The sequence below is a fragment of the Macrosteles quadrilineatus genome, unplaced genomic scaffold (assembly GCF_028750875.1).
Source record: "Macrosteles quadrilineatus isolate MER2022 unplaced genomic scaffold, UCM_ALF_1.0 Scaffold_16__1_contigs__length_3527350, whole genome shotgun sequence".
Taxonomy (NCBI): domain Eukaryota; kingdom Metazoa; phylum Arthropoda; class Insecta; order Hemiptera; family Cicadellidae; genus Macrosteles; species Macrosteles quadrilineatus.
The window spans coordinates 2,965,448-3,109,626 of record NW_026542609.1 but is presented as its reverse complement, the minus strand read 5'-3'; the positions used below and the strand labels follow the sequence as shown (position 1 = coordinate 3,109,626).

Sequence of the window (144,179 nt, the reverse complement as noted above, 5' to 3'; positions counted from 1 at the left end):
TAAATGTATGAATCACAAGGTCTATATAAAATTTGTGTTTATATTATTTGCAAATTAGAGTTACGTAAAATCAAGAACCAGTTAACGGATAATGTTCTGATACTAAACAGTTTTTTATTGTTATTTTTTTACATCATTTATAATATATACATTATACATATACACCTATATTGCAAACCCCTGTTATACTAAAAAAAGATAATTCGTAAGTATTCCGTTTTTGGTTTAAAATCGGTGGTCTCAAGTTCGTAACTGGCGTCGAGAGAGCTCGCCAAAAGAAAAAATGCTGTTCGCTATTGGGGGGACGAAAAACTTGCATCTGAATCCATGAAGAAGTATAATTGGTTTTCGTCGAGAATGAAGTTCGTCTCTAACCTCAAAGCTTTTGACTTGTCACTGTGAAATAAATATATACAACATATTTTTTATTTTGAATGGTAAAAGAAAAACACTAAGATCCGTTTCTGAAATTCCTTTATATTTTAGAAAATTCTGACATTTAAAGAAAACCTAAATCCATAAGTGGTCTGACAATAAATGATTTAATATCGAACTTTTTTTACAGTTATGCGATATTACAAAAAAACCAGTACCGATATACTAAAAATGTGGATACACAACGAAATTAAATGAAAATAAGAGAGCGAATGGAAAAAATATTTAATTTTTTCATGGCAATCCGAATGCTAGTTCGGTTTGCAGTGTAATAAGGATATTAATTCAATAAATCAATCTTTTTATCACCCACCTAAATTTCTAACCCCTTTAGAATAGTGATCCCAAGGTTGTCTTGGAGTTTGTTGGACCTAAAACTGCGTTAAAACTACTAAAAAAATATTTCCTAAAACATCTTGCACGAATAAGTTACTTTGCTTAAAAACTACACGGTTAGAAAATTATAACTAGAAGATGCCTGTTAAAGAAGCCCAGTAAAATGTAAGAGGAACATTGTCGTTACGGTTTGTCAATCATTTCACAATCAACGCTGACTTGACGCCTCAGCAAGCTCAGGTGTCTTTCAGCAATCACTACATTTACGCTTCAAAATGTTTTCACATCTGAAATTGCTACGCAATGTTTAACGAGTAATCTTTCTACTCTATATGTGTGTACTACTTTCGGAAGTTGGCCAAGGTTCTTACAGATATATTTTGATCGTGTAGCAAAATATTACATTTTCTTTTTACATTTCTTTTTTTTTACATTTTTTTTTATTTATTACATATATAAAAAAATTTCGGGTAGAGAGACAAAATTAGATTTTAAAGTAAGTAAAAGTTGTCTCACCTGAAATTCAGTCACACCTTAAATTTGTCCAGATAGCTTAGCTTACAATGATATTGTCCAGAACTCTAACGTGTATGTGAATAAATTATCGTTTTGAGTTTTTTGGCTCAGAATATTAATTACAAAAATGCTAAACATTTTAAGCTTAACTTTAACAAGCTCTCATCATAGCCACTCAAAAAATATGTGAAAATAAATTTAGAATTTTGAATAATTAACGTGAACGGGGAAAAATCTAATTAATTTAAAAACCCAAATAAAACGTTAATCGGTTGTTGTACTCGGTTATCACCAAAGTAAACGTGTCAGGAACAATAGACTCGGTTGAACACCAGAGTCGATACGGCGTTTCTTAGATTTAATTAAGAAGCCTGTCCGGGGTAAATGAATAAATTCTACGTATATGGCAACTTGAATGATTTCCGAAGCTGTTTACGTTAGTGTGCTCGTACGTGAAAAAAACATGCGTGATATGCACGACTACGGCACAATAAAATAAAAATAATAAAACTTCTCCAAAAATGAGAATTAACTAATCAAACTCGGTAGCACACTAACCTGATGCCCTAGGACTATACCATGAAAGGGGGAAATCTTTAGCTGACCAGAATTTAGGAAGTTAGACTGTTGGATTGTTCTCCAAACAGCAAACGTATCGTCGAGTCGGTAGGCAACTGGTCCACTGATCCTGAGGTCTGCTGGTCTGCTTTAATTTCTGGACCTTCCTCGCCGTCGCCCTTATCGGCGGGGTGGCTAACTAGAGTCCTCCCCTCTGCGATGTCGCAGAACCCCTCACGGCCAGCACCTACGGTGCCGTTGTCAACGCGATCGCGGTTTACCCCGAACGTAGAATGTTATTGTAACTTTAAATGAAACTTTTACAATCGGATTTTTTACCCCTTGACGGGTTTTGGGTCGTTACACATAGATATAAAAAAATGATTCAGTAAAGTTCTTTTTGGGACTGAGTAAAAATTAAGAAAGCCAGAGAGTAAGTGCCTGATTAAGTGATTAAAAGTGGATCTGAATATCCAGAACAATTTATTATTTTTTGGATAGTGATAGACGTATTGAACGGTTAGTCGACATCAACTCGATGACGAATATCTTGAAGAATCGCTTAGTGATCGAGATACATTGAAAACAATTGTAAATAAGTGAAATAGCTATTGAAATTACTATAGTGATAGGAGTTGTTGAAAAAACAGACTTAATATGAACATGTAAACTAAAAACACAAAAAAGTTATTTTTGGAGCTCTACCTACTTGCTCAAATAAAAATCTGACAAATCTGATCAATATTACCCAGAGTGTATACAAATATTAAATTAGCTGTATGAAATTAAAAAATTAGACCCATGTAGGTAACAACAGATTGAACTCAATCTTTGTTTCATACTTGTTTTTTTTTATATTTTATTTTACACATAGACTGTTTGATATATTATTCTTTTGATTTTACGTTATTCAAAACAGCCATACAGACATCTCATTCCCCAATAGTAATTATTAAGTAGCTTTTTGAGTAATAGATGAAGGTTTAAGGTAGTATAATTAGAATCTAATAAGTGTCATCACTGTTGATTGATCCGTCAGACCCTTTGATCGACATTAGACAATTGATGAATATTAACTATCTTAGATAACAATTTGCTGATCACCACATTATAAACATGTAAAACAGTTTAAATGTTTACAACATTACGTTTTTGGATCTTATTTTTTCCTTAGCTTAATTTTATGAACAGATTATTTAACAATAAGCAATAAAATAATCAAATTGTTATTTGCCCATAAAATTAGTTACTGTATGTGTTTTTCTAAAAAACTTTTTTTTGTGAAATAATTTAGACTATATATTAATGTCCAGGACAGAATAAATTATAACAGGAGATACACTAGTAATAATCCCAAACAAGCAGATTAACAAATGCATAATTAGAACCTAATTTATCGTAACTCGCTTGTTGTCAAAACCAAAACTTAAATAAATCAACTTTTTTTAAGAGGTTAGCGGCCTCCTTGCATTTGCCCGTCCACATAGACTAACCGCCCGTGCGTGGAACGTTTACAGCAAAGCAAGGAGTAGTAAAATAAAAAGGTGAACTGTGCTGATAAATTTTAGTGGTAGTGACCAGGATCCGAACCCACGACATCGCTGCCTTGGGCCCGAAGTCCGCGACGCTTCCGACTGAGCCACCGACTCACTAATATAAGTTCCTAAACCGTTATCAAAATATATGTTCTATAATATTCTGTGAATGATACCAAGGCTGGTTTAATACATGAAAACTAATTTAACTTTTTCTGTGAGAATCAATTAATTTGTTAAGCCGGGGCCACACTTGTCCGCGCGGCTTATGATCGTACGATCATGCCATGATGTCCCGGCCACACGGAGTGGATGAACCGCTTCCGGTTGAGGTTTCCCAGCCTACGTACTGTACGATTAGAACATGGTTTTATTCACTTGTTCTCATTGTAGTCATGGACGAAACATTTATGTTAGTTTGTGCATTAGAAGCGTATGGTGAGCTAGAGCCTAAGGTTAACCGAAATCATTGGGTCCATCCTTTCATAACCGATACCTTTCATAACCATTTGTGTTCCAAATATTTTACGAGCACATGCGAAACCATAGTACGGAGTTTTTTTTTTTGTTACTATTGCATGTAGATAGCATCGTTTGACGAGCTACTTCAATTGCTTCGACCGCATATAACTAAGGAAGATACACTCATGATAAATGTACAACATTAAATACAACATGAGATATCCCACAGACATGGTTTGTCTTTAACAAGTTCTATATCGAACATTTTACACCTAATAAACCGAAACGCACAAGCACAAACTCAGAAATCAACTTTAAAAGCTTCAAAATGAGCTCCAACCTCGTGGACAATCCGTATCGTGTGGCCACTTTCATAAGACTACGTGTGTCATCCCCTCCAACGCGGCTTAGGATCGCGCGGACAATCCGCCCAGGCGGCTTAGGATCGCCCCGTGTGGCCACTGTCATTTGATTCAATGTGTTGTCGGACCACGCGAATCATCCGCGTGGACCGTCCGCGCGGATGATCCGCCTCGTGTGGCCCCGGCCTTAGGATTATACTTGCTGAAAACCATCAGTATATAATATTAAGTTTACAAAATTATTTTTCCCAATTTTGCATCATGTTTTCGGAAACATTTCCGCTTTTTATTAAGATTATCAATGAAGGATCCGGTAAATGATTGTCAATTTTAGCAATTTTACTCGTAATATCCATGTGTGAACATATCCATGTAGTTGAAACAAACCTATTTAAATCAATATTGTAGGGTTATAAATCTCCCGTAAATGTACAATACAATACAATACAATACAATATTCTTTATTGTTAATTCGTCAAGAATTACAATAGTGTCAATACAATAGTGAATTGTACATGTTAATTTTCATAAAATTCCTTTATTGAGTAGAAGGGTCTTGCGATTAGCCACTTCTTCAGCTCCTGGTGTAGCTTGTTGCCAGTCAGGTCTCTCAGGTAGTCAGGTAGATGGTTCCTCAGCTTGCAGCCGGTGTAGGAAGGTTTTTTCTCCCAAAGAGTTGTTCGGTGAACTGGTAGTGCAAATTTGGAGCCATGACGGGAGTTGTAGTGGTGCAGGTCTTGGTTTCTTGGGGGGTTTATTTCATTCACATACTTAATGGTTTCAAGTATGTAGAGAGACACCACTGTGAGGATTCCTAGGTTTACGAATGCTAGTCTGCAAGTCTGTGGTGGTACAAGGTTGGCGAGGGCTCTTATGGCTTTCTTTTGAAGGACAAGAATTCAATTCATATTTTTTGTTGAAGTTCCTCCCCACACTGTCAAGCCATATCTAAGATGCGACTCTACCAGTGCGAAGTAAGCTGTTTTGGCCACAGAGAGTCCGCCTATGTAGTTTATCCTTCTGACGACATATATTCCAGTACTGATTTTTTTGCTTAGGTGGTTGATGTGCTCTTTCCATGTTAGTTTGTTATCAAGGATAACACCGAGAAATTTTGTGTAGTTTTCTATTGTTACATCCTCTAATTGAGGGACTATGTCTTTTTTCTTACTGAAATTCAGAGTTGTAGTTTTTGTGGGGTTTATTGCTAAGTCATTGTTCTTTGAGTAGAGGATAGCTTTATTTAAGATCGATTTTGAATTAAGGTAAAGGCTTTGGGCTGTGTTGTCCTTGATCAAAATGGTTGTGTCATCTGCATACATGATTGCAACAGCATTTTCACTCTCAATTTGTTTGGGGAAGTCATTAGTCAATAAGATGAATAGAATCGGGCCTAATACAGAGCCTTGTGGAACTCCTCTCGTCAGCTTGCTTTTTGAAGATTTGAAACTTTCTGTGACTTCATTTGATGAGTTTTTCAGTTCCACGACTTGTGAACGTCCCGTTAGGTAGCTTTTGAACCATTCTAGCGCAGAGTTTCTTATACCGAGTCTTTCAAGTTTCTTGCATATCAGGTCGTGGCCCAGGCAGTCAAAAGCCTTACTGTAATCAAGGAAGATGGCGGAAATGTATTGTTCGTTTTCTATCTGGTCTAGGACGTACTCAATTAGTGCTGTTATAGCTGAGGATGTAGATTTATTCTTCCGAAAGCCATGTTGGTTGTCAGTTAAGAGTTTGTTATGATTAAGATGTGCCATTAATCTAGCCAGAGCAATTTTTTCTATGATTTTAGAGAAACTGGAGATGAGAGAAATGGGCCTGTAGTTTTGAGCATTTTCAGTTGGTCCTTTTTTATGTTTGGGGTATATTTTACTGACTTTTATGGCGGATGGGAATTTGCCTTCTTTAAATGATTTATTTATAAGATAAACCAGAGGAGAGATGAGTTCTTGAGAGCAGTGCTTTATCATCTTAGAGGAAAACTCATCTATTCCACTTGATGTTTTGGCTTTTAGGGAGTTTATTATCGTTTTAACTTCTTTATAGGATGTTGAAGTTAGGGTAAGGTGTATTGGGCAGACTGGTTCCTCTCCACTCAGCACTGTTTCAGGGTCTATAACGATTGCTCTGTTTTGGTCAAGGGTATTTTCTGCTATATTTGAGAAGAATGTGTTGAAGTGTTCGGCCATTTCTTTTGTGTTGTTTGTGAGTTTGCCATTTATTTCTAATTCTGCAAGGGTTTTCTCTTCACATTTTCCTTTCCTTTCCTTGTTTATAACTTGCCATAGTGCTTTTGGTTTGTTGTCAGCTTGTTCTATGAAGCTAGCTGTTGAGGACATTTTTAGGTTTCTTAGTTTCATGTCGTATATCCTTTTTCTATTAATCATTTCTAATTTGTCTTCATTTCTGTTCGTTAACTCAAACTTTTGCAGAGCTTTCAAAAAGTTCTCTTTAAGGTATTTTGCTTCAGGATCGTAGTACTTCATATGTTTTTTGTTTTTAATAATTTTAGTTTTCTTTAATGGGCATGTATAATCCAGTGCTGTTTGAAGAATATTATGAAATTTGTTGTAGGAGGTTTCAAGATTGGGTGAAGAGTAAACATGTTCCCAATTTTGTAGATGGAGGTGGGCCTTCAGATTGTTTAGGTTTGTGTTGTTTAGGCTTCTTTTCATTACAAATCTTTGGGAAGTGTCTTCTTGGTGTGTTTTCAGCAGGCACAGCTGCGCAGTGTGGTCAGATAGACCAGTATGCACAACTTGTCCCGTAATATACGCACATGGTATGTTTGAGCATATACAGTCTATTGAAGTGGCTGTGTCATGGGTTATTCTGGTGGCCTCTAGAGGAAATCTCCAGATGTTTTGTGTGGTTAACTCTTCTTCCAGCATGGTGTTTTTGGAATCTTGGGTGAGCCTGTCGATATTTATGTCACCGATAAGTATTAGGTTTTTCTTGTGTACTTCTTGTAGTTCTAGCGTGTCTGATAGGAGGTCAAGGGCAATTCTTGCATTTTCGATTGGTGGTCTATAGATTCCCAGAATGTAGATATCCTTTTTCTTTGTTGTCTGCATGCGAATCATTGCTGCTTCGAAAATTAACTCCTGGCATGTGTTTGATATGTTAATAGCTGATACTGTATCAGCAAGGGATTCCTTGGAATATATTGCAACACCTCCAAGTTTATGTTCTTCTCTACTAAAGTGGGTAATTAAAGAGTAGCCGGGAATTTTTGTAGCTTCTAGCTCTGTTTTTTTCAGTCCGTGTTCAGTCAAGACTAGAATGCTTGGTTTTGTGTCATTGAGAATATGGTGTAGTCTGTTCGTCTTTGTAGCAAGTCCTCTAATATTTTGGTGCATTATTGCTACACAAGAATTATTTGGAGATTTGCAGATTTTTCTTTTGCTTTTTTCAGGCTGTTTGTTTCTAAAAAAGGGGTTATAGTATGGGGCACTGTAGAGTTATTAGATTGTTGACTTGAATTGGGTTCTTGCAGCTGCTCATGTTTCTGTTCTCCTTGAGAAGAGAGGCAGTCCATCTCGGTCATGTTTAGTCGCTTGGTGTGTGACAGAATATTCTTTTTATATAGGTCTATATTTTTCCAAAAGAAGTCTTCAATGGTCTCTCCCGGCTTAAGAAGCTTGGCGGTGATCGGGGGTTTCCCTGTGTTCTTTGGTTTAGTTGATTTGTTTGGGGGAGATATAGTGCCCTTGAAAGTAGAGCAAACTCCTTTTGAAATTTTGATGGCCTTGGGTTTTTTAATATTTTGATTTTGTGTTTGTTGTGGTTGACTTTGGTGTTCTGGTGCTTCTTTCCTCAACTTGCTTTTTGCTATTTGCAAGGAAGCACTGAAATGGGTTTTCTTAGTAGTTGCCAATTTGTTTTTACTATATGAAACTCGTCTTGGTGTGTTAATTGGCTTGCAAGGAGTCTCCTTTTTCTCAGTTATTAGTTGCTGGGAATCTTCTACTGTTATTTTATCTTCTAATTTCTTCATTTTTGACTCCATATTATTCTGTTTTTCTTTTAGGGCCTTTAGTTCAAGTAGAATTAGTGTTTCTGTGTTTGATGCTTCTGGATTTTTGCTGTCTGAAACTGTGGTTTTGTTTGTGAGGTCCTTCGCCTCTGTAGTGGTTGTCTGTGTGCTTGTCTCTCTGAATGATTTTGTAGATTCTTCTCCGGTGTTTATTCTGCTGCATGTATTTTTTTGCCTAAGGCATTTAATTTCATTCTCCATGTCCTTTATTTTTGTGTTGAAGCTATTAAAAGTTTCTTCCCTGTCTTTGTCATAATCTTCAAATGTTTTTGTGAGAGTGTTTCTCAGGCTTACTTCCTTTTCCAATTGGTGTTCTAGTTCAGTTATTGTTTCGATTAGGTCGTTGTTTCTAATTAGAATAGTATTTTTCTCATCTTCTAGTTGTTCAATTTGAGCGTGGTAGTTCATGATGTCGATGGTTTGTATGTTTGTTAGTTTCTGGGCCAGACTCGAGTTTTGTTGAGTCAGGTTGAGTACTTCTTCTCTTAGTTTGCTATTTTGTGCTAGAAGTGCGTTTCCAACTTCTGCTGCAAGTGTTAGAGAAGTTTCTAAATCAGGATCTTCTGAGTTTTCTAGTTCTAGAATTTTGTTTTCTACCTCGCCCATTTTGTTACCCTGACTTTCAGAGGATATTTGATTTGGGGGTGTGGGAGTTTGGTCTTCTTTTAGTTGTAACGCTGGCTTTCCAGAGGTGAGGGAAAGATCACTACAATTGTTACACCTCCATAGGGAAATGTCTTCTTTAGAAAGGTTTTTTAATTGTTTTTCTGTGGTATTGACACATCCACCATGAAACCAGGAGTTGCAGGGACCAGTACATTTTATACTGGAGTATTTTACACCGATGTTGCATTCACCACAGGGATATTTTGAAACTTTTTTGTTCTTCGACATAGTTCAGGTGTAAAATTGTATCAGTTTTGAAAAGTTTGGCTGGTTCTTTATGTCAGGAATCTTGAGGTTCAGGTTAAAAATTATATCAGTTTTGAAAAGTTTGGCTGGTTCTTTATGTCAGGGGTCTTGAAGTTCAGGTGTAAAATTGTATCAGTTTTGAAAAGTTTGGCTGGTTCTTTATGTCAGGAATCTTGAGGTTTAGGTTAAAAATTATAACAGTTTTGAAAAGTTTGGCTGGTTCTTTATGTCAGGAGTCTTGAGGTTCGGGTTAAAAATTGTATCAGTTTTGAAAAGTTTGGCTGGTTCTTTATGTCAGGAATCTTGAGGTTTAGGTTAAAAATTATGACAGTTTTGGAAAGTTTGGCTGGTTCTTTATGTCAGGAATCTTGAGGTTCGGGTTAAAAATTGTATCAGTTTTGAAAAGTTTGGCTGGTTCTTTATGTCAGGAATCTTGAGGTTCAGGTTAAAAAATTATATCAGTTTTGAAAAGTTTGGCTGGTTCTTTATGTCAGGATTAGAACTATTTAAATAAATAAATAAATTTATTTCTGTTGTCAAAAATTTGTGTAGAGTAATGAAGAATACAGTGTTGCACTGTATTGCTGGTTGGTAGTAGGTTGTAGACACTGTTAGAAGTGGCAGTGTCTGTGGTCAGTTTGCTGAGCGTCCAGTCAGCAACTCTCAGTTCAAACACTCCCAGGCAGCAGGTGTCGTGTTGGAAGTGATGAATGTGTAAAGCTGTGAGTTGGCTGTGACGTCACTGCTTGGTTGTCAGTTTGATATATTTGCAGAGTTTAATTTAAAGAATTTGGGCACTTGTATGTAAAATTGAAACTTTTAAACTATGCAATGTTTACAAGATAACCATCTGCTCTATGAATTTTTGAGGTAAATGTTATTTTTGGTATTAAACTTGTATTAATAACTTACAGTCATGTTCATTGTTCAGTTAGTCATATTGGCTTTTCATGAGATTTTCTTGAGGGTCACTTAAAATCTTGATTGTCATAAAATCACTTGATGAGTTGTTGTTTGTATGTGTGTTGTTTAATTAGTAATTTTGTTGTTTTTTACCACTAAACTACACTTTAGATATGGGAGCACTTGCAGGTGATGCTAGATGTCCGCCATCTTGGTTGTTTTGTACCCTTTCACATTTAATAAATATAACGTAATTAGCCATTTGAAATAAAAGTATGATTTTGCACTTAGCTCATTTATCTCACCATTTCCTCGAAGCAAAGCTTAAAATTCAAACATGAAACTGAGCTTAAATTTTACGCTCTAGTTTTTAACTAGGTCAACTGTATGTGTTCCAAGTGAGGAACCTGTAAACGAAGTTAATTTACCATAACCGTATACGCTGGGCCTTAAACGTTGAAAGGATATAATATTTTTGAAATGCGCGCTAAAATATAGATATCACTACGATACTATCTTTATTGCTTTGAATTCCTGATTTATAACCAACATTGTGAGAAATCTATTTATTAATAAACATTTTCTTTTCTAATGAAATCAATAGTTCAAGCTAATTATTACTGTTCAACACTATGCATACGAGTAGTCATACTCCTCTGCACAAATACATAATTGCATTTTTCATCTTACGGACACTAATTGAATCCAAAATTGACAATATTACGACAATTTTCAGAAATTGTCGGTTAAGATCGTAATCAAAAAGGTAAGTGCCTTTTCTTATAATATAAAATAAAACATTTAGAACTTGATCATGATACAATCATGATTGCAAAATGTGATTATATTTGATCACTATAAATTAAAATGCTTTTATTCAGCATACACGTTAACTAAACTGAATTCCAATATATCTTGGCAGTTTTAGTCATTACAGTTTACGTTTCTTCAGGGCTAATTCAAAATTTCCTCAGATAAATATTACCATTATATAAGGTCTAAGATTATTTATTGTATTTCAATTGTTAAAGTGATTATGGGTGTACTGCAATTTTATCCACATCTTATTTTTATTTTTATCAGACTAGCTAGAACTACTTTTATCAATGGACATATTTAACCAAAATTTATCTGATAACGTCTTTAAAAACGTCCATCCATTAAATTAGAAAGGATTGAGATATTTTTTATGACGGAAAAAGTTTTAATATTCATTAAATGGTGCAGCTTTGTTGGTTTTTATTATTAAAAGTGTTATTTGGCTTATCTTTTATACTTTCAGGTAATTTAATAACACGCGTGATGCTGATCAAGAATTCATTTCCAATTAATTGTTACAGTGTTTGTAGCCGTTACCGGTACTGTGAAAACTGAATTTGTGACATTTTAAAGAAAGTAAAACTTAATACGTTTCCATACTCTATTGCTTGAGAATATCCAAAAAGAAATCTAAAAAAATAATTTAAACAAAACTTAAAAGTAAACATGAGGTAGTTTTGAAAAGTGTTATGAAGTTTAATAAACGTCGGATGAAGTAGGGACTTAGGTGTTAAACACCTTAGCGAGATTTATGATGCTGGTTTTAACTCTGAGATGTTGTGAAGTAGGTTTAGAGGTTCCGTTTAATGTATATTTTTAAAAGGTAATAATCTGAAAAGTGGCCTAATACTTAAGTCATATCATAAACTATGGAAGTAATATATTCATACTCGGTTGTGTAGGTAATGTAATGTAATATGTAAAATCATTGGCACGGGGGCCGACCACGCTGATGTGTTCAAAACATGAAAAGTAAAAAGTATACTTATAGGAAACGTTATTATCATTGCCAATAATTGTCCCGTTCCTAAAGAGATGGGTGGGTTAAAATATAAGGGATAGACATACATGAGGATATCCTAAATGGTTCTAATTTAAAAAAAATTACCGCCCAGACCATCGAACCTAAAAAATTAAAAATCTAGAAAGTTTAGGCTACAAACAATTTAAAATCAATTTTCTTAAGGGGTGATTTAGTAGGGGGGGGGGGCTAAAGATGGAATCAATCAATCAATCAATCAATTATTTAAGATGGGGACGCTACAATGTGCGTATTTAAACCCAAATATGAGTGAAGGATGAGTGTAGGATGAGTGACGCGATCTTGTAGTCTTGTTAGTGACTAAGCCAACATGTTCCTTAGTAGACACCGCTGTTAATTTATAGCCCACACAGCTAATAGCAACTAAGGGACCTACAGTTTAGAGTGGAATCAGAACCACATTTTCCCTTGGAATTAACGAATTATTCTAATTATTAGGATAGTACTGCGGATAGTCGTAGTACTCACTAGTGTGGACGTTAATACACACCAGGGAGCATCGCATCCACAGTGCATGCCTATAAGTATCCACAATTTGGGATCTCCTAGTAGTAGGATTTGGATTCTATAAAAGTGATAACCTGAAAAAAAGATATATATGTATAATAACACTTGTAATAATATCATTTCGATTGGACACTCCAAACATCATCAGTCCCAATAGGCAAACGTCTTTTATATGTATTTACTGTCGGTTTATGTGTAAATATATTATTGCAAAAGTTATTAGACGTAAAATTATCGTGAGCCTAGGGTCCTAGGAAAAAGAAATGTTTCCTTTTAGTCCAATTTCTTTTTAATTAAATAATGGTGTACAGTTTAAAAAATCTAGCAAAAATAAATTTGAAGGAAATGTCTTTATGATCACGTCAGATAAAGTCGGATGATTCATATAATTTAAACTACACGCCGATGCAAATGTCAATATTAGTTAAATAGCCATAATGACCTTATTTGAGAACAACTCGTGCTCAGCAATCTTGACATAATTATCACTAATTACGATTTACCCTGGTAATCATATCCACAATGTCCACATTACATGACAAGCAATCGCCAATAGTGACGTCTCATGCTGGCTCAGCTTAAGTGGGATATGACGTAAACCTGAGTCAGTGATTCACCTTTTGTGTCATACTATCGACTAGTCGTTACACATGTCAGCGGTCTTGAAATACGTAGAGGATACTACGAACCCTTCCCCCAAATCTTGACGGAGAAGTAACATTAAAATCTTAATCTTTTGGTTGGTATAAAACCACAAAATAAAAATAATTAGTGATGGTTATAGTTTTTTTTAAGATCATGAATACACAGAGTGCCATACGAAGAGGTGTAAACGTTTAATTTTATATTACTTGCCCATTTATGCTTCAAACATTCTATAAAGTAGGTTTCACAAATATTCTGGAAAAATTTCAGTTCCCTGCCCTGTAAAAACAATATGGTGGCATATTGAAAAATGATACTTCAAACACATTAAAAATAGTTTATTTGGTATTGTAATATATTTGTATGATAAGATGCTAGGGAAATAAGACTTTTTCATCTAGAAATTAAAACACAACCAAATGAAAAACCTAGAAGCCGAGTCCAAAATTATCCAAACTCTAAGCCAGCACTAGTTAATAAATAATAATAAATTTAATAAAATTAGTTTATAAAAAAACGTTCAATATGCCACCATTTTGTTTCTACGAGGGTAAGGGAGCTGAGAGTAGTCCAAGGTAAAATCATAATAATTTATATTTATTTACCTGCAAAAATATACTGGACTCATTGTGAACCAATAATTTATTCTTAAAACATATTTCTAAAAGTAAGAGGTGCCTTTATTATGGTTACATATTCATTACCTGACAGTTAATTATTGTGTAAACCAAATAATGACTTAGATAAAAACAGAGAATGATAAATAACCGAGGACATTGATCTATAGATATTGCGAAAGACTTTTCAGACAAAATTTTAAGGATCATTTGAAATTGATTTCAAATTAATAAATTTAAAAAAATAGAACATTATAAAGGATCTTATCAATTGAAATAGAAGCCATCCTACGTTCAACGACACATTCAATTTAGGAAAAAATCTAATTTCATTGTGATTCAGGCCCTACAAAGTTTTCATTAGGTTTAAAGAGTTAAAATCTGTTTTACAGACCAGTGGAAACCACAGCAGCAATATATTTATCTTTCAATTAACACATTTCTAAATACACGTTTAACGTCGAAATCGGTTTAATTGCCAATCTTTCACCTGGTTTTAACTGGTATAATCTAGAATATCTAACATTTATTAACCCTCGCAATGTTTATTAGTCTAATATTTCCATGTCACGTCGCCTCGTTTCGGCCACTAACAAGGTTGTGGCTTTATGCTGAAGGAATTTAAACTTCAAATGATTACCCTTTTTAAAATTAAGTCATTCTGCTTTCATTATAAAGTTAATTCTTAAAAAAAATATTATAAATGTTGGGATACGTTTTATTGCTGAAATTGAAAGTGATATATAGAATATTTGTTATTGTATCATATTATAAGCTATTACTAAATGAATGTAGTGAACACTAAACAAAATATTATGAGTTCAAACTTTAGTACTATTTGATTTAACGTTGGCAGAGGGAATTAATAATGGAAATAAGAAAAAGTATACGTAAGAAGATATTAACATAACAAAAATCATACAGTGAGCTAAAGGAAATTAGCACTGTATTGGGTATTACATTACATTACTGATAAAGAAGTTATTTAACATTACATTGTTATGTACAGTGTTATGTACAGGCCTATGTAGTAAAACACTTGGATTAATGCAATGTAACAAACATTGTTGACAAACCATGGCGTCAATATATTTATTAGTTAAAAGCACAGTTTTCGTCCAATTCGGTAATCCCACGTAAGCTGATTTCAATCCCGATATAAGCCTAATGTAGTTAGATAAGCCTCCCCTGATTACTGTATTGGACCAACCGATTTGTGATATTAGCTGGATTACATGTGATCCAGAAATAATGGATCGACCTTAACTCTTTTGTATCTACTCGAGATTGCCAAACAAAATATTTATTTATCAACGTCGATTGAGATAAAGACGTCTACTAGTTGCTTTAACCCGAATATGAGTGAGGGATGGAGCGAGATGATTTGTGTAGCTTTGTTACTGTCTAAGATCGGCTGTTTCATTAGCCAAAATAATTTATTAAAGCCCAATGAACAGGGAGAGCTGGGTCCAGTTTCTAACTGTCAACAAGTTTCAGGCTTTACTCAGGTTCTACCTGGGAACCTTTTGATTACCAGGCAAACACTACCACAACCACAACCCTGGCAATCACAATTAGCTTTCGTCTGATACAAATGATAAGTTCGTTAAACAAGTCAATACTATTGGATAATGTACTATTCTAATACTCTATGATTCCCTGTTAAACAAACGTTATAGATAAAAGACAGGAAATGATTTATGATAGCTAAAGTATTATTTGCCTTTCATGAAAATCGTACATTCACTTGAAATAATAGTATCTAATGCACCAAGTGGGAAAAATATATGTTCATGAAGTTCCCAGTATACCGTCATAATTTATATTGCTTACATCATTAAAATCTTGATTAAATCTTTATTGTTAGCAACTTTTGATATAACGAACATTAAAGTTTTTTTGCACACATACTGTAAGCAAGTGCCTTTTTTTACGTTTTTAAAGGTAACAGTGTATACCTTAGTCTTGTTACTATTCAAGAATTACGTACCCCTGGAAATTACTTAAAATAAATAGGACATATGACAACTTGCTAATGATTATTCTCTCCTTCTTACGAACGAGCTGAATACCTTCAATTTCAAACAGACCATTTAAACAATTCTGTGCATTTTCTGCTAACATGCCATTTTTTCATCATCGCCTTAACAGAACTAACTTAAAAAGTGAGAAGCCTTAGTATTCCTATGTTATACACTCATTTCACTTGGTATGCCATGAGTAACAACTAGTAAGTCGGTATTACGTTTCTAATACTTGTTGTATTGCTTTAAAAAATCTGTTTGATTCTTGACGTATTCAATTAAATGTTGTTAAGTTAAAGTTATAACTAAAGTCCTTCAATATTTGGTGTTTACTATTTTATGGTAGGTACTGGTAGCAGTTTTAACACCTAGTTTATTAATAACTAATTCTTTTAAAAGAAACAAAAAATTGTGTGTAGGTAGTGAAAATTAAAAAAAGATTATATCAATTTGTATTGAAACTACAAGTCAACTAGGACTAGATAAAATTTGTGGAGAAAATCACTAATTTTAGTATTTTCTAACTTATTTCTAACAAATTAATATACAAAACCAGGCGTTGTAAAAAGTTAATTTCGTGAAGTGTGGTTAACCGACGAGCCAGCTGAGCAACAACAATACGATGAATATTTCATCCGCTGGCGTCAACTAAATTCTTGCGCGGGTGAATTAGTCTGGCATTAAAATTTTCTATGAATAAATACCTTAGCATTCAAAGCTCGTTAAAACCAAGTCGAGTTTCCTTTCCTTGAAAGTTCGTCATTTCATGTAATAAGTATCATACAGAAGTAATTGTTTTTGTACCTAACTGCAATCGAAAGTAATTCTTTAAATCTTCAGGTATGCGAAGGATAATTATTTTAACTTTTATTCACTTTGTAATGTTAGGTAGTTAAGGTTTAATTAGGATAGGTAAGCTGATTAAGAAAAAATAAGTTAGAAAATAGGCTGATTTGAAAACACATGGAGATTTTTCTACCTCCCAACAACACGTAGTGTAGTTGAAATGATGTAAAAAAGCTAAAATTATGTAATTTTATTTTTCAATAAATCACATTCAAAGTGTTTTCCCAACGAAAATAATGATTCAGACTTCGAATCGAATCAAAATTGATTCCTATTATAACAAAACTCAAGTTTGGAAAAGAATATATATTGCACTGTAAATGCATCAATCAAACACAAATGGGCAAAACTGTTAAATCCAATTTCTCTAGTTTCTTTTAACAACTCGAATTTCCCTATTTAATACCCCATGCAAGGATTATACAGATACGTTTATTGACGATGTCTGCATGGGGGTACATGAAATCCCAAGGTAGTTGAATACAAATTGGTTAATATGACAATTGCTACCCAAATACACATGTGTTACATGTCACATTATGCATCAACAAGACAACACATGTTATGATAACCAAACGTTTTACATTACTGGAATCGTTGTTTTGGTGTAAGTAAATTGATATGTAACTTTTATTTTGCTTTGTACTTCTTGCTCATATTGATTAATATTAAAAGTTAACACGTGTATATTTTAAATAAACCAATAATATACATAAAATATTCCTGAATTTTTAGTATTTTTTAGCTATATTTAACTATATCAATTTTACAGGGTATTAATTCAAACAACAAGTACTGTGAGATACTGTTTAACAACAACAAAATCTTATATGTTGAAATCCCATTGTTATGTATGTCTTTACCGATAAGCTGATATGACATAATATCTAGTTATGTACGAGATTTAGTGTAATTAATTTAGTGATTAAGTGAGATTATTTGGGAATTAATCGTTTATGAGACTCATCGAGGTGTTTTTCCAAACTCGAATAAAGTATGCAGTAAGTCTATGTACTTGTAGTTTTCTACGGATCTGTTTTCCTTCAATTTTTGACAAGTCTATATAAATAGTTGACTTTATTAGGTTCTGTAATCACACCCGGAAACCCAAATACATACTTTTTGTGTTTGAGAAAAACAATGTTGACTTTAGTTTCAGTATAAAATATCAACAGGAAAGATCAGTAACAATAAACATTCAATAGCCATCCATAACACTAAACGTCATTGATAGGATACAAACATATGAGCTAGTTTTGTCATTAAAAGTGTTTTGCAATACTTTCAAACTTAAATATAAAAAAAAAATCGCCCTATACAATTGAGGAAGTTTAAAATATTTGATACGAAATATATTGAAAGTATAAATTTTAGTAGCATTTATTAACGTTGTGTTTATTATGTACGTTTTTGTAAGAGACGATATGTTGGCCTTATAAAATTTGTAACCTTTGTTTTTATTTCTCGATGAAAACTAATAAAAAAAAACACTTTCTACTCTGAAATTCTTAAGGTCTTGGTGGAATAAAAACTGAGACCCACGATTTCACATTTTTTTAAAGTGAAATCGTTGTGGTTCTTCCTAATAGCGTCTATACTTCCCTAAATTGAGATGTATGCTTGTCTCATCTTATTCTTTGAGAACATTTTTAAACAAATGTAAAAATAGAATATAGCTGTATTTTGAGTTTTATATGCTCGAAGAATTGCTGTCTGCCTGATCTCATTAAACATGGCAAATCGTCTTTAGAATAAAATAGACTTAACTAATTATTTTTTGTTTCGTTTTAAAAGCTTACTAGACTCCTCCATATAATTTATATTACGACTGAGATGTGTATTGTATCATTTGTACCTAATTCATGAATAAAATATGTCTATGTCTATGTCTACGTCTTTTTATTGCCAATCTATGCCTATTTGTATTTATGGTTTAAAATTACCCAGCTTTGACATAAATACCGTACTCTACAAAGTTTTATTACAACGTATTTTTTCTGATGGGAAAATTGTAAAATATCGGTTGAACCATTTCCACTAAAATGTATTAAAGATTATGGGAATATATTATTGATGTAGTGACATTTATAAATTTTTCCCATAAACATATTTAAGTATAACTTAAAAAGATTTACCAGTATTATTACTGGTAAAATTAATACATATGTATGTTTAATTTACGTAAAAACCTAACAAAGATAAAAAACTCAAAACGTCCTCTTTTGTGGGTAAAAATATTTTTAGAAAATTGCAGCATAGGAGGATATTTAGGTATCTTAGACCTAATAATACGATATCTTTGACCCTTTTAGTTCAGAATGATTGTACCTTCATAAAACTCAATTTGTATTTCAAATCAAACATTTATTCAATTAAATGCAATATATCATTTACAAATGCCATAGGTTATATAGTTGTATGACACCCCGTGATATAAGCTGCATTTCAGTTTTAATTGTTTTACAAAGGGTTATAAATATACTAGGATATTAACTACATACATATTACAAGTTGATTAATAAACTTTATTAACTATATCTCCTGATTCATCACAAATGCAAAAGCAGCTCTTCATTCATGGATGAAGGAGTTGTTAAATAAGTTTTGAAAGACACTTTGCATTTCGTAGAACTTGCGATTCATCGCGGGATTAGCAAAGTGTAAGTAATTAACAAGTGAATGAAGTTCTGACAGACTTTCTGTAACATGTAAGTCTTGTGAAAGTTTTCTAGTTCAATAATGCGTTTAGTGTTTATATTTTAAAGTTTGTATGACTTAAATTGTAGTTCTAAAGAAAGTATAGTTGACTTAACTATGTGTTATTGCCATTGTGTACTCTGTTGAATGGTTAGTTTTAGATCAATTATCTTTTAAACATTCCCAAACAAAAATAATGACACAGTTAATAAAATACATAGATAGGTTCAGACATTTTCGACGACGAACTTAATTTATTTTATACACCAATCAGCTTTTTGTCACAAAAAAAGCTTCAAAGTGCAAAGTGAAATAGTATAAACATTTCAAAATGTAATGGCACAAGGAATAAACTAGTGCTATCAAACAAATATATTTAAATATATAAACAACAGAATATTTGTAATAAGCTATTTACCTGAAAAATATAAATGAAATAACAAACACCGAAACACTAGACCTAACCACAGATGTTGGTTGGTACGTTGATTAGGTTTATAATGTGATTGACAGATGAGTATGACACGATGACAAATTATTCAATGTCTTAGAAATGGCAATTTTCTGTCAAGATAATTGCCTGTGATACAAGTTTTAAGGACATATTACTATACTAAATTGTAAACCTATAAATATGCAAATAATTACTGACCACTCATTTTATAATTCAAGTGTACTTTGTGATCGTAGTCAGTTTAATTAGTTTTATTTTATCACTGATTCTTCAATCTTCTCCATCTGGAAACACGCATTTTAGTCATATATATTGCATATCTCGAATCCAATTGTACCAACTACCCTGCTGGTAAAATACTTGTTTACACAAGGTTTTTAGCGAATTCAATCGGCACGTAGAACCTGACGTTCGAGCCTCAGCAACAATATCAACTACGTCAACAGTTATAGTGTGCGATACTAATATATCACGCATTGCTGACGTAGACCCTTACTCAGCGATGCGAGCTCACTAGCCTTACTGGAGTACGGACATTTTAAGATACTTAAGACATTGGATGACAAACAACGGAGTCATTAGTTATTTTCTAAATTCTGTTACGCAATTTAATAGGACTACCATACTGCTCTGTAAAATAACAAAATAATAAACAATATGGAAGTCATATTAAACTGCGTAACCCAATGTAGAAAGACAACTCTTTTCTCATCCGATTTTAACAAACAAGGTCTCATTTTATTTGGATTTAAATTCTCTATCTTTTTGATCTGACAAACAACTTTCTTAATATTTATAGTTTTCATTAAATTTGGCGTTAAAGATTTTAAATGGCCAACATATTGAAACGAAACTTTGTAAGCTCTTTAACTTTTTAAATACACATTTATACCAATTTTGAAATTTCTATCTTAAAAAATGCCCAAGATATAAAATAATTTATAAAAATCACAAACAGACCAATAAACATAAATATAGGCATTTTAGGCCCATATGGCATTTTATGTTTTTCTTAGCGCATAGAACAAGTTCACATAATATATCCAGACAATTTGGAAACATCCTGTATATGAGTGAACGTTGTTTATGAACTTTGCAGTGTTTAATTAATATCCTTTACTAAATTTCAGCAATAACTCTTTAGGTTTTAACTATTCTCCTTTCATTTTGAAAACCCACCCATGTGCACAACTTAAAAGATAAAATTAACTTTAAAGCTACCGTTCTAATTTTAATGCTTTTTATAAGTCAATATCTGAGATTTTAAAATCAATAAAGCACTAGGAAAAAAACTACAGCAAATTGTAGGCATTTACGTGCAAAATTTTAAGGAAACATGACAGGTATGTAATGGAAGGAAGTAATTTCTTAAATGTCTTCCTCAATTCATGTTAGCGCAGAAGCTGATTATGATTTGTAGCAGTCTTGGGAAGAATAACAGGGTATGTAGGAGAGTCGTTATCATTCCTTATGTGGAAATTTGGATAAATGGGCCTTATTCAAGAAAATATTAGTATTATGTACATGTAGGGTATTTAAAGTGAGGCGTGTTTTAAATAACTTCCTTTGATTTCAACTCCCAATTTTAATGACCATTTTTTTTCTAGGACGCTAGGCACGAGCCCGAAATTGTTTTTCACATTACTTTAGGCTAGACCTAGGTGTTACGGCATTATCACTTAGATAAAATCCATTGGTGATTTGGCGGTATTTGAACCCAGGACCCCAGGAACCGGAGTCCCGTGCCCTAACCACTAGACCAAATCGCTCCCCTAATGATCAACACAATAAGTTTAATGAAAATAAAAAAAAACTACAAAGGGTGAAACGTTTTGGTTCTATTTTATTCGTATTTGTTTTTGTGTGGGTTAAAGCATAGACAAATAGAATAAATATAGACTATCAAAGGAAGGTTCCGGCAAACACCGCTAGGAGTGCCGTGTAGCTACGGTGCACACCGCTGCAGCGTCTGCTGGTCGCATACGGCTCCTGCGCTCCTCGCCTGCAGCGGTGTGAGCCGTAACTACACGACACTCCTAGCGGTGGGTGCCGAAACCTTCCTTTGACAGTCTATATTTATTCTATTTGTCTATGGTCAAAGCTACCTGTATAATCAAGTTATAGCTTCTCCAACTGTAAATATAAAAATGCTTTTTAAGTGGAACAAACTTGTTACATATACAGAATAAAAGTTTCAACGAATGTTTCTAGCCTCCACTTTAATCTGTTTGCAGAGTTACTATGAGTATGTTCAAAATGAATTTTTTTCATAGTGAAAATACATCTTATTCAGTTAGATGTTTCAGCTAGAATATTGTATCACAATTGTATACAATAAAACATTGGAAAATTAAAAAAAAACTCGTATCTTTATATCAGTAAAACCTTAACTTCCATGTAACTAACGTTAACTAGAAAAAGTGCGTTAGATTTATATAGCTACAATATACTTCATTTATACCCTGGTTACCAATATAAAAGGTAAACTTTTGATTTGAGCAAATAAGTAGTGTATACTCTTTATGGGAGGTTGTTTCATCGATGTGATTTTGTTTATACTTTACTTTGAGCGTTCTAAGGTTATATTTAATTTTATTCAACCATCTAAATCTAAATTATGTTTTTGAGATACTGTCTCATTATGTATTTTACTATCTCTCTTTACTTAATCATTAAATTAAAATAGCCCTCTATAATCAGAAGATAACTAAAAGTGCCATTGATTTATTAATTAGATACCAGCTTCCTGGGTTAATGCCCTGTAGTAAGCTATTCATTTCTTACACAGTTACGATTGGTATAATGGTTATGTGTAGATATTATAAACTAGATTTTAAATGTTAGACCGTCACTTTTAGTCCTAGTTCCAAATATTCAGTACTAAGGCTGCACCTAAAAAGCTAAACTAGTCAACTAACTAATTGCAATTTGACTAGATAAAATAAACTTAAACCTGTTGAACAATTTAAAAATATGTCTTCTATTTGATTCCCAAACTACTTACGCTACGATGTCATTATGAGGGGTCATTGTACTCTATGATTCACTGCATGATTATATATGATACTGGTGTCATTGAACTTGTGAGGGCAAGCAAACGTCACAAACCATTGCATAACTGATTATGCATCGCTCTGACCTCAAACCTCTATCAGTACCTACATTATATTGTAATATCAATACAAGCATTTAAGGAAAGGTGGTCATCTGATAAATGTGTAGACGATTGATCAGTTTATAGTAGCTTACTTTGCTAGTATCATTAAAGCGAAAGTTAGAGTCACGTGATGAATCTACTGAAAACTACTTGACCGATTGAGCTGGACATTTTGCAGTAAAATCACCTTTGTACCAAAAGTGGACATAGGCTTACTTTTATTTCGAAACCTTCCTCGGTATCCACTCCACTGGCCTTCAAAGTTGCCTTGTTATTCTTATGAATTAACTTATTATTGGAATTACCACTACTAATATGGTAATTCCAATAATAAGTTTATTGGAATTACCAAGTTATTATAAACCAGCAGTTAAAACTTTTTTTGTGTTTTGTTTCACATTGTTGATGTTTATGTATTATTTGAAAATCAGGGTTATGGTTAATTAATGTTACTTGTACATTTGTTTTGTTGGATTTCGCTTGTAGGTTTCCGTAAAATTTGTATTACAATTTTCGAGCAAACATGCTTGATTAACATTGAAGTATAAGAGTTAACTCATGCCTCTTATAAAGATATCTCTATCAAGTAACTGAATGTATTGATTTACTAAAATATGTTAATAGACTTTTGTATGTGTTGACTTAAAATATTATTAGAATTGTAAAATTAAATACTTTTTAAGTAACGTATCTTTCCTCATTAAATTATATTTAAGGCACTTTCAAACACGCATCAGCGCCAATGTTACACCTGTGCCAAATTGTATAGGAAAATAAAAATCCCTTACCTGAAGTTTAAGAAAATAATTTTTCTTTTGCTACAGTAACCTGACAAAGCAGGCTTTCTTGCACTCATTATAGCATGCAGAATATCTAATTACTGCATTTACTTACTTTTGTCGCACTCATTTTACTTTGCCGCAATTATTTCGACCGAACGACACAAAACCGTGTGCACAAAATAAGGCACAAAATACGTGTACGCTTAAAAATAAGTTGGCAACACTTTATAGATACTACAGCTACGATCAGCTGGTGCAGCGTTTCACAGCCATTGAGTATTGATACGACTTACCTGTGTGTTAACGTTTTATTGTCGTCCAAAGCTTGCATTTAACCTAAAAAACGTGTTTTTAAGTGTATGAAAAACTAATTATTTCTATGCTGTATAGTAAGTGTAAACAATATAATGTGTAACGCGAGCGCAAAGTGCCACTTCGCCCACACAAATAACCATCATCAAACTAAGCAGTAAAATTAATTTTTATTTTTGAGTTGAACAATGAATGTGTAACTATTGTAATTTATCATTCGGCAGATGTTTAGAACCACAATAATCTCTTCCGTATTCTTCCCCTGTTGCGGAGCTCCGGTAATAGTGGCTAGTAGCGTTTTTTCTTCTTTTTTTTAGTCCCACCTTCACATCTTAGGACGCTAGGTTCTACCCGGAAGTGTTATACACTTTGCTTCAAGCTAGTCTTAGGGGGTTGCGTCATTATCACATTGATAAAGTCCATTGATGATTAGCGGGATATGAACCCGGGACCTCTAGCTCCGAAGCCCCAAGCTCTATCACAAGACCAGCCGGTTCTCACAAGTAGCGATTACGAAAATATCTAAGTTTATCAGCATTATTAACTAACTTTTTGCCCAAATACTTATTACTACAGATTTGCTCTGAAAAATATATACCACACCTCTGTAGCCAATTAGGTGGCTATTTCACATAACCTTTGCCCTAAAAAGTCAGGTACAAATCTTATCATTCACGATATGGCTAATTTGCTAACAAATGTTTTGGAGACAATTTCTGGCTCATGTATATGCATATATTTAGTAGAAATGAGAATCCCCATTATTAGATATCACTGAATGTTGATTTTTTTTATTCTGTTAGCTACTTATAGATTACAAATTCAAATATTTTTAAGAAGGATAAAATCTTTTGTTTTTAAATACTCTTTTGACCTTAACCAGTTTGGACAAGTTAATTTGTACACTTATTAAATTTAAATACAGGGTGATTTGTACTCAGTCTGACAAACATTTTTTGGTGTAAGTACAAAGTAAATGAAGTGTGGTGATGCATATCAAAGATTCCTAGTCTAAAAAAAACGACTGTTGTTTTATTAGCTACCTAAATATTTTTTTATGTTTTTTAAAAATAACTATGTTTTTGAACTTAATAGGCCTACAGCTCTTTCTCAAATATCTGTATAAGGATTTGAGTAGATAATGTCATTTTCGTGTTCTACTTTAAATTTTGAATACGAATAATAGAAAATGACGGAGGATCAGTTGTAAAAACTCCATTGTAAATAGATTCAAAGAAAAAATTAAGATGTTTGATAAACATTTCTAAAAAAACATTGTCTATTGTATTTGTTCACACTCTGTATACAAGGAAGTGTCCGAATATGTTAAAAGCTGCGCCATTTTGTAAGATTTCCAACCATATGCTACACTATTGAGGTTTAGATATTCTTTTGTTTCTTTTAGTGGTTTGAATACCAGAAAGCAGGGAACTTTTTTACTGTTTTTACTGTTCAAGCTGAAACAAAAATACAAATTTTGCTTAATACCACTACTTAATACATGCCGACTTTCTGTGTTTTAAATGTTTAAGTCACCATGTTTTGTAGTCTTCAATCCACTAAAGCCTACATAAGCAGACATAAAGCTCAATAGTGTATCATATGGTTGGAAAGCTTATACAATGCCGCAGTTTTTACTATATTCGGACACTTTCTTGTATACAGGGTGTAAACAAATGCAATAGACCAATGTTTTTTTTTTCAAAATTTACAGTCTTTCTATTTTTACGTTATTTAAATTTCCACTAGTTTGTCTTCAACCATTTAACAATACGCATTTAGTCTAATACTTAATTATCGACCTTAAGCTGTTGTGCTTGTGTGTGTGTACGTGCATATTTACTAGCAACGTACTTTGATGTATTAATTTAAATACGTTCTGGTTGGTGAAATATAGTTAAGTGGGCAAGAAAATTATAAGTTCCAGACATATACTCTTTTGTGTCCTCGTTACATGGGTTTTTAACATTGAAAGTAGCTGGAAACAAAGATACATTACAGTTTTATAACACAAAAACGTATTTAGTATTTCCATATTAACTATTTTCCTTGGGAAGTGTCAAGCTATCATTCAAAATAATGATGAAATAGTTTAGTAAAAATCCTATATCTTTTGAAACATACAGTATTTGGGTAGTGTTTTAAAAATCCACGAAGTATAAATTGATTTGTGAGAAGCAATTTGTACAAGTTTTCTAAGAAGTATTTTTGTGGAATCAGTTCATATGAGAGGGATAAGAACATTCACAGGACACAGTAGAACTCATAGAAAGTAAATTTGGAAAGTTCAATTTTATAATTTGTATATTTTTATTGCACTTTATGTCCCCCTATCCGCCATTTCAATGACAAAATTTTATCCAGATGCGATTTTCAAATGTATATCTATATCCCCCTCCATTTATAAACCAGGAAACATCTATTGATATATCAGTGTACACTTATATACGAGTAACCAAATTTATAGAAAATAAGTTACGGTAATGAATTAAAATTTCAACCAACTGGAATCCCGAGACTACCAAACGCATTGAAACTAATAAATTATTGTAATTTAGATAACTATTTTGAAACACGAAATGTGTGAGGTCATAGTTTCCCCCGTTATCATCATTTCCAGTCAGCCGGTGAGTCATTCCAGTCCACATTAACTGATACGGTAATGGAGAGTTAGTAAGGATCGAACCGGCGACTAGACAACTCCAGTAACTGTGTAGTGTGTAGCCCCGACCAATCATGTGCATAGGACGGTTTCTTCTGGAAGTGTCTCTGATCGCAGGTAATTTTAACGTGTCATTGGCCTTGATCCAGCAAGCTCCTGTTAGAAAAGTACTTGTATTAAGGTGTATAAAATAATAGGTTGTTGATATAACGGCGTTGTGAAGGGCGGTAATCTTAAAATTTACACTGATAAAACATAACATGTGTATAGGGCCTAGTATATTATTCACTTAAAATACTAACATGTCCAAAGAATTTAACTTTCAATGGTTAGTATAGCCCACGGTTTATGCAGGTTTTTTGGTAAATTTATAAACAAAGCTATTCACAGAAATGTACATAGTGTAATTTATGAAAATTTGTATTAAATAGGTATTTATTGTAGCTTACCAAATAATGAAAGATAATGTTTTATAGTTCGATTTCACACTGCAATCACGTTTATTTTGTTTTATATTGCAATTTAGCTGACTTTCTTAGGCCCTTATCTATCTCAGAGATGAAAATATTTTAATAAAAAAACCTATATAAACATTTTTGTCACATGAATTTTTTCCGAGGAGTTTCTACGAGGTAAATTATAAAAAATAAATTAGATCTATCAAAATATTGTTGTCAATTGCTCCTAATTACTAGAGTAACATATTTTTTTTAAATATAATTGGCTGAAGTGAATTGTTTAAAGTTTATTTTTATTTAAATGTTTGCTTGCACAATATAGCTAGCGATGGGTTAAATAGGTAGATTACGATAGTTTCGGAGACTAGGTTGACTTCTTTGGATCCTTGTCAAAAATATCAATCTTCCCTAATATTGAGGTCGTCGAAACATTAAAAACAGTGATTTTTAAATAGAGACTGGACATATAAACCAAGCAGGATGTACCCGGTGGCCACAGTAGTTGAATATTCATTTTTATGTCTTTATAAATGTTCATGTATGCGTGTTCAATGTTTTGATGACCTAAATATGAAAGAATATTGATAATTAATATTTTTGATAAGGATCCGAAGAAGGTGACATAGTCACCGAAACGATTATCATTCACCCTAAAATGGAGGTATTATAAATTACTAAACGAAATCAAGGTACATTAAGATTTAATTTATTAAATTAATGTATTCATCTTCTATAGATAGAACATTATAACACTATTACTTTTAGCTGTGGCAGCTCACCACACAGTGCTCATCGCAAACCAAGGAGGCGTACACGCTGTGGACCCGATCAGTCAAAATGTCAAAACTCTTCTGGAATACGAAAAAGGAGCCAACACTGTTACCTACAGCTTACAAACTGAAAATGTTTACGGGATTTTCCAAAGTCAAAACCCATTCGATCACAAAATAGTCAGGTATTTTTAAATGGATTTTTATTGACACTAAGGTACATTGATTGAATATTTTGATAAAATTCAAACAATTGAGTTGCCATTTTATTCAACTAGCTGTAACCTTTGACTATTAATACAACCTTCTGTATCCAATAGTCAATGCTGTTACCCACGGGCTTCACTCCGTTTGACTTCATAAGTATTAATAAAAATATTGATTGGTTAAGTTAAGCTGAAACATACAAAACAGAATCTAGTAATACAAACAAATGATCACACCTGATTTTAATAAGGTAATAAATTGAAAGAATAACAAACAAATAAGTACAAATGAGGTATTTTAACATTAGGTAAATGGAAATTCAGACCCATTAAGGGCAATTTATGAAATAATGGATAGTTTTGCGCAAGGTTTCTCGTCATGACGAACATTTTAAGTACATGGTTTTTAGGTGTGTTACTTGTAGTTTTCTCAAAAGCTCATGGGTACTTTGGGATTTATATATGGATCATAGTGTATTGCTAGGATGAATATACAATAAAACAATAAACTAGATAATTTAAAAAAATAATCAAATTTGGATATACTTAACTTTGTAAAAGATACACTTCCTAATACTACTAAACAGAAAAAATAAAATCATTTAACTATAGTCTTTTGTATTATGAATAGACCTTTTTGGATTTATTAATAACTACACATTTTTATATGTCTGTATGCGTAAAAAAATCACGAGTGGTAATATTTTCATGCATTTAGTACGTATTATGCTATAATCCTGAAACTGAGTATATAAACTAACCAGATAGTAAACAAGAAGTTTTTTTTTTATTAAAGAGTGTGCTAACTCACGTCTGGCTTTGAACAAAATGAAGGAAAACCCTGAGAAAGGTTTGATTATTTTGTTTAGTACGTTATTTTATAATTTTGCACGTATCGGTTAACAAACATTAAGAGTACGGTGTTAGCTAAATACACATTATTGCTATTTTAGCCTGAAATATACTTAATATTTTAATTTTACTATGCAGTATATTTTAATTTATATTTATATTAACATTTTAAATTAATTAAAAAAACGTCAATTTTCTCACAAATCCAAATATAATTTATCCTTTACAAAACTTTATAATTTTCTTCTGTTTCAGGACTAAAATCGTTGACAAATCAGAGCCATGTAATGTCCACAATTTGGAAGAATGGTAAGTTATTACTTTTTATTTATTATAAAAATTCAAATGTCGAAGAAGTAAATTCAATGAAACAAATCAATATAAAAATGCAGGGCTTGATTTTCAGTTGTACTGCAGTAGGTATCTTTACAGTTCCGTATTTTAACAAAGACACACTAGCCTATTAACGTAAAGAAAAACTTTAAAATATGCCTTTACCACGTTTTCCACACTAATTCTCTGTTCGCAATCTACATATTTCGATTGAACTTTATAGTAATTGTTTTCTATCAGAACAATGTAATGTTATTACATTACAAACAAATCAGATAACAAAATGTTCAAGAACTATGAGAACACCAAATCCCTGATGACCCGATCCTGCTGAAAACAGCCAGAATTAGAAAATGCCACCGTTTCAGCAGACCTGCAGACCTGCTATAACTTATTGGGTTTAATTTAATGAGTTACAGGGGAGCAAAATATATCTCCGATTCTCGAAGTTCTTCTCGGTCTTTAAAAATGTACTTACGATTCTAGATCTTCCTGTTACAAGGACTCACTTATTATTATTTACAATTGTTTTACAATTTTCAAACAGAGAGAATCTTAAAATGATTATGTTTATTTTAGGTGCCGTAGGAGCAAGTTATGTTTTAAAGTATGCAAGTCTGACAATCCTTACATGCCGTTCCGAATTAAGTTTGGCAAATGTCTAAAGGCTAGCAACTTGGTATTAGACTGGATCAACGACAATTTATATTGGACGTGTGAGCCGAATGGTCCCGAACAAAAGTCGTCCCTCAATGTCATGGATGTGGACGATAAACACAATAAAACTCTTCTAACAAAGTCAAATCCTATACAAAGCATTGATGTCGATCCGTATGAAAAGTAAGTTAATTTTCTCTGAGGTAATTATTAAGTTAAGCTAGCCTAATGAGTCTTTCTGTAATCTTACAGTTTTATAGAACACTATTTAGGCATTTAAAGGTTTGTAATACTTGTGAAACTATTAAATCAACGCTATTGTACAACTAATATCAAACTACTAAGTCAAATCGAAAATGTTTGCAGTAGCACGATTAAATTAATTAATTAGCCCTAGAAAAGAACTCTAGGAATAATGTTCTTTTCCTAGAGTTAACTGACTAAGCAGGGCTTTCAAGCACTGATTATGTGACGCATTATAGCTTATTCATTCATTAACTTGCTTAGCCGCCCTCATTTAACTTTGTCGCACTCATTTTATTTTACCTCACTCCAATATTTCAACCAAACAACACAAAAAGTTGTGATTGTATTAGGCACATAATATGTGTATGCTTAAAAACAAGTTTACAACAAATAAGATCAGCTGTTTATACGTCAGTTAATTCGTAATTTCATTAGACCACTGATACAACGACACCTGTTGTTGCGTGTTAACAACTAACCGTCATTCAACGCATTTTTTCTAAGATAAAACGTATTGTTTAGTGTTTTAAATTATTTATAGGTATAATGTTTGCAAATAATGAACTCAGTAAAATCGAGTGTTTAATAAGTTATAATAGTAAAAGTGTGCGAATATAAGGTAGTATTAGTTTTAATGTGTGTTTTAAACCTGCTACTGCATGTTAAAATAGACATTACAAACCAAAAATTGTATTTAGATTTTGATTTATTAAATTTTTAAAATTCCATTTACATATTTTTTTGCTAACTTGTGAAACAATAATTTCATTTAGGTTTTGTTTTGTTTGTGAGACAATTTAATTTAGATTTGAATTTGATACAGTAACATGTGAAACTAAATAGTAAAAGTTAATTTGCTTTTACCATAGATTAAAATCTATGCTTTACCAGCAAAATGCAAACTATGGTTACAATAAAACTATGCTTATGAGTTCGGAATCTTTTTAATTCAAAGAATAACAAAATTATATACAAGTTCATATTTACATAGTGCTTAAAGAGGACTACAATAAATGTGCAAATTTAAAAATCGTGTCCACAAAAAACAATACAATAAAGATTAAGTTTGAAGTAGGTTCCAGCAATATGTTTGTTTTTACTTAAAATATATATCAAATCGAAACATATTGTTAAAAGATTGTAATAGTTTTCAACTATTTGTTATTCATAAACATCATTTTCCACAGAAAGCTGTTCGTACTGGAGTCAAACGTGTTGACCACCACGACCCTGGAAGGTGGCAATGAGACGATGATTTACCAGTTTGACGATGGTGTTGAGAACATCTCCAAGATCACTCTAGATACCGATAGCAAGATCGTCTATGTTGTCGGAAAATCACTAAATAACAGCAACGACAGGTTCCTGGCCAGGTTAAACTACGACGGAACGGACTACAAGAAATTGTACACAAGTTCTGACCCGGCGTGGCAGTTTGGGCCAAAGATTGTCAACAAAGTTGTCTACTGGCTGACTAACTCTAACAACACCGAATGGCAAGCTGTTGGCGAAGCCGACGTTAAAATGGAGAAATTGCTCGTGCCATTGGTAAATAGTTGTATTAGTTAGTTGTAAATTTACATTGCTCAGTATTTTTTGTGTTACAAAATAAAAATCTTTGTTTTTATCTTTAAGCTTTAAAAGTTGAATACTTGATAAGCAAAGTATCACAAAACTATGATACATTTTATAGACTATATTTAAACATTTATAAATGTAACCAAACAAATCTAATTAGTTAAGTAACAAACAATTTAATAACAAAAAAATTGGCTCGCGAGAAAATTAGGATAAGTAGGTTTATATAGACACAACTCTAAATGCTCTTGGGAAAATTATAAGATGTAAATCCACGTAAACAAATACATTCTCATGGCAATATTAAACACTAAACCCTTAGTTTTTGCGTTTAAAACTAAGTGTTTTTAGTTTAACTAATTGTTTAAAATATGTTACGATTTCAACTTTATATAAAAGAGTATATAAAATACATTAGAGTCTTGTAGTTCCTTTATAAGTAACATGATCCTTTTGGTATATGAAAATACTTAACTTGCGATTAAAATATGTTAGAACTCAATTTATACAATATTAATTAATTAATTAGTCCCAAAACCTAATTAATCGTCTGAGAAAAGTAAATAGAAGAAAGGACAATTCAATTTTAAGAACATTAAACAAACATTCAAGTGTTACCCTTATTTCCTTTGGTGATTTAATTCTAAATTAATATGTTAAATAAAATGTAAAATGTTATTTTACAAACATAGCAATATAATTAGTTGTCAATCGGTTTCTGTAAATCCATTGATTCAATTATGCATTGAGAAACATCAAACTTCAACAAACTAAGTAAAAGCTATTTACCTGAACTCATTTTAAACACTGTCAAGTCATTGAGAAAAGATTTTCTTCGATGTGAAAAATATTAACTTGACGCAAACCCACTCGTTCAAACCAATCAATACATTTACTTGTCTTGTGTGCACATAAAGAACGATATGTGCAAATGAAGTATACTTTACACAAATTGTATTTTCAGGGCGTTGTCCAATGGAGTCTCGTCCATATAGATGCTCAGAAGCCTTTGAACAGTTCACACTGTAGATTGTCAGGATGTTCACATGGTTGTACCATTTCTTCATGGATGAAAGTGGCATGTCAGTGTCCAGATGACATGATTTTAGCAGAGGACAACAAAACGTGCAATGGTACGTCATATAACATTATCTAGGTATAATTCGTAATCCTGATTTACCTGCTCTTCTTTAAACTTCTTTTGTATTCACTTAACCACGACTTAAAAATATTTAATGATTTTTAAATCTAGCAAATTGTCAAATTGTGGAAAACTGTCTGTTGGAAATTGTCAAAGTTAAATTCGAATTGTATGAAAATAATTACTTCCTTAAAGATCTCTTTAAAAAAACAAAATAAATACAAATAAAAAATCTAACTTTCGAATATTACTATAACTATAATGCCAACTGCTCTTTTCTAAATATTTACCTTAATACTCATCATTTGTATGCCAACAGTAATCCCTGGTCTACAGATCACCACTCAAAAGACCGTTGAAACTCCAAGAACAAATGAATCACAGGGTAACAGAGAATTTGTGAATGGATCAGGTGACCTTGCCGAATCAGCTGTGAACGTAACAGACGACTACACACATTCAGCTGGCGAGACTTCCCAGAATGCAACTGTAACAGCTGGAGCAGTAACGGCATCTTCAAGCAGTATGACATTATTTTATATCGTCATCACAACAATCTTTGTGTCTGTATTTATTGTTGTGATTGCTGTCAAAAGAAGAGCGAAAATTGGGAAATACCAGCCTGCAGATTCGCAAGAAAGAACGGACTTCTCTTTGTAAAAACGAACTCGAATTTTTGTACTTACGAAGGTCTAAATTTAAATTCCCTATATGATTATTTTCTAAATGATAAATGACATTCTTACTAAGGTACTTTATGGTTGACATTATTAACTAAGTGGACTTCTCACCACATTGTAATATTTGATGCCTTTTTTTATTTGTAGTCCATATTGGTAAAGTTTAGGGCGCACAAATTTCTATGAAATATTTTATTTTCGTTTAAGCTGGAATTTATGATTTGTGTTTTAGTATTTTTCATAACACCAGATGAGATGCTATTGTCTATAATTGGACCATTTTGTTTTCTTAGTTGTGATGAAAGTTAATTAGCAAGACAAAAATATAGTTAAAATAAAAGTAACCTATAGACGAACCAAATGGGAAGAACATAAAAGTTGTCTTCAGCTGGTACGTAAGCTGATAAATTCACATAAGAGTATTTTTATTTCATAGTAGTGATTAAAGCCCCATAATTTTTATTTTTGTTGTAGTGTATCTCAAAAGTATCAGAGTGTTTTTTTTTTTTTTTGGCGATGTACTTATGAAAGGTATATCCTAAGAATTGATATAGTTTATATTAAAAGGCTGTTTACAGGTGTGTATTTGCAGTCAAACCAAATAAATATGAATGTATTTAAAATAAGTATATTTATTCTCGGCAGCTGGAAAATATATTTTGTATTTATTTATGTACAAACTATTGTGTTTTTCCAATTGACTGCCTAAAGCCTTTGAGGTAGAACAAATCCACATTCAACAGCATTGCATATTGCTTGAACAAAATATGTAAATGGCCAATAGAACGGCAGATTCATATGACTAGGTCGTATTTCCATTCGGGGAATCCATTTATGACCAGTGAATTCTATTGTAACGTGAAGAAATTTTAACAATAATATATTCTTATTTATTCTGCATTACTTGTGCCCATAACTATACCAGTGTAACTTTCGGTGTTATTAATTATTTTGAAGAGTGCATGACGTTTGACTTTTACTTTTGATTAAAAACGAATTTAATGTTATAGAATTTAATATTTTTTTAAGAATTTTATAAATTGACGTAAACAACAGGTGTTCATGATCAGGCAACGACAAATATTTAGAGATTCCAGATTTTTCATCAGCAGAATCGCTTATTAATATGACCTGTTACCATTGATGCATATAGTTTAACAATAGACTGTTAAGGTGTTTGTAAGTTTTGGACATAACACCAATAATAAATGTCAGACAAACATTAAAACTATCCAATACATAATTGAAGTACTGAGGCACTGTGAAATTTAATTACACTAGGGAACCATAGCAGCAATTGTTGCCCTTCACCTCCGTTGTAATTTGGCCATTCCCTATGCTGTGCACCATTCCTAAATACTCACCTTCGTAGTCGCGGTCATTTCCTCATGATAAATTTCAACCAAGCATTACCATTCTAACCTAAAGACAACACAAAAACAAATAAGAGAAACAAATACGCAATGTTTATATCTGCTGGTATATTAAAAAAAAAACTTATAGAAACACTGTAGCAGTACTTCCATTAGAAAAATACTGGATATTTGAGGGCCTGTGGGGTAGAGCAGATGTAATTTTGGACACTTCAAAAATTATTTCCACCGTCCTTGGACCTTCGGCTTCAAAATGAATCCTCATCATCCATACTATCTTTTCCGTAGCTCGAGATATATTTTGGGGACCGATTCGGAATTAAATATATGGATTTGTAAAGAGGTAAATCTAAATAAAATTTTCTCGTGAATTGTTCATGTTTTACGTCTGTACAGCATTTGCATAACATAAGATCCAACCATTCTAATTAGTTATATAAATGACTTAATTGGCAGCAAGTCATCGTGTAAATAGTGACATTAGCATTAGTCAAACGTGTGGGTGATTATCTGTGAGCACCAGATTGTGCTGATCCGGATAAGTAATTGGATGATGCTGTAGTGGATACGGATATTGTATGACGTCATAGGTTCTGATATGCAACAGGTGGTGGATGTTCAAACAGAAATTTGCGTAGTTCATTTAAACGAGGTTATTCTACTGTAAATGCTCTTATACCGGATCACATTGTGTGGTCTGGCAAAAAATTAAGAATTCAAAGCAGAATAAGGTAGGAAGTATTATTCTGATTCTCAAATCGACAAAATAGTATTGGCTGACATTAAAAGAAATTGGCTGGTTGGATATGTGCAATCCTGTGGTTACAAACGAAAAATAACCTATTGTTACATTATGTTGAAAACAAACGCGCTCTACTATTGTTGTTTTGGGCCTGTATTCATATGTGAGTATCAAGTAATATACAGTAATGTATCATTAGGGTAGAAACCCTACTAATTAACATTTTGAAATGGCTACAGGTCCAATGCAGAGAAGATTTAGTAGCTTTGTAATGTTTAACCAGACTAATAATAATCAATAGAGATATTATGATGTTAATCGATTGTTGGGGCTTGTGAAATCAGCTGTTCTCTGTCAATTACATGTGATCATAAATATCTTGATCCAATTTTTATCATTAATCGTTCTAAAGAATCCTATCTCTTTTAAACTATTGCTTAAAAAGTAATATGTATTGTACACTCAAATTTCACAATAAAAGATAAGTAAAAGAAGAGTAATTGGATAAACAAGGATAATATTATTCCAGGTAAAACGAGTTACAGTAATTTCTAACGGATACATGAAGGTATTCTGCAATAATTTACTGATAACCTACAAACCATCTTAACCGACTAATTTACTGCCTACGAGTAAGCTCACCTAATTACATTCACTTTGTAAATTGCTTTCTTGTGTTTTGGTGAATATTGTTTAGTAGTTTATTACTTATCAGTAAGTTTTCAATAATTTCGATAATTTCAACAATTTAACTTACTTAAGCTACTTAACTGATTCATGGTTTTGATCTCATAAATGACAAATTATGGGGTGCATTGCATATGTTAGCAGACTAAAATTTAAAATTTAATCTTTTACTTGTACATAAAATCCTGAGGTGTGAATGTACTGTATTGCTTTAAATTTAATCTAAATTGTGTAAAAACCAGAATATGACAATTATGCTTCAGCAGGTTAAATATGTTAGATGTTTACGAGAGCTCGCCCCGTGGTCGAAAACAAACCAAAAGTTTGTATTGTGCCAACTTCTTTATTTTCACCTTACACTGTAAATAAAACATGGGATTGGAATTTTTGGATTTTCTGTTTATATTTTGTTTTTATTTTGTCACCAGCATAGCAACACATAAGGCCCATGCTATTATTTTTATTTCAAATTAATTTATCGTGCTCATTTTGAGCCTATTTTAATTTATAAGGGGAATATACACATCTACAGAAAAATATCTTTCATTTTGTACCAACCGCGCGTAATTCGGTCCAATAGTATGGCCAGGCTATCTGTCATAACTTTTGCAAAAGTCTTTTAGTATATATAAGATAGCTTTATTATTTTTATATTGTTAGTTGCTATTAAATAGAGAATACCTCAGGTAAGTCGGTGGCTCAGATGGTAGCGTCATGGACTTCGGGCCCAAGGCAGTGATGTCGTGGGTTCGGATCCTGGTCACTGCCACAAGCATTTTATCAGTACAGTTCACCTTCGTACTGTACCGGCTCACCCCTTGCTTTGCTGGATACATTCCACGTACAGATCTGTAGTCTATGTGGACGGGGAAATGCAACGTTAAAAGAGGCCGCCAACCTCTTAAAAAAATTATGATAAAAATTAAATAAAATAAAAACATACTCGTATTTTGTTTTTAACCTAAAGTGGTTTAAAACATGACAGTTATTTGCTATCATTGTGTATTTAATATAATAAATCAATAATTATTCATATTATCATTATTTATATGTTAACCTCAACTGTATTTTTACTTCGGTATAAATATTTTGAACTATTTTTTAATAAAAAACACAAAATGTTCAAGCAATAACCCTAAATCTACACTTACTAAGCCATATTACGGTTATTTCCTAAACAATAATCTACGTGTAAAAATGAATAGCTACAAATGGATTTTAAGATTTGCATATAAATAAGGTTTCCCAGGATATATGCAGGTACATATAACATGCTATTTCATTGCTGTATGCCAGTGACAGTAGGTTTAATTATTTAAAGCTTGAGCCCAGTGGATATTTTGCTAATTTAAAACTTGAAATAACGATGATATAAGAATTTTGTTTGAATATTATTGAATATATTGATCATAAAAAACATGTTTAGGCTTGACCTATTGCAAACAGAGGTGGATGCTTATAAGATTGAAAGAATAAGGGTACAGTTATAAAAATAAAAAGTAAATCATTACCCTGCCATATTTTCTTGCCTTGGCTAAAACACAAATGTTAAAAACAAAGTTAAAACAATGTAATTTGGTTTCGTGTTTATATAAATTGTTTGTTTAACAAGACTAAACATCCATCAAAAACTTTTGTTTTTATGTTCGTAAATATTTTATAGTTTCATTACAATTACTTTTGAACACTATTTATCTACATCGGTCTAAGATACTAGAGTATTTGAATAAATTAAGAAGACTAAGAGTGAAAAGGAATTTAATAAATAGTTCCAGAAGACCACTTTAACTCTGTATAATCGTGCGCTTAGTGTCGAATTTAAGCTGAAATGCTCATCCAAATCTACAGAAGCCTCCTACGTGTATGCCACATCAAACGTAGACTGGACTATTAGTATGGTATAATATGTTGATTAAACATCTAACATACAGACATGTTTGTCACCAGTTTCTTCTTTTAAATGGATTTGCTCAATTGGAGTTATTATAATACATTGTTTTAGTAATTAAACTATAGTCAGACCATTGCAGCAAAGATAAAATCTTATACGTCAGATTCAATGTGAGACCTCTGTGACGTAGTATGACCTCTGTGGCGTTGTATGACCTCTGTGGCGTTGTATGACCTCTGTGACGTAGTATGACCTCTGTGACATAGTATGACCTCTGTGACTTAGTATGACCTCTGTGGTGTTGTATGACCTCTGTGACGTAGTATGACCTCTGTGACGTAGTATGACCTCTGTGGCGTTGTATGACCTATGTGACGTAGTATGACCTCTGTGACATAGTATGACCTCTGTGGCGTTGTATGACCTCTGTGACGTAGTATGACCTCTGTGACGTTGTATGACCTCTGTGACGTAGTATGATCTCTGTGACGTAGTATGACCTCTGTGACGTAGTATGACCTCTGTGACGTAGTATGACCTCTGTGACGTAGTATGACCTCTGTGACGTAGTATGACCTTGTACGATGTTGCGGCTATCAATGTTGCTACGAATCTAATTATCTTGTACACACATTACGGTTGCATACAAACGATCCGCACATATCAACAGATAGCCTAATTTGTTTGTACAACCCACTGACTAAACTACGGAACTATTGCTGATTCACCTCCTAATGTTACCACAAATATTGAGGACACATCCTATTAATTCTTCGAATCGGAAATGAGAGAAAATATAGCTATTGAACACACATACGCCTAAACATGTGTATGTAAGCGATAATCTATCATGAATAGAAGGTTAAATAAAGTCTGTGCATGTCATTTACATTAGTATAATTAGTGGCATTACAATTAAGTGTCCCATCTGCCAAAACAATGGCCATTGGACATTTGTAATGGTTGACAAATTGAGACTACAGTATGGTATGCGCATATTGACATTGATTAATCCATTCTCTCCCTTGATAGTGGAATTTGACATAACAATTAAAAGGCTTAATTGTGATTTATGTATGGTCTGAAACTGTTATACATGATAATCATGATACACCGCAATTATTAGGCCTTAATCAAGTCCTAGCAGGATTGCTTCAACGATTATATATTAGTGTAAAACTTCCACCAAAAACACAACTTAACTCATCAGATTTTTAGGTTCGAATTACCAGGTTTTAAAGACATAGTGCAATATAATGAGATAGACTCGTAGCTCATATAATCGTAATATTCATTATTATATTTTAAGTCTGAAGCCCGTCCATAGGCGTTAACATTTGTTTGTATTGAGGATTAGGTTCCATCTGCAAGTTAATTACATTACTTAAGTCCCTCGCCTATCATAATTGCCTTCGTTTAGATATTATTCAACTCCAAATTGGCCTTTTCTTTATCATCACGACATTGAGAATGATATTATTGAGGTTATTATTTTAAAATTATGAATACATGGTTGCCGCTAAGAATATAGCTTGTCATAGTTAGTACCAAATCTACAGATTATATTACACTCTATTCTACATTCAATCCTTACTCATATTTAAGGTTAAAATACACTTTCGTCTAATAAAAATCAATGACACGAATGAATAACATGACATTGAATAACTTTCAAATTCAACATGTTTTAAGCTAGAAGCATGTTACACTCATTATTGGCAATTAAAAACTACACATAAATTTAAACCTATAAATCATGGATTGTAACTTAATCATCACAGCAACCCTACGATTAAAAAAGAATACGTCTCAACATCATTTTGCGAATTTATTATTTATGATTCGAAAATTTTACTTTGTTATGTTTTTTTACTGTACGAATTACAACTTTACACTCATTTCCTTAGTTTGAATTGAATTATGATGTCTGTTTATTAAAAGGTTGATTTATTCAAAATCAAAGTATATTAATGCATAAAGGTTATAAACCAATACTAAGCTGAGATGCTTCATAAGGATTCGAACATGCAAAATTCTCATTAATCCGTCATCATGAGTTGTCATCCCATCAATGTATTGGTTTTTACGGCATTAAAACGTAAAAAAAAACCTATTATTGACCGAGATGAAAATTTAGATTTATATATTGCTGCAAACGTGTATCGTGTATAATTTATCACACCGTTTGAATACATATTTCAAACTTTATCTCGTGGTTACATTTTGTCCGGTGCGGTGGAATTTAGTAGTTTATGGCAATTAACATTTTTGTTTATGTTGTTGATATTTGTACATTTTTTGCACGACCTTGTCGTCTCAACTCATTGAAAACAATTCTAGACCGAAATAAACACGCAGGTTAAAATCCCGCCAATCACCAATGGATTTGTATCCTAGGCATAATTCGGCAACCCTTATAAACCCTAACCTAAGGTAATGTGGAAAACAATTTTGGATAAGAGCCTAGTAACTTTGGGAATAATGTGTCAAAAGATAGGTTTACCAAACATTATCCTAATACTAAGTTGAGATAGCTTGCCAAAAGAAAACATTCAGTTTGTATTAGTGTGGACAGACAAGTAACTTGTAATTGAATTGATAAAGTATAATTGGATTTCCTGACGAAGGGTTTTGTCTCTTTCTTTAAAAGGTTGACTTGTCCCTGTAAATACGCAACTAATATTTGCTTATAAACAGCAATTGTAGATACAAATATATCAAGTAAAGGAATGCCTTTTACACGTTTGTCAACAACTCAAAAACAAAAAAAAAGGTCCAAAACAAAATTCTAACAATACTTTTTTTCGTAAAAACATTCTTAGACAGGTGTTAACAATAGTACTCGTGTATTAAATCTTTAATATGCACACCGGCATTAAAATAGTATATCATATTTTCGTCATCTTTGCGTAAAGTTGTTTTACAGTTAATGTCTTAAAGACATATTCTTATATATAGTTCACATATTTTAAACTGTCAGTGAATAATTATAGCTTATTCAGTCACACAATTTATTCTAACGCAGTGTACAATAGCATTATCTCTTGGATGTAAATATTAACGTTCGTTGCTTATAGTGTTGCTTTTTGTGCCCAGGAAACCCGTAAGAAAAATGACTACAGTATACTGTGAAAATGTAAATTTATTACTTGTGGGGGTTTGTAGTTAAATAACTATTCTGTTTTTTTTTTTTTTTTTTTTTTTTTTTTTTTTTTTTGGCTACCAAAAACTTAATGTGTTGTGAACGTTGAGGTCTTGAACCTACCTGTACTTACCGAAATTGTCCATGAACTAGAAGTAGTATAGTATTTTTCATTAGAAGAACCTACAATTGAATTTCCGGAGCGCGCTCAAACTTCATGTCTAAGGCAACGCCGGGTCTAGTGATATCAAACTCACATAAAAACCCTAAAATTTAGAAGGCAAAAACAACAAAATTAGCTTGTGTCAGTTTGCAACTTTAAAAAGCTGATTTTAAACTTTATTGAAAACTGAGTGAAAGCAATGGAATTCCGTTTTTGATAAGGATAAAATTTGTTGACCATTTTATCTTGCTCCAAACAAGATCTTTGCAAACAATTAATTATTCTCTTTAATGTCAGCTGTTGTCGAAAATAGCTGCATTCTGTATGGAGTGATATCAAGTTCTATTCAGTGGCAGTCACGTAAGATTTTCTTGTTTACCAGGATATTTTTATCTACGGCGTATTTAACACTTGATACAAACACTCTAACTAATAAGATGGCTGCAATTATTTAATTTACAGAAAACCCTAAATTTTAAGGATGTTCAGTTGTTAGGCTTTAGTTGGCGCCTACACATATTTGTATACCAATAACTTAACATGTCTGTCCGGAAGGTAAACGAGCTCTTCCGTAATTATGAAGACGCATCAGTCTTCAAATATATACTTTATAACTATATAAAACATCGTAACTAAATAGTAAACTTTAAACTCTATTCAAATGAATAGATGAAAATATAATAGTAAAATAGTATTGTTACGCCTACTTAAATCACAAAATTGCGGATTTCTGGTCAACGAAGCAATTTTGTCAAAAATCAGTCGGGATTTTATCTTTATTTTGACCCATATAACCATATTCTGAGTCACGGGACTCACTGTTTGATGCGTATATTAGCAGAATTAGTGTAATATCTAACCACATCAAATATGACGAAAACTTCAATGATGATGTATTACATTAGGTTAATTAATCTTGTTTGCATGGTATAGTTGAGGATACAAAGGCTTATAGCAGCCACGGGAAGCACTTGCCTATGTCTGCTGATTTTCTTAAAATAAATCAAATAAGTAATACAGAAATGTTGTTTTTATTTTATTTTAAGTTTATATTTGTAATTTTTTTATGTATCAAAAGTATATATTTTGTACGTTATGTGGAAAATAAACATATTATTTCATTCATTAAATTACAGGAACACCATTGAAGGACTTGAAATATTTAAAACATCTAAAGAAAATCCTAAATCTATACTACTGTATATTAATAGGCAAGCATGTTTCTTTAAATCCTTTTTTCTCAGCTCGTGTGCATCGCAGGGAAAATCTACGAATACTGTTGGAAAGATATTTTCCTGTAGATGTGCAGAATACCTTTATAAATTAAAATAGGCTCAAAAATAAGCAGAAAAAATGGGTTTAATTTTTTTTTATTAACATGGATCTTATGGGTTGCCATGCTGGTGACGAAATAACAACCAAATTTAAACAGAAAATCAAAACAAATGGAAGAAACTCCAATCAGAGTGTGTTTATTTACAGTGTAAGGTGAAAATAAACAAGTCTGTATATTACATATTATTGGTCGATTTTCGACCACTGGACGACCTCTAGTACTTATTTAATACGCAAGCAGGTTTTTTGGGACAATTACTCCTCCGAAACTAATGAACTAATTGACATATTTTGGTGTCATTGGAAAAAGCGTAACGTGAAGTTGTGCAGGAAACTTTATTTTTAGGGAAATAATTAAAGAGTGAGGCCCTGGGGCCCTTTAAAGTTTCGTATTTCTCCATAAGATTATCATGGAAAACAAAAATTTTTATGAAACTCCAGCTGTTGTCGGAAATTAAAAGTGAGAAGAAGAACACATGTTAATTGTAAACAGTCAATAAGTTTTCTAATTTAACAGTTTGCTACATACATTTACTGACTTGGTTGAAATGAAATATTCACTACTAGTGTACATGTTGCTCGAATTCGAGCAATTGCAAAGTATTACAGGAGTTATTTCAAAACGAATAACAGTCATTTTACAACGGGTTTAAAAGAGTCAGCTCAAAGATTACCGGTGTGTAACTCAGACCATGTTTATCTTCGTTATTGATAAACCAAAAGCATTCCGGCCAGTTTTCTCTTTCTCAAAATGCCTCGCTGTACAGCCAACACAGGTCATTGATAGAGGGCCAATTGAGAACGACAAGTCGTTTTGGGGTAGTGTTAGGGTGCATTTGTAACCTAATAGTTGAGATTGTCCAGGGTCAGGTGCTGACTGAGATGAGTTAAAGCCTATTACGCGCCACTGTTCCATAGCTGTGGTCGTTTTCAGGATTACGCCTCCTGTCTATAATTACGTTGTCGTCGCGTCAAGTCGAGGCATTTAAAATTAAAAAAATAAACAAATTATAGCTACACAAACAACGATAAATGCACAAATTTAAGTTACAATCATACTAACACGATCCGTCTTGGGGGTTATGTTTACATAAACTCAAATCTATATAATTAATAGGCTACATGAAACTTTGTCGGTTGAACTCCTCCGCCATTTCTTAACCGATTTTATTTATTGACGTCTTATTGGAAAGAGCGTGACGAGTAGATTTGCAAACTGACCTTAGACTTTTGAAAAAGTCCCTTGGGCTCAGCCCCAGTGGCTGTTAAAGTTCCCATGTTATCCTTATGAAGAACATAATTCTTTACATTTTGATCAGTTGTATTAATTGCTAAATTAATTGCTGTTATTTATTTTTTAATTCAAATTCTTTTAAACTCATCGGAAATTATGATGACTTTTATTAGTTTTTAAATAACTACTTTACTTCTTTGCAATTGCTCGATTTCGAGCAACGTGTTTACTAGTAGTGAATAAATGTACTCAATCCATTTCATTGAATCGAAAAATAAATAACAGCAATTAAACTATACAGCTGATCAAAATGTAAACAATTATGTTCTTCATAAGGATAACATGGAAACTTTCAAAGCCACTGGGGCAGAGCCCAAGAGACTTTTTCAAAAATGTAAGGCCAGTTTGCAAATCTACGCGACACGCTCTTTCCAATGAGACGTCAACAAATAAAATCGGTTAAGAAATGGCGGAGGAGTTCAACCGACAAAGTTTCATGTAGCGTATTAATTATATAGATTTAAATTTAGGTATGCGTAAATATTAAATGGAAAAAAGCGAGAGAGTCTGGATAAAATGATATACTGTAAAGAAAACTGAATTAACATTGTGCTGCATTTCTTAGTAAACATTGAAAGAGCCGATTTGCAAATTATGGAAACATAGAAAAGTTATATAACAACACCAAGGAGAAGAAATAGAAGTATAATCATTATAATGGACAACCTAATGCGGCTACGAGTAATGCTGTTTGTATGAAACACTAAACAACAACATTAGCTTTTGAAAAATGATAAGATATTTACAAAAAATGTTGACTAAATCGATCTGTTATGTATATCTAGAGTATTTCCATAATCTTTGAGTCGAATCTTTTAAAGTCATCAGACATTATGACTGTTATTCGTTTTAAAATAACGCCTGTAATACTTAGCAATTGCTCGAATTCGAGCAGCAGGTACACTAGTTATTAGAAAATGAGAAGTTATGGCTATGAAGCTATCAGCTGACAGATACAGTAGTGATAATCCCAACACACACCAAGGTTAAGGAAGGTCAGGAGATAAACATTACATCATCCACCGGGCTTGACATGCACTCATGACTCATCTTCCGGCGTCGCCATCGCCACACGTGTCTCCCGTGATAACAATACAAGTTTTCTGTATCAATGTACACATTGTATATTTGTAATCGTACAGGGAGACTTTAAATAGTGGCGGCTTTCTGCTAAAAAATACCCAATTAGTCGGTTAAGATGACTGTAGGCTTTCAGTAAATTACTGCAGAATACCTTCATCTATCCTATGGAAAGAACTATAACTCGCTGTAACAATATGTTCATTGTTCATATAATTCTTCTGTTAATAAATTAATTTACTTTCTTTGTATTGGTAATTTGAAAATTGATTCTATGAGGGGAGCCGTAAGCGAATTGCCCATTTTAGTTGGCCTCAAAATTTCTACGTTAGAAAAAAATTATAGTTCTAATATCCTGTTTACCTTTCAAAGATTGTGTTTTTTTAACACAGTTTCTGTCTTATTAAACCAAACCTTTATAATTCAAATAATTTGCAACAGTTAAGTTTGTTGATTGTAGATCTATACTATAAAGTAAAGAGTGATTTGCCTGCCTCAATCCGGTTATGGTTATCAATAAATGTAGCATATTTGAAATTCATTTTCATAAAATATTTCATCTCTTTTAAATGTGGTTATTCATTCAGCTGGTAAAATACAATTTACACTTTAAACATTTAAAAAGAAAAAGGTCCAGAAGCACTTGGTCCTTGTAAAATAGTAAAAAAAACTTTAGAGTGACGACTTTATGATGGAAATTGTTTTTTAGTTAACATTAGTCACTCACTATATCATAAGTTTAAACTACTCAATTTTAAATTTAGTTAATTAGAATGGCTGAAAAGGAATCTAACATTATAAAACAATGAACTCGTTTTAACTCAAAAATCAAACGGCTTACACTCTCCAGAATAATTAATGACAACGAAAATTACAATGGTTAACCGTAGTTATAGGCACAAGTAATACAGAAGAAATAAGTAAATATTATTGTTGAAATTTCTTAACATTACAATAAAATTCACTGGTCATAAATGGATTCCTTGAATGAGAATATGACCTAACAATGTGAATCTGCCGTTCTATTGGCCATTTACATATTATTTTGTTCAAGCAATATGCAATGCTGTTGAGTGTTGAATGTGGATTTGTTCTACCTCAAAGACTTTGGTCAGACAACTGGAAAAAAACACAATTGTTTGTACATAAATAAATACAAAATATATTTTTCAGCTGTAAAGAACAAATATACTTATTTTAAATACACAGATTTTATTGGTTTGATTGTAAAAACACAACTGTAAAAAGCATTCAATAGAAACAACATATATTCTTAGGCTGTACCGTATAGTAAAATACATACTGTGATACTTTTGAGTACACAAAATATAAAGATTATGGGCCTTTAATCACTACTATGAGATAAACATACTCTAATGTGAATTTATCATCTTATGTACCAGCAGAAGACAACATTTATGTTCTTGACATATGGTTCTTTATTTTACTAGCTAGCTTAGCTACTTTATTTTAACTGTATTTATGTCTTGTTCATGAGCTTTATTAACAACTAACAAAACAAATCGATCCAATTATAAACAATAAACAATGGCATCTCATCTAGTGTCATAAACAATACTAAAACACAAATCATAAAATCCAGCTTAAAAGAAAATAAAATCATTTAATAGACATTTGTACGACCCAAACTATACCAATGTGTAGGCAACACATGAAACAGGAAACAAACAATGTAATGAGATGTCTACTTAGTTAATGTCAACCTTGAAGTACCTTAGTACGAATATCATTTATCATATCAAAAATTATCATACCGGGAATTCAAATTTAGACCTTCATATATTACTATTAATAAATTCGAGTTTGTTTTCACAAAGAAAAGTCCGTTCTTTCTTGCGAATCTTCCGGCTGGTATTTCCCAATTTTCGCTCTTCTTTTGACAACAATCATAACAATAAATACAGAAACAAAGATTGTTGTTATGACGATATAAAATAATGTCATACTGCTTGAAGATGCCGTCACTGCTCCAGCTGTTACAGTTGCATTCTGGTAAGTCTTAGTGTTTGCCTGACAGCCGACATGTGCGTTTCGAGCATATCCTCCTGTTTGGTCAAGAAATTGCCTTAAAGTGTGCTTATAATTCGAAACAGGCCAGTAACAAAGCTACAAAAGGCATCTCACTCCATTCTACACTCATCCTTCACTCATATTTAGGTTAAAATACGCTCATAGGTGGCGTCCCCATCTCAAATGAATAATTAATATGGTAGATTGTATCCTCTTAATTTCCATGTTAATTTTGTTTCATGTATCAAACAATAAGCTGAGCATAATTTTAGAAAATTTTTAGAACTGCTATACAAATTGTTCTGTTAAATTTATTAATTTTATGTTTATATATTTTTCAAAAACTGCATCTGGTAGCCGTTTGAGCCATTTTAAAGACAATTGTGTAGCAAATAATCAAACCAAACCATAATAATGTATGGGATGAATTTTGTGTTCCATACGATATAAAAATGTAACAATACTAACAAATACCACCAAGAACAAATGCATTATTAATTTGTAGTGTTGAACTGAACTACCCTACAAGTGGGACAATAGAGGGGTTGCCGGGCTCTAGGTGAAAGTCAGCTCACGAAGTGGCAACGTCGCATCCCCTACCTCTTCAAAGGCCAGTCCTATTCTGTAATCTATTCCACTATAATGTATCCCTCAATCAAACCAATACACTACATTTTTTATCATGTAGATTGGTGTGTATGTAGATATATAAGTCATCTAAAGTGTTATTAATAAGGGTTGGCAGGCAGTGTTTTTTTGTTGTTTAGAACTCTTTAAGTAAGAAATATTTTTATATAATTCAAATTTTACTTTAACATTTTTTTTATCATTTAATATTTCATGTCGTGATCAATTGAATATAAAACAAGTTCAAAGAATATCAGCTTCATCAGGATGCAGTATTCTACCTAGATAATGTTATATTACGTACCATTGCACGTTTTGTTGTCCTCTGCTAAAATCATGTCATCTGGACACTGACATGCCACATTCATCCATGAATAAATGGTACAACCGTGTGAACATCCTGACAATCTACAGTGTGAACTGTTCAAAGGCTTCTGGGCATCTATATGGACGAGACTCCATTGGACAACGCCCTGAAAATGCAATTTGTGTAAAGTATACTTCATTTGCACATATCGTTCTATATGTGCGCACTAGACAAGTAAATGTATTGATTGGTTAAAACGAGTGGGTCTGTGTAAAAACGTCCGGAAAAATAGTTTACCTACGACCGTTTTTTAAAGTAGCCATTTCAGTCCAGTTCTTAGAATTGAAAAGTTTCACTTTACAGCTGTTTACTTTCATATCCGCATAGTTTCATTTCATATCCACATAGTTTTCTCATATCCACACAGGTAACGGACCAATGAGGTTCAAGTATTGAGAGAAAAGAATTAAAATTGTAATGCTTCGAACGTCAACTAATCAGCTGATCAGCTGATCAGTTGACCAATTTAATTGTTGATCCGACTTGTTCATGTTGATACTCGCGTATTCTTAATTAAGTTGGTGGAAGTCCAAAAATAAATGAAATATTTGCCGAATTGTACCTGATACAATATTATTTATGGTAAGAATGCTGCTAGCAATGTAATATTTAACGAAGTAATTACAGGAAATCAGCTGATTATACAACAAGTCGTTGCATCACTTTCAGGGGCAATGACAATACACGAAAACATAACCTCTCTAAAAAGTTATCATTAGTGATTGTTAGTAATTAAATCCAGATTGATAGTAATTAAAAAACGGTCGTAGGTAAAGTAGTGTACGCAACTCGCGTTAATAGTCTTTACGACACTCGTAGAAGTTTTTAAGGCACTCGCCAAGGCTCGTGCCTTAAATTTTCTACTCGTGTCGTAAAGACTCACTTAACGCAATCGTTGCGTAAACTACTATTTTACTTAGTTTGTTGAAGTTTAATAAAAGGCTTTACAGAAGCCAGATGTTACATTATGTTGTTATGTTTGTAAGATACCATTTAAAATTTAAAATGCAACAAAAAAATTTCAAAATTTTTAAAGATATATTTTAAAATTGCAAGTGAAGTATTTTCATATAGCAAAAGGGTCATACTACTTATAAAGGAACATCAAAATTCAACAATTAATCAATCTAAAAATGCTTATTTTTACGCAAAAAATAAGGGTTAATGTTTAATATTGCCACAAGAATGTATTTGATCACGTGTATTTACATCTTATACATTTTCCCACGGGCATTTAGAGTTGTGTCTATATAAACTCTCTTATCCTATTTTCTCTAAGATGTAAAATTATAACTAACTAATACAACTATTTACCAATGGCACGAGCAATTTCTCCATTTTAACGTGGGCTTCGCCAACAGCTTGCCATTCAGTGTCGTTGGAGTAAGTCAGCCAGTAGACAACTTTGTTGACAATCTTTGGACCAAACTGCCACGCCGGGTCAGAACTTGTGTACAATTTCTTGTAGTCCGTTCCGTCGTAGTTTACACTGGCCAGGAACCTTTCATTTCTGTTATTTAGCGATTTTCCGACAGCATAGACGATCTTGCTATCGGTATCCAGAGTGATCTTGTAGATGTCCTCAACACCATCGTCAAACTGGTAAATCATCGTCTCATTGCCACCTTCCAGGGTCGTGGTGGTCAACACGTTAGACTCCAGTATGAACAGTTTTCTGTAGAAAATTAAGTTCATGAATACCAAATAGTTGAAAATATTACATTATTTTAACAATAAATTTAGATTTGATATAAATTTTAAGTAAAACAAACATTATACTATAACCTACTTCAAACTTAATCATAATAGTATTCTTTTTTTGGGAAACGGTTTAAAATTTTGCTCATTTATTAAAATCTTCTTTCAGTAACATTTAAATTAGAGTGTGTAAATTTGCCGAAAAGTATTGATATGGACGAATTCCCTAAGGGCTCTCCCCCACTCGCTGATTTCCAAAGGGCTACGCCTTGCATGTTTTGGAAGTTAACATTATTCGCTTAATTTAGTGAACAACAGCTGGCCAATGCAATTGACAATATAGTTTGTTTGTTTACATTTTTGTTTACTTATTTTTTATTTACTTTTATGTTCTTAAACGAGGTGCGGTAAATGGACAGTGAAGCTATTTCTAGCTGTTTGTTACAAGTAAGTGATTAAGGTGTTCGAAACACGATGAATATGAGATTAACAAACCATGTATGTTGTTCGTTCCAAGAGGTTATCACCGATCTTTAACATCAGGTCACCAATTCATTGAAAAATATTTAAGTAAAGTATTAACGACGTCGTGAAAGAGAGCGGCGAGCTCAGATACAACCGTACCCACCTCGGCCACCTTAGACGTAAGGTATGAAGGTTCCACTGCCTTTGACACCCTTTCAGATGACATTTCTCGAACTTGGGCCCTTTAAATGAAATGGGGAAATTCAAAGTTGATTAAATTAATTTCGACTTCTGTTTACCCATGAATTCGTGGGTAGAACCTCTTGTAAGAAATAATTTTAAGAGTTACTGTGATATTAGGATTTTCCACTGATTTGACAATAGAACATTATATTGCCAAACATGACACGATGCAGAAGAAAATCGATTTTAAAATCAGAAAAAACCATTGGAAATACTTAATTTTGACAAATTTAGTGAATCACAATTTAAATATTAACAGCTGTTTCATTACAAAGTAGTGTAAAATTATACATATGGTCATAATGTAAACAAATCTGCTGAGGGGACTTTAAAGGCCTCTGGGGCAGAGCCCCAAGGGAATTTCTCTTTTGATGGCTCATCTACAGACCAAGACCTTTTTTAAGAGACCCCTACCAAGTTTCTACACCCAGCCGTTCTCTGAAATTAGCTGTGACAAAAACCCGTTTTTCCCCATAAGAATAACATGGGATGGGAATTTAAAGGCCTTTGGGGCAGAGCCCCAAGGGAATTTACCACGTTTCTCTTTTGATGGCTCATCTAGACCAAGCCCTTTCTTTAGACACCCCTACCGAGTTTCTACGCCCATCCATTCTCTCAAATTAGCTGTCACAAAGAAAAACAGTTTCAAATTAATATATAGAAATACGCAACAACAGGTGTATGTTATTTCGTTGTATCAATGGTCTAATGGAATGACAAATAAACTGACGAAATAAACAGCTGATCGTAGTTGTGGTATCTTTAAGTGTTGCCAACTTGTTTTCAAGCATAGACATATTATGTGCCTAATACAATCACACTTTTTTGTGTTGGTTGGTTGAAATTGAAGTGCGGAAAAGTAAAATGAGTGCGACAAAGTTAAATGAGTGTGGCAAAAAAAAAAATAATTGAGGAATTAGCTACTTTGCGTCCCACTATCAGTGCATGAAAGCATGCATAGTCAGGTATCTCAAGGAAAATATCATTATATGGATACTATTTACTTAGGAAGGTACCTTACTACGTTTACCATTGTTTTTTTGATTGAGAGAACTTTTCTTTTAATTTCATTGTGCTACTGCAAACATTATCGATTTGAATTAGTAGTTAGAAATTAGTTGTACAATAGCGTTGACTTAATAGATAAAGTTTCTTTATTTCACAAGTAATACAAACCTTTAAATGCCTATAAAGTTTTCTATCAAACTGTAAGATTACAGAAAGACTCATTAGGCTAACTTAACTTAACAATTACTTTAAACAAAATTAATTTACTTTTTAAATGGATCGACATCAATGCTTTGTATAGGATTTGACTTTGTTAGAAGAGTTTTATTGTATTCATCTTCCACATCCACGACATTGAGGGACGACTTTATTTGTTCGCGACCATTCGGCTCACACGTCCAATATAAATTGTCGTTGATCCAGTCTAATACCAAGTTGCTAGCCTTTAGACATTTGCCAAACTTAATTCGGAACGGCATGTAAGGATTGTCAGAATTGCAGATTTTATGACATAACTTGCTCCTACGGCACCTAAAATAAACATAATCATTTTAAGATCCACTCTGTTTTAAAATTGTAAAACAATTGTAAATAATAATAATATTCCATTTTCATATGATATACCAGGTATATTGAAATAAGAAATCAGTTACAACAAATATACAGGGTTTCTCGCCTAAAGTGAACCAATAGCTAACTTTCTTATTATGAGTTATATAGTTAACTTCTTATGGAGCACTCCCATGTATTTTGTAAGATATTTTTTGGGGTGGTTTCAAATGTTTTTAGCATGTCCACCATTTTCCAATATGGCCGCCAACTATGATTATTTCTTGATGTATTCGATGATTGTTTTGGAATGTAAATGCAATTTAAAAACGTTTGAATTCGTGACATTTTTTCTAAAAAGCTACTCGTTTAGGAGTTACAGCGTGGTACACTGTATTGGTTCACTTTAGGTGAGACACCCTGTTTAGATAAAAGTATAACTTAATAAAGAAAAAGTAATAACTTACCATTCTTCCAAGTTGGTGGAATTGCATGTATGAGGCTCTGATTTGTCAACGATTTTAGTCCTGAAACACAAGAAAATTATATAGTTTTGTAAAGGCTAATTTATATTCGGTGTTCTGAAAAAACATTGATGTTTATTTTACTAATTTCAAATGTTAATATAAATCTAAATTAAAATATACTACATGATAAAATAAAAATATGATATATATTTCAGTCATAGCTATAAATACACTTTTTAGCAATCTATATATATAATTCTGTAAGACCAAATTTTTACCAGAAAATTGTGGACGTCTGGTAAGTCGCAGAAAAGTGGGAGCGGTCTTAAATTAAAGGTCTTGACCCCAGGGACTCGGGTAAAATAGCAGAATTCCCATAAAGTTGCCAGAAAACGAGATATAACGTAAAATATCCACCATAAGAAATGCATGGGGACTGAAAAACGTCTGCATTCTATCAGCTGTTACTTATTTATTTGCAATGTTTACATTGATTCCGAAAGTCAATGTTGGTAAACAATGTTTCATAATGAATTGTGTTTAATTTTTTGTTTTTCGTTTTTATAATGAGTGAACTAACTAGACAGGGTAGGGAAAGACATGCAAGACGTGGAAGAGTGTCCAGGAATTAAACAGACTTAAGAAATGCAAAAGAGAACGTCATGTAGGGCCTAACTGTGAAAGAAATCCAGAAGCTGTTTTACAACCTGTCTTTAGAAGAACACTGGAAAATGAGTTGAGTGTTGCTTCTCACAATCTAGATCCTCCTAAAGCACTTGCATGCATTGTGGCGCATTTCACTTCGCAGAGGAGGCCACAAATGGACATTTCAACGCATGTTGCCAAAATGGACATGCCACAACCACAATTAAAGGACGAACTAAATGAACTGTTTTTACATGATTCGAACTTCATAAAAAACATGAGGCTAATAATAATAATAATAAGGCTTTACAACAGTGCAATGGCTTTTGCGTCGCTTTCCGCTACACAAAAAGATATTCCGGGAAATGGGCCTTACTGTTTTAAAATTCAGGGATAAATTCATAGATATATTTCAGACTTACTACCGCGAAATGGAAGAGTTGCCCTCATAATAATTAATAATAATATTAAACTTTACATTTGGTTCTCAAAATGGAAACTATAACAGAATTCGTAGGATTACAAAACAAATCTTCAATTTTAAACTAGAAAAGATGTGCAATGTTTGGCGATTGCATTACACGGTGAGTACAGAAAGTGACACTTTGGAAAAGCGAGTTTAGCATCATCCGTAAACCTCTGTTACAATCACCCACTGCAGTTGTGATTTTTTTACTTTACACTTTACACAATCGCCATTGAAGCGCCGTCAATGAGTACCTTGTTTGTAAGCTATTGGCGACGATCATTAAGTGTCTCAGCCATATACAACACTGATTCAAGGTATATTTTTTCTGGTTATCAAAACTCAAGAACAATTGTATACACAAAGAATTTCTGGTTCCTGATCTGGATGATGCCTAGTTATTTAATTTCATTTACGGTTACATATGATATTGCACTTAATTAAATCCATTATGTAAGAAAAACGTTTTTTATCTCACTTGTAACGTTGACAACGAAATCGTAAAGGTCTTCCGGGGTCGCAGCAACACCCGCGATCACCCATTGCAGTACTGTAGTAATTATTTACTTGATAGAACAGCGATCGAAACGCTGTTAAATCTCGATTGTAGGCTATTAGTGGTGATTATTTAAAAATTTAAGTTTCCCAGTCTTATACAACACTGATTTGCTGTATTTTCCCTGGTTATCAAAACTTAAGTTGAATTTTATAGACGTAGAATCTGCAGGTTCTTGACCTGGATGTGGATGATGATTATTTTAATTTGCAGTTAACATTATAGTACTTGCGATCGATTAAATCCGTTATGCAAGACAAAAGGTCAATTAACGTACTTGGTTCCTCAATGAATGGTTTTCGATTTTCGTACTTAATGTGATTGGAAATGTTGCAGTATTTGTAAACAAAATATAATGTAAACAATTAAACATATCAGTAACAGCTAGAAGTGAGAATTGATCCAAACAGCTGTTCGTTATTTCATAAAATGTAATAGTAAACATTAGGAGAAAACTTTACAAAAATCGAACAAAATTGGGTTTTTAATGGTTCGTTATAATTTTTCAAAAGTAGTTAGGCCATATTTTAATAGCCAAAGACACTCTCGCCAATTCAGTGAATACAGAAAAATAATTGGAATCTTGATCTGTACTCTAGTTTTCAAGAAGTAGGCCGCGTAAAATGACATTTTGGCGTTACAGACGGAGCCACAGAATGGACAGACAAACAGACATACAGACAGAAATTGAGATAAGACTCGTTTCGGCTTTCTTAGGCTATGAAACGTCAAAATAACAAAAAACTGCATGATTCTAAGCAATGTACAGACAAAACTTTAATTTTATTTATATAGAAGATGATCACTAGCATTAAAAGGTTACAAAATGTACCAAAAGGGTGCAGCACTATTAAGTTTCAAATGACGACTATTACAGTTGCTAATTTCAACCAAGCAGCTGTGATACAAAATTAGAACTGTCAAAGTAGGATTGTTTACAGTTATGTTTATGTTTTTAATTTAATAAATAATTTTTAATAGTGAGTGAATAAGGAGTTTTATTTTTAAGTGCGTAATTCATTAACTTATTGTCTTTTTTTTCAAAATGTTTATAAAAACCTATTGAACTTGTACGGTTTATTTCCCAAAAAATAATGTCTGGGAAACGAAAGTAGCCACTTAATATTTTAAGTTAATACTTTTAATGGATTACTAAAAGTTTATCTACATACAGCAGATCTATGGAATATTAATTATTCTCTTAAGCGTTCTCTTCCCATTGCGGAGCATAGATGTTTACTTTCACCAACTGTTTTGTAGATTTGAATAATCACAACATTCTGTATTAGCATTGACTATTGGATACAGAAGTTATAGTTGTTGTATTAATAGTCAAAGGTATTAGTCATTATTTGAAATAGCGCCACACTGTTTCCACAGAATGCAGCACAGAAAATAATTTTACTTTTGAATAAGTCCAAACTCCAAATATATTAAACCCAAATCGCAGCACACCTGTGCACTTAACAACGTTTAAATTCTCCATTATTAAATATGTAAACATAAAAAGTAAAATCCTTTATCAAAGTGTTGTAAACAATAAAAGGGATGGCAATGCCTTAATATTTTTATCTTTTGTTCTATACCCACACAATCTAACATAAGTGAATAATAACCACGCGTGCTATCCAAATGCTAGGTATTCAAATGCTCCCCAAATTGTCATTACCCGCCACATTACTGTCTTTAAAAGAAGGAACTCCAATAATACTAATGCGATATTAAATCCACCCAAGCTGTTCAACGGATTCAGACTGACGATAAATAATTTTACTTATACAGTTCTAATGAATTCAAACGGGGCGAAGCCCGTGAACAGCTAGTTGAATATAAAATGGCAATTTTATTGTTTCAATTTTATCAAAATATTGAATGAATATAAAATAAAATAAAATGAATGTCAATAAAAATATGTTTAAAATACCTGACTATTTTGTGATCAAATGGGTTGGGACTTTGGAAAATCCCGTAAATATTTTCAGTTAGTAGGCTGTATGTAACGGCGTTGGCTCCTTTTTCGTATTGTAGAAGAGTTTTGACAGTTTGACTGATCGGATCCACAGCGTGTACGCCTCCTTGGTTTGCGATGAGCACTGTGTGATGAGCTGTCCCAGCTGAAAGTAATAGTATTATAATGTTCTGTAAAAATAATCCATTAATTTAATTGATAAGACCGTAATTTGCCTCGATTTCGTTTGATTCGTAATACATCATCTAAGGATGGATCACGACGGTTTCGTCGTCTATGTCGCCTTCTTCGGATCCTTGTCAAGAATATTATTCTTTTCTCATACTGAGGATATCAAAACATTAAACACGCATACACCAACATGTTGTAAAATAAATATTTGACTACTGTGGCCACCGGTACATACTGCGATTATGTGTCCGGACTCCTATTATTTCTATTTAATCTTTACTGTGTTTTATGTTTTGACGACCTCAATACTAGTGAAGATTAGATTCTTGACAAGGATCCGAAGAAGGCAATCTAGTCCCCGAAACGATCGTTATCCACCCTTAGAAGATGCGTTAAGAATCACGAGACGAAATTTAAGTAGATTAACCACTTCTTTATATTTTAAAGTGATTCTAGAACACAAAAAATTACATTAATCAAACAACAAGAGTTGTCTACATTGTCATATAACTTTAAACTAATTTAATACATTGTTATATATATTGCAAATATTTTTGTACAGGGATCATAATATTATGTTATGTTTGTTTTTTGCGAAATAAATGATATTTTGATTTGATTTGTTATCTATTTTGTGCAAGCCAAAATTTTATCAGTTCACTTTAGCCCATTGTTTTTATAAATTGTAAAAATAAACTTTACGTATAAGGAGCATATGAGAACAGAATGTCGATCTAATTCATTGTCTTTTACCTCGTAGAAACTCTTTGTCAACGACTTAAGGCTGTGACAAAACATTTTTATTAGTATTTAAAATTAAAATATTTTTATCCTTCAGATAGAACTGGACATTAGGAAAGTCAGCAAAAACTACAACGTATATACAACAAACAAAACAAACGTACGTAATTTAAAAGGGAAAAAAGTATTACTTTAAACTATAAAGTTTTACATTTTATTTTTTGGAATCTGCAACTACATAACTAATAGCTACATATTTATAACATACGCCAAGCAAATTTGGCTGTGTAAATACTTGTTCACAAATGTATCAAACAGCTGCATAGATCGTGCTATGCTGCCCATAGAACGTTTGATTTTTTTGATAAATTAAATTTTACTTCCCTAAGTATATAATGTACTTACACAAATTAATTATTTTATGAGTTAAAATTTGTATTTACCACCCTTCTCAACCCCCTCTTGGAATGAGAGAAAATTATTTACATACGCACTTTGTGACCTGACCATGTAAGCTTTTTAACAGAACCTTTCTGGTTTAAGGCCAATAAATTGTTAAAATTACCTGCGATCAGAGAAACCTCCAAAAGAAATCGTCCTATGAACATGATTCGTCGGGGCTACCACAGACTGGAGTGGTCTAGTCGCGGGTTCAATCCTTACTAACTTGCGTTGTCATAACCGTATCAGTTTATGTAGGCTGTAATGGCTCATGGGCTTCCTGTTTATGATGATAAGATGGAAACTATAACCTCACACATTTTGTGTTTCATCTAAATTATTATAAATTGATTTTATAATAATTAATTTAAAAAGTCAGTGAGGTTTAGTTGAATGTTTCAAATATTTACCGTCAATAGGTTGCTATAAATTTGTATACTGGTACTCGTAAATAAGTTTACATTGAAATGCCTATATATGTTTTATAGAGTACCAAAACTCATTGGGGTTCACAATACACATTTGAAAATATAGTAAACATGTTTTATTTGAAACGAAACAGCAGAATATTATACTAGGTGCATAAGTTGTGTAAAAATGTAAAGATAAGTTTTTTTTTACAATTTCTTACAAAGATTACAAAGATTTTTTAAAACGCTACCCAAATACTGTGTGTTTTTTTAAATTAAAGTATAGTGTTTCTAGTAAAGATATTTCACCATTATTATAAATGCTAACTAGATAGTCTATAAGAAAAATATAAATAGAATAATTCTTAATAAAATATGTGTTTAACAATAATGGTAGAGTATTTACTCCGAGAAACTTTCGATATTAAAATACCTACCATCCCATGTTAGTTAGTGTAAAAGTAAACGTAGAAGGAATAATAAGTAGTGTGTATTTTTGTGAATAAAATATGTGGGCCGAATGTTTGATGGTTCATATTTTCAATTTTTATATGCTTTAATAAGCGTATAAAAAAGTAATTTCGACCAAGCTGGTTAAAGCCAAAGTACCAATCATAAACAAAATAATGATTTTATCCTTCATAAACATATTTCAAGTTTTAATCAAAAAATAGTTAACAGAATAAAAAAGTTAGTGTGACATTCAGTAAACTACAACAATGGGGCGATTCTTACGCCTATAAAATATATGAATACGTGTGCACTTATCAATAATTACCCCCAAATTTTACATCACAAAGTTATAGCAAAGTAGCTATAGGTAACTAGGGCGATTTGAGCCTGACTTTTTAGGGCAAAGGTTGTGTGTTATTACCACTAAATTGGCTTCTGATGTATGGTATATCTTTGAGATTAATTCATGGTAACTCCAAGCATTTTTAATTTTTTAAATCTTTTGTATGGTAGTTTTCCCATAAAATAACGGAAAAATCAGATTTTCCAAAAAAAAAACAGTTTAAACAATTAATTTTATTAACATTTGGTGTGTTATTGTCCTTTAAACTCATAACAAAAAGGTACAAAGCCCATTGCTGTAAAAAATACCGTAAAAGATTTGCGTGATTTAAAAATTAAAAACCATAAAATAACGAATAAATTTTATAAAAAAAGGCTTGATCGATTTTGATTAAGGTTTGGTTTATATGGTTCTTTACAAACAGAATGATACCACTCCAATTTATGTAAACATTACGTTTCAAGAGTAATTGCAAGTTTTGTGATTTAACCCATACTATACTTTCTCCCACCGCTTGTTGCCAATCTCATGGAGAAATAATGTGTCATATTGCTGATACAGTTTATTATAATAGTGTTTATATTTGAAATTGGTACGAGCATTGAATTTTTTTGTTATGATGCCTACTTTCGCAATGACTCAAGTTAATGATACGCTTTCTATAATGTAAGTTGTACTATAGAAATGGCGTAATTTTTTTTTTGTAAGACACTATGAAAAGAGAAAGACCCGTAGTGCGGTAGTGCGGCTAAGTCTGAGTTGGCAAGTAGGTGTGCTTGTGACACTAGCACTAGACGCTAGATCTATAAGCAGGGATACGGCGTGACATTGGCAGAGTCATCATCTATCTTAAGCCCCGTGTACACGTAGCTAGTTTACTAGCAGCTAGTATTCGCAGCTAGCACTAGCTGGGCACACTAGCGCGAAAATTCCCATCTACACGTGGCTAGTTATTAGCGCTTATTATTAGCGCTAGTCATGTAGAAGTGAAGTGTTCATTGGTCGCAATAGTCATTTCAGTTTAGCACAAAATGTCTTCTGTTCCCTTTAAATTTTAAGAATTGGTGTACAAGAGTTGTGTTAACATGAACTTAATCTGTGTGGGTTCGAAAGTGGATTATGAGGCGAGAATTTCTTGGTGCGTCCAATACTCTTTTAAGAGAACTGGCGTTGGGAGACCAGAGTACTTTAAGTTTTTGAGAATGAATGCTTTAAAGTTTGAAGAACTGTTGGAACTAATCACTCCACTGATTAAGAAAAATGATACTGTGATCACTGGCGTATGGCGAGTGGCAATTAGCACTAGCAGAAGTGCAAATGCTCCGCTAGTACCGAGCTAGTTCGCTAGCGCTAGTGGTCACGTGACCACCCCCACCACTTATTAGCGCTAGTAATATCAAACATGTTCAAAACGACTAGCAGCGAGTAAAATGCTAGCGCGCTAGTAAATTTATACGCTAGTAGACCGTTTACACGAAGCGAATTTACTAGCGCTAATCAACTAGCTGCTAGTACTAGCCTCGTGTACACGGGGCTTAATCTACCACACGCGCTTCCGCCTGCCAAGTTCAAGTTCAAACCTCTGTCCCAAGTACTAAGCACCATACAAACGTAAATTACTATACGTAGTATTAATAAAGTCAGGTTGTTTTCGTCCGGTGCACCAGATCTAACAACTAATATCTTTGGCCATTTAAAAACAGGAGACAACAGGAGACCACAGGAGACAACAAGGATAAGGAGTAAGAGTTGTAGCGGGGCTTTAAGATAGCAGCAGATCAAACGTTTAAACTTGATCAAGTGTTAAATGTATCAGTGTTAAAGACGCCTAGATGTTTTAACTCAACTTAATAGCAGTGAAATTGAAACAAATAAATTAATAACTTTATACTAACTTATGTATACATAGCAAAACTGTATTATTGGCTGAGATTACGTTTCAAATGATGGCTTGTGAACAAATGCCTTGTTGAACTTTTATTTGTCGCAAACTAAAATATTATACACAAGTGTTAAATTTTAATGTAAAAAAAGTTTAACAATGTTTTAATTTGTTGCTAAATTCATACAAACTACAGGAAATCTGTAGCAGTTTGTATATGTTCATCAGTAATATACTGTATTATTTTACAGTACCTACTTTTGACAAACATTTGGTTTATTATGAGAGACATTGTAAGTTAAAAACTATTATGTAGAACTATCTAAAGACGTAAGCTTACTTTTGTTGCTATGAAACACAGTTAAATGTATACATAAGCTCATCAATACAAATACAAACCTTGGTGATCAATAAGAAACTTGATTGGAGTTCATCTTAACAAATTTATTAAGTAGAAAACAAATTACTATTTACGGGTCTAAAGTCTCCGAAGTTATTCAGAAGTTTTATTGTTCTTTCAATAGTCAAGGGTTAAACATACTTACGGCTTTATAAAATAAGAAATGTGACCACTAAGGCTCCACCTCATAAAATAACAGTAATTTTAATTTGTTTAAAACAAATTTTTATATGGTTCCGTAATTTCCTTCCAGTTTGATAGAAGACTTTGAATACACATAAATCAATAGCCTATAAGTGAAGTTAAGCTGCAACAAAAATTATTAATGAAAACAGACGTTTATTAGGGAGTATTAAACCTCTTTAAAATAAACTTATGAACCATTATTTTATGTATTATGAGCAAATATATTCCGTCGACTAACCAGATTAGTTTTTCATTTGCGGCAACAATCTAATTATAAAACTATTAAAAAATCAGATATTTCCCTTACACACCTCGAAAAAGTTACATTGTATTTCCTATATTATATTTCCCAGAGAAGATGAAGATGTTTCTAGTTGAATTCTTTGTTCCCAAATTTGCTTTTATTTAACATTGGACTCCTCTTTACTCATTACTATTGCGACTGTCTGGGGCTTATACGAGATTATGAAAAAAATCACGCATTTATTTTGACAAAACGTTTACGTCGAATTCAAAATTAATTAAAAGTTAGTTCACATGTATGGTAGGGATTATAGATAATAATCAAGATAGTTAATCTTCATCAATAGACCGATGTCAAGATCAAAGGGTCTTAGAGATCAATTAACTTTGATGAGACTATGATTAGATGTTCATTAGATGAGGTAGTCTAGTGACTGTTAAATTATAGTTAGCTTCATACTATAATGATATTATATTTCATCACTAGGGCATAAAGTGACTATTCGATTCGAGTTCGAGTTTCACGACCGAGGCTTAGCCGAGGTTGGAAAATGTGTGAGTATTGAAAGACACTTTTTGGCCGTGTGATGAACTATATTTTTTGGCACAGTGGAACATTATTCAACCAACCAAGAAAAAAAAAAAACAAAAATATGTAAATATAACCTCTTGAATCTACTTCCAATAATTTTTCAAATTTTACAATGTAAACAAGCAGCTGTTTTGCTGTTTAGTAATTGATTCAATAATTTGTTTATTACGATTGTGTTAGTGTACATTATACTATAAAAAGAGTACACTTTTTCATTGGTCCATACAGAAAGTATCTATTTTCAACAACAGCTGACATAAAAAAATATAATCTTGTTTCCCAATCTCTAATTAAGAGCAAGGGAAACGATAATGTTTTTTCCTACAGTTACCTAACAATGTACATGTTCTCTCACTGATTTGAGAAAGCAAAGTGGCCAATTCGCTCATCAGTGAGACAATGTTAACATTGTCTCACTCTAATTACTTTGTCTCACTCCAGATTTGCAACGTGAAGGCACGAAATAGTGAGCGCGTAACATGCAGGCAACGTCGTATGCGCGCGAAATACGTTGGCAGCACTGGCTGTAAATCAGCTGGTCAGCTGTTGTACTGTTGTATTTGTCACTTCACATTAAATGTTATATTAAAAGTTCACTTCTATGTAAAAATAGGTTATGTTTCTTCACAAATGTATTTGTTTTATGGTAACTGTAGGAAAAGTATAATGTGCAACTCGAGTTCAAAGTACAATTGCCTCACTCGAGAAACCATTCCTCACTCGCCTTCGGCTCGTGAGTAAGGATTTCTCTCGAGTGAGTCAATTGCTCACTTTTCTCACTAGTTGCACAAATAACTATTCCCTTGATATAAATTGTATTTCCATTGCTTTCAATTAGTTCTCAATTCTCTAATAACTAGGTGAAACCCGTCGAAATCAACAGTTACTTTCAAGGCTTACGCCAATTCGTCTAACTGCATAAATAGAGTGAAATTATAAATAGTTTGAACATTTAAGTTTGTTTAGTGAGTATTAAATAATTGAAAACTTAAAAATGACTATTGCATCAGTTACAAAATATCGTTGATTATTCAATGCATAAAATGATCCGAGTAAGTCATCGGAGTTATGTTAACCATGTTAACTGGTTTTACCTCCTTTTTAAGAACATTTTGATGGTATAAAAATGGTATCGGCGTATCTTTTGTAGGTTAACACTTACGTGATTTCATGAATGAAAGGCAGATTTAATGTATGTTTTATTTGAGAAAAATATCTGTTTGTCAGGAAGACACGTTCTTACCTCAAAGTACTCAAGGGTCGACCTCCCTACCCTTGAACTGTGTAAGTTTGTTTGTTTTTTTCCTTCTTCACGTCAGTCATCATACCGTACTTCTGTGCCAAAATGAACTAACCTCTACCATAGTATTAATAAATTTTGCCATAGGGTTGCTGTTGAAAATGGAATTACTTGACCACCCCGGATGTCAGTAGTCTCAAACTTACCAATTACATGAAATCGTTAATATAATATATCTTCGGAATGTTCTAGGTGTAGTTGAATATACTTGTAATGAACTTGACTTTTATTTTTGAACTGTTAGATACCACTTTCTTATAAGGTCGTACAGCTTCATTGGAAACAAATAATGCAATTGACATAGCAATGCAGCATTTCCAAATACCCTCACCGCAGCAAACCTGCAGACTAAGCGAATTTCTATTTGCCTGATTGGATTTACACTAAAATGTCTCCTTAAAAATATCACATTTATTCCATAAATAAATAGCATTAGTTTAACGAGTACTTAGGTTTGCTGCAACAGGGAGGGTAAAAAGGTGTTTATCTTTGTAAAATGTTAATACTGTAGTTTAGTATGAAATTAATGCATTTTCCAAATTTGATCTAGATATGCTCATAAACAAGTAAACTAAAACAGTTTACAATTTTCTCCTTGGGAATTTCAAATTTACACTTTTTTGAATTTTCTCCGCAACCATTAGGTTAAAACAATGCTTCAATATACTAAATTATACTAGATTCAATATACTCAATATTCAATATTCAATATACTAGATTATTTATTTTTTTAAGCTCTACAAAATGGTCGGGAAATAAATTTCAAAAGTTATGTTTTTAGGGTCTAAAATGGGAAAACCCTATTTTTACCCCATAAAACCCCCCATAAACCCCTCTTCCCATAGTCCGATTATGCTGGTTCGCGAACTCGTTCGAATAAACGTAGTAAACTCGTTTGTACGAAATTTCATCAAAATCGGATGATTTTTGCTCGAGTTATCACGCTAACGGACACATATATAAATAAATAAATAAATAAATATATATATACAGGGTGAGTTTTAATTGTCCCCCCCCCCAACTTTTTTCTACATTTTTTCAAATATCAATCCCAGACCACTTCCAAACATTGTTGGGTAGTAAGTACTTCATTTTGACAAGGTGGTCATTTCCGGTCGCCATCTTGGATCCGCCATATTGGATGCAACATTTTTTTTTCAAATGTAAAGGTGAGGTTGTGACCCATTATTTCGAACTACATTTTTACCCTGATTACAATGCCGCAAACCTTTTTTAAAAATCTTGATTCATTCTAAAGTTACAAGGGCTTTTTAAAACTTTATTTTTAGCCCATTTTAACATTGTGTATTTACAAACTAAGACCATAATCCCAAAATAGTGCTAGATAATGATAAGTATACACTACTAGTAATTGTCCACCTATTTTCACTTGGTTATGACTGATGTATTTTTTTCGGCCGCCATCTTGGATCCGCCATTTTGAAATGTGATAAATTATTTTAAATATGAAGGGGGTGTTGTGACCCATCATTTTGAACTACTTTTTTAAGCTAAACTCAATGCCGCAATCCATTTTTTGTTATCAAGTTTTATTTATGAAATATTGAAATTTTTTGCTAAAAATGTCAATATTTCAAAATAAAAAAATGAAAATAAAAAACGGATTATGGAAATAAGTTCAGCTTAAAAAAGTAGTTCGAAATTATGGGTCACAACACCCCATTCATATTTAAAATAATTTATCACATTTCAAAATGGCGGATCCAAGATGGCGGCCGAAAAAAATACATCAGTCATAACCAAGTGAAAATAGTTGGACAATTACTGGTAGTGTATACTTATCATTATCTACCACTATTTTGGGATTATGGTCTTAGTTTGTAAATGCACAATGTTAAAATGGGCTAAAAATAAAGTTTTAAAAAGCCATCGTAACTTTAGAATGAATCAAGATTTTTAAAAAAGGTTTGAGGCATTGTAATCAAGGTAAAAATGTAGTTCGAAATAATGGGTCACAACCCCACCTTTACATTTGAAAAAAAAAATGTTGCATCCAATATGGCGGATCCAAGATGGCGATCGAAAATGACCACCTTGTCAAAATGAAGTACTTACTACCCAACAATGTTTGGAAGTGGTCTGGGATTGATATTTGAAAAAATGTAGAAAAAAGTTGGGGGGGGGGACAATTAAAACTCACCCTGTATATATATATATATATATATATATATATATATATATATATGAATTTGGACGGATCGTGTTTTTGGCCTCTAGGGACCTGAAAACGAGAAAGTAAATCGGTCCCGGGTCCAGGTCTTACCATGAGTACTACGGTAATAGCTTATTCAATATATGGGGAAATTCGCTAAAAGCAAATATTGTAAATTGGCTGTTACGTAAATAGTGACGCTTGCATGCATTTTTGTTAATCAATAAATCGTATACAGGATGATGAGATATAGTTTAAAGGGAACATGCCATTCCTATTATGATAGCACCTGCTTGATAGTAAATACTCTTTGTGTCATTTTTTTGCACACCATCAAATTCCTAGTTTGCTACTTGTAAATAAATATACTATAATCGTTCATGGTAAGGTTTCCTGTGAAAATATAGTTAGGATAACAGGCATGTTTTTTGATAAACCCTTTCATTTACAACTTCAATAGAAAACATCAAGTGATAAAGAATTCGGAATCGTTAAAAGAGAAAAAATGAACAGCTATACAGCTACAAACGCCCACAGGTAATAAGCACATTTACAATCTACATTGGCATACTATGACCACTACTCAAGAAATTGACAAACAGCTACAACACAGTCTATGTACATATATATGAACATCAAAGGAAGTAAAGCCCTTTTTTTAATAAGTAGTTGACTCTTAAATATATACTGACAGTTTAAAATATATGGAAGTATATATTGGATTTGTCAAAATACTAATTGCTGATAGAACCCTGGTCAAGTTAACTTTGATCGTGAATTGTTTGACAAACCACGACTACAAAACCTCTCTTACATGTTATAGGCTATCCACAACAAGAATCACCAGATTTTACTTTCGTAGTATTCATTCCCTGAGAACACTTAATAGGCAAAAGGATGAAATATAGTTTTGATTCGCTTCCATGTTGGGTCTGGTTCAATTATTTTCAGATTATCCAGATTCAAGAACTATATCAATATTAGTCATTCAATGGAAACAAACCTGAACTTACGACAACAGAAGATCTTATATTTTTATCTTGTCAGTGTGCATAGGTTTATTACACCAGGAATGTTGTTTTAACACCTCACTACTTAAGAATGTTTTTAGAAAAAAAAAAGGTTTGCTACAATTTCGATGTTGACAAACTTGCCACACACATTCACATTTGCTGTTTATAAGCCAACATTAGTAAACCCCTTTACAGGGGAAAGTCAAGCTTTTTATGGAAGGAGAAAAATCTTTTCTCCACGAGAACCAATTATACTTCGATATCAATTCAATTACTGTACAAGTTGGTGAAAAAACTTAATTTGTGAAAATGTATGTTCTTTTTTGTTAAAAATCTTATTGAAATTGGATGAGAGTAGGTCCGCTTAGTATTATCAGTTGTCATGTGGTATTTTACAGATATGTGCATCCTGTTGTTGCACATATCTTTCCTCGATTACACCAACCATTTCAAGGATTCCCCAAATAAGGCAATTTTGGTTATGGTGAATCCAGGAGTGTTAGCGCGAGGGATGGATTTCTTCTGTCGACCCGTGCTGGCAAAATACCTTCTAAGATGTATGTAGTCCCTCAGGTATTGTCCAGTCAGCAAATTCAATTTAAAATGTTACAATTCTCTCAATTCTAAACCTTTACCCAGGGCTAATATTCCAAACCATTCCAAATATCAGAGAGCACACCCAGCAATGATTATATTAGATTATTGATAGGATAAAATTGTGAACGTCTTAGCGATTATTCAATTATAAATAAGGTATGAAAAAAGTTTGTGTATAATAAAGTATAATAATGGGATTTAATTGTTGTTCATCATTACCCATCCATCTTGGCGAATAACAGCATTTTTTCTTAGGCCTAAATTGCTGTGTTTATAAAAAGTGTAAGTTTATAAAAATTATAACATCATTGTTTTACTTAACAAGACGAGTAACGGACGAATGAGGTTCAAGGATTCACAGAAAAAAGTTAAATTTTAATGCTTTGAACTTCAACTTAACAGCTTTTAAGACCAATTTAATTGTTAATGAGTGGTGCAATTAGTGGTTAGTAAAATGAGTCGTTGCATCACTGTTAGTGGCAATGGAAGGTTATAAACAGAAATATGATCCCTCAAGTTATGAATAGTGATTGTTAGTAATTAAAAAACTGTCGTAGGTAAAGTAGTGTACGCAACTCGCGTAAATAGACTTAAACCACGTGCCCACTGGCTCGGTAAGGCTGGTACGGCTGTCACGACAGTTTTGGCACTTTTTAGAAGGGGGTACACTGGTTCCGCCGTTCAGGCGTTCGGCACTGTCTCCCATCCACCTTTCGCCAAAACAGAAGTCAATTTCGGATCTGTTAAAAGATTTATGCAGAGGAGGACATTGCGTTAGTGAGTGCATTTTCAACATAAGAAGTAGTGGAGACTGCTAAGTTAAGAAAAAGAGGTTTTGGATTCACAATATCAATAGGGAAAGGTTGATGGAATTACCAAATAACGTTTTTTATGGTGAATTCCGCACTTTATCCCCAGACCTTATGGAAGATAACGTTAACTTTTTTAAATACTTTTGGATGACTCATGACAAGTCTGAAACTCTATTATCTAGAGAGGAAACGAATTTTCGTCATCCATTGCAATCAAACTGAACACAAGCAAAACAGAGATCAGAGAGCAGACTGCGTAGATCGCTTAAAATGCCGTACCGACAGTCCTAAACGTCCGAAGCCCGCGCGTACTGGATTTGTTGGATGGATCCGCCGTCAGGGAAGTGTACTGGAGTTTGTAGCTCCAAACTTTCTGTCCGACATCCCAAAAGTGCGGAATTCCGTTGACAGCCGTCACGGGCGCATGCTCATTTAATTCAATGTTTTTAACTTTTGAAAAATACTATACCGACCATACCATACCAACCATACCGACCTAGTGGTCGCGAAGCTTTAACGACACTCGTAGAAGTTTTTAAGTATCTACAATTCATACTTGATTAAAGAATTTAGATACTGATGGATAAACTTAGATTGAACGATAGATGTAGATAGATAATTAAGAGAGAAAAACTAGATGATGTTTTTAGTGGACTGTATTTCTTTAAACTGAACAAAAAGTAAACATGATATAAAATAAGACCAGCTGTTAGAAACAGTGAATTAGAAAAAATAACTTTAAACATTCTCCCCCCCATTGCACCGAAGGAGCAATAAATATTAATCACTGACTTCAATTGGAAGAGGACAAAGCTTGACTATTGGTCTTTTCAATGAGGTACTTGATGTTCTCAGAGTGGCTACTCGGGTAAGTCCATCACGACCTGGATGAAGTTCAGTCACTCTTGCTAGCGGCCACTTTGATGGTGGTAATTGCTCATCAACAACAAGAACAACTGATCCGAGTTTTATTGAACAGGAAGGAAATCTCCATTTGTATATTGCTTGAAGTTGTTGAAGGTACTCCCGAGACCACTTCTTCCAAAATGATTCCAACATTTGGCGAGTTAATTTCCACCGAGTAAGTCTTGATGTGGGTTGGTTTTCTTGATTAGGTTCTGGGATAGTAGTTAAAGATTCGCCAACTAAAAAGTGCGCAGGGGTTAGGATTGCTAGATCGTCTGGATCTTCTGTAAGCTGGCAGAGAGGGCGAGAATTGAGTACAGCTTCTATTTGTACCAGCACTGTCGAAAATTCTTCGTAAGTTAGTAGGTGGGTCTTCATAACTCTTTTGAGATGGTATTTAACTGATTTAACACCAGCTTCCCAATGACCTCCAAAATGTGGAGCAGCAGGAGGGTTGAATTTCCATTCAGTTCCATCATTAGCAAGCAGGGATTTGAGTTGACCTGATTCTGCTGAAGACGAGGAAAACAATCTTTTCAGTTCTTTGTCAGCTCCTACAAATGTTGTCCCGCAGTCACTCGTTAAAGTAGCACAGATGCCTCGACGGCTGGTGAATCGTTTGTAAGCCGCTATGAAGGCTTCTGCTGAGTAGTTGGAAACCAACTCTAGATGAATAGCTGAGGTCGCCGAGCAGATGAACACCGCAATATAACCTTTGTAGGTTTTTGCTCTCTTTCCATGCCATGTTTTGACTACAAAAGGGCCTGCGTAATCTACACCAGAGTGCAAAAAGGGACGTGATGGTGATGTTCTTGTAGGAGGAAGCTGCCCCATTAATTGTTGAGCTCTTTGAGAGCGATAACGAGCACAAGTAACACACTTTAACAGTTCTCGTTTGACGATAGGTCTACCTCCAACAACCCAGAACTTCTGACGAACGGTTGCAAGTGTACAACGGGTGCCACTATGCAGAGTCCTGAGATGAGCATCATCTATCAATAGTTTTGAGAACTTAGAATTCTTCGGAAGGATATAAGGATGCTTTGAATCATATTCTAATGAAGATTGTTCAAGTCTGCCTCCAACTCTCATTAAACCAGTGTTATCGACAAAGGGGTTAAGACTTATAAGATTAGATTTTTCTAAAGGTCTGTTGTTTTGTAACCGCGCAAGCTCATTTTTGAAGGCATGTTTTTGAATGAGTTTTACCCACAACAAAAGGGATGAGTTGAGATCTTGAGGAGTTAAAAAAGATTGACAATTAGTAGGGATGGATTTTTTTGTTTTGGCAATGAACTTTTGACACCAGGCAGTAACACGTAATAGTTTTGACAGTGTTGAGAAGCGCTCTAGCATTTCTGGTTCTGGTTCAAAGTTTAAAATGTGGCAAGTTGATTGAGGGATTCGCAGTTCAGATTTCGCTGCTTGAGCTGGATCAAACGTCGTGGATGGCCATTCATAAACATCTTTATTCAGCCACGGAGGACCCGTCCACCAAAGCTTATGGTTGCTAAGGATTTTAGCAGTAACACCTCGTGAAGCACAGTCGGCTGGATTTTCATTTCCTGCTACATACCTCCACTTAGCGAGCGGTTCTGTCTCTTGTATAACACTTACTCTGTTACGCACAAAGTCTTTCCATTTTGAAGGTTGATTTGTGATCCAGGTTAGGGAAACCATAGAGTCAGTCCATAACCATGCTTGGGTAGATTCTAAGTTGAGCATTTTCCGAACATACTTTACAAGTTTTACTAGTAGTGTAGCAGCAGTGAGTTCCAGTCGAGGAATCGACATTGTCTTTAGAGGAGCTACTTTAGTTTTAGAAATAACTAAACTAACAGTGATATTTTCACGATTAACGATTCTTAGGTAGACTACAGCACTCATTGCAAGCTTAGAAGCATCTGAAAATCCATGAATTTCTACCGAAGATAGTTGGGTAAGACCAAGATAACGAGGTACTTTAACTAATGGCAAATATTGTAGGTCAGCTTCAAGGAGTTTCCATTGGTCTTGCAAGTGATTAGGTAAAAGTTGGTCCCAATGAATTTTTACTAGCCAAAGTTGTTGCATGAAGTGTTTGAACCTTATGATAATAGGAGAGACAAAACCCAAGGGATCGAATAACTGACCTATTTGAGAAAGAACGTTTCTTTTCGTGCATTTGTCTTTTGGACTTAGAGTAGGAAGAAACTGAAAATCGTCGCTGAATCGATTCCATGTAAGTCCAAGAGTACGTATACTGGAGGATTTGTTTATCAATAAGGAATTGCCTTTTTCGCAATTACTTTCCGATATGTATGATAGTACATTTTGATCATTGCTGATCCACTTCTGTAAAGGAAAACAACCTAATTTGCAAAGCTCGTCAGTCTGTTTTACTACTTCTCTGCACTCTTCAATCGAGTCTGCACCACCAAAAATGTCATCCATATATCTCCCTCTTGTCAACATTTCACTAGCTTGGGGATATGCATCACCGTGATCGACGATAAGCTGATTCATTGTTCTTAGGGCGAGAAAAGGAGCGCATGATAACCCATATGTAACAGTCTGTAGTTGAAATTTTCTAAGATGACCATTTTCCATCCAGAGAATTCTTTGAAGATCTCGATCACTGGGATGTACTAGAATCTGGCGATACATTTTCTCGATATCAGTGACAAATACGAATTTATAGCGCCTAAACCAAGTGAGAATATCAGGTAGTTCTGTTTGGAGTTTTGGACCACTGTAGAGTACGTCATTCAAAGATAATCCTGAACTAGTTGGGAATGAGGCATTAAAAACTACTCTTAATTTAGTCGTCGTGCTAGAAGGACGCAAAACACCATGATGAGGTAGGTAATATATGGGAATGGTAGAATCTATTTCTTCAATAGTTTCAGACATGTGACCAAGGTCCTTGTATTCTTCTATGAAATTAGTATACAAGTTTTTGTACTCAAGATCGTTTGAGAGACGAGTATTTAGCTTTGTTAAAATTTGAAAGGCTGACGATTGAGATTCTCCAAGCTGATTGACTGTTTCCTTCAGGGGAAGTCGGACTTGATAGCGACCGGAAGGTTCTCTAGAAAAGGTTGATTGATAATGTTCCTCACATACTTGATCATCAGGAGACTTGACTGATTCTTTAATTTGAGGAATTTCTTCCTGTACCCAAAATTTTTGAAGAAAATCATCAAGTTTGTTTTCAATCAAGCAATGAAACATTGATGAGGTAGATTTATTTTCCGTCATTCCAGTAGGTCCAGACAAGATCCAACCGAAAATTGTTGCTTGTGCTACTGGGGAGAGGGGTGGACCTTTAATTAGACCAGGAAGGATAATAGACGTGTAGATGTCTGCTCCTAGGACTAAATCTACAGATTCAGACTTCATGAAGGCAGGATCAGCTAGTTGAAGTCCCTTTATATGATTCCACGATGAATGATTTGGTGTTATCGATGGCAAATTTGATGTGAGATTTGAAAGGATGTGACAAGATAAAGAGCAGCTAACTTTGGTATCATACAGAGAACTAAGATTGATTGAAACTATACCACGAGTGGTTGGGGCTTGATGTCCACCGATACCAACAAGAGATACTGAGGAGTATGAACGCTTCAGATTGAGAGTTTGTACTAAGTATTCACTGATGAAAGAGATTTCAGATCCTTGGTCGATTAAAGCTCTGGCAATAACACTATTTCCCTCAGGACCAATTACCTTAACTTGAGCGGTTGCTAGGAGCACAGATTGTCGATTAATTTCCTTAAATGGAAGCATGTGATTAGAGGAGACGTGTGAGCTTGATGATGTGTTATCTGTAGATGAGATGAATTTGTTAGGGATGAGAGAACTTGACTTTTTTATATGAGGTATATTTGTAGTCTGGCTAACAGCGTCATGAATTAGAGTGTGATGTCTTTTCTTACATTGTAAACAAGATTTATTTGAGCGACAGTCCTTTAACAAATGTGAACCAAGACAGTTGAAACATAATCTTTTGTTCACAAGAACCTCTTTTCGTTGACTAGGTACTTTTTCACGAAACTCCTTGCAAAATGCTAAATAGTGATCTTTACTACACAGTTGACAATCATTTCCTATATTGGACTGAGATTTTGCTACAATTTGTGCTGAATGTACTTTAAGATTTTGATGAGGTTTACCTTTACATTGTAGTGTAGTTACCGTTACATCGCTTGGTGGTGTTGCTCGTGACTCAATACTTTCCAGGGCTCGAATACGACCTTCGATGAAGGTCTGAAGATCTTCTAGGGTGGAGGGTTCTGTTGAGACTCCGTAACGAATCTCCCATGCTTCGTGTGTCTCTGGGTCTAGTCGTTGTACAATCATGTACACCAAGATGTGATCCCATTTATCTGTAGGAGATCCTAGCGCTTTGAGGGAACCTAAAGACTCATTGATAGTAGACATGAGGTGATTGAGACCACTAGCAGATTTATTTTCTAGAGGTTTTAAATTAAATATATCATCCAAATGCCTTTTGATTAAAACACGTTTGTTTTCATATCTAGTCACAAGTTTTTCCCAAGCTGGCATGAAATTTTCTCCTGTTATTTGGAAATTTATTAGCAATTGAGCAGCATCACCAGACAAACTGGTTTTTAGATAGTGTAACTTAGCTACATCAGTTAAGTTAGGATTTTGAATCACTAGTGAAGAAAAAAGATCATGGAATGGTTTCCAAGACTGGTAACTTCCTGAGAATTGAGGTAGAGATATTTTAGGTAGTATAGGTTGATTTGATTTACTCATAGAACTAGATGTATTGATATCAGATGTGCTTTGATTTTGTTGAGAATTTACCGATAACTCTTCTAAGAGAACAAGCAATGCAGATTTGCTTACCATATAGGCTTCAAGGGCTTGACTGTAGTGATCTTCATTTATGTAGGCTAGGTCTTTTAGTATGTCAGCTTTTGACTCACATATTTTCTCGTGATCCCTCTCGAATTTCCTCCATTCTGCTTCGATAACATCAATCCGGGTTTGTACTTGAGGCTTCAATATAGTTGATATATCCTTTTCCTTGAAATAGTCTGTGGCTTTTTCTAAGATTTTTAAGCGTGTTGCTTGAAGACCTAGTTTGGATTCTAGGGACATAACTTCAACTGAGAACAGGAAATTTTCTTGATTACTTTTATAACTGAATTGAAAAAATAACTGTTAATTACTTATTTATTCCGGGTCAGAAGGACCAAATGATTAAAGAATTTAGATACTGATGGATAAACTTAGATTGAACGATAGATGTAGATAGATAATTAAGAGAGAAAAACTAGATGATGTTTTTAGTGGACTGTATTTCTTTAAACTGAACAAAAAGTAAACATTATATAAAATAAGACCAGCTGTTAGAAACAGTGAATTAGAAAAAATAACTTTAAACAATACTCGTGTCGTTAATACCATCTTTACGTGATGCTTTCGTAAACTACTATTACGGCAATGAAATATTTTTTGTGTATTTAAATGTTCTGTCAAGGAAAATATTCTTATGAGTTTCTACATACAGTAGTCTGCTTTTATAAAACCTGTCATGTTTCAACATTGACAACAATAAACTCAACACCTCAAGAGTTCAGTAAACCTTTACGACATGAAGGCCGTGTTGAGGTTCTTTTTATCACTCGGGGCTTCGTGTTTATGACACCTTTGAGTTAATGCAAAAAAAAAAACTGAAGATAAAAAGATGATGAAATCATTAAGATTATAAAAAATATTAGACATAACCTTTGTTTCTCTGTGCAATAACCCGTTATTTCAATAACTGATTTTATAAATAGCACACACGCTTTACTTTGTCAAGACCCAATGTCTGGAATATTTTGTTTGACAATATTAAAATTTGCTTTTTTTGGAGTAAAATATAATTTAGTATCTTACTTTACGTCAAAACACAAAGTTTTTAACATAAACAAATAGACTAATTATGTTTTTAAATATGTTAAAACGGTAAAGTTTAATGTCCAAAACTTGTATAAACTCTCCTTAGATTATTAACCAAATGATGTGCATAGCATGAACGATAACATTTTGCACATAGCTGGTAAACTAGGTTGGCAATGCGGTAAGTGATATGGTTGGAGAGGTCACGTACAGATAACTAGATTAGCAGCTGACTGACGCTACGTGACTTGCCCAGGGCTTCTATGTGTCCAGGACTTTATTATGAATTTATTTTATATGAGCCACCACACCTGGATATCAGACGATAATACTTGGACGAGCCATAGTTTTCAATGAGCTGTTTTCGTAAGAGGTTGTATTTAAGGAAAGATCGATAGGTCTTTTAACGTTAGTGGGAGAGGTGGGTTACATAGTTTCTAGCATGGTTCATTCAAGCTAAATCGATACACCTTCATGCAACCTCAAAATTGCATCTTGAGTTACAACTTAAGTTTAAATGTTTGGTATTGATTTACTGAAGTAGTAATACAAACACAAATATATTTGGAAAGGCCTACTTGATTGTAAAGGGTGAAAACATAGTGGAGCGACAGGCTAGAGTGTAGCGGAGAGCGTAGCTGAAGGTGCATTGTCACTGGTGCGGCTGGAACTGCAGTCGTTGGCCGACAGCCGTTCGATAATCGTAGAGAACTGCTTATTGTTTTCAACGGCACTGTTGTCACTGACGTGACTTTAGCCGTGGGAATGTTAATGTACCGGACCGGACGAATGTAACTGCGTGTGTTAAAAGTTTGAAATATGTATTCAAATGGTGTGATAAATTATAACATTACACGGTTGCAGCACAATATAAATGTACATTTTTCATATCGATAAATAACATGTTTTGTTTCCTTTATGGTGCTGTAAAACCTAAAAGTTGCTCGAGACGTGTGTATGCTGGCAAACTAATGTGACGTTTGCCTGTTCGAACCATCATGAAGCTCCAGAGCTTAGTGGTGGTTTGTAACTAGACCTATATGCCTACACTTTACTTTAAATACATTATCCTTTCAATAAACATACATCATATTCAATTCAAAATATAAGTAAATGAGTAACGTTCTAACTCGTACAGTATGAATCATAACATCTGAAACATTTAATAAATAAATATAACTTAGGTTTTCATCGGAGTAAAATATTTGAAACAGAAACAATTTCACCAAATGGTTTTGATATTCATTTTAGATTGCAGGATTGCTGTGATAATTATTTTATAATTCATGATATTAAATGTAATTGTTAATGTTGTTGTTGTTGTTGTTAATGTTAATTGTATATTAAATGTATGTAAAGTTTCTAATTGCCAATAGTAGTTCAAACATGCTTGTAATTTACAACATGTTGAACTTGAAAGTTATTCATTATTATTCATTCGTGTCACCGATTGATATAGGACGCAAAGGGCGTTTTAACCCAAAATATGAGTAAGGATTGAATGTAGAATGGAGTGAGAAATCCTTGCAACTTTTTATACTAACTAGAAACAGCTGTACCTTTTGCGGTGACCAACTGACCATGTAATCATAATTTTAAAATAACTATGTTAACCACAAAAAATATAGTTCCCGATGTGATAATGATAAAGAAAAGGCCCATTTGGAGTTGAATAATATCTAAATGAAGGCAATTATGATAGGCGAGGGTCTTAAGTCATTTAATCTAACTTGCAGATGAAGCTTAATCCTCAATCCAAACAAATTAAATGATTACGACTATAATCGCTCTAGATTAAAAATATAAAAGTACGAGCTACTAAACTATCTTATATCGGACTGTGTTTAAAATACTTGTAATTTATATCCAAACATTTTTGGGTGAACTGCGATACAAAAATGTTTAAGATTGTTAAATAAATCCGGATCAGAGTTAAGGTTTTAAAATTATGTCGATTGCGTATTATGATTATTAAAACTTTGATTAATGATTAGTAAAACTGTGTCACATAACACAGAGTGTACCGACGTTTCGATCTCGTCTCAAATGTCATCTTCAGGGCAGTAAGCTACCACCACTACTACCAATACTATTTCATAGTAGCCAACTGAACAACTTCGTCATACTGTAGTAGAGCTATGATTTTGAGCTTGACTGTGGATGCCTTATTCTTGGTTTAAGCACTGTTTAGTTACGGAATGTGATTTAATGAAAGTGTATTTTGTCGTCCCATCGTTAATATATTGTCTACATGAACTTGATTAAATAAAATAAGTTTATTCGAAGAAATAAGGTCAAGACTAAACTATTAATACGCCAGAATTTAGAAAAAGAATAGAAGATTTAAAAAATAAAAATTGTACAAGTTAGCTTAAACTTTGCCAAGTAGTACCTATTAGTGATTTGTAGATTCACCACAATTGTTATGTATTATTATTCAAACGAGACATTTAAATGTAAAACAATCATGGAAGCTTGAATTATAGTTGACGAGTTTAAAATTGCTTATGAGAAAGGTCTACGGTTACTCAAATCTCATAAACTTTGCTTATTGTATGAGCTTTTTTTTTTTTGTGAGTCGGTGGCTCAGTCGGCCACAGGAATCGGGCCTAAGTAAAGGCTGTGATGTCGTGGGTTCGGATCCTGGTACCTGCCACTGCTTTATCATTCCACTTTTTATCAGTACAGTTCACTCTTGTACTGCACTGTTTCACCCCTTGCTTTGCTAGATATGTTCAACGCACAGGTCTATAGCCTATGTAGAAGGGCAACGAGAGGTTAAAAGAGGCTGTCAGTATATTTATAAAAGAAATCATGATAAAATAAGCAGTTACTGAAATGTTAACATCTATACTTATTTAATACACAAGCAGAATTTTTGTGACAATTACTCCTCCGAAACTACTGAACCGATTGACATGTTTTTGGTGTCATTGGAAAGAACGTAACGTGAAGTTGTGCAGGAAACTTTCTTTTTGGGGAAATAATTAGAGAGTGAGGCCCTGGGGCCCTTTAAAGTTTCGTATTTCTCCATAAGATTAACATGGGAAACAAACATTGTTTTGAAACTCCAGCTGTTGTCAGAAATTAAATATTAATAATTGGTCTCCATGGAAGCATGAGAAAATTCACAATGTTTACATTTGCTTTGACATTTAAATGTAAACAACCAGAACTGTCAAATGCTTATTTCATAATTTCAGACAGCTGATCCAAAAAAATTAAACAACTATGTAGTAGGTTTATTTAATCTTAAACTTTATGATAGATTCTATACTATGATCTATACTATTATATAAAAATGTATTATAAATCTATTTCAATGATTATGAAACAGATTTTTCCCGTTGCGAAGCAAAAATTAAAAGTGAGAAGAAGAACATATGTTAATTGTAAACAGTCAATGTGTAAATTATCTATGTTAAAAATGTGTATAGTTTTGGATGTTGGTTTGTGTTCAATGATATTAGTTATCACATTTTTATTTTAAGGATTTGGTATATGAGTAAGCCTATGATAAATAACACCATTCCAGAGTTCTGTCAGTTTTTGCCTAACTCTGTCCTGTAGAGTTTAAAGTAGCCTACACCATATTGTCTACAAATTGGATAAATAACTTAGGTATGGTACATTATAAAAGCTGACAGCCTTTTTACGTTGACTTAAATTGTAAGCTTACCTTTTCCCGTCCATGGGCAGTTTGATAGTTAAAAATTAACCCTATAACTGGAAGAGGACTGTTATGTAAATTGTGAGTATTTCCATTAGTTAATCTTTTAGTTTACTCTTTAAATATCATCGGAAATAATGACTGTTATTAGTTTTTAAACAAGTCATTTGTGTATATGTAACTCCTGTACTTCTTTGCAATTGCTCGATTTCGAGCAACATGTACACTAGTAATATATTATAACATGAAAATGAGGATTGGTTGGATTGATATTGTAAGTGTATAAAAATGTGAAACACTAAAGCAGAATTCCTCTTGCTTTTTACAACACAAACCTGGATTTTGAAATGCAAAAACACACCTCACGCCCAATAAACTTTGAAATGCGGCAGGTGTAAGAAGTATGTTTCCATACTCTGCGTACATTTTGTTTTTACATAAAACCTAAGATATAACCTCCCATGAGTATACATTTTTATTTTCAAAAGTTGTTCTAGTCCTAACTGTGTAATATAGACCGTTAAGTTATTAAACATGCACTAAAGCCTAAACAACTATTTAATATTATTTATACAGGCAAATATTGTTTGCATTAAATAGCTTTTATAGTGAGCCCTGTGTAATAGGGACGGTAAAAATATAAAACTCCGTCTAAAGTACGTATAGTTTACGATCCCATTGTTGGTCTTATCGCCAGGCATTTTATAATAAATTTCACAACCCGTAAACGAACGTGCAATGGCCCTTTCTAACGCAATAAAATATGAATGCTTGATAAACCATAATTTCCTCCCTACCTATTTTTCAGGCAGTGGTTTTTAATGTAAAGTTTTTTTATTGGTCACAAAATTCATTATACGTTGTTTATGAATACAGGTAGGACGACTTTATAACTTTAAAACAAAAAGAGATATCTCAACTAAATTTAGCATACTTAGCATAACTTTATATTATAAGTATAGTATTAAAGTATTAAAGTTATTTACTTAACTTTATACATATTAACTTATTATATAATGGTAATAGTTTTTTTTTGTGTACATAGTCCCATATAGGGGGCAGTCCATAAGGGAACAAGTTAAAAATCTTAAAGGTAAGCATATGTTGATAAGTTCATCAAATTACCTCCTCAGGGGGCACCCGCGAGAAGACGTGAGAAAATCGTAAACGTAAGCATAGGTCGATATGCACATCAAACTAAAGGTATTAGATCTCTTTTTGTTTTAAAGTTACAAAGACGTTCCAAGACTAAGTTGTCACCCTGTATATACAAATTAAAATCACTTTTTTATAAAATATTATGAAGTAGCCATATGTTTTTATCTGAATTATGTCTGATTTATATGTTGGCCTTGCAATAAATTGCATTACCGGTATAATTACCATTCCGGTTAAAATGCAGTTTTAGTCTAGGTATTTTTAAGTATCATGTTTTTATGTCTTCTTTATACAACAGTACTTGAAATCCTGTTTCCTAGATAACTCATCGTTCTGTTTTCTTTGTTTCTGTGTGTCTACGTTTTTATGTTTCCATGTTCGAAAGTTATATGTTTAATCATTACGTAAATGTGTTGTCAATAACTAACTTATGAATCTAAAATTAAATCTACGTTTTTTTTATTGGAGATGTACATAAAAAATACATTGGGATCTACTTGAATACAATCTTATGTATGGTATTTCCCCAAGATATTGTATTACAGTATTCTATTTCACACATAACGTCCAAGAATGAAGAAACTTAAAATACAATTTCTGTAAAAAAAACTCATCATAACGTTACAGACAAATATAAATTGTCAATGTTAAACTGATGATCTCTACTAATTACCTCAAAGGCATTTACAGCTCAGTTTAAAACTCATTTTATCTTTTTAAATGCTTTATTCATTGTCTGTTTATTAGCTGTTTAATTTTATTCTATTTACGTCGTAGGAACGGTAACAGTTGAATATAAATGTGTACATAAAACGTATGTGCTGTGTTACACTCCCCATGTTTATGTGTATACACGTAAAATTTCAGAATTAAAAAAAAATAGCAATATGTTTGTTGCGTATGGAAATTGGGGTATTTTTAAGTAAATGTGCATGTAAACAAATTAAAACGAACTGCTATTTCGTTACCAAGAAATTTTTATTTAAAGCAAAATTAACTATCAAGTAGGAGGTATTTTTCTTAGGATTGAGCAAAACATCTGTTTCAAACATCTGCTAAAACTATGTTTAAACATCTGTTTTGCTAAGCAAGTATTCAACTTTGTAATCTGATATTACCACTTATTAGTTTACGAACTTAAATTAAAACTATTAAGACTAATACTTATTTTTCACCACACTATGATGTTTTTAGCTGTTTTACATACGTTAATTGGTGGCTGAATGTTACGTTTCCTGGACATGCCAGCTGTCATCGTTATTTGGGGACCGAGCAGGTTTTTACATCCTTAGGGCCGCATAATCAGCTGCCCGCTTACTTTCTTAAAACATGAATGCATATTAAATACACAATAGGTATCCATATAGCATTGCAATAGAATTGTTTTACTATCACCACTGCCTAGCATCTATTTATTATTATTTTTACTGATTCCACAAATTATTTCCACATAGCCTTAAAGTTGTATTTGTGTTGAATATCAGTGGTTATTATTATTGTGGTGAATAGTGGTAATAGGGTATGGTGTGGGGAAAAATAGCGTTCGTACCACAGACCGAAATGGTTTCGCTGTTCTCGATAGTAACTTCGTCTCGAGCTTAAAAACTATCTCGAGCCCGCAAAACCTTGGATTATATATACAAGTAAGTTAGTTCAAAGTAAGCAATTAAAATTATTAAAATCCTAAATTGCAGTTTAAGTTTTATCAAATGCGTTAAGGATCTTAAAATAATTTAATCCACCAGTAAAAGCCCCTGTCACACATTTGAAGTGTAGAAGTCTAATCCACGTCTGCACCCATTCCAGCACATTTGCATATAAATCAAGTTTTTGCCACAGACGTAAAGTGTGTTGGTGACAGGCTTCCTGAGTGGCAATCGCTGAATTTGTTCTTGACTGTTGTTTTTCTTGCAGTTTAATTTATTTGGAGTATGATCCATGCATAAAATTAAATTTTTTTACTGATTAATTACCGTCGAATACTATACAGGCTCAGTTTTTAATACACGCGTCTTTTTCTACATAAATATTGGACACTTAGTTTCTACTATTTTGTAACTGTGAAAAAATACACAATAACATGAAACTACTGTCAAATATGCAGGTTCTAATTTCTAAAACCTACTGGTTTTCCTTAGTAGCAAATATATTGGACTAAATCACCAATTATACATAGCTAATGGTAACGATGAAATATTCAAATTTTGCTAGTACGACGGATATTAGTAAATTGTAATCTGATCATGTGTTTATCTTTATGTTAATTTTTACAAATACTTTACCAAAGAAATAAATGAACACGGTATGATTGTTAAAAGTGATGGATAAGTGTTAAAACAATCAACCATAGCTTAGCTAGATCTTTAGTCACAGTCTACTACCAATAGCATAAAAGTCAATGGAAGGACCAAAACTTAATAAGTTACTTTACTGTACTTTTAATGAATTTCATCAAATTGTAGTATATTTAGTTGATTTAAAAATGAAAAAGAAAACTCTACGACACGTCATTGCAAATTAAAGATAGGAAAAGCAAGTGTGTAACCAGTTTAAGCTCCAAATCAAAAATTAAATAACGTCACTGTATATAAACAAAAACACTGATATAAATTCTACTCAACTGGTTCTCTATTTGCAATCAAAGTTTAAACCGAAGACATTCTACATACAATAGTGCAGGTAGACTCTTACAATAGGCCTTTGTTCCTAGATTGTTACAATAGAAGACAAAGATAACGACTGAGAAAATGCATTCAAAACACAATGTTTGACCTTGATAAGTAGGGGTTTCTGCAGAAATCTCTCTAAAGTTACGCTGTGAAGAATTATTTCTTTGCTCGTATAATTTAACTCTTGAAGATTTAAGTAGTGGAGTCCGAGCTGGGTTCCTGTAGGAAAATTTGATGTGAAATCGTTTTTAAAATAAGTAGTTAAGTATAATAAAATACAAACACATCGAAACCACTAAAGCTACAACAACAGCTTGGGATTGCTATAATTGAAATTGTTAAACGCATTTCACTTTGTGAACTGTGTAGACTACCTTGTTTTTTAAAGTCGTGTACTAGTAAACAAACTAACAACAAATCCAAATTGTATGTAATATTTGAAGTGCATTTAAAATGTGTTAAAAAATATAGTTTGGAAATAAAACCAGAGCGGGGTACAGAAATCACCTGCGCAAACTGTGATTAAACAGAAATCACAGGTGAAGTGTGATTAAAGATTAAAAACTAGTAATTCAGTGTAAAACCACGATCTAAACCACAGCGTTCACAATATTAATCACCTGCTTTTATATGTATTTACCTAAAAAAAAAAAAAAAAAAAAAAAAAAAAAAAAAAAAAAAACTTTAGTAGGGATTGAATTTAATATTGTACAAATAAAAGTTGTTAATAGTATCTTAAATTAATTTATTCTGTGAATATTTTTGGAACTGAGTTTTCAAAGGATATTTGGACATTATTTGATAGACCAAAACTAAACTTAAATCTGTCAACTTTTAGCTGTGATAGGGTTTTTTTAGCTAAATGTTTAGAACATTGTATAGTTATTCATTAGAATCATTTATATACCCCCAATGTAGTGTAGATTCATAGTTAGTTTAACAAAGTTCCCTTCTTTTCTTTCACAACTACTGTACCGAAATACCTCCGCAGCAAACCTGCAGACTAAGTGAATTTAAATTTGTCTGATTAGATTTTTTTATATCTCAAAGGAAATTCATATGTATTACCTTTTTAACTAAACATTAGATGTTTAGAGTAATTAGCTTTGCTGGTACGAAGAAAGGAAAAGTGTTTATTTTATAACCACCTGTCAATATTACGGAATAAAAGAAATGTTTTGGCAGTTTTCGATCAAAGTATATCCATTAACAATCAAACTACGACAACCTTTTTTTCCTCTCTAAGGATAACATTAGTATTTTTAGATGTTTTGTTTATGTAACCTTTAATGGTACAACCGTGCTTTTTAAATTTCTTCTGGTTATAATAAAATTAGAATTGTTCTCAATTCCTGTAAAGAGATTAATTCCTTAAGCAAATCGAACTTAGAAACAATTAAACATTGTATGATTCAACTTTTGTGGAAATTAGACCGTTCGAACTAAATTGCAGAAAAAATCAATTCTTTTTTTAAATACAGTATATCAATTTCATCATTATTTTTATCCTAGAAAACTTACAAAAGGTAAACATAAATGAACTGTCAAAATTATACAATTAAAATACAGCTGATTTTCAAATTTATAAAAATTTTAAACATAAGTCCAGTCAAATATGAGAAAACTTCATCAGTCATTTTCACAGTGCTTTTACAAAAATGCAATTTATGAGATTGTATTAGAGGTTGAATAGAAAAATAATTAACTTAGCAAACATATTATACCCAGGTTTGCAATCAAATATTGTTCATTTATACTGATCCAACATGCACTGGCCCTTATCAAATCAAGCATAGTTGGAAGCTTAAAAAAATACTACTTCAGCTATGATACGTGATAAGCTATTGATTTGCAAATATTAAGGTAACATATATTTGCAAATGGAACAAGACTCGATGAATAGACCTTCATTTGTTATTTTAATAAATATGCTTAAATTACTTTGTGTTAAACACTATCCTCCAGAAACTTTTACTTTGGAAATGAAACGCATCAAATTGTAAACCAGATACCAAAGGTAACGCTTTCAACAGTTTGGTTTGCATGAGTTGACTCAGTGGTTTTGCCAGGGCTATAAATTTGGACGGGTTTTGCGATGTCGTCCTGTTAGAGAAAATCAATTTCGCCCTCCATTCAAACTCTTTAAACAGGCCTTTACGTGCTGTCTGTTACTGTATACGGTATTAATTATAGTAAAGTAGTGCTAAATTGCATGTTATTAATTTTTATCTTTAGATATTTAACTCAATAAAATAAGCTTAACATTCTCCTGATGTTTGTTTCTTTATGTAAGTTCTTTGGTCACTATACCACTGGTTCGACATGAGTAAAATCAGCTAATGTTATACAAATAGATAACTAGAACCCAATGAAATTAGTGATTAAAAGCCAATAAGGCCCACGAATACTTGAACAGAAACGATATGAATCATAAACATAAACTAACCATAATGATGTTTTTTGCCCGAAAATAAACATTATTTTATCATTGCTTAAATGAAACTCTTAAAACCATAATATGTTACTGCTATCATAATACACAGTAACCATAATACACATCTACTACTACACATCCTATATATATATATATATATATATATATATATATATAACTGTCCTATATATATATATATATATATATATGGTTGTAAGTAAACTTTCGTGTGTTTTGTACATATTATACTATTGGTATGACCAATAGGATTCAGACCAGCATTTGTTTATGCTTGTTATTTACACCGGTTCTGTTCAAGTATTCGTGATAAGACCTAAAAAGTTAGGTCTTACGTTTATATGTACCTATAAAATATTTGGCAACTTAAAATTTTCTAGTGTGAAATGTAAGCGAAAAAATTCTAACTGTGCAGGATTATTTTACTATTTGAATTGGTATGTAAACAGTTAGATTGGAAGTTGACTTCAAATTTATTGTCGAAACCTTCATCAGCATCAAAGTCCGTTGGTCCAGCTATAATATTTAGTAGTAGAAATGCTTCAAATAGAATATGATTACAAATCTCAAATAGATAATTATAATTTACTTTTACCCAGCCTAGTCAAGTATTAAGATGATAAACTGTTATATTTAATAATTTATTTAATATATTATTTATTTATTTCAATTACTAATTATTTCCGTATAAAACGCATTCTTTGATTTGTATGCATAGACGTATAAATTATCTATTACGACTACAACCCTTGATTAGTTTGAATAATCTATGCAAAAAGTAATTAAGAGCACAATACATTATAATGGAAAAAGTTATAATTACTTAGTCTGCGGATTTAATAGAATGATTAGCATATCTTCACAAATAATTTAAGTAGGAAAATACTAAACATAACCATTGTTTTGAAATTAAGCATGTTTTCATACCTAGTATTTTTAATTGATTTACTAATTTTCATGTTACAAATGACATTATTATTACAGTTATTTTTATCTAAAATATTGATTTAGTTTATAATGTGGTATTTGTAAGTGAATTTCCATTTGTGAGTGTTTTTTTTCAAACGCTATGAAAGTATTAGACACTATAAACAAATCAATTTCCCTTTGAACCGTAATTGTTAATTAAAAACAAACCATACGCTAAAAATACATAGTGAAAAATTTAATTCATATTATAGTTTATATTCTATAACTTTAGCATATATTGGTCCATAAATCCATAAATAAAGTACATAAATCCCACAACTACTTTGATTCCACGAATAGTTAAATATGTTACGTCTCAAACTAAAAAAGCTTTATTGACATAGAATTGAATAGTATTTCACAGGGGATACTGAGATTTCTAAAGGTAATATTAATGGCCATTATGCTTAAACCATTCGGTACCTTAATCAGGATCTCTGGTTTAAATTTTCGCTTTTTTTATTGAGGGCTATTTAAATACCCGACTAATTATTAAAGAAACATAATGAAACGCCATTTTATGCCACTGATGAATCAAATCAAATCAAATCAAAATCATTCAAATCAAAATCATTTTTATTTCAGTAAGTAATACATTGTTACAATACTTTGTCAGTATCAATTTTATAGTTATGCAATGGTTATAGTAATATACTGACTTAGTAATTAAATATGAAATGCCTCTCACATAGGCTACTGCCCGTGCGTGAGAGATTTCCGCTATCAGGAAATAAATATTAGAAATTGAAAAAAAAAAAATAGATATTTATGAAACATGACATGACAGTTAATTGGTAATAATTTAGTTGAAAGAAAAAGCCAATTCGAGAATAACTACAATAAAAAAATATATTTAAAAATACTGGTAAGACAGCTTTCTTATTTGGATAATTGGTGAACTTGGACAGACAAAATGAGACTTTGGACTTTACCTTCTCCCACACAACCATACACCGCACAAACTCAAGCTCCCTCTCTCTCTCTCTCTCTCTCTCTCTCTCTCTCCCCCTCTCCCTCTCTCTCTCTCTCTCACGATGAGGCTAACAGTACTAATTTGTTGATTTCTACATAGACGTTTCAATTCAAATCTGGTTATAATCGTTCTCTAGCTAAAGCTTTCACCTTAATAAAAAAAAAATAGCCTCTGAAAATATAATTTCCATGATAAAACTGTAGGCCGACTAACGTAATAATCTCTTTCAATATGATAATACATGGATTAATAATGATATTTTTATCATATATTTCCAACAAACTTGTTATAATCTGATATATCTGCAAAAATCCACTTTCAAAACATGCATTGAGGTAGTCGATTTTGTTTCATAATAAAAAATATGTTACATTATATCATTTCCAGGCTACATATTAGAAAATATAACAGAACAAAATACTACAACTAAAGCATTCCAACCACAATTCAACAAACTAGTATGATTCTTGAAAGGAATATTGTGGATTTTTAACACTAATATCCTATTGTGCGAAAATAATAAACATAAAAAATAGTAGACTTACTTAAAAATATATTTGTATATGATTTTTGAAAGCCTTGAAAAAATATTTGAATTATACTAACAAGAGACAAGAATAAATTATGCCACATACAATCAGAATTCAAAATGAATGATATTTTCATTGCAGTGAATACAAAGGGTAAAGATTCACCCAGACTCCTGTTTTAATTAGTGTTTTAATTATTTTTCCAGTTTTAGGGAGGACATCGTTATGTCTTCAGTTAAAATTATTCATTTGTGCAATTCTATGATTATTATTTTGCCCAATACTTGGTTTTATTGAGTCATGTTTTAATTACAATAATCATCTCATTACCAATTAATCATTTGCAGTACTAATTGTCAATTTATTATAATCTATTTATTTCATATTGTGTCATTGACAACAGGGTGTTTGATAATTGAATAATTAAAAGTTGTAAATGCATGCAAACGTTATGTTTTCTATTTATTTTAGAATTATATAATATGTAAATTAAAATAATTAGCTTCCAAATGGATATACAGTATTTGGAACAAGGTATAAATATGAATCTAAGCTTTGATTTATACATGTAAAAAGATCGTAACCGTATTAAACATCGTACCCAAATTAGCATTGACGAAAACCTTTAATTATTTCCTAAAAGCTAGATTACAATATAAACAGAGCATATCTAATGAACAAGACTATAACCTGTTTGCATTAGCTTCACCCCTTTCACGACCACAAAGCTTTGACATTATTCTTGCTACATTGAAATATACTTTTAAACTTATACTTACACTATTAGCAAAGTTATACTGCAGCTAACGTAAACATTAACATAATGTTGTCACAAGTTTATACATCTTTTTGAGACAAAGTTTAGACCTACACGCTGAATATTTTTAAGATTACTATCTTATCATCTTTATACTACCTGTGTATAAAAATGTACTTTACATCTTTATTGCTTCTAGACGAGATATCAATGCTAAAATTTTATAGTTGCATTACTTCTTCAGGCGATCTTTTGCAGTCGTACACAACTATTATTTTAAACTTCTGAGGACCATATGGTGTGACGAAAACATAAGGTCTCATCTGGACTCCAGAAGTGTGAAACTATGGTATTATACAAAGGATCACTCTACTAAGCCAGGTACCTTAAACCATTTAGCTTTAATCCAACGATCCAAATGATACTACACCAAGATATATAAATAGCATTTATCCCTGTAGAGAAAATTGCAAAATTTACATCGTAAATAAGGTAAATAGGTAAAAATTAGTCAATCAATGAATCTACTATTCCACCATTCCATCCTTTGGTTCAATGAATCATTCAACACATTCATGTGAAGAAAACTAATTTATTCCAAATTAACTACATCGAGTTTTATTACTGAACATTTTAATCAAATGCATGTTGACACAATATAAAGTGTTTAACAGAGAATGTAAATCTATCATTTCTTGAAACTAAGACAGCTAGTTCAAACAAGTTCTCTTTGCATCAAAAACAATTGTAGCAACAAAGTCTCCTTTTTCAGTAACAAACCTAATATAAAAATTTACAAAAGTAAATTAACCTTGACTATCTTGATTTGTTTCTTGTTCCCATTAAAATCTTTTAATCCGTCGCCATTTCACAAAATCAATTACAGTAGTCTAAACTTTATGCCAACGGATCCCTTTGATTTAGTTAATAAACTTCAAATCTCTGTTTATGAACTCACTCATTATTAAAATTTAATTTCCTTAATTTTACTTAGCTCTGTTTTTGCAAATACAGTATTCTCAAAACTGTGTTATCTGATGTAAGAAGAAAGCGATATTTTCTACAAAGTGTTAATTTTTCCTCTACGCGTCTTTAAATATTGTAGAAGTTTTTTACAAAATTAAAATAATCACCCTTACTTTATGTGAAATGTTTATCATATAAAAATGTTTAAAACGATTTTCTATGAAAATGCATTTAATATATTATAAAAATAGTTAATGTTTATTGAAAACAGTTTAGAGCGATTGAAAGCTTTACTATAAATAGAATAATGTATTTATACATCTTGTGAATATTTTTTATAACAAGTTGTTTTGTTAGTAAAATAATCGTTATTAAAAATTACTCTATTGAAGTATTTATTAAACCTTTTAAAGCCTGTTTAACCTTCTAATCCTTTTTAATTGTTTTTACATGTTTTGTAAGAACTGTAGAGAAGGTAAATTGAGCAAGAATATTTTTTATACCTAACAATAACCCACGCGTGAAGACCATTCAACTTCATGATATGGAAAGAACGCAGACAAATTAATAAAGTTACCGCAGCGTAGAAGATAAGGTTTAGTGGTGCTATCAGGCATTTCGTGGTTGGTTTTACAAATTATTAGAGCTGGGTAGGTGACCCCACAATCTGATAAATTGCATCGAACTGTTATTGCGACCTTACTTATTATGATGGGGCTTGTGTGTATTTTTTTTAGCTCGTCACAAACGACAGATTACCAACCATGCAATTCTCGACTTTTTAATTTCAACTACAACCAGTATATTACAACCAGTTACAACCAGTACCAGTTACCAGTATACAACCAGTTAGTGACAGTGAGGTGTCAAGCTATGCTGTATAAAATAAGTGTGCATTTATTATTGACTATACACCTTAGTAGGGGTGGATAGTCAATGATTTATTCACTTAAACTCTTGTAACCAGAAAATATTGAAGAAACTTTTGTTACACGAAACTGTTGTTTGATAAGATATTTTAAATTATTTGCCAGTTGTTTATTTACTTTATTTGGCAATATACTTAATTGATAATTGATATTTTTTACCAATTTATCCTCCTAGAACTTTATATTTCTTTTTCATTGACTAGAGTACCCTAAATCGCAGTAACAGTATGCACTACCGATATGTAATTTCACAGTCCTAGCAAAATAAATTTCCTTAATTTCTCTAATTTATTATCATTGATCATTGGTAAATTTCTAGAATCGATTTCCGATTATTTTTTTCCATCTCGTTATTTAATTTTTTTTAGAATTATTTAAAGTTTTTATCATTTGTGTTTAAAGTTCAAAATTGAGAAAAAAGTTCTTAAGCTACACCCGACAAAGACAACACGTGGTGCAAATTTTGTTTACCAGACGAATGTTTGTGGCGAAGGTAGAAACAAGTTTATTACTGTTTTAGTGGTTACTGCGTGAAGTGACTGTTGTCTTTGCTGTTTGGTCTCACCTGATGTTTTGTTTCGTCTTTTGCGTCTATTGTTTAAGTCTGTTTTCTTCTTCTTTTAAAAGATTGTTTTCACGCATCGACTACAAGCACATATTTACAGTAATTAATTGATAAGTAACGAGCATTTGAAACTATTTGTGGATAAAGCCAAATAATGTGTATTTTTTCTTCTGAGATGGATTGATCTTTTTTCATAATGTATTTCTCATAATACCTGTTAACTATATGCACATTTTTGTTTATAAAATTAGGGTTGTCAGTAAAGCTAACACAGATAAATCTACCCCTTAATTGTATCAAGGGACATATACATCAAGAAGTTAGTAAACAGTGTCTACTAGTAGTTAAATCTACGTTGTATCCATACAAACGAGAAAATAAGAAACACAATCACATATTCACAAAATGCATATCGGATGTCTTTAGTTAAGCATTTAACCGTAATATTTAATATATTCGCTGTTAACGTACTAGTACACGTAAACAAAAAAACCCATCATGACAGTAATTTTATGCTGACTGTTTATAGATGATGCAGATATAAAGGAACATTGGCAAGAGTGAAATATAAATTAATTCACTGCAATAGAGGCACTTCAGCTGCTGTACATAATAGCTCTAGATTGCTCATATCAAGTTTTCATAAATAATATCTTACTTACATGAAGGTCTTTGATGCCAATAACTTTGAATCTTTCCCTGAGGTGTTTTATTGTTTAAATGGTCTTTATTGGTTGTAGGTTCAAATCAAAATGTAAAACATTAGTTTTATTAAACTGGTTGAGGAAATTGGTTATTTATAGTAACTAGTATTATCAACACAAAGTTATTGAAAATAATATTTGATGCAATACCTATACCTACTAGTCTACTTATAAAATCATTATTTTTAACTTACACCAACAAGAAAGTACAAGGGGGTTAGACAGAAATATAATATCACCATAGTCACAATAAATACTAGGCCAGAGTTGTCGTAGCGTTTTATCTAACGTTTGTTATTTACAGGATGCTAAGCACAAGGCCACACTAATATTGGGTCTACAGTTTTTTGCTGGGAAAACAGTTATGTGGCATCATTTTTCACATTCTTACTACGCATGGAGAATGTCATAGAACGACATGTCATAGAATGTGTTCATGAACTCATAGAACTACCCTTTACCTTGAACAGCAATCTTACATCACGTAAATTGTTGATTATGAACTTTTTTGACCCCCGGCATATTTACAAAACAGGTATTGGGCTTAGATCGCTTCTGCTACAAGCGTTTGTATTTTAAACTTCCACTATTTTAAAATTTCCATTGTCGTCGACACTACAAAAAGCAACGAATATGTTATTCTTCAAGACATAAATTTACATAAAAAAATACACTAGTTAAACTGTTCATGGAGAGTTTATAAAAAAACCTTAAATATGTTTAGTTTCTGAAAATTAGAGTGTTTTCTTGAGTATATCCATCATGCAGCAGTCAAGCCCAACAACTTTAATTACGGAAACTTGTGTCAACAAAACCACTCGGCGAAGATATAATTACAGAAGCTCTTCAGCATTCTCCGAGACATTCTTAATTCTATCTCTAAATTACAGTGGGATTGGAATTTACTCAAACGTATAAAACCTGAAGATGTAGGCCTTAATTTTGTTATCGAAATTTTAATCGTGTAATAGACTCAGTAATATTTATTTATGAATTTTCCCTCTTAAATTTAGTGCTCACCAGTTTTCATTGATGTAAAAAATTGCTCATATCAATTTATCAGAACATTTTGTTAACTACAGATTATCGCCCAGTTCTGTAAGAGTGGTTTATTCAAATAAGTATTTACAAGATTGCAATAAAAATATTTACATTATGTTGAATATTCCTTAAGCATGCTTTGCACTGAGAGTTTCACAATAGTTTATTGCAGATATTACAGCATCACATGCGTATAATCTTTGAGATAGCGGCCCAGGGCACATCCTGTTAATCAACGACTCTTATCTAACTCACTGTCTCGATATGATAGAAATCACTAACATTACTGGATGTAGGTGATGAGATAATACAACGCTCAACAAGCTAATTGACTGTAAATGATGAGATTAGAGGACAGCCATCAAGCTTACTGGCTGTAAATGATTATAGTATTATAGGACGGCCAACAAGATTACTGGGTGTAAGTTATGGGATAATACGGCCCTCAATTACCTAACTGCCTGTAAATGATAAGATTAGAGGACGGTCACTAAATTTACTTGGAGTAAGTTATGAGATAAGACGACGCTCAACAAACTTACTGGCTGTAAATGATGAGATTAGAGGACGGCGACCAAACTTACTGGATGTAAGTGATGAGATAATACAGCGCTCAACAAGCTTACTGGCTGTAAATGATAAGATTAGAGGACGGCGACCAAGCTTACTGGATGTAAGTGATGAGATAATACAACGCTCAACAAGCTTACTGGCTGTAAATGATGAGATTAGAGGACGGTCACTAAATTTACTGGGTGTAAGTTATGAGATATAACCACGCTTAACAAGCTTACTGGATGTAAATGATGAGATTAGAGGACGGTCACTAAATTAACTGGGTGTAATCATTGACTATCCCTTGTCTGTGGTGTAAGTTATAAGATAATACGTCGCTCAACAAGCTTACTCACTGTAAAGGATGAGATTAGAGGACGGTCACTAAATTTTTCTGGGTGTAAGCATTGACTATCCCTTGTCTGTGGTGTAAGTTATGAGATAATACGTCGCTCAACAAGCTTACTGGATGTAAATGATGAGATTAGAGGACGGTCACTAAATTTACTGGGTGTAAGCATTGACTATCCCTTGTCTGTGGTGTAAGTTATGAGATAATACGTCGCTCAACAAGCTTACTGGATGTAAATGATGAGATTAGAGGACGGTCACTAAATTTACTGGGTGTAAGCATTGACTATCCCTTGTCTGTGGTGTAAGTTATGAGATAATACGTCGCTCAACAAGCTTACTCGCTGTAAATGATGAGATTAGAGGACGGTCACTAAATTTACTGGGTGTAAGCATTGACTATTCCTTGTCTGTGGTGTAAGTTATGAGATAATACGTCGCTCAACAAGCTTACTCGCTGTAAATGATGAGATTAGAGGACGGTCACTAAATTTACTGGGTGTAAGCATTGACTATCCTTGTCTGTGGTGTAAGTTATGAGATAGTACGTCGCTCAACAAGCTTACTCGCTGTATATGATGAGATTAGAGGACGGTCACTAAATTTACTGGGTGTAAGCATTGACTATCCCTTGTCTGTGGTGTAAGTTATGAGATAATACGTCGCTCAACAAGCTTACTCGCTGTAAATGATGAGATTAGAGGACGGTCACCAAGGATTACTGGCTGTAAACTATAATATGTGTGTAAACACACATGTTTTTATACAAAGTAAATATAAACACCAGATTTTTTTAAATCTAAAAAATATTTGTATATCTTTACTAAGCTCCAGTGCAATAGTATATTTCGTACCTAGGGCCGAAAATGAGGTTTTGCCGGCTCGAGATAGTTTTTAAGTTCGAGACGAATTCGAAAACTTAAATCGATTGAGAGCTGCAAAACCTTTTCGGTCCGTGGTGCGAACGCTATTTTTCACCACACTACCTAATTACCACTATTCACCACTATAATAATGCACACTGATAGTCAACACAACTACAACTAAGGTTATGTGAAGAAATGATTTGAGGAATCAGCAAAAATAAAAATAAATAGTTGCTAGGCAACGGTGACAGTAACACAATTCTATTGCAATGTTATGGATTTTGATTGTGTATTTAAAATGCTTTCATGTTTTAAGTAAGTAAGCGGACAGCTGATTTTGCGGCCCCGGCCTGTAAAAACCTGCTCGGTCTCCAAATTACGATGACAGCTGGTATGGCCAGCAAAACGTAACTTTCAGCCACCAATTAACGTATGTAATACAGCCAAAAACATCATAGTGTGGTGAAAAGTATTTTATTATTAACTTATTAACTCAAGTGCATAAGTGAGAGTAGTGGTGATAGCACTGTTTACTTCTCATAATCATTGTATTTAGTTAAAACCATTGTTGCTGAATTTAACACTGATTTAGTATTGTAGTTTTGAGACTGGCTTTTAAATAGATATATATTTTTAAAACTATGATTAACATCTTTCAGTTTTAAGATGGACTAGTGTACAAGTTGCTCGAATTCGAGCAATTGCAAAGTATTACAGGAGTTATTTCAAAACGAATAACAGTCATATTTACAATGAATTTAAAAGAGTCAACTCAAAGATTACCGGTGTGTAACTCAGACCATGTTTATCTTCGTTATTGATAAACCTAAAGCATTCTGGCAGGTTTTCTCATTCTCAAAATGCCTCGCTGTACAGGCAACACAGGTCATTGATAGAGGGCCAATTGAGAACGAAAAGTTGTTTTGGGATAGTGTTAGGGCGCATTTTTAACCTAATAGTTGAGCCTATTCGGTGTCACTGTTCTGTAGCTGCGGTCGTTATCACGATTACGCCTCCTGTCTATGTTTCGTTGTCGTAGCGTCGGAGGCATTTGACAGAAAAAAAAACAACAAATAAACAAATTATAGCTACACAAAACAACGTTTAATTCACAAGTTATTTAAGTAATTTAAGTTACAATCATACTAACACGATCTGTCATAGCGACACAAAACAGCGATAGATACACAAATTTAAGATACAACCATACTAACACGAACCGTCTTGAGGGATATGTTTACACAAACTCAAAAAGTAAATAAATGTACTCAATGCGTTTCATTGAATTGAAAAATAAATAACAGCAATTAAAGTATACAGCTGATTAAAATGTAAACAATTATGTTCTTCATAAGGATAACATGGGAACTCTCAAAGCCACTGGGGCAGAGCCCAAGGGACTTCTTCAAAAATGTAAGGTCAGTTTGCAAATCTACGCGACACGCTCTTTCCAATGAGACGTCAATGGATAAAATCGGTTAAGAATTGGCAGAGGAGTTCAACCGACAAAGTTTCATGTAGCGTATTAATTATATAGATAGAACCGTTAAAAATCTATTATGCTTTTAGTGTAATAGAATAGTTTATAATATATTCGTTTTAAGATGAAGCATACTCAGTTAGTTAGATATGGTATTTTTCTTTTTAATATACATTCTGTATTTGTTTTCATTATCTTATTATGATTAAATCTTCAGTCAATAAGTTTATAATATATCCTTCTAGGGTCTGGCGTGTAACTGATATTATTCACATACTTATATTATAGATAGTATACATACTTGATATACATATTAGCTAAATGGTATCTTTTTATTAACTTCACCATGCGAAGTTCATTCCCGAGCAAACGCCCTGTCTAGTAAAATTATTGATTTCAGTTTCTAACCCATTTAATGTATAAATATTTGATATTTCACATACCCATGCAGCCTCGAGGTCCATAACATATAGCTGCATAGCGTAAGTCCAGAGATATGAGGCCGTTTTGGTGATTAATCCAGCTGAGCTATATAGTGCTGTATGGTTTGGAAGAGAGACTAATAGATACCTCATCATTTTAATGGGGCTGAATGTGATACATACAGAATTTGTTAAATACTTCTTACATTATTAGTTATATTACACTTCAAACCATTTCAAGTTAATACGTAAATACGTAAAATATTTACGATAGCGACATAGGTATTTATCAAGTTTTTACCTTCTTTTCCTATTCATGGTATATAGAGAAAATATTGTTTTCCTAAACGTTTTCAAATTTGAGTGTAACTATACGTTTTGGGCAACTTGAACACAAAAAAGACTGTTCAAAGAGGTATGGGTGGGGGTTTGGGGCAGAGCTACAGACTACACCTTTGGGACGATTTTGATGACATTTCGGGTATGGTAGTTATTTTTTATCCATACGAGAGTTTTAAGTTTTGGAATATTTAATTTTTAATAGTAATTGACCCATGAAAACCCATAAAGTAACGGAAAATTAGATTTGGGACAAAATGGACAAAACACCTTTTTTAATGTTGTCATTTATGATTGATCCTTTTAGCTCTAAGCAAAATGGTAAAACAAAAACAAACAAAATTTAAACTGTTGCAAGGTTTTTGTGTTATTTCATGGAATAGTTACTCCCACCACTTACCCATTATAAGGGTTGTTTACAGGATAATATAAATAAGTGTTAGTTGGTTTGCCGATACTGTTTATTGGTCAATGTTACTGATGATTGATTTAGACTAGTCAAGCCATTTCGGGTCAAGGCAATACAAAATGAAATTTTTTAAAAGTATTACGGCAGCTACAAGTAGGGTTCTGATCAAAGTATTTAGAATGATATTTGTTATGGATTAAATATATATAATTTAAAAACTAAGGTTAATAGATCAGAACTTGTAGGTAAATTGTTTTACTTTATATTGAAATGTCTTTGAGCATTCTCAAATTAGTTCCATTTAAACAATAAATTTAAGTATGGTACTAATTTGAGAATACTCAAACATAAGTAATAATAAATAATATACGCTTGTAAGCTATTTTTCTTGCTGATTATTTTTTTTATTTTTTATTTTTTTGTAAAAGTAAGTATTTAGTATCGTTAAGCTTTCCTGCTAAAGTTTTACTATTCGAAGGATGAATAATTATAAGAATAATACTAGCATGTATACATATACGTTTATATACAAGAGTATTAGGTTATAAATTATCATTATTAACAAGAGACGTAATATGTATATAAAAATAAATTAAAAATAAAAATTCCAAAATATCTTTATTTGTCAATAAAAACTCAGATAATTTTATATTTTACATTATGATAACTATTTAGGTAGAAGTTAATACAATGTCTTTTATATTTAAATAATAAACAGTTTACATATCCTGCATATTACATATTCCATTAGGGTTTAAAACTATTTATAATAATATTAAACTAAATGTCCAAGTATAACAGTGTCACAGCCGTTGAGCACATTGTATCGTTTTATCGTTACGTGCTAAAATTAGACAAATTTTGACTATAAAATTTCAACTACAAATAATGCAATATATTTTGTTAATAATATCCTGCAAAAACACAGTATCGCAGGTCGCATTTTGTTAATAATAGTGGCTTTTATTTAACATAGATATTTTTTCCTAAAATGTTTCTTAATATAAAAAAATGTTCTTCCTTTTTTACATTCAATATATTTAACAGCACTCTGATGAGTTTGGAAGATACAATATTTACAATTAATATTCACAAACTCATTTATATTTTTTAACTGATTCAAAAATAGGAATATTAAAGGCAAGGGTATAATTACGTACCCATGGTGTAAGTAAGACTTACTTACTGTACTTCCACCATGAATGTACCTATTTTACAAACACAAAAAAACCTAAAATAACTTAGTTTGTAAAACGATTTTGTGTTGAAGATTTATGTAGTCCTAAACTAGTAAATAGTTTCAATTAAGGGACAGAAGAATACAAAGCACACTTAATCAGCTATGATACATTTATAAAAAATGTATTGACTCGACTTTCTTTTTTAACTCGTTTATTTATTACGGCACAATGTTGCTGCTGAATCAGTTATTTTTCATAAAAGGAGTTCAGTCAAGATGTGCAAACATAATGTGTGAAAAATAATATTATGACATAAATTTTTTCAACAAGCTCTGATGATAAAAGGAAGGAATAATCTATTAAAATCCTTCTAGTTCTTTAGGAAATAATATAATATACTTATGCGTTGGTAATATGTATCTAGGGGTGCTTTGAATTCTACTTTACCCATATTTGGATAGCCAAGAGATTCTTTTAACCGGTATAGTCTCCAATTACATATTGTAAAATACGTGAACTCTTGATTCAATGACAGTAAAACTTGACAAATACAGTTAAGTCAGTCAATAACTTAAATATGTACACGGTCCTCTTATAAAGATTACTAAAAAGCTATGCCGTTTTGAATTAGTCTGCTCTCTTAACAAATCTCAGACATAAAAAGTGTAAAACCAATGTATTATGATACATCTTGCATTTCTATGAATACAAATTGAAATCTACCTAAGAAATTGTTTTCAATTTAAGGATTTTCGTGTTTGAATAATTATAAAAAAAAGTTATGATTGTGGAATTCCCTATATCAAATAATTTTAACAAAACTTATATACTTCGGCATTTTGAGAAAAATTATGAAACTGAAAATAACTGACAATATATTTTTTGTAATTTACCAACATTTTTTCCATTATCTGTTGGGGACCTAAAATTACTTATGATTAATAATACTGTTTTACAGATATGCCAAAATCTTTGTAGCACAACGTTCCACCATCCAAATCTTATACATTTGACCCTATTTTACCTGTATTAAATCGCTTGCAATGACTTCTTCTTCACTGACACTTATGAACATGACCACAAATATTGCACTAATCACAGCTGATCGTCTATAATGTGCAGAGTTTTAGTGAGGTCACCAAATACACTAAAGTCATTGTCAGGTAGCTTGGCTGCTCTGTTGTGCAGCTTGCGCGGGTATTTGACAGCACTGTGTACTGCTTCTTCTTCTTATTCTTCCGGGTACTGGAGAAAGTAGCGGTTGTTTTATTGGTTGGAACAGTGACGTTGCAGTACATCTCGTCACAACATGATACGCAAACCTGGGAACACAAAATAACTTAATGACGATATGTGAAATATATTAAAACTTTCTATAAACTTGTTAATCATCTCATTATGGTTTCTTTTATCCTATCTATAAAGATTCCAGTAATTTCTAGAGTATTTTCGCCATTATATGCTTTGTTACTTAAATAATTGTTACACATTGTAACGCCATCAGGCCCTAAATTTTTTATTACAGTATAAAGAATTATCAATAAATAAAGAAATAACTTAAAAGATCTCCACACAGTAATTTGAGCCAAGCAGACCATAGTAATTATTAGATATTTTAAAATCTCAAATTTAAAGATAAATTACTGCTCCCCGTCGTAAAATAATAAAAAAATACACAGTAGACTTTCACTAGAAATCGCTTTAGTCTTCCTTAAGCCCCATTAAATTGAGAATTTTGCAAAATCCCGTCTTATTGCAATACTACACCAGGGACCCCATATACCAAATTTGATAATTCTACCTGGTTATGTTTTGAGATATAGTGATCATCTGTCAGTGAGTCGAAATAAGATAAAAAAAACCTCGTAGAATTATAGATCTGCAGTAATCATTATGATTATATCTAAATCTCAATCATATTATCTGGCAAAGTGTTTCGCTAAAGTTAAATTCAATACGCTTTGCATTTTATTAGAGCTCCTAAGTGTACTTCATTCAGATTACACTGTTGAATACAGTAATAACAAAGCTTTAAATGCAAGAAAATACGTTTGGAGTGTAAGTAAAGAGTTAAGAGTTTAAATACAAAAATCAGCTTGAAAATAAAATAAAGAATAACTGCCGTAGCTTTGTGCTTTATGGATATAAATTAATCACCCGAAGTTATTTGTACACAATGATGGATCAAAATATAATTAAAACAGCTATATGCTTAAACTTGAATCATGCTCACCGCTTGTCAATGTAAAATGTGCCAATTATTTACGTTCTGAAACACAAACTACGAAAAATTTACACGAATACATAGATCGAACATGTTGTTTAAATTCAACTCCCTATACAACAAATTCTAATAGTTCTTTGCCTTATCGCCTATTAATTCGATAGGACATTTAATTTATAATAACACATATTCCCACTATATTTACATTAAAAATAATAGCTACGTATACCCCTCTTTCTTTACAGTTTCTCAAAACCGGGCATATTTACATAATGATTTAATGTGTGAACATATTTTGAAACATCGAAGAATTATACTGAATACTCTTCAGTATTACTCAGACTTATAACTTTATTTCACAGCCCTGTCAGAAAAAAAGTACTTGATTTCAATCAGCTCATTGCATAGCCAAAGACATTACAGTTTGTGAAATAATTTTAATTTAGTTTGTAAAAATATACTTTTTATATATTTGGTCTAAAAATAAGCGAACACCTGTTACAAACGGTTTGAACTGAGGATATTTTTTGGTGTATGAGAAGCTTAAACTTAAGTAAAAATAAAATCATGTTGTCTTTTTCAGAAGAGGGCAGCCACTATTCAATGTGTGGAAAACCTACAGTTTAGGTTAACACTAATACCGAAACCCCACCTAGGCTGACGTTAACCGAAACCCCCGGTCTGTGAGACCCCATTTGAAAAATAATGGACCCCGCTTAGAAACACACAAACCGAAACCCTCGGTCTGTGAGACCCCGCTTTAAAATACACTAACGCTAGGCTTCTGAGACGGACATGTTATGAACAAACAACCTGTCAAGGTCATGGCACCCATACAAAATGAACAAACGATATATCAATAGGTAGGGGAGAAAAAGGGGGGAAGGTATTGGGGGAATGGAATCTACCAAGTAAACAGTGTTGCCAACATGCGTTTTTGAAAATTCCCGTGGGCCTGTCAGACCGGGGTTTCGGTATTAGTGTTAAGTTAGGTTAGTAGTAAGCTTTACTCACACTTTTTTTTATTTACTGAACAGAAACAGTCACAAAAACCTATAATACTGTGGTTTTTGCCACAATTTAAATAGTGGCAGCATTCTTCTGAAAAAACCCCAAATCATGTTTTTATACAAAGACTTTTGACAATTGATAAAAGTAGATATTCGTTTCTCTTTTGAAAGCTGTAGCTAGTTTTTCAATAAACATGGACATAGCTTAATTGATCAACCTAAAAAGTGCACCAATGTCAATTGTATACTTTGTTCAAATATGCCATATCTTTTGGCCTTTCACATTACTACAGGCTGGATCTAGTGGTTGCAACTGTATGACTTACGTAGTTATCACTTTATCAGATAAAAACACATTAGTGATTTGGTGGATTTCAAGGAATGACGCCCCGACCACTAGACCAGCTCGTTACCAATACGCCAAGTCTTGGAACAATTTTAACAGAAAGATAACCTAAAGTAAGCTATAGCATCTTTTATTTAACATTTAAATATAAAATTAGAAAAAATTTACTTCGATAATAGTGCACTCAATGCAATGAATGAGTGACTCATTCAACTAAGACACTTTTGGAAACGAATTTGGATACAGGTAGTCAATATAGATGGTATCTCTACTTCGTATCAAAAAAGACTGATTAGGGAACGAGTTGGTCTAGTGGTAGATTGCAGGACCTCACTCCCGAGGTCCAAGGTCAAATCCTAATAACTAATGGTTTTTTTTATGTGATAATGCATTAACCCCCTCTACAGCTAGCCGGAAGTAATGTGGAAAAATGTTCCAGGCTAGAACATGGAGGAATAAAATAAAATAAAAATAAATAGAGAACATTATTTAAATTCAATTCCTTTATCCTAGGACGGTAGGCACGGACCCGGGATTGTTTTTCACATTACTTGAGGCTAGACCTAGGGGATGCAGCACTATCACTTAGATAAAATCTATTGGTTATTTAGCATGATTTGAACCCGGGACCTCGGCGCCAAAGTCCCGCGCTCTAACACTAGACCAGCTCGCTACCCCAAAATAAATTATATTTACCGTCTGAGAGTCAATGTTGACACAGCCTACTCCCTGCGGCCAACATTCTGAGCTGTCTGCACATTTTTTGTTGACAACGACACTGGCTCCTCTAGAGTCCATTATGTGTAAGGTGTGGCAGAAGTTCTCCCCTGTTTGGGAACAGTGAACTATTAAAACAAGTGGAAAACTCCATTCAAAAATACTTGACCTACCTAACATGCATTCCCATGTGTTGCAACTTTTAAAAGTTGAAAGACCCACAAACATAATGTTTACATGACAATGATGGTTTTAGGCTGTTCTGTTTTCGTAAATAGATTAACCTTTTAAAAGACTCATGGACTATGAAACAAATTCAGTGATGTTAAAGATTTGCGTCCTGGTCACCACTTAACAGTACTAACCATTTAGGTCTACCGACTCATCTAAGGTTCGGTTTGATTATGTTCCACACATAAGCCTCTTAGATCCATGAAAACTTCCAAGGTCAAGGTCAAAGGCCACCAACGTCTTACAAATCGCAAAGTTCAATTACCTTTTGGACAGGGATGGTCAATGGCAAATTCGTTACACATGGAGTTGTCTGACACGTTGACACAAGTGTAACAGGTCACACCGGCTGTAAATAAAAAAAAAATAAATTCATGTCATAAATGATAACAGAATAAATCAAAACCCTACAGTCTTGAAAGAAGACATAAATCTTTTCTGGTTTTCCGTAATATTTAGAGATACAAAAAACTCTGTCATGATAGTTTAGTTCAATATTCAAAACACATACGGTTACTGTCCACTGTACAGAGTAAAAGCTTATTACATTTTCAAAAATGTTCTTAATTTTAAATTTTTACCAACTAAGTCTATCAGATGAACTGTATAAACTACAAATTTATCTCTTCAAGGTGATGTATATGCCGTGGTCAAACCCTGAGGACCAAATTTGTGGTGCAAGTTATGTTTATTTTGCTCAATTCAAAGGTTCATCCAAACATCTACCGTAATAAACAGGCAAAGATGGTTTTAATAAGCCAGATTTCTTTGTCAGTTTAATGTGGTTGACGTACCGTCAGAATCGTCGTCAGTCTCGTTCTCTTGGGGGTGAACCTCCCTACTGGCGGGGCTGGAGTGTCGAAACAGACTGGCCAAGATGATCACTCTAATAAAGGGGCCATTCACCATTACGCCCCATCCACATTACCTGAAACATAGCATTCATATTAGTTTTATTTGACTCCCAATTGCGATTTGCCAATAGATACAAGAAATTACAAGTGTAGAGTCCATTAAGTAAAGTTCTACTGAAAGTTGTTGTATTCAATCCCATTCCACTAACTCTTGTAAATAAAATTATATGAATTTAATAATTAATGGTGATTAAAGAAAATGACCATACCAATAAGTACTTATACTACTAGGGGTTGCCTCTTAACCTCCCCTTTTCCGTCATCTAGACTTTCGGCCCGTGTGATGAACAAATGTTAATCATAATGCACCATCAACTTAATCACTAAGCTAAATTCTGTTTTTATAATTCTTAGTTTTATAAGTCAGCTCCCAAATAAGTTTCCATTTCGTAATGATATACAAACAAAAATCTATTATGGATGTAAAAAGCTATTTTGCCGTTTGAAGAAAGCTACATGCATCACAAATGTATTCACTGTTCGTTTAATATTATGTACTCTAAAACCTGTAGAACCATAACGAACAAGAAAACATTCAGTTTTTTTAAATAGTTCCAAACACAGACTGTTCTGAAGTATTGATAATAATATGCCCAAGAAAAGTTGCAATGAAAAATCGTCATGCAAGAAACAATTAGGCAATATCGAAAGATAATGTAAGCATGATAAATAATGATAATTATTGAGTTTAATGTTTTCATTGTGTATTGAACATACAACTGTACTTGCCAACGCAACGAAGGGGCCTAAATTGAAAACTCATCAATTAGTAATTAGTGGTGGATAAAAGCTCCCAACTTTGCTTGTTTGCAGCGCATTCAGCCAACGGGGGCTTTATTAAGGGTGTTGAAAATTAGATCTAATCTAAAGCTAGTCGTTATATTTTGGAGTAAATGAATCTTTTTTTAATCGTAAGTCCATCTCATTTATTTACGAATATTAAGCATTACATGTGTAAATTATAAATTGTATGTATGATTTGAAACTACATAAGGTTGCAGTGAAGTGTTGATTAGTCCACAGAAGGTAGATATGTAACAAATTAAAGGCTACAAGGTGCTTGATAAATGACTATCACCCGTCACTCGGTGGAAAGATACTGGACTGTGAGAAACACAAAAGAGCTCTCAATAAACTAAAGTATGCTCATTCGTCTTCTCTACTTATCTCTTTTGCATTCATTTTATCCCCACACAATACATTTTTGGACGTCAGTAGGTTGATGTAAGGGCTATATTATTTTTCGACTAAATTATTGAAATTTAATTGCTTTTGGTAATCCTTTTTAAGTAAAAAAATTTATAAAATTGAAATCATTATAAGTTACAAGACCATGATATGATATAATATTATTGATCACTAGTTTTATTGATCACTAGGTGTGACTAAAATTTTAAATATCCTAGCTTATTAAACTTTGATCATGTACTCTAGCCATAATTGTCTAGCTGAGATAACTGGTATTTATTTGCCATGTGAATTCATATATCAGTTCATCGAATTAGTAGTTTTGTGTTATTTGAATTTCTTTAACTGGTTCAAAACAATAAATATATCACAGGTTGAGAAACAAAAGATGTTGAACTGGAAGAGTAGAATGAATAAGGATTTAGCTTTTAGACTTCAGTCATTATAAAAATATTGTCATGTATTGTACCAAACGAACTACTTATTTTACACAGTGTGTTGTTAGAAACTTTTATAAATATTCTCCTACAGCGATCGTACTACAGAAAACGCAGAGGTTTCACCGGAGATACTATCGTGTCAAGAGAAAATCTTGATATAAAGCCACTTGTAATTATGTACTTAAGGAAAGAAACATAATTAAATTCAACAAACAATGGTTTTAACCACTTCACCATATATATATAACATTTATCAGCCACAATAAAAATGCATAATCCACATTAAAATATAAATACTACGTTTCATTTTTCTACTTCATGATACCTATATACACTTTAAATAACTAATAGTCGGTAAATATATTATTATATAGAATTGCGTGGTAGATGTGGCGGATTATTATCAAACAGTCCACGGGAGGTAGATGTGTAACAAATAAGAGGCAACACGGCGTGTGATAAATTATTATCACCTGTCACGCGGTAAAAGATACTGGACCGAGAGAAACAAAAAGCCCTGTCGATAAACTAAGTGTGACTATTCATCTTTCGTACCCATTTCTGTACATGGTGCACATTTGGTTTGTTATACAATATAATGTGAATTTACCTACAAATTACGTTTTCAATAAACAATACTACTTCAGTGGTTTCATCCATCGATAATTTCATGATATTAATATTTTGTATAAACACCTTGTGACAAAGGGGGCTAAAAAATATCAAAATAGGCCTCTTTTTTAGTTTGTTTACTACTTGCCATTCCATTGAATTATATTTTTTCTGCCTTCAAACTATTTTCGTATTAATTAAATTAATTTTCGTATATAACTCTGAATTTTCCGGTGTGAACATTCTAAAATATTTAGTGGAGATTGATTTATTTCAATAAAATCAAACTTCAAAGAGAATTGTTAGTAAAATTATACAAACCTTTCTAACAAAGTAAATATATGCTACAAGAAAAAAATATACCACTACGATTCAAGCTAAATATTTATGTGTATTGTAAAATATGTATTTCAAGCTAATAAATCTCGATTGAACAAAATCAAAGTAAATTACACATTGTAAAAATTGTATGGTATTTTTATTATTTCATTTAAAACCATAAAGTATTAGCTTTAACAATACAACTTATTGGAGGTAAGTAATATTGAATGGTCAATACATCCAGACGGTCTCTAGGGAAGAAAACGGTCTGGTTGAATTGTTAATGAGAGTTGATGGACTTCCATTTTAATTATAACGTTAAATGCTGATGAATTTTCATCAATCACATAGAAATTGAATCCAATTTATTTCCGTTTAAATTGATTGTGGTTTGTTCTTTGCACACTTAGCAATATTTACCCAGTTTAAACTATGATGGAGTTTGAACAGATCGTTAAATTTTCTAAATTATTGTATCCTCACTCCATTGCACATTTGATGTTAAACATCTCTCCTATAAATTTTAATTGCAAAATTTTATTCCTTAACATTGAATTAAATGTTAACTACTTATCTTTAAGTTATTTTTACGTAGTTTCCGAGATATTAAATTAATATTTACGTATACGATTTTAATTATTTATGAATAACTCGTCAAAAGCCAACGGCAAGGTATAAAATTACAAAATATGATTTAAAAAAAAAAACTGAAAGAAGGCTTTCAATCACTAATCTCTTGTGACTTAAGCAGACATTTTACAGTATTTGACTGAACATGCTAATGTTTAACCTGTGACGATCCGTAGATACTAAAAAAATTTAAAAAAAAACACCGTGGTTTTATCACTATATTAACAATAGTTTAAGTGGGTACACAAAATCACAAAATAAACTCTGAGACCACTTAAAAGAAAAATGCTACAAGGATTCAGTCCCTTACTATTTCTCCAACTCTCTTATTACCTCCTAGAACAGCTGGTAAACTCGTGCAAAACTACAATAGTTCAGACAACACAGTTACCACTTAAGCTGAAAAATCACGCTGAACATATTAAACGTTGTAAATAATATCTTTAATATACCTGAATAATGCAACGAAACTGAACTTAAAGTAAATTATAGTTATAACGTGAAAATGGATCATACAATAACAATTAAATAAAATAACCCTGGCATATATGTAAACTAAAAATAAGATCACCTCAGTAAAAAAAAACAAAAAATCAAGCAATAGTTAGATCTTAAATCTACGTTGAATAGCAAGAATCAACACCAAAATGGGACTAACTCGTTACCATCAGCAACAATTATTGATGGAGTTCCTACGAATCAACTTGACAAAACCTATATCAGACGTAGGCCTACGTAGTACAGAATAAACAGATTTTTGCTAAAGACTTTTTACCACGTTTAAGTCGATAACAGTTTACAACACATAAAACAGTGCAGGTAAGTCAATACGTCTATATGCCTTACAAATTGTGCTTGCCTTGGCTTAAAATTATGTTTAAAAACGTTACTTTCGCACTCATTGTACCGTTTGTGATTTAGAGAGTAATCAAATTAGATGATAAAACAATGTAAAGGTTAGGTAATTAACTAAAAGCTCCAGCTATACAATTACCTTTGCCTGACCGTTCCTTTGTCTCCCTTTACTTTAATGAACAATAGTTTTATTGAACTTGATTCAATCTAGTAAATTACAATAGTGGTTTACGTTTAAAAGCAGGGTTTAAAAACTATACATGCATTATTGTAATTTGAAATTGTTAGTTATTAATTAGATAGTAAAAATTACACGTATTCAAATGGCATTACACCAAGAAAATCGTAATTGATTAGCATTTATGTATTTTTTTCTTGTTGCTTCTATGCTACTGTTCAGATTTTCAACAAACCATAGTTTTAATAATCCACTTAAAAATTAAATGCTGTATCCACACAATATTCAGTTGCTGTAATTTATACGTTTTGCATCAATGCTCTAACCAAATGGTGCCACCTGTTTAGCGATGGCCTCCTTTCAAAGTTTATTACAGTATTTATAGGTTTCAATATTGGGTTTATAGTGTTAATGTGTTTTATACACCTTGGCACATTACATCCTCATCGATAAAATTGCAACACATACAAACCTATATGATATTTTATTATTGATTAAATAATGTTAGTTATTTTAAATTACTAATAGTGCACCTTCTTGATTGCAACTTATGATTAGATGATTCTAAAAATCACTATTAAAATCAAGGTATTTAAGTCCTTAATTTAACTTATTGATATTATCAGAGTTGCATTTAATTATTTTGGTGGTAAAAAAATTAGTAAGCAAATATCATAGTTTTATGTTTAACTTTTAGCCAATGAGTTTTAATATGGTATATAAAAGAAAATATCAATATATGTGTTGGATTTTCTCCATTACCGTTAAAATGGCACTAATATTAATATAATAAAGGTGCCAAGTAAACCATGTATCCATATTACACAATTATATACTTTCGTTTTCGTAAATATGTGCAAATTTTGCGGAATCAAATATAAAACCATAACTGTGATGGCAGTGTTTTATACTGTTTAAATTTAGTGTTAACTTTAGTTAACAGTTAACAGCAATATCTTTGCCTCATAAGCAGTAATTTTGGATACTGTAATTTATTAGTAATTGTATTTTAGTCATTGTAAAACAACATCTAAAGGAAAAAATAAACCGTATGGAAAAATATTTGACGAAACAAAAAAACTTTTTGTTAAAAAAGAAACTCTAATTAATTATCTTATTATTATCAATCGTAAATATGTTTAGTTTTTGTAAAAAAAAAAAAACTTTTCAAGGCTGTATATTAACTGTCTTATGGTGAGGTTCTACTACACGCATCGGCAAATAATTACCCTTTGAACTATTAAATGAGACCCATAACCGAAATATAACGTAATTACCAACTTTCCATAAGTTGCGTAAGCCTGTGAGTTTGTCTGGCAAGTTTATGTAAACGGGCTAATTACAAAACTTTCGTGTAATATTTCTTGTTTGAATTATATTACAAAGTACATATTAAAACGTAAGCGTTAATTTTACTATTTAATTTCCCCTCTCTTGTATTCATAATTTGTTTGTAGGGTAAATACCCTCTTTTGAAATTATTCAAAATTTTTTGAAAACAATTTGTTTCGTTATTAAACATCCCATGTTTAAGTGTGATTTTTTTTTCATGATTTATTTTAGAATTCGATTATATAATTTAGTTTATAGTTTTTTTAAGAGTAAATATTAGTATATTTTATCAATATTTTGTATGTGTTTTTTTTTATGAAAAGAGGTATTAGATTTTTTTAAGTATTTCTATAGCTATATTCAACTTTTGCGTATGGAAACCAGTTATTGATTTACCAAATTAATTGAAGCAATGATGATTTTCTTTACGATGCACTTATGCACTACGATTATCTAAAGGAATTAAATGTGAATGATTAAAATATTTTCGATATTTTTAATTTAACGAGTAATAGAAATTATACATTATAATTCATTAGCACTTTTGTAGCTACGCAAGTTTCTTTACACTTTATTTTAATTTTTTTAACTTTTTTAATATCAACAAATTGTTATACTCTATATCAAAGGATGTTAGCGATACCGATAATACATGACCGTGCTTTACCTCCAGTAGTACAGCTACCCGCATTTGCAGCTCTGATATTCATATATCAAAGCACAAGTCTAGTTCGTGTTTTCAGTATTTAGGCCAGAGCCCTAATCGTTCAGATGGGTTTTCAACATTATACTTTATTGCCCAGCCATGAGATAAAATGGTATTCAACAATTTTTTACAGTAAAAGTATAATTACTTCATTAAAACAAATATTACTTAAAGTCGTCATTGAATATACTAGATACCATTGAACAGCTTAAAAAGTGTTGCATAAACTAACATGTATATACCGAAGAGTGTGTCAGACTAGTAGGAGAACGCGGGTCCTGGGTTCAAATACCGCCAATCACTAATTTAAACTGGGTTTCTTTAATTGAACGGCTGATTTCATGACCCAGAGGCCCCCTCTAGATCTTGACTAAAGTTATGTAGAAAACCCTTTCCTTTAGCCAGATTTTAGAGGAATTAAGGAAAATATGTATGTAACATATAATGAGTAATACGTATATTTGATTACGTAACATGATATTAAAATGGATCGAGGATCCTATTTCTGTTTACTGTAAGAGATTATATTCCCAAAATAGCTCAAAATAAATTTAAATTCGCGTAAGCAATAGTATGGGACATTAATTAACTACCAATCATAGGGGAATTGTTCAGTGGTACAAAAAAAGAAAAAAAAATTAAGAATCAAACTTCCAAAAAAATGTCTTGTTAGAGAGCCATCCGCCATTTTGTTTGTTATAATTTCAATCTTAATTACCTCTAAAACTATCACGTTATCCTTATTAGGTTGTATATATATAAGTTAATTGTGTACACATTTTAAGTTTCAATAAGCCGTTGGTGAAAATAAAACCCTTCAATTTATATTTGATATAACAATGGTAGGTAGTAGTTTATATAGCTTAAATAACAATAAAATTCAAATTTTAGAAACATATATGGATATGTTATTTTAGCATTTGATTTCATTACTAAGATCGAAAATATCACATAACGAGTTAACATAACAATATCTGTTACACCTGTTACACCACGACTTCAGACTTAAATTAAAGCTCAATTAGGTGCAATTAGACTAGCTTAGCCTTAGTTTGCCTCATTTTACAACTAAGATTCGTAATTATTAATCTTTTCGAAATATTTACTTACGGAATAGTGTATGACACTATTGCAACAATGTAAAGTACTAATGCATGTTAAAGTAGTAAAAATTTCAAAGCTAAGTATTTAAAAATAGCACAGCATCATATAACTGCCCAAGCAATTATTTTAAAATTGTCTAAACTCGCAGGGTGCCCAACCTAGTTTATCAAACAGTGGGGTAGAGTGGTTAGGGTACAATAATTCATTACGCCACACAGTGCCGACCGCATTATTAAACTTTAACCTGATCTTAACAACGTATGTTTACCTTGTTTACACTGTTAATCGCTGTTACAGGATTCCTATAGTTGGACAATGTCCTACTCATCGCATTGTTTTTATTAATTTTTTTTTGTATATATTACTGTAGTTTGAATTGATGTAACAGTAGTTTTTTACGCTAGTTGCGTACACTATTTTACCTACGACCGTGTTTTAAAAATCTTAAAAAACTAAAAATCACTACTCACAACTTCTAAGACAGGTTATGTTTTCGTTTATAGCCTCTCGTTGCCACTGACGGTGATGCAACGAAACATTGTACCAACCACTGAACCACTAATTGCACCACACAACAATTAAATTGGCCCAAACAGCTGATTAGTTGAAGTTCGAATCATTACAGTTTTACTTCTTCTCTCTTAATTCTTGCACCTCATTGCCCCCCCCCCCCCCCCGTGTTGTTATAAGTAAACCGGGGCTTTTATGAAAGTAAACAATGCTGTTATGGGAAATTCCACTATTAAACTATATGGGGAGCCAGTTGGTAAAAAATAATATATTACTCTATATCTTATATCCCTAATTTAGTTTAGCAGTATAAAGGTCATTCGACAAGGTTTTCTTAAGATACGAAACCTAATTCTGTTTTAAATATAATATATCCTACATTAAATAAAAAATTGTAAAAATTATGTTTAGAATATAGAATATCCTCTATTAGATAAAAATTACTGAACCTCAATTACAATATGGAAATTTAATAAGTAAATAACCAGAAAGATTGATCATATGTCGTACATTATTGTGTGTAAGATTAATGTATAAACTATTATCTATATATCTAATTCCGTAAGCCCAAAATTTTACAATGAAATTGTGAGAGAACGGGAGGCCGTAGAAACCTGGGAGAGGTCTCATTTTAAAGGTCTGGGCTTGAAATTTTGGGGAAAATTATTCATTTTTCTTAATCATGCACCAAAAGGTTGTTACGGATTAAAATAATTCACATTTAAATAGCATGGGAATCTAATTTTATGTCTTTTTATTTAGTGTAAACACAGCTGTGATTATATAAATTGAAAAAAATATAATCACACCTGAATGTGAATTATTTTGTTATTGTAAAATTGTTAGTGAAGTAGTAAACGACACAAAGTGAAAATTAGATAAAATCTTTTGAACAAACAATTTGATACTTTTAAACTGAATACTTTACAATGGATTGTTCTTTTGCACAGTAATGTATAATGTCGGAAGACCACCACGCAGAGATATTGTTCCTCGAAATGAGAACAACAGGGACCGGATTTGGCACAATATTAATGGAAGAAGAATAAATGAGCAGCGGATGAACATGAATTCATTCCTGTGTATAGATTACCACTTTTAAATCAGAATGCATTACACAGCGTAGGACCAATGGACGATGGGTGTATTCATTGTGGTGCATTGCGCAATTTGATTTGGTGAAATTGTGGCGCAAGGCCAAACCTTCACCTAAGTTGACATTTATTTGAAAAAAAATCCAGTGTTTACCCATGGTCAACTTTATGTTGCTTTTAGACAGGTAAAGAGGCCAGATAATGTTAAAATAGCACTAGAACCAAATAAAGACCAATGAATCGACCAAAATGGATACTATGCAACAAATGTTGATTCAGAGAGATTTTGTTATAGAATTAGCATTTTTCAATTTGGATTATGACATTATCTCTATGTATTTTTCTAAGTGAATCCGTCTATATTTATAGAAATATATATAGATTTAATTAATAGTCATGAAGATTGTCATTGGAAAATATTCCTTAGTTGTATTATGGTTAGAAAGTTTATATTATAAACACACCACATGTCCTTTGGAATTGTTATTTTAAACAGAGCAGACATCAAAGTGCATTATGCAGGTATGTAATAACTATTATACATATCATAATATACAAAAATGTTAAATGATAATTAAAGGTAGGGTAACCCATAAGACTAATAATTTGTACAAAATAATTACAAATATAAAGCTAGGGGCTATTACCCCTACAAGCCACTAGTCAAAATGTATTCTAACATAAAAAATAAATAAAATGTAATACTGTATTATATATAGTTAAATATATATTTTACTTTTGGCAACAAAATCTTATTTCTTACCAAGATTCCCCTTTGAGAATCCCCTAATTACTTATCGTTTTTCACTCCCCGGTTCTCTCATATTTCATCTAACTCCTGGGATTATAACAAGAACATTTTAAAACATTGAGTAATTTATCCTCACAGCTCTCCTCAAATATGTTAAACATGCATTTTATCTTAACGTTATTGCAAAGCTACAGTGCACAATGGAAGATACTTACGAATAATTTGTTTAGCTGCCTATTGGTGTAAAGATAGTAAAGATAGTATTTAGACTATTTCAATAAGTTTTCATGAGTCCACTATAGTAATTTATATATTTTTAGTAATAAACAAATTGCAAGAAGATGTCCGTATAGGAAACTCCACCCCCTTCCCTATTTACAATAAAGCTACGCGTTACACATATATTGTTGTTGTGTGGTAAGTTTTATAAGTACCAAGGTACTTCAAGCTTTTTTGACCTATTAACTAAAATAGGTAAACATCCTTGCAGTTTCCTTGCAGGGGTAAAATTTTCTAAATAGTAGTTAAGTAATCTATCGTAGATGTATATTTTGTATGGTGTGTTACATGGCTAGGGAGATTCTTGCCTGACTGTAATTTTGATGCTTAGAATAAACTGATATAACGATAAAGTATATGCTACACGCATTATTAAATAAATATGAAAATTCTTAGTCATGTTGGTGCGGTAATAGAAAGTTATAAGCTGTCAAATAAATTAACTTTTATGAAACCTGTTTGCAATGACTATAATGCTATTTCAAATCATCATTAGCTGTATTAATTTTTGTTTTCGGGGTAGAGTAGTTGTTACAATATTTATTCACATTATGACCGGGAAATAATGAAGATTGTGAATATTTGATACATTTATAAGACGGTGACAGCAGATCACTTCTACTAGGGACATAACCCATAATTGACCAGCTGCGTTGCTTTCACTTGACTACGCGCCTTTCGACTTTGTTAGAATTATATAATGGCATATATACTGCCACCTTCTGTGTGGCCCAATTATGTAAAAAAGATTATCAAACATTACAAGGTCACCAGGTAGTTTTAGCGAATTTCCCTACAAGGAAGTAGCTATTACCATAGGTGGCACGGTAAGACCTAGGCCCAGGACTGATTTACTTTTTCATTTTGATGTCCCCAGGGGCTAAAAACACCATTTGTTCAAATTTTTATATAGAAATTGTATTATAAAACCACACTAAACAAAAAAAATACATAATTTGAAATTCTGGTATATCATTTAGAAATTAATTTTAAAACTGATTAAAGTGATCCTAATTCTAAAAAATATGTTTGCAGTTATCTATTAAATTATAACTTAAGTAAATAACATAGTCATGGTAAATGGTCCATGACAAAAACACTGTTCGTATCTTCATAAGAGGAGAGTCTACCTCACAATCCGTCATTGTTTTCATTTATCTTATTTACTTTGCTCTCGATTCCCGTCAAGAAATATTTTGTCAAATTTCATTTATACAGGGTGTTCATTTGAAAACTTTCCATATCTGTTGTGTGCAAAGGTAAGGCTTTTAACACTTGTTTGTTCTCATTTCCCCCTAATTTGGACATGCCAAATCCAATAAAATTATTTTCAATTTCGAAAAATGCCCCAAAATGGCCCAATTTGGGGGGTAGGGGTGCTTTTTGAGAAATTTTCAAATGTAAACATGGGTTGTGTGATACATCAATTTAAAGGTCTAATCACCCCGACTATTTTGGAGCAATAAAAATTTAATTATCTTTAACCGTATTTACAGGGTGGGTCAAAATATTTTAAAAAAGGACTTTGAAGTTAAGTACCGTATTACACGAACTACTGAACGGAACAGCGCCAAATTTCTTTCCAAGCTTATTCTTGATCTACTCTTTAAGATAACTTGTAATAAGGGCATTTTCCGTGTTATTTTCTATTTTTTTAAAAATCTCAAATTTGAAGAATAAAAGAAAGCTGAAAACTCAAAATTCTTAAATAGCAAGGTATAGCAAATTTCATACCACGTGAAAGGTCCTTTTTTAACAAACATTTTACGTATTTAAGTTTTCTTTCTATCTCTTACCGTTTAAAAATTACAGTAGAAAAACTGAATTTTCTATGGTAAAATTTTAACTAGTTTTCTAACAAAACACATTGCACTTTGCTCAACGATGTATTATGATTAATTACAAATTGATCAACTACTTTTACTTGTGTCAGTTCATCTTGGACTCTTCATCCTGTTCTTTTCTCATTGGTAACTGAGCCAGTTTCAGAAATTTCTTAACTAAATCATTTACAGCTTTATGACTTAATGTCTTACCTGGATATTTATTGTTAAACACTTTGCAGTTATCCTGAAACACTTTTGTTCTGTCCAATAAGTAAAAATAAAGTCAATTTTTTTAAGTGTACACCATATTCGATTAGATACTACAGAAAATAGTACTTTTTGAAATTAGTACTACCATTGACTAGTCAATGGTACTACAGAAAGCGGCCCACATGTAGGTTGTCCTCATCAGCTATAAGACTTGTTTTTTACAAAGTAAAACGTGATGACTTGTTTGTCAATCAGGGTATCAATAATTATGAATTGTTTCCTTCAGTTAATGCACCATTAAATGTGTAAAGAGACGAATTTTGGCTGTTTTATTAGAAAACTAGTTACAATATTACTATGGAAAATTCAGTTTTTCTACTGCAATTTTTAAACGGTAAGAGATAGAAAGAAAACTTAAATACGTAAAATGTTTGTTAAAAAAGGACCTTTCACGTGGTATGAAATTTGCTATACCTTGCTATTTAAGAATTTTGAGTTTTCAGCTTTCTTTTATTCTTCAACTTTGAGATTTAAAAAAAAATAGAAAATAACACTGAAAATGCCCTGATTACAAGTTATCTTAAAGAGTAAATCAAGAATAAGCTTGGAAAGAAATTTGGCGCTGTTCCGTTCAGTAGTTCGGGTAATACGGTACTTAACTTCAAAGTCCTTTTTTAAAACATTTTGACCCACCCTGTAAATACGGTTAAAGATAATTAAATTTTTATTGCACCAAAATAGTCGGGGTGATTATACCTTTAAATTGATGTATCACACAACCCATGTTTACATTTGAAAATTTCTCAAAGAGCACCCCTACCCCCCAAATTGTGCCATTTTGGGGCATTTTTCGAAATTGAAAATAACTTTATTGGATTTGGCATGTCCAAATTAGGGGGAAATGAGAACAAACAAGGGTAAAAAGCCTTACCTTTGCACACAACAGATATGGAAAGTTTTCAAATGAACACCCTGTATTATGACACAGACTATTTTCTCAGCCTTCACATCTGATTATATTTTTAATGTTTAAAGGTTTTATGTACCATGATGCCAAATGAACATGCAAGATTACATATGGTCACATGATTTTAATCGGTACCGATTAAGCCGGTTTAATTGTACATTATGTAGCATTCATTTTTTTCAAAACGAGCTATACTAAAAAAATACCCTTTTTCTTCGTGGTTCCCATTTAAACTACTTTTTTACTTGTGAAAATGATGGATGATTTGGGTAAAATATTTTGCTATGTTTTTAGTTCATGTATATTGTATCATACATGAACAATGCTAGATCACATGCTGGATCACTGATGCTAGATGATGGCCTGATAAATCGTGCCATTTCCCACAGGATCCGGTTATTTCAATCATGTTATTACCACGTGTTTTATCTTTAACTATATTCAAATTTAGCTTTTTAAACACATTGCTGTTCTATCATGACTCATGAGAGGGATCATTAGCCTATGAATCATTTCCCTATCTCATTATGGACAACTTCAAGCCATAAGTGTTCTTTTCAAAAACTTCGGCTATTAGTTTATTAGGCGAAGTTTTTGAATAGAACACTTATGGCTTGAAGTTACATTGTTCTTTTGCACCAAAATTATGTTAATAGGCCTTAAGCAGTTACCGTTTTATACAAATTATAACATTATGTTTTAATTATAGCCTTAGTGAACATGGTCTTTTTTTACGCAACCGAAATTACAACTACAGAGTTTCAATGTTTAGGGGGAATACAAGTTCACATGTTGTCAGCTCTGCTTCCATTAATTCATTGCTGATGAGCTGATATGCATTTTAGCATTGTTGTCTACTTTTTTTGTGTTATAGGACATTTTTGGTGAATAAAACCTAACATGAGTAATGTATTTTAGAACACGTTGTCTTCGCCCCCTTATGTAACCAAGACATAACTCTGTCCCACTGGGTCAGCTTTACCAGTGAGGATGTCCCATCAAAGCATGATCGAAACGTCTGGTATTGTGAATAATGCAAACAGTTAAAATACCAGTTAGACGTGGCTCTTGCCGAATGAACAAGAATAATAATGACACCGGCCCCTCCTACAAATGAACAAAATATGTTTCCCACACATAACGATATCCAATTTGAGACTGATCCATTGTAATCTGATAACAATAACCTGTATTGTCTCCAAGATACATTATATTAAACTTTTTTTGTTATGAAGTATATTTTAAATGCCTACTAGTTTTTTATATATTTTTAAAACTGATATAGTTTAGTTACCAAAACTCTTAAATAAACATAACGACTGAACTGAAGAACTGTTTTTATAAAGTTCACTTTACTTGGACAGAAAGTAAAATGTAAATAGATTAAATAGCTATGACACTTCATGGATAGTTGAAAATCAAGCAATATGGGAGATAGTAAAACAGCTGTAGAAAAATTACAACACGTTAGAAGATGTTACATAAAACTTTGAGTTCCAAAAAAAAAGAAAAAAATCAAATGTAAACAATTTGAAAACTCGTTTGATAATAAAGTGAAATGTAATGCTAGGGACGAATTAATATTTAATGAGTCAACTTTGATATCACCAGAGCCTATTACAGTTTGTTTTCGTAGCTTACAGTGGCCAGTGGTATTTAGCAAGGGTCGGTATTTGATTCTTTAACTGTTATTTGAGTCATCGACTGGTCGCTATTGTTTTGAAAATAAAAATACAAATCGATAGTTATGTATCATAACTTACATGTTTATGTAGACGTTGTAAAAAATTACAGACCAAGGTAAATGCGGTGAATATACTGTAAGATCTTTAAATCAATGTAATAGCTTTTATATTGTAAGATTTTAGAATCAATGTATAGATTCAATGTAAGACCAACAATTTGTTGTGCTCTACTACCTATTAACCTAATATTATTACATACTTTATTATTACATACTTTATTATTACATACTTATTACATCCTGTAATGGGTAAAGTAAAAGTATATAAACACTATTGGAAATGTTAGATGTTTTCGTATACATAATATTCAGTACAAATTTCGTACATATAAACTTCATTGAATTACATAAATATTTTCAATTAATTAAAACTTGAATTAAACTGGAACGGTGTATACCAAATAATATTCCAGTTATCGAGCATGTTTGTGATGGTGGCATAGTGCTGACAGCTGATCGCAGCCCCGGGACTGGACCTTATTATTAACCAACTGCGACACTCCATGTGACTTTTTCACTCTGTTAGCATTTTATGCCAACGCTCTCATAAGTTAAAAATATTATACAGTGTAATTTGACTGGTTAAAACTAGCTGTAAGCTTGAGTGTTGTACTACTTGTACAATGATTCTGTTAGCTTATACATTTGAATAATTCGAAAATATTTCTATTGGCGTAACACGAAACGATATCAAGCTAGGAGGTAATAGGTTGTTATTGTCGAAATTAAGTTTTAGTAAAAAATTATTAGAAAAGAAGGGTAAGAAACGAAATAAGGGCTTACAATCTAAAATGGATTCCACTTCTGAAACTTATCTTCGTCTCAGTAGCCATCAGACGTTGTTTAACTTCATACTTTAGATCACTTTCGGATTAAAATTATATTTAAATTTTGTTATCTTATAAAGTAACTTGAAAATTATTGTCATTGACAACTTTATAAAAACAATTCTAATATAATACTTACATCAGTGATATTCAGTACATATTACAAATGTTGTACTGGAAAAAACTGTTTTTGGTGTATTATATAATGAATTTATCTTTGATAAGTCCTTTTTGGATATATATATATAGATGAAATTTAGTTATTTTTTCTATAAGTGGAAGAAAGATTAAGTGAATTAATTGCATTTTAGATTATAAATAGGCACGCAAAATTTCAACAAAATGTTTAACAATGTAACTAATTAGTAATAGACTTTTTAATAGATCTTAAGTCAATATTACAAGCAGTTTTTTACAATAAAATTTTAGCTATAGGATTGCAAGATTTAAAGGAACAATTATTTATTTTATTTTATTCGTCAACAGCTGTCATAACACACTTGTATACAAAACCATATCTTTGGTACAAACACACTTTAGGAACGTAATATAATTAGTCAATGCTTTTGGTTTTGAAGATCAACACTGTTCGATATCCGTTTTGAATTCCTTTAGCTATTGAATTCTCTCTGTGGAACGTCAGTGATGCAGCAGACCATCAAACACTGCAGTCAATTTTACATCGAATTTCACTCAACCGAAAAATGTTGGTCGATGTCTTTTAATTTTGGGTATTATCAAGAAAAGTGTCCACACTATTAAAATTCGTTATATGAAAGTTATATCAGGTTATTCAGTTCAGGTTGAGTTATGCTAGGTTAGGTTAGGTTAGGATAGGTTCATTTCCAACAGCTTCATTTGAACAGGGCAAATGTTTAATAGTGGTAATCCTCTTTATGATAACACTCTTAATGCTAACTTTAAAATATTAAACAGTTTCTTAATAGATCCAGCAAAACATTGGGTTACATAACAAACATTTCATTTAGCTTACTACAGATTTTTAAAGTTTTCACGAACATACAAGTAAACGAACGAAATGTCGATTGAAGGGCTCGTCCTGTGCCAAAATCAGCGTTGCCAACCACGCAACAAGACAAGACAGGCCAGTGGCAACAGTGGCCGCATTGTCAGCACCAATGCTGCCAACACGCGCCGCCACCATTCATCAACTGGATCCTCAGTAATACCACCCTTTTATCTCGGCTACGGTTAAAAATATTGCTGTGGTCCATTCCGTTATACCACTGGGTGAAATTAATCTGACTTAAAACACGGTTGTTTTACAAATTAATTTTCTTTTCTTGTATAATTGTTGGGATGCTATACTTTTTTACTCCTGATATTTGTAAGCTAGTGAGTTTTATATAATTTAACCCTTTAATGTAGGATTTTTTTATGAATTTTACAAACGCATTTTTAGGTTAGGTTGTTTTATATATTTTTTTCTAAATGAATTTTAACATACCAAACCAAAATTAAAGATAAGAAATCAAAAGGTTTCCCCCTTCTATACTAGTATAAAAATAAGTTGTTTGCAATCGCTATTAATTTAATAACGGCATAAACGTCCACCATATCCAAATGAATAACAAATGTTTTGTTAAATTAAAGTTAACGCATGTCGTTTTACAAAAACCTGGTAATTATTGAACAATTTGAGCCCTCTCTTGTAAAGGTTAAACTACTGTACTATCTTTTTTAAGTAACGGTAGGACATATAATTATCAGTTATCAATCATTGAGGTGGGAACACCACCTATTTTAACTATGGTGGTTGTATTTTTTATTATTGATATAATTGTATTATTATTGTATTATATTATATTGTATTGTATTATTTAACTATTGTATTTTAACCCAAAAGGGAAAGATGAGTAGGCCTATAATAGAGTTAAATTATCTGTGTATACTTAAAATGAGGTTACTTACCTGTCCTCAAACAGTCTAGTCTTGTTCTTGGTCCGCCTAGCGAGATTGTACATATTTTTTTGTAAATCTAAATGTTTCCTAGTGTGTTTATGTGTAATGTTTTATTGACAACGGGAAGTGCAGGAAGATATGTTTGACGATTTGAGTAATGAAGATTTGAAAATGGGGGTTTTACCCCGAAATTATAGTCAAATATAGGATTGATTTACGACAGGTTAGTAACCTCATTTTAAATCAATTAGGCAATCGTGGAGGCAAATATGTATGGATCTGTGTAACTTTGGTACTGGCTAAGAACATCTGTTCCATTAGTCAGGATCGTTTGGTTAAAGCCCAATAATCAGGACCAGTTGGGTTTAGTTCGAACCATCAAAAAGCTACTGACTTTTCTCAGGTTCGATTCGGCGACCTTTTCATTGTTAGGCGAGCGCTATAGCCACTCAGCTATCAGCCAGTTTGTAACTATAATGTTTAATTTTAAACGTATAAAGCAAACCTAACTAACCTATTACAACAATCAAAAATAAACCTAGAGGTTCGTGTTGAAATTGTATGTTTTGAGCTGTTGTGTCACGTTATTTTTCAGAAGTACAGCTGAGAAGGTTGAAAAAAGAAATTTAAATGAATATTGCTCAAAATAGGCCTACATAAAGTTTTAAAATTTTTCTAGCATACCAATGTTTAGTATTTGTTTCATTTTCTTCTTTTCACATTAGGGCCTTCTGGTTATTCATATTTCACCAACCATCGTGCCAAACTGTCTTATTTATTTTTGAATCCTCTAAAACAGGCTAAAGATTCTTGTTTCATACTTTCCAAGTTAAAACGTAAATGCTACAAAGCAATACCCATTATACATTACCGCTCTCTCAGAGAATTTCGCTATCTTGAGTTTTACCAGAATCCAACAATAAAACAAAGTACAAGCAGCATAGCCCGCGGCAAAGCTTTGTTACCAGTAAAATATTGCGGGGCTCAAAAAACTCTGTTGAGCTTTACAAAATAGAAACATGATCTAACTAATTTTCCTTATTATGTATAAAATAACTCATTAATAACTTATTATGTTTAATAATCATTATGGATGATAACTGGTAAACGAGTAATGTATTTTAGCTATGGTATATAATTATATGTATATATGATCACCGTTCAATACCTATATGGACATGAAAGGGAATTATTTAACCAAAATATAAATTGCGACTTCATATTTTGTTCGGGTCGTATATATGATTAAGTTATTTGCTAATTAGACGTACACCTGGATAGTTTCAGTAAACATAAACAAGTAAATTATTTAAAATACAAATTTTATAAATTTAGATTAATTGTTTACCCAAACATAAGTGAACGTAAAAAACGCACTTTTTAATAACCTTCATATTTACAATGATTTTATACAATTGCAATTTTAAATAGTTTTATAGTCTTTCCTAGAGTAGCACGCCAATAAACTTGGAATTTTGTTTAATTCTATTTGACTAGTCACGTGGTTAATCCATTCGTTCACAAAATTCGGAATTCTTCCATTGTATTGTGAAAATTTTGTATGGAAAAGTTTTATGAGTACTCAGGCATATTCCTCATCAACTAAGGCAAATCAACAAAAATCCATCATATTTTTATGTTTCAACATGATTAAGAACTATTCCATCATTGCAGTTTAATTTAAGATGCGTGTTGTTTGACAGATAATATAATTAAAGTTTTTATATAGCAATGTCACTTAACTTTTGAAGCAAAATTATAAATTTTGAATTTTAGCTTCAAATAACTTTTACTTATAAACATCTTTGGGGAAAATAATTACATACGTAGGCCTAAATCACTTAATTTAACAACACAAATATATATTTATAGGGGATGATAAATGTCGGTTTAAATTGGTTGAAATGTACTGTTGATGTTCTTGTCTAAGATAATTCCCTTAAAATAACAGTATACGAGTAGATTGTCAAATACACCCCATTGTTCACCGGGTTTCTTTAAAACTAAAAGACACTTAAAATGCATAATTTTTTATTCATTTAGCTTTATTTGGTGTAAGTAACAATAATAAATATAAAGTCTATGCGTTCATTAATTTCAATGAGGTAGATACTTTACCATACACCAGTTGATATTTTAGTATGTGTTATAGATCCAGATTAAATCTGCATTCTATGTAAGATTAAATTTTTATATTAAAATTAATTAATTAAATAATAAGTTGGATTACAAAAATGTTTTCCAAATCATTACATTTTTGTGCAGGATCACCACACAAGCTTAGACAACTTTACTTAAGATTAAAGTAATTTTACGCATAACTTTCAATTAAAATAAGAATGGATCCAAAATGATGATGATGATGAATGATGTGGTATGAGGATATGAGGTAGGAAAAATATTCTTATACAACAATCTTGGAATATTAAATTTATTGGATATTATCTTTACTACTTAGCTTGATATCTGTTTATCTATAACAATATGTTAATGTCAATTATTTCAGTAAAACATAAATGAGGAAAGTGTATTCCGTTACTTTAACTTCCTCAAAACGAAACTTACGTTTTGTCAATATGAATCATGAAAGGGATCCAAGAAAGCTGAAATGAACAAAAGACACTTTTAAGAGTGTTTATTTTGTAACGTTTCCAAAACAAATACTTTCCACCATCCTCTTACTGAAATTAATGTTTTTGGTATATGTATGTGGTATTATATATATTTCTTTTTCTAAAAATTCTGAATTGAATCTAATTTGTTTTAGAATAAAAATTCTTACTACACTACTAAATCTAATTGAGTATAATGAATTTAAATTTTAAAATACTAAATTTACTTCGTCGCCAGTTAAAACTCATTACGAATCAACTCAGGGAATTATAAATCATTTACCGTTATCCTTAATGTCCACTAACTTTTGTACACAGTTGAAATACAAAATAAACATAACACATTTTTAAAACGGAATAATTAAACGCTCCATCACTCCTTAAATTTACTTGACACTACAAAAAGAAACAAAACTATAACTATGTAAAGATTGAAAACTCACGAATCTTAACGTTATCCAAGTTCTGTGTTAGGGGCGGCGTTATATCACACACTGACTGAGTACGGTCCACCCTCAACCCCTGGCCGCGATCCGAACACTGCCGAACATCTCCGATCATTGTCGAGCTTCGGAATCCGCGTGTTATTGGCGTTGTTCGGATATCTCGGAGATCAAAGCCCCAATCACCAGATCTGGCCTGGAACCGACATCAATCTCTACTCGGTAACTTATCGTACAAAGTCAAACGCAAAACATCAGTGGTCCCAGAGTTGCACCCTGCGGTGCTCCCATCTCTCCTACACAGCATCTCATCGATCCCGTACCTCATTGCTTTGGGCAGTGTTTATTGTTCGGTCTAGTTTCACAAGGCCTTTATGTGCGCTGGAAACATTAATCAAACTGATCTGGGTCGTTGGGTCGCATAAACTTGACAATTTCGTTATTGCTTCCTGTTCAGGCTTCCTATTAAGCAAGTTGACAGCGTTACATAATATTCATATTTTTGCTGGAAATGCGTAAAAGCATAACTAACTAATGATTTAACTTACTATACATTCATTATGAATGTAAAAGCCAAAAGAGGACAATAATATTAATAAATAATTATTGAGGTACACATAAAATAGTAATATAGATTAGACTGGTTTTACGTAAGCCGGTTTATAGGAAAATGCATTTAATAATCTTGAGTTTCATGGAATAGAAGTTTGTAGGGCTTCTATCAAAAAGTGTGTTCAACAGGATTAAACAAGAATATACAGAATGACTTGAGTTAAAATAAAACAATCTTTTTACCGAATAATATTTAAATTAATAATAACACCTTAACATAAATGTTTTAAATCCATCTTACCTTTTTACCTTTTAAAAGAATGGCATTATTTGTACAGTATGTTGATTAAACTCAAAGATATTGCAGAAGTTTTCTGTTTGTTATTTAATTCAAATTTATCATTTTTGATTATGAACATTATACTATTAATGCTAATTAAGAGTAGTGTATTTATTTGTTCTTGTGGTATGGAAAATATTATAATAGTCGACGTGGCAAGTTGTTTAAACCGAAATTATTGTATGGTGTAAAATCGATTATCTTTTTATGTTTTATAAATTTAATCATGACTTTTATTAGCTACGGTTCGTCTACGTGTCTCATTGAGTATTCCTGAATGTGAAATATTACGCAACAACAAGTGTAGTTATTTGTTCATATTTTTTAATGTACGTAGAACATAATTATTTAGGGAGTATATTATAGCTCTCACAAATAATTATTTCCCTACGCATCGTATTTATTTTTTTTTGTGACCTGTCATAAAATACTGTTTCGAAGGAAAGTTATGTGAAAATATTTTAATCACGGATGACAAATAATGTTGGAATATACGAATTTGAGCTATATTATTTCGTTACAGGCCCGAATATTATACTAATAGCCTTAATTTATGGTTAAGACGTATATTTACAGTTAAAACATGATTACCATCGGCCAGTGACATAATTTTTTATGATTATGATCCATACCGTTGCTGTTTTAAGGACCGTGGCAAACACATCAATTTAGATTACAAATACTTTGCTTGAGCGTTTGAATATTTATGAAAAAGCTACGTAAAAAATTGCAGTATGTTTGCTAAGCATCCTTCTATAGCGTGAACATCCTACAGCCCTCTTCGTATGAACCCAGTAGATTGGTTTGAAGCACGTTCAAAGACATCAAAGGCACGAGAAGCTAATCACCTAACACTCCACCTGAGTGATCAAGTAAACATCCTTTGATTTGTTGTTTCAACACTTAACTACCTCTTGTTATCGAACCTAAATTGTCTAAGGTTAATAACTCTCTTAATCTTTTTACCAAATATTAATCCTATTATCTACAGATATATTTTTTGTCTTAATTTTAAAGAGGTAAAAATAATTTTCACGATCTTTAGCAAGGTTTTTAGTTTTATTTTATTCTTTTATTTTATGCCTTTAAAAATTGTATGAGTTTTTTGTCAGGGGACAATTCAAACTCTGGTAATCTTACCATCCCAAGTTGACATTTTGTTAGTAAGCAACATTTCCTTAAAAGCACAACGAAAATATCTTTCGGCCCAGATCCAATCTTGGTTGGAGTCGAACCATAGTGACCTTCAAGTTTGAAGTGCTCTTTGACCATTTTGTTACATGATAAATCATGTGGTATTTGTTTTTCTTAAAAAGTAGTTAGCAAGTGATGAATATTGTTTTTGACAGACAGTAGTTTAGATCAAGCATAAAATCACACACATATATATATTAGATTTTTTTATGTATTTGTTTCTAGCTTGCTACATCTTATGGGTGTATGTAGTTTTTATTTTAGAAGCTAAAATATTTCTAAAAACTGATTGCAATTGTTATAGTTTCTTCATAACATTAATGATTTAGGATATGGAAGTAATATACGACAAATCATCAAAATAACCAATAGCCAAACTTTTTGAACTAAATATATCAAAGAAAGTTGTTAAACGTTTGGTAATTAAAAAGCTCGACTTTATGATTGTTTTAATTTACTGTTAAAGTTCGCTTTCGTCTATGAATAATTACTTTACATTCACTTGTACAAATGCTTTTCTCACAAATAATAAAATATTACAACAATGTTTTGGAACCAGTGGTGAAAAATAAATCCGTCCAGTTACACATTTGACTTACGATTTAATTCCTGACAGTCAGATATTTTAGTTTCATGTTTAAAAACGTTTTAACCAAGAACTTAAAGTTGAAATATTTCTCTGTCTAATCTCTGCAGACTAACAGTTGTATTGATTAGCAAGATAATAGTTTAAATCTTCTAAATATGAAATAAAATTACAAAAGAAAACATAACAGTTGTCATAATATATGTTAAATTCATCAATGCAAAGCGTTTTATGTGAGTTTATTATTTAAGAAGGGATATTTATACTGTGCATGTTCAACACACCTTAATGAGGAACTTCCGTTTTTGTTTTACGTGTAAAAAAGTAAAAAATCCTTGATAAAATCGTAATGTTAAACTTTAAAGATGTTAAACTCGTCATTTCAAAACAGCAAAGTCTAAACAGTAGAAACCAGTTGTAAAGTTAGTTTGTTGACCTCCCAATTACTGCTTTCACAGCCGCATGTGGGTTAAACTCCAACACAACTCCTCGATACTGTAGTAACTTTACCTGTGACTAGGTATAATACTGTAAGAGACATTCTAGTATGTCAATTTGGTGTCACATGAGTAATTTCTTTGGAAAACAGTTTGTAAAAACTGTAATGAATGTACTTTAAGCATTAATATCATTGAGTTAATTAATTACAAATTGGTTTACGTTAGTTATGTGATTTTATATATTATATTTTAAAAACCTGATATAAATGAATAAAATTTTTAAATTTCTGTTTCATAATTTGATGTTTATTAGATTTAGCATTAGATTGTTAGATGCAGCATAAAAGAATAATCCAAAACAAATACCAACATTTAAAAGAATACATTTTCAAAGAAAGCATGGAAAGTTGAAAGCAAAAGGGCTTTTTCCAAGAGCCGTGGCTGTGTATGTTTGAAGAAAAGGATTCCTTAGAGGTCCCTGGAGAAGAGTAATTACAAACAAAACCGACAAAAGGAAAGGAATAGCGAAGTCAGTCAAGTATTCTCCTGAGTCCAATATAAATAAATCCGCCGAACTCAACTTCCTACAGATCATTTGGGATGTGTCCTGGGAAGGATTTACGGTTTGATCCATACTGTTGATATGTATACATCAACTATTGATACAATCTCCAACAGCAACCTCTTGTACCGTATTAGTATTGAAACTCATATTTATTTATATATCTAGGTATGTTTTTAGGGGTATTAAAGAAACGCCTTACTATTGTGTCATTATTAAATACATTATAAATATCTAGCAAGGTTGATTTACTCACACTATTAGAATAAGTTAGTAGAATGGATGTAATTTTTAAAACGAACTTATTGATAAGATACGCAACAACGTCAAGGGATGATAAATTAATTAGGTTAATAAAAATTACTGTAAAAATTTATAATATATTTTTACGTTTAATTTGATCTACTCAGATGTCCAAGGTTCATTGTACTATAAATACCTTTTTGACTTATTCTACCTTTTGAATATGCAAAAGAGTGTAAGAATTTAAATTCATTCTAGCTTAAGAGAAAATTAAATTCAGTAACCTGTCATAGGATAACACGTTCTGTTTGGGTATAGCCTCGTCGTCAAAGGTTACGAGTTTTGAATATTGAACAAGATTTGCTGACTCTGTATGTTTTTATTAGTCTGAAAACGCTTTAACTAATTTTTGGTATGTAATAAATAACTGTTTTAGAAACACATAATTATTTTACCAATTTAAAGGTCACAGCGTGATTGAATTTACGCAAATGACGTGCGTTACAATATAAGAATTATAATATTACCAATTGCACGCAAATGGGCGTATTTCAACCCAAATATGAGTGAAGGATGTAGAATAAAGTGAAATGCCTTGAGTAGCTTTGTCATCTCCTACTGAACTTTGTTAAACTTTTAAGTTTATATAAAGCTTAAATCATGTGTGCCGTTTAGTAAATAAAGAATCCTGCGTTGGTCGGTAGAGCAGCAAAATAAAGAACTGTAAGAGCTTGTACAGATGTAAGAAACATTATTATCCTAAGAATCCTCAAAAATCTGTCCTTTAAATCTTTTTATAATATTTTAGAACGTTTAACAGATATATATTATACAGGGTTAGGCAAAAGTCTGAAACCCCACAGTTAACCTTTCAACGCGTTGTGGTAGGGAAACCAAACGTATTACAACATAATATTTACAGCATAAGAAATTTCACTTTTGGATTAAAGTTACAATTTTGCCCCAGCACCAAAAATGGGGTATTTTGGGGGCAGCCCCAAACTTTCAAATGTAAACACCTATCATGTGACCCCTCATTCTAAAGGGTTTATCAAGAGAAATTGAATGGCGCAAACTAGAGGTCAATATCGTACCCCTAATCAAAATGGCAGCAATTTTAATTATTTAAGATGAGCAAGCAAGATAATGTCTGGACACACCCAGTTAACTTTAAAAAGTTTATATTTTAATACTGACCAAAAGGGGAATTATCTTTTTTATAAAGGTATGCTGAGATTCCTAACCTGTTAAAAAGATAATAGGGGATATATAAATATGACTGCCATTTTGATTAGTTGTGCGATATTGACCTGTAGTTTGCGCCATTCAATTTTTCTTGATAAACCCTTTAGAATGAGGGGTCACATGATAGGTGTTTACATTTGAACATTTTGAGTTACCCCCAAAATACCCCATTTTGGGGGCTGAGGCAAAGTTGTAACTTTGATGAAAAAGTGCAATTTCTTATGTTTAAATATGTGCCGAGTTTGGTTTTCCTACTGCAACGTGTTAAAAAGTTAACTGGAGGGTTCCAGACTTTTGCCTATTCTGTATAATCCAAGCGACAGGTGATTCTAAATTATTCTGGCCAAATTATTATTTCAGACGTTTTAATTTTATGATTTTGAATCACCATAACTAAAGTTTAATTTATCACTTAAATGTTTAAGTTTATCTTATGCATGTTCTGCATAACAATTACATCATAGACAATTACAACAATTAAACCTATCAATTACATTGTGGTAACAATACGCTAACAACATATGTTTACCTTGAGTTTGTATTTCATGAATCACATGTCATTTGCATGTTTTCATCAATAATTACGAATATCTTCCTTGTATACAGTGTACGTTAGGTACGATCTTTTAAATGACATGCAATCCATTTATGGAAATTTTATCCTAAGCTTTTGTTTTAAAGATAATTAGGCTCCGTCAACATTTTATACTCCAAATATCTTGTTACATTAACACATTAAATAATTATAGTAGAATCATTAGGCATTTTTATCTTCATAAGGTATTGAATATTCCGAATTAGTTCTGGAAAGTATGCATACATGCAAGAGAGAAAACTCAGTGCACATAAATTTGTACGTTTTAGTAACTAATATCTGCATAAGAATCCCGTACCTATCTATCAATATATTTAAAAGTACATAAATAACTAAATTAATAATTTTTCATTTTATATAATTTTTTCTCTTTATCTTTTCATTGGTTCAAATGTCTGCAAAGGTATTATAGAGGGACCGAGCTCATTTCAACTGTCTGTTGGCCTCTAGCCCAGGTACAAGTTATTGCTTGAATCCTTCTTTATCGCCTCAGCTGACCTCATATTGCCGGGTGTTTTACTGCGGATATTTAAGCTAAAGTATAAACACTCATATACCATATATTTTGAGACTATGTTTATGTTACATAAAATACGATACTAAAGCACTTTTGCGAGAGTAGTTTTACAAATCACTCGTTTATGATCCCTTTTTAGTTTTGTATGTTTAATGATGGATATATGAGTTTGCTTAAAATCGTAGTTTTAGATCCACACCTTTCTATACATCTTGAACCTACAGATATATATAAAGTCCTACAAAATGTAGTGCTTAAAAAGTGACTTAAGAGTAAAATAAAGCATAATTTACCGTAGTGTTTGTGTTTGTTTCTCCAGCTTAGGCAAGTCGGTAGCTCAGTAGTAGAATGTCCCCCGATCTAGCAGGGGTAGTTTTGGTGTGTATGACCCCCGTCATAATAGAGTCTTTTTCTGCCCGTTACTGTCTTTCGACAGAACGGGCAAACGTATAATCGAATAGCGCATGCCGGACAAAGGGTATGGTGACAAGGCTGAATCACAATCGTCGGGAGAGCATCCTGACAGATCTGGCAGGTGATGGTCCGTTGAGGTTCGGTTGGGGTTTCTTGACCTCGAATGATGTTATCGTCCATCTGTTGTCCTGTCATCACGAGGATCCGCTCCAAGGACGTCCGGATCTCGTTCCAGATGACTGGAGCAACTTCTGCCATCTCTGCTCGGCTGGCCATTCCAATTGCGGAATCTGCCAATGTCAACACCTCCCTTAGTTCTGTCCTAGTGGTGTTGAGGTGGCCGATAGCTCTCCACGAAGCTCTGTCACCACTGTCGGCATCGATATCCTGAAAACAAATCAAGTTTTTTTTTTTTTTTTTTTTTTGATGTCTCTAGTTATGGTTGGGCAAGAGAAATAAAATTAGGCGATGAAAACCCACCCTTAGAAAAAACTCCATTCTTTGACGTAGGATTCTTTCTTCCCGTTGGCAGCTCCGGCAGAGAGGATGGGGCTCTAGCAGTGCATGGGAAGAAGAGGTCTCTGGCGAAGGACTACGAGGTGAAGATGGCAGTACTTCGTCAGAGAGAAGCTCGTTCCCCTGTGCCTGTGACGGGTCGAAGTCATCCACGGGCTAAAAAATGTAAAATATATCAATATTCTAATATACATATATTATAGATGCTAAAGATTTATTCTAAACTTATATTATTCTTACCGTGGGATTTATCCTTCTGGATGGTCCAGCAACAGGTTCAGAAGGTACTGGTCGAAGGCCTGAAACGGCATCCATCAGGTGCTGATTGTGTTGTTCTTCGATCCGACTTAGAAGTCCGGGGGTCCCTCTAAATACATGGGAAATGTAGGACCCTTCGCCGGTCGAATTGTAATACAACCAGCGTGTTCCTTCAGGAATTCTGCCGTTATTCTGAAAAACAAAATGATGTAAATTATGCAATAAATATTTTACATGGTACTAAATCATACTACTGTACTATTTAATAGTGAACATTGATACTAGTCTTACCTCATGTGTGATGAGTATCCAAAATGGATCACGTGGCCTTCTGTAGTAATCTTCATAGGTGCTGCTGAATTCTATGGTTAAATGACCCCCACTCACAGATCTTAATATTTGGACAAAACGGTCTGCTGCCTCTGACTGTAAAAGGAAAAAAAAAGATAAACCAACAATCTATTATATACTTACAGTGAAAATGTATAATAGCTAGTTATATTTACTTACATAGGTTATCTGATGATAGCCGATTGGAGGCAGTGGAGCCGTTCTGGCTAAATATATGAGGATATTTCCTCTTGTATTTGTGAAGTGGGTGTCATTATTCATCAGAAGTGCAGGCTCAAGCTGAAATAAATTAAAAGTTATTAGTAATTGTATTAATTACTTATTACGATGGGATGCTATTAGGAATGGTTAAAAAGTGAGTAAATGATTATACTGGTAAATTACCATAATGATGTGTTCCATCTGCGTTCGCCGTACTTCGGACTCTAAATACTCCGAGGTTTCAGTTACGGTATGGTTGGATGTCACATCTCCTTGCCATAACTGAAGGTGTTCCTGGTCAATTGGTTCACCACCTCTCTGTAAATGTTTGTAAGTTATAAAAATAGTTGATTCTACTAGTAAAACTAATTAATGTAAATACATCTAGGATTTCTACTGACCATCAGTGTAGTTAGAGTCAACTCAATGGAGTTAACAGTTGCAACTCTGACATAGGGGTAAATCCCAGTTTCAGGGGTTGGATAACTGTACCTCCTCATGTTATGAATTTCAACGTTGGCACGGCGCTGGAAAATACATATGAATTAATAATACGGCAAATTAACAAACATGAATGATTAACAAATGTTGGATTTTTTAAACGTACTCTATTACCGTTTTCTTACCTGGGAAATGTGAGCAAACCCTTCTAGAGGAAATAAATTGAGGGTAGCGTTATCATTCAATTGCCGTCTATATGATAGCAAATCTCCTCTGATGTTGGTGAAATATACTTCCCCGGTGCTGTTGTGGTTGAATGGAAGCAATAAATGTATTATTTCATTCTGAAAATAAAAACATATTTTTATAAGTAGAAACTATTTAGTTTTGATTAGTATGTATTTTGAACAGTTTATAAGAGTAAACTTATAAATAATAACTTACACGTCTCCATTGATTAAGGTCGAGGTTTTCCACAGTGGCGTCCTGGAAAAACAGTGTCAAATTAATATAATGTAGAAATGATTTTATGTCATAACATACGTATAGTTCCTGTAAATTAAAACTGAATTATTAAACAGGTCTTTAAAAGATAAAGAAATATGTAAAGTATTTTTTTTCAATATAACTTACAGAATCATCATCTTGAAAGATGTCTGGACTGGGTACCTAAAAGATAAATACAAATAATGTAATATAGTTCCCGGATGTTTGCACAAGTAAATATTACGACAATATAGTACTATCTTGAAATTATAACATTTAGTTAATCACAAGACAAAATTATGGTTTTGATTTCAAAATAATCTGTTGTGATTATCATCGGTTGTATGGGTTGTTGATTGCTGTGAAGGAATGTGACAGGTCGTTAATCACGGCTCCAGCTGCGTCAAAGAATGTGGTGGCTTATAAGATCTTAAGATAACGTCACTCATCCTATGCTCCTTGTTATACGTGGTTTAAAATATTTACACTTGGGCACTAAAAATATACAAATATAACCTGAAAAAACAATTATAAGTTGACTATTTTAAAGTATACAAACCTAAAAAAAAGCAATTTTAATATTTAAGACTTACCGAACGTGAAGGAGGATTTTCCTCGTCTGAGGAGTTGATGGCTGTAAGGCCGGCTAGCAGAAACACTACCGAAAGAAACTTCATGGTGAAGATATTCACAGAGAGTGATGAGGCTTCAATTTTTGACTCTGATATATATACAGAGATAAAACCTCGAATCAGAGTGACCTGACCCTCAAAATAATCGCAATGCTATCTCTTTGACAGCTTGCCAAATTTGTTCTTCTGCTAATTTATGTGGAAACAACCTCCAAATGATTTGCAATTTCCTTGATGACTTTATATGGAGAGTTGTTTATTCTGTCCTCGGCATTTCCTTAGTATAGTTTTGTATTTTTCTTTGTATGATACTTAATGCTATTTAGCTAGCAGAACTTTGTATTTGTCAAATAAATGTTATCTTTCAAGTTGGTATGTAATTTTAAACTATCTTTGTATTTTTCTTCGCATAATAGTTAAATATTATTTTTAAGCTGCAAATTTTATATTTCCCTTCATATAATAGTTAAATGTTCTTTGGAGAGGTAATTAATGCATTACCCTTTTACCCTTCATTTTGCAAATTACCTTCTAATTATTGGTTGTAGCAGGGAAGATATTAAAAACAATCGAAATAAAGAAATAGTAAATTTATTTTTCTATATTTTTTATTACATAAAGAACTTTACGTTGGGGCTTCGCCCTGTCATCCCTGTACATTGGATTTTGAAGCCGCCTTTGTTGAAGCGGTCAATCTGCTGGTTTGTCAGCTGGTCGACAAATCTTCGAGGGAGGAAAGTGATGGCTGTCTCTCCCTTTGGCATGACGATTTCGACCATGATGGATGGGCCGTATTTCGTCTCCGTGCGCTTCATGGAGTTTATGGGGTAGCCCTCTGCGGCGGTGAGGTCCTTACAAGGGACCTTAGAAGGACCGTCATAAACCTCGAGGGCAGCTAGTTCTTGCAACATTTGTTTGTCCATTATCTGAAATTACCAATTTGAGATTAATAAACAATCTTTTCCTGCTGTATTCTTTAGTAAAAAAAAACTGTTAAATGTGTCAAAGAGACCATATAGTTGAATTGTTTTTACTCTGTATTTTACCTGTTTTACTCGTTATTTTAAATTTTTACATTAAATTGACCAGCAAAAAAAATATATTAAAAAGTAATAAATCATACTTACAATGATGTAAATGTTTAAGATGGCAGATGATGTTGACTTCTAGAGTGGTGCTGCTATACTGACTATCTCGATGTTGGTCCTGCTTAAATAGGGAAAATGGGGGACAAAGTTCACCTTGTGATGTAACTTTTAATCTGCTTGGATATTGACCCACGTTTCCACACCACCCATGAGGTAGGGGTCTCAGCGCATTCTTTTTTTGTTAACTCAGAGGCATCCCCAGGAGGTCTACACCCTCTGAGATAGACTGCCCCATCCATCGCAGTCTATGGTGATGGCCACTCCATAACAAATATGCCACCTCCCAATATTTTTTTTATTTTTTTATTTTTTTTATTTTGTTTGTCCTTTGACTAATGTAGAGGGTTATTTACTTGGTGAAGCCTTTCAATTAACCCTTTTACCATTGACAAAGGATATTTTACTTTTATATATTTTTTTTGTCCTTTGACTAATGTAGAGGGTTATTTACTTGGTGAAGCCTTTCAATTAACCCTCTTGCCACTGACAAAGGATACTTTTTCTTTATATTTTTTTTGTATCTTCCAGATCATCTGAGGGGGTTACACATACATTTGAGGATGCCTGAGGGAGACTCAATGTCTTAAGGTTTTTAGGCCAGCCTCCTCACCCCGTGGACTTACAGGTTTTACGCCAGCCTGATGAGTGAGTGGCGATCCTCTTTGAGGTTTATATCAACCTTATGCCCTGTGGACTTATGGGTTTTAAGCCTGCTTGTTGAGCATATAAACCACACCTCAGATGATCTGTAAGATTTTTTTAGTAAGAAATATCTATATACGATAAATGATCATCTACAAACTTGCTACTTACATCTTGATATAACAAGATATAATCCCAATCTACTTTACTAGCAAAGTCATGAATGAAGGGTTCGGATAGTTTTTGATATTTACTAACAATATCCCAACACCCATCAAAATTAAGAGCCATTTCTCGAAGGAAGGCTTCTGAGAATTTTTGACGCTTCAAAATTAGACTCCAGTTGACTTTGTGAAAATAAATCCTAAGCATATCAATAGAAAAATTATATTTATTGGATAAAATGTTCCAGTCCAAAAACCGATCAAACTTCATTATAAAGCTGTCAGTCATCACCCCTTCGGGCTCCTTTGGTTCTTGTGACAATAGTGACCAGACGTTTTCCATCTCCAAGCTCATACTGACCAGCTTCATAAAGTGAAAGGCTTAAGTAGTACTGAAGTGTGTATGCAGTACGTACGGCACACTTTTTATGGTCACCCATAGAACATGCTATTCCTGGCATAGCGTCAATAGCGGGACCATCTATTACACGAACATCTGAATGAAACCTCTTCAAAAACTCAGCCTTCTCCCTACCTTTAGTATATATACATTGAAAAGTGAGACATAAGGCTGAAATTAAACCCTCATTAAATGGTATACTACCCTCTTCCCAACGCAAACCATGATGATTTCGAGAAAGCCAACGATTGGTTTTTTGGGCTTTAGAGTTTAATTGATGAAAGCCGTAGGGAGGTTTAAACAATATTTGGCACTCTAGAGAACCACCAACAATGGCCAGTTCTTTTATAATGAAATTATCATTGTTATCTTTAAAAGCTTGAAACTCTACTACAGCCTCCATATTGACAATTCACTTCTAAGACGATCAGCAACGTCAGATGGTAGCTCGTCTGTTTGTTCTTTAGCGTCAGCCAAAACTTGATCGATAAAATCTTTAATGAATACTTCCAAGTAAAATAATTCCAAGAGGTTTCTACAAATTACAGGGATATTCTTTATTAACTGATTCCACTCAACTAAATTAAGGGACAAGGAGTGCTCACCGTCACTAATGTACGCGTACTGATTTCCAAATACGTTATTTACTTTGATACTTGATCCTTCGTCGGTCTTAATATTTTCTGATCGTTTTTCCAAGAGAGCTAAAGTAATTAAGTTGAAACGATCACAAAGCTGACAAAATGAATCGTATGACCAATAAACACAACCCCTTTTACCTTTGATGATTACCCCAAGACTGCTATCACGGTTTTTAACAATTCCTGTTATCGCACACTTGGTAAGCTCGGAGTCCAGGAAGTAAACTGACTTTAGAAAGACTCCGGTTAAAAGATTTATAGGCTCTTTCTCCTTAGGGATAGCTATAGCGTTAGCACTTACCTCTGTCTCCTGTGAAGTCATCTCTGCAACTAAACTACTTTCCTTATACCCTTAACCTACATCCCTTAACCCTCCCCACCCTACCCACTCATGGTTCATCTGAAAAGTAAAATAACCCCTCCTCCCCCTCCTCCTCCTCCTCTTCTGAAGACTCCTCATCTGACATAGAAGGACCTTCTCTAATTTTAACAAGGATTTTACTAGTACCATGGGGAACATTAGACTTTTTCATATCTGCATATATTTTAAAACAGTCTACCTTCTCTAAACCAAGCAATATGTTATGCTCGTCATAAAACTCAACAGTAAGCCATTCCATGTTTACCACCTGAATGTTTACCCTAAACTGATCGCAATGCTACCCTTACATAGATATCTTTCTCACATCCCCAGTGATTGGTGTGTATGTGTAGTGTGTATCATGAATAATGAGACAGTATGCGCTTGTATTTGCAGGGATAGCATTTTTAAATTGAATTTCCAGTCTAACATCTACAGGACCGGTTTTAATAGTATCATCCTGTTTAGAACAGTCGATTACATAAATTGGACAGTTTGATGTGAAATCACTAAAGCTTGATATAGGAGAACCAACTCTTCCGTAGTAGGAGCTTTGGAAACTTGTATACATGTCATAAAACAAACAAGAGTTTCCACGGATATTATCGTAAGGGTAAAAATTTGAATTCAAATACAATTTTACATCCTGTAAATCAGCAACGTCAAATTGAGACATGTCTTTGGTTACACTATTTTTCCTACCAGTTTGAAATGCTAAAACAATATATCGTGGTTTTTCTGTTTGGTTAGAAGTTTTAAGAGTCCAAGACATAGACTCAGTTGTGGGTAGGGTTGGGTATTCAATTAACTCCCATTGCCGAAATGGAATATGAATAGTTGGATCTTTCTCGATATACTTATACAGTTTTAATTTCTGGCTATCATTTACAGTTATATGAGGTATACGCCAGTAGATCTTATCAATTTTTAATGTCACCATACCTTCATTAGTGGTTAATACAGAATTTTCATCTCTGGATGAACGCAATAGGATGAGCTCTTGTTTAGCATTCACCAAAACTTTTTTATAGTCCTCTGTGAACCCCAACAAAAGTTTCAAAGGTACTGAATATACAAAATCCTTAGCTTTTTCAACTTTACCGGGTCCCAACCAACACGCATTCTTATAAGTATTTTTCTCTTCCTCCCTAATGGAAACGAGATTTTTCAAAGTTGTAGTGATGCCTACATTTTTGTTCTATCAATTTCTTTTCCGCAAAGCTCGTAGCGAATTTCCTCAAAAAAAATTCCAATTGCGTTGTTAACAAGTGATACTTCTTGTGATGAACCGTCAGTTTTTTTAGCACTGACCGAACCATGAATGACAATACTACTGTAAAATGGAGCTGTAATTATGTCCTGTTGTAGAAGTGGAATTCTAATTTCATCATTATTATTATAAGTAGTAGATGCGTATGGTTGGTGAGTATGAAATTCCATACTGGTGATTAAATCATCGTATGCTGCTGCTTGACCTATCTCCAACAGAGCCATTTTTTATTACTTTGAAGCCGAGAGAGCGAAGAAAATTTATATTTTTACAAGTTAATCCTTTGGATGTCTGGTTACTACTAAATCGTCGAACTGTAGATAAATCACTAAATAGCAGACCCATTACTCCGTCTTAGATGGAGCCTTACTGAAATTCTTTCTCCACGAAAATTAACTAATTTACCGTCTTGATCTCTTAGGGAGATTGTCAAGTTGTTTATCCTCTGGCTGATCACTGGCAAATAAATAACATTCCGTGGTATTTCTATTATTTTATAGCCTGGTGGATCTGCAGGATAGAACTCATGTATTACATGGTCCTCTATCCCGTTCAAAAATGAGCCACGTGTAACGTTACAGTCCACCCGTATTGAGTTAACTTTAATTATATCCACAGGTAGCTCCGAGGCATGCTGATTATTAGCTTTATAAATTTGGTTTTTAAATCCAAGTAGTTTTCCCAAGGAGTGGTCCTTTTCAAAATCAATATCTTCTGAACAAAATAGCTCTGCTTTTAAAGTATTATTATTAGGTTTTAATGTAAACTTTACCTTTTTCGGCAGTTTAGAAATTATATATTTTTCAATATCCTTAATTTCGTATGAACCTTCTGGTATAGTGATAACTTGATCTTTACCATAATAAAACTTGTTATTTACATTATTTTCTATGTTTGGTATGGAATTATATGTAGTAAGTTCTATTAATCCTAGTTCCCAATCCCCACTAGTAACATCAATAGGAAATGAAAGCTCGTGTGAAAGCACACTGGTTACCCCGGTAAGACTAAACATCGTTGCAGAGAAACTTTAAACACAAGTGACCGCAGATGACTGAGTTGAAACTTTGCTCTCTTTTGTAGTTATAGTGTATTTCACAATCCTCTAGGTACCTGATTAGTTCCCTCGGTGGTTTTAAATTTCCAAAACTATCGTAGTAATAAACTGTTTTATCATCTTTTTTATAGCATACCCAGTGTGTTCCCTGGCCAAAATTATCATCCAAGTTTACAATGGCTGATTCGTGCTTTTTAGGCAAATTTGGTAGTTTATCCCTCATAAAAACCCCTCTAAAATTTGGAATTTTTAACAATTTTACATACTTAACTAAATCATAATTAGTAAGAGGTTTTAATGGTACCGAGATGCTTTTTTTTATTACCCTTTCGTTTATTTTTACGTTTACCAGCACCTTCCTTTCTATAAGGTCTGAGGTATAATCCTTTTCCTTTTAATCGCTTAACACTGCGCTTCTTTCGCCGACCTCCCCCAAACTTAGTTTTCGCCTTCATTGCGGTTGTAACAGCCCAAGCTGAGGCTTTTTCACCTACCGACGAGTCTGAAGCTTTAAATCTTTGCCAAGCTCGTTCTGCAAGCTCCTTGTCCGCTTGTCTCCTACGCTCAGAATCTTTGTACCTCGAATACGCAATATCGTGGGACTTACACGCTTCGTCTAAACCGTTTATTCCTTTATCTCCTTTTGCCAACCTTTTGGACAATTTTGTACCCGGCCCACAATAATTATACCCCGGTAAATGCAATTCGACAGGTAGTAAGTCAATAGCTTTATTAAGAACAGATGAAACAATATTACCACCCCGTTTGATCGCCTGTTTACATCTGAAGTTTTTAGTCTTGGTCTTGGCCATTTATGGCAAATGCTTGAGAGACAGCTATAATTATGACCAGTATCGTTGATGGTTGACAAGTAACTAAGGTGTGTTATCGTGTTTTTCTATATTTGACATAAATGGTTGCACACGTGCAAGTATGCTTTCCTCGAGAAATTCAGGCAATACTTTCTCCTCCACCTCCTCCTCCTCCTCCTCCTCATCACCATTATTTTTCGGCTGGGATGCATCTTTAGTTTGTGGTTGGGTATCATCATTTTGGTGTGCGATAGCTATATTTTCTGTGGGAGAGGAATTATCTTTTGGTGATAGTTTAAATAGTTCTTCCCAATCTATGTAATCGTCATATGTTTGTACAGCTGACCTTCCAGTTTGTTTTCTATTGATATAGTTAAAAACATAAGTTCCAAACTTCCTTAGGTTTTTCTCATGTTCAGTTTTGTTATCTGTTATAAGGCTTTCACATTTTGTTAGCCTAGTTTTTAGACCATCAATTTCTGATTGTAGCATGGATAAATCAGTTCTTAATAATGTCACACTTTCTTCACAAGCTTTATCCACATAGAATTTTGTTGCTGCATCATCAGAAACACTTGGAGCGGCTAAACTATTGATCTGCTTATTCTGTGCATTATAATTATTTTTAGTTAATTTCATACTTAGTTTGTTTAGGGTACGCAGATTAACAGCATCAGTTGGTACTTTTGGGTCAGCCAATTGCCATATTCTCCTATTTTGCATATCATATTTACCTTCAGAAAAGGGTACACTTCTATAATCAACATATGATTTTGTAGCTGCATCAGCAGCTTGTAATGGAGAAGCCAAGTTACATAGCTTTTTATTTTGCATATCATAATCACCATCTGGTGTTAAATTAAAACCTTCCCCTTTAAGCCCTTTAAGGTTCTTGCTACTACTAGCTTTCAAACTACGTCAAACTTGTCAATAGTCATTATAGTAATGCTTTATACCTACTGTTTCCAGCTCCTTTTATGTGCCCTGCCTCTCTTAGCTCCTCCACAATACTTAGTATCTCATTAACATGTACTCTGTTTCCAGCTTCTGTTGACATAGCTATGTGTCTTAATCGGTCAACTAGCTCATTAACGTCATCCCAATGTATGATATCACGTGACTTTAAGGACTTCCATAACATTCCTTTACCTTTAGCTTGAGAGATTAAAGGTCTAATAATCTTCATATACTTTGTACCTTTGTTTGATTTAATTTTTCCATCAAAACTATAACCCTCCTTATGAGCGTTTGTAGTAATAAGAATACTTTTGTAAGTTCTTAAATCATTATCATTAAACGTGGTACTATCAGGTAACCTTTTAAATATAAGTTCATACAATCCATTATATTTTCCATAGTTTACTGCGCCAATCTTTATATTACCTTTGTCATCAAAATCCATAACTTTTTCACCAATCATAAGTGTGTCATTCTCGTAGCGGGGTCCGTAAATATAGTCAATTTGCTTTTTATTCGTAGAATCTTTAATAAACATATACATGTATTCCTTTGTAATAGGATTTGTAAAGTATTCATTTATATATTGAGTGGTGGATGCCAGTTTCTCAGGAGACGATACCAATTCCGACAAATCTTTAACCCTTGGTGTTGACGTACCAGATGGAAGGAATTTGTCATCATCACTTTCAGATTCAGTTAGATCATAATTTATTGGCTCTTCCTCCATAGGTTCTTCCAAGGGTTCTTCCATTTTAACACTTTCCTGCTCAGTTTTTATATCAAGATTATTTGCTGTGTTTTTCCTAAGTTCACTGATTATTGGCTTATACTGTTTTTCTAATAAAATATCACTTTCTTCAGTGCCTTCCTTAAAAGCTCTATACTTGCGTTTAATAGCATTTCTCAGCTCAATTAATTGTGCCTTAACATGTTTACTCTTCCGCACCATAGTGTAGAATAATAAACCCCCAACCGATCCCAGCCCATTTAAGGCAATTCAACCTGCCTAATGAATAGTGCACGCCTCTTATACCTCCGTAAGAACTTAATTATTCTTCTTAGTGAAACCCCAGTGCTAAAGTCTATACCTCTATAGTACTGTTGCATCCTAAAATCAAACCGCGGGATCACATATTGTGTGGTAAAACTTTAAAATACAAAGGTTCGTTTCCATCCATCCCTCCATTGAGGTATTTCTGCTACTGTATATTTATCATTTTCAACAGTTTTCTCCATAAATCTTTTAAGTAATTCCAAAGGTCTAGGTTTATTTATATTTTGCAATAGATAAGAGTTAAGAAGCCAAAATTCACTTGGATTTGACCCTGTAAATGCTCTCCACTGATCAAATAAAACTCTATTTGTCACAGTATACATACCACCGTTTAATGTAATACCAAACTTTTTACACTGATTTGGGAGTGTAGGTAGAGCTTCCTTAAGAAACTCTGTAGTATACAGACCTTGACAGAGATTATTAACACCACTGTACGGTTTGTTTCTAAAAGTCATTGGAACATTATCAGGTACTTTAGAGTATGCAACGTTATAGCTAATGTCGATATAGCATTTTAAATTTAAAGACCTTTTATAGACTGTTAATGGGGACCTTATAGGAATAGTTCGTTCTGTTAGCAATATACATCGTGCTGCATATGGAATCTTACATCCATATTCCAACATTTCATTACATATTTGAGTGAAATTTACACTGCCGTGTAAGTTGCGCAGAGGTCGGACTTTGCCAAATATTTCAGGAAGCGGTCTAAATCTAGATATCATATTTTGTGGGTCTCTTACAGTACAATTGTACATATCCTCATGATTTATTACAAATTCTAAGGGGACATTATTTACTTCACAGGAATTTATAAAGTTTAGCCAGCACGCCCTGTTATAAGTTCTTTCGCTAGCAGAAATCATTAGTAAAACTACAGGTGGTATCATGGCAGACCCCTTAGGTTTTTTATGTCTCCAACATCTCCTATTAAACTGATATCCGTGGGGAGGTTTTTTACTACAATAGTTCCCACAAAACTTATTTTTATTCTTGTAATAGTATGAGCATAAGTTTGATTTAACATTATGAAGACGGGTATTAAAACCTCCCAGATCATTATATGTATAGATACGAACCATTATAGCTCTGTCACGAAACTGTCAATTCCTACCCTATACCTTCCCTTATATGGGTCAGATGTTTTATCTATTACCAGAAACCCAAAGTTGTCACACTATGCCTTAGCACAGATCTCTTTAAATTTGTCAAAAGACATATCTGTGGTGACATGATCGTTGAATATATGTTTTAGATTCATTTCGTCTTGTTTAAATAATATAATAAAGTTACTATTGTCCCTTATTAGCTGTTTCGGAATGGCACTGTATGTTTGTCCTAGGTAAAAGGTATCTATATTTTTATGCCTACCCATAGTAAAATAAGCTCTAATATTATCATGCTTTTCACAAGAAATATCATCAAACACCATTATTGAATGTGGTTTAGCCTCGTTAGGGTGTACTACTTTATCATTATCTCCAAACTCAAAATACCCTATTTCTTTAGGCATAACATTTTTTAAGAACCTGTATTTCGATTGATATAGAGACTTTGAAAAAATATAAATGTTTTTAAACCTTAATCCATTTGGGTCAAATAGTAAATTAAACAACACGTTTGTCTTGCCTGATGAGCTTGGTCCTGATATAATACAGCGAATAGAGTCAGGTAATAATGTACCGTGTTTTTTACGATGTGTAACCATGCCTGATCCAATGTATTCATCAAAATTTAAAACAGAAAAATCAACGTCTTGCTTCACAACACGCATTCTGACTAATTACCATGAATTGATAACAGAGAGATATATAGTTTTTGAACCGAGCAGACATCACACCATGTGCTAATTAACAAGTGATATCTCTTCCCAGAAACAAATCTTATCATAACCTATAGTTCAAGGAAGAAGTATTTACGCAAACACCAGAGTTATCACACCAAGTCCTTGGCATCAATCCAAGAGTCATGACTGTTATCATAACCTTTCCACCGAACTAATAATTTAGAACCTTTCTTCCGCAAAACTTTTTCAACCAAATATACATTACCAGTCTTAGATTTACTAATTTCTTCTGAATAAAATCCACCTTTTAATATATCACCTTTAGAGTCTTGCAATATATAAGTTACAGGTTTAGTAGGTTTAATTGCATACACTTTAAAAACTTCATTTGTCCAATTTGGTAGATAACCTTTTTTAAATGTCTTTTTG

The 144,179-nt window shown here is 32.6% G+C and overlaps 5 protein-coding genes across 5 annotated transcripts; 1 reads left to right on the top strand and 4 right to left on the bottom strand.

The window, feature by feature from the left end:
• Positions 1 to 26,642: 26,642 nt before the first annotated feature.
• Positions 26,643 to 33,602, top strand: LOC129005148 (low-density lipoprotein receptor 2-like). Its single transcript, XM_054433965.1, has 7 exons — positions 26,643 to 26,736; positions 27,843 to 28,032; positions 29,161 to 29,214; positions 29,818 to 30,078; positions 31,329 to 31,689; positions 32,684 to 32,852; positions 33,180 to 33,602. Exons 1-7 carry the CDS (start codon positions 26,694 to 26,696, stop codon positions 33,518 to 33,520), a joined length of 1,419 nt encoding a protein of 472 aa, XP_054289940.1. The 5' UTR covers positions 26,643 to 26,693; the 3' UTR covers positions 33,521 to 33,602.
• A 12,927-nt stretch (positions 33,603 to 46,529) lies between these two features.
• Positions 46,530 to 57,899, bottom strand: LOC129005127 (low-density lipoprotein receptor-like). The gene is made up of 7 exons (XM_054433942.1): positions 57,816 to 57,899; positions 56,294 to 56,483; positions 52,703 to 52,762; positions 51,954 to 52,217; positions 49,587 to 49,947; positions 48,210 to 48,378; positions 46,530 to 47,313 (listed from the first exon to the last, which is right to left on the bottom strand). The coding sequence occupies exons 1-7, from the start codon at positions 57,856 to 57,858 to the stop codon at positions 47,078 to 47,080; spliced, it is 1,323 nt and encodes a 440-aa protein (XP_054289917.1). The 5' UTR covers positions 57,859 to 57,899; the 3' UTR covers positions 46,530 to 47,077.
• A 10,976-nt stretch (positions 57,900 to 68,875) lies between these two features.
• On the bottom strand, positions 68,876 to 73,423 carry LOC129005146 (uncharacterized). Its single transcript, XM_054433964.1, has 3 exons — positions 73,178 to 73,423; positions 72,000 to 72,154; positions 68,876 to 69,977 (listed from the first exon to the last, which is right to left on the bottom strand). Exons 1-3 carry the CDS (start codon positions 73,421 to 73,423, stop codon positions 68,876 to 68,878), a joined length of 1,503 nt encoding a protein of 500 aa, XP_054289939.1.
• Positions 73,424 to 97,345: 23,922 nt separating this feature from the next.
• On the bottom strand, positions 97,346 to 123,924 carry LOC129005125 (ly6/PLAUR domain-containing protein 6B-like). Its single transcript, XM_054433938.1, has 5 exons — positions 123,880 to 123,924; positions 103,208 to 103,341; positions 102,679 to 102,762; positions 102,162 to 102,292; positions 97,346 to 99,207 (listed from the first exon to the last, which is right to left on the bottom strand). Exons 2-5 carry the CDS (start codon positions 103,320 to 103,322, stop codon positions 98,995 to 98,997), a joined length of 543 nt encoding a protein of 180 aa, XP_054289913.1. The 5' UTR covers positions 103,323 to 103,341; positions 123,880 to 123,924; the 3' UTR covers positions 97,346 to 98,994.
• Positions 123,279 to 131,120, bottom strand: LOC129005145 (uncharacterized). The gene is made up of 4 exons (XM_054433963.1): positions 131,048 to 131,120; positions 130,655 to 130,954; positions 123,880 to 124,075; positions 123,279 to 123,298 (listed from the first exon to the last, which is right to left on the bottom strand). Exons 1-4 carry the CDS (start codon positions 131,063 to 131,065, stop codon positions 123,279 to 123,281), a joined length of 534 nt encoding a protein of 177 aa, XP_054289938.1. The 5' UTR covers positions 131,066 to 131,120.
• Positions 131,121 to 144,179: the final 13,059 nt, after the last annotated feature.

Bases quoted from the DNA above. Each gene is read 5' to 3' on its own strand.
- LOC129005148 (XM_054433965.1), top strand. From the start codon at position 26,694: ATGTGCATAGGACGGTTTCTTCTGGAAGTGTCTCTGATCGCAG. The intron at 29,215-29,817 runs GTAAGTTATTAC...TGTTTATTTTAG, and splicing joins GTCCACAATTTGGAAGAATG to GTGCCGTAGGAGCAAGTTAT. The intron at 32,853-33,179 runs GTACGTCATATA...GTATGCCAACAG, and splicing joins GGACAACAAAACGTGCAATG to TAATCCCTGGTCTACAGATC.
- LOC129005127 (XM_054433942.1), bottom strand. From the start codon at position 57,858: ATGTTCATAGGACGATTTCTTTTGGAGGTTTCTCTGATCGCAG. The intron at 52,763-56,293 runs GTATTTTAAACA...CTTGTGTTTCAG, and splicing joins TTTGATCACAAAATAGTCAG to GACTAAAATCGTTGACAAAT. The intron at 48,379-49,586 runs GTAAATAGTTGT...TTGCATTTTCAG, and splicing joins AGAAATTGCTCGTGCCATTG to GGCGTTGTCCAATGGAGTCT.
- LOC129005146 (XM_054433964.1), bottom strand. From the start codon at position 73,423: ATGTCTACTATCAATGAGTCTTTAGGTTCCCTCAAAGCGCTAGGATCT. The intron at 72,155-73,177 runs GTAACTACACTA...TTTTGGGTACAG, and splicing joins CACCACCAAGCGATGTAACG to GAAGAAATTCCTCAAATTAA. The intron at 69,978-71,999 runs GTCAGCCTTTCA...TGCTCATCTCAG, and splicing joins CAGCTTGGAGAATCTCAATC to GACTCTGCATAGTGGCACCC.
- LOC129005125 (XM_054433938.1), bottom strand. From the start codon at position 103,322: ATGGTGAATGGCCCCTTTATTAGAGTGATCATCTTGGCCAGTCTGTTT. The intron at 102,293-102,678 runs GTAATTGAACTT...GTTCCCAAACAG, and splicing joins TGACCATCCCTGTCCAAAAG to GGGAGAACTTCTGCCACACC. The intron at 99,208-102,161 runs GTAAATATAATT...TTGTGTTCCCAG, and splicing joins TCAACATTGACTCTCAGACG to GTTTGCGTATCATGTTGTGA.
- LOC129005145 (XM_054433963.1), bottom strand. The intron at 124,076-130,654 runs GTGATTCAGCCT...TGTCGGTTCCAG, and splicing joins AGGATGCTCTCCCGACGATT to GCCAGATCTGGTGATTGGGG. The intron at 123,299-123,879 runs GTGAGTTTTCAA...ATATTGTTATAG, and splicing joins CTTGGATAACGTTAAGATTC to ATAAACAGATATCAAGCTAA.